The following is a 144,179-nucleotide window of genomic DNA, read 5'->3' on the forward strand; positions in this document are numbered from 1 at the left end:
TAAATATTAAGTTTCTGTAATACGGGCTTATTTCGGGCTCATCTCATTATCAGAAGAACTCGGGCCGGGCTCGGGCCCAAAGAATAAAGCATAGTTCGGACTCGGGTCGGGTCTCCCATTATAAATCCACAAGTCGGGCTGGGCCTTGGTTAAAAATACCGCCCCGTGCAGACCTCTACTACAGACACAACCGCAGTTAGAAACGGTACTATCGGATCCGCGGCTGTAGAGCAATTACTACTGCAACCGCGTGCATAAAAGACGCCTTAATTGAACTTTTTACTTCAATAAACTGAGTCTTTTAGTAAATTTAATTTGCCTTAGATTTCTCTCTTTTTGCAAGAGCAGATATACATGTAGACTTTCCTTACTCTGAATTTGTTAATTTATTAAAACACTTCATAAGTGCACACACCATATAACTAGTAAGACGTAAATGTTATATTCTGACTGTTGCAGTTAATAACATTCAACGTATTTTAAATACGAAATGGATACTTCTATAAAAGAATGGATTATGTTTGAACACATGACACTAGCTATTCCGTCAACTATTCTCGAATACATTGAAAACAGAACGTATCACCATTTCAACAACTTATACTTATGGATATGGTGTGTTTTGCTCTTTGCATTTGCTGTTATGATCTACCATTACGCATTTCGACCTCTAAATCGGTGTCGGGTAAGTAATTACATGTTTAAAAGTTTTTATTTCTAATGATTTTGTTGCTTTGATACCTTAAGTCTAGTAAAGTAATAAATGTTCTTGATAATTCCTTCTCAACTTTTGTTACATTTTTTGTTTATAGCAAGATTTTCATTACATCAGAAAGGAAAAGAAATGTTGATATATTCCATTTGTGTTAAAATATGACAGTCAGTCAACAGGTTAGTTGCACAGTTTAAGAAAATGAAACAGGATAGAAATTTTAGGATACTTTCTAACGTAATTACCTCCGTTATTTAAGCATTTGTCGAGGGGTGGTACATTTTTTTTCGTCTTCTGCAAAGAAATCCCGTCCAATGTCCGATAATGTTATGTTCACTACCATTAGAAATACCCAGTTCGTTTGCGATTTCGTCTGTTGTTATGCGTCTGTTTACAAGAATGCATTTATTCACGCGAGCAGCGATTTCCGGATTTGTCGCAGTTGATGGTCTTCCCTCGCGCTCAGCATCTTCAACAACTGAACGTCCGTTCTCATACCTATTGCCTCACTTCGCGATAGCTTGACGTGGCATTGCATTTTCACCATACACTTGATACAACTGCCGACAAATTTCAGTGCGGTTACACCTTTTCGCACTACAAAAAACGATTCACTTCATGCATTTCCAATTTGGACGCCACTTGCAGCTGTCGAGACTTTTTTACGACTGATTTATCAGAACACCTTTACTTGCCTCGTGAAAGCTGCTATGTCACGCAGTACCGCTACATGTCTGCAGTGTGGTCACACAGTTTCATCAAAACAGCCTTTGACGGAAAATATTTACGAAGGAGTGCAACTAACTTTCTGACTGACCCACGTAATTATAATCTAGAAATCTACGTTTGCTTTCAAATAATATAATAAATAGAAAGGTTGACTCCAGCGAGTAATCTAGAGTACTTAAATTCTCATAAATAAGTTCATTATGGGTTAATTTATCCAAGTAATTTTGTATCCGGTGAGTTATGTACTTATTTATCTGTCGAACAATACAATGTTGGAACTAGATTTATTTCAAAATAAGAATCATACTTCGGTAAATTTTCCTCAAATTTGCATATAGTGAAATATGCCTTAAAATACTGTCACTAAAATATTCATTGTTGTTACGTTATCTTCTTTATCTACAAGTATTTGGAGCGTTAATTGTATGACATATACATCAGTTTCGGTTGTACTGTTACATCTTCGTCGTTCATATTGACAAAAATAGCATTAACATGCTAGTTTGTACATCCCAAAGTTTTGGATTTTGTTTTGATCACCCTCTGCTACTACCCTGATAAATGATCGTGTTGTGAAATCTTAATATGCAGATAATTGTAAGATTAACTGAAAAACGTTTCCAAAATGCTCATTTTTTGATTAATATGTAATGGACCTTTTTTTTAGCCTGTAATAAATTTATATATGTCATGGGATTGAGGCATATAAATCGAAAATAATTTCGGAGGAATAGCACAACATTCCTCATGCAATGTAACACTCAATTGAGTCATCGATAACAGGAAAGGGAATCTGCAGTGGACTTTCTGATCTAAAAGTTACCGTAAGTGTTCAACAGTGTATAACGTGAGGAATCGAACGGTCAAAGAAGGTAATGATATTTGCTCTGATGTTCTCAAAGTTATGCCTGAACAGATATGGCTCTATGTATCATCATCCTCAAATATCTCTTGAACTTAGGAAATAACATTAGGCGCATTGCTATCTGAAATGACCTAATAATCACTGTCAACAACCTGCACTTTCAAAGCGATAACAGAGCCTACGGAACACTGTGAAACATGAGCAAAATCGCCGCCACGCTCAACGATAGGAAATAAGTAGTTTGGAGGAAATAATTCTTTGAGCGCTCTTCATTCAGACCGTATGTTTCATTTTGAACGGGACAGTCCCGGTTTGAAGGTTCTTGTCATCATGTTTATCTGATTAAAAATTTCCGTCATGACGATCTTTTTACCACTTTTGTGTGTGCCTTATCTTATTGTAATTTCAGTATTCAAAAAATACTATTATTGAATAATTACAGATTTTTACATTAACATATACCTATGTAATCTTAATTTTTAGTACCCTTGAGCGTTGGTAGAGCACGCCACTTCATGGCATACAGTTCATATGCAATCTTTGGATCTAAGATGTGTGTATTGTCCTCCTTACCATCATTACTGATACACTCAACAGAAATAAAATAAAAATGGATCTTGTGCTAGTCAGGTACGCTCTACCAATGGGAGAGTAAAAACAAAACTCCCACAAAAGCGTCCGAATTTGGAAAATTTACCTCCTGCCAAAGTCGGTTTGGAATAACAGAAGAATGGTAACTCTAATTGTATATAAACAATCCTGTTTTTAAGTATAAGGGACGATCAACTGAAACCCGTTCAGGGGCCATAATTCATGAAATAAATTTTATTTCGAGCGGAAACTTGTACACTATCTATAATAGAGGCGTCTATGGTTAGCGTGCAGTAAAAATATTATTCAGAAGAAGAAACCGTGAGCGTTGAGACACTTGTCTCACTGTGTCATTATCTTACTAATGCCGCCAATGTAAAATTTGGACGGATGACTATCAAACTAATCACGCACAGCGTCCTCAACCTCGGCGTCAGAATGAAATCTCTGACCTTTCAATGCCTTTTTTAGAGGCCCAAAGATGTGAAAGTCACAAGCTGACAGGTCAGGGCTGCAGGGCGGGTGTCGCAGAATTTCCCACTTGAATCGTTCAAACAAATCCTGCACACGATGGGGATAATCAGTGGTTTGTTCACGCCCCTTCGGAAACATTCTGGCCCAGTCCACCACTGTTGTTTTGAAGATGCATGCATCACCATATACGTCTTTCATACGCCGGAACACTTCAGCTGGTTGATAACCTTCGGCACTCAGAAACTGGATGACGGCACGCTGGTTCTGTTTGGACGGGAAGGAGATCTTAAACGCCAAGGGATTTCTCATAGGATATAATGAGTTCCCAGATATCTTCGGATTTAAAGGTGGGTCCAAGGTAGGCAAAATAGAAGGCTTTAGTAGCAGTGTATCGGCAAGAAGTCGAAAGTGTTATGGACTACTAGCTCCACGGTTCCTTGTTTTCATAATATCACATACTGTGATGTACTTCTTCACACTTTTGAGCAGCCCTAGCTCCGGAAGTATGCACCTTTTGCCCACATTCCCATATGAACTTTTGTTGTTTTGATGTAAGGAATCATCTATTTTAGTTTTTGATCTAGTTCATTAACATCATATATCATATAATATCACATAACTATCAGAAGGATGTACTAGAAATTTGGTAGACCTAGATCTGAATACATATTTCGCATTCTTTTAATTAACTTTAATTGTAGTTAACACAACATTGATATGAATGAAATCTTGCATAAGCAAATTAGATCTTGTCAAAACAAAGTTAAAATTTATTTTCGTAGGTAGATTTGTTGAATAAATGGTATGATTAGCACTTTGTTTGTATCTTATTGACTCTGTCTAATGTGTTTCGTTTTTATCTCAAGGATTTAAGTGATATCGGATACGACCAATTCTTGAAAAGTAGCTCCAAAAATAGGAAATGTAAGGGAGATGTTGTGAAAGATTTACGCAGAAGAAGGGAGGTAGGTTCATTACCTCCTGTCTATCCTAATGGATGGTTCTGTATTTTAGAGTCAAGTGACTTGCGAAAAGAGGAAGTGAAGTATGTATCTGCTCTCGGTAAGTGTTATGAACCAAACATATGGAAACAATGTTTTAAAGTTTTGTTTTAAAAAATGTTACTAACAAAAGTGCTTAAGATCAATAACTATTAATCATGCATTAAATCGGATATAGACAGTCCGCAAAATTATGACGATAGAAATAATAAATTGTGTGAGATTGAAGAATAAGGTGGCAAAGAAAAACGAGCTTGCGATATAATATACTGTCATTGTCATAATTTAAACGTGAAAGTAAATTGCTATGTATTGAATCTATAATTACTAAAGATTTTATATATTATATTTCGAATCTGTAATCTATCACTCCAGTTAAAGGAGGTGCCTATGCCTATGTTGGATAAGATATAAATGCTAATACTAAAACTTCCTACTGACTTCCAGTTTATGGTTTCTAGAGAGGAGTTGATACAATTAAATGTAAGATAGAAACTACACGTGAGATTATTTACATCTTTTTCTTTTATTTAGAACGATATAATGACTGATTTTACAATCGCAGTAACAGTAAACATAGATATGTTCCAGAGCTTAGAAATTTGTAATTGGCATATCCTAGTGAATAACGAATATCTGCGTCATAAACTTAACGCTATAGAAAAATATACTCCGTTTGTTAGCTAAAATGTATTCTTCCCCATGATAATTTGCTTTTCTAACTCTACGTTTTTACTTAACTATAAGTTGACAAACTACTGGGATATTCCTAGTGTGGCAAGGTTCGCAATTAGCTTGAGATTGAAGATCTTCTTCAAGCAGTAAAACCTCATTGAATGGAAGGGAATGGAGCTGACTGGACAGAACTGCATCTAACATGCATCAATCATTCTCTCCCCTGCGTGTTCATTATCTGTCTGCCTCTCATGTGTCTATACCGATATAAGACTCGCAGGTGGTTTGTGAAAATGTTGCAAGGGTGATCAGCGGTTTTCTTCCTCTGACTAAGGAAGACGTAAATAATAACTATCACTCGTGTCTGACTGCACTGTTCAGAAAATTTGTCGGGAAAGAAAAATGAAATGTTGAAATCAGTTAATAACCACAATTTATATTGAAAGTGTAAAACTTCTATGGGAACAACGCTGTTATGGACGCTTCATTGAAAAGAAGAACCGTTGAGAAGTATTTAAAAGTAGACATTCATTCATATAGACAGAAGTCAAAAAAATTACAAAGATATGTAATGGAATTTTTGAGAATGAGCGTCCGAGGCCAACATATTTTATTTTAAAAATAATGGATTTTGCAAGAAGGTATTTATTTGTTGGGTCCTGGAACGGTTAGTAGATAATCTAGAAAGAATAACATTTTTATTAATTGCATGTATTCCATTCATTTTATAAAGTATACATACGTTATTAATTATAAATAATAAACTGTCATCATCACTGGTATTCTGCCATTATTGACAGGTCCCATGAGGCAACTGAGAAACTTTCAAGTATATTCCTCGGTTAAGCTCTTTGTCTTCACGTACGATTTTTCTGTTTTAATACTGTCCATCAATTGTAGTCTCTCTCTTATCTCTCCCCATTTTCCTGCAACCATATCTTTTAATACGTCTTTCAAGATACAGTTCGGATATGGTAGAGTCGGATATAACAACCAGTTTCTTCCTATTTTCAGTTACAACTAAAATTATTCGTTCCTCTCTCACCATTTCTAACACTTTTTCCTTCATTTCCAGTTCGACGCAGCTAATTATCTCGTAGACTTCTAGTCTTTCTTCGTTGCTTTTGCGTAATGTTCATATTTTTATCTCATGCATTCCACACGAAGTATTTTAAAGCTCTTTATTCAAAGACTAACAAAACATACTTTTCCACATCTTAAATTATTTCCTCTATTCCTATCCTTACTTTTATTTGACGTTTACCCTTCATGTCAGTAGTAATGACCTGCTATTGTGACGAAAAGTAGTCCCCTTTATTATTTTCTCCATTCCTATTTCTCATTTGACATCGACCGCTTCGCTGCATCCACCGTTACTTTTGTCCTTTTACCGTTCAAATGTTCCAGCATCTGTTGTGTAATTTTATTTTTTATTGTAAAAATACGTGAAAAGTTTGATTTCTTTAAATTCAGAATATTGACATTCTGTATTGTACATTGATAAAGTACTTTTAACCAAATTGTAAAGAGAAATCTATTAAGTGTATGGAAATAATGTTTTCAAACGTATCTCCTACTTTAAGACGTTAGATATAGCCAGAATAATCATTAGCTATGTGCAGCAAGCACAGATATGCAATTACCGAAAGTGTATACATATACACTAAGAGATCAAACGGTACGAGGATTCGGAGCTCATTCTCATTCTTGGATTTTCATGGACAAGACTTTAGAAAGACAGCTGTGCAAGACTGCAACTCTGTTAGTTACAATAGAGTTAGTACTTCGACCTGAAGAATTTAAATAATAGGAATTAAGCTACCAAGGATGGAAAGGAGATCGTTTGAGCAAGTCATAATCTTTTGTTAGCCTAACAACTTCACTGGTCGTTGCTATAAAAATGCACTGCTTTATCATACTAATAGGAAAAAGTTTCCCTAAATCAGACAGGTAGTTTTAATATATTTCAGTAATGCAATTTACATTTCATCAATTCTTGACGTGTCAGAATATTAACAACTACTCATATAATGGTATAGGAAAGTTATTATACTTCATTTACTACTGTCTTATTAGTATTCATTTATTGACTACTAAATTATTTGTCTACTATCGCATGTCATTAAGTTTATTTGTTTTATTAATTTCTTCATTTTGTACTTAGCAATCTCTACAACATTTAACTATGATCATTATATTCCAACCACTATGTTGTTTGTAAGAATTAATTTCTCTTTTATTTGTAAATTCATCGCCCTTCAAAAAGTAAGTTCGACTTCATATTATAGATACAAGCGGATGACACATCTTACTAATTTCGTATTCGGATTCTACAATGGTGGACAAACACTATGTGCGTGGGTTTTCTCGGGGTTCTCCCGTCTCCTCCCACTTTCTTCATTCCACCATTTCATTCATTTTCATAATCACCGTCTCCTTTAGCCTAGCCGGCATAATCCTGGGACGTAAAACTCAAAGATTTCATTTCATTTTTCGGATTCCACAAGGAACACCATATCTATAAATCGTATACACCTAATCATTCTATCTTCTACTGAAATACGTACATTTTCCTTATGTAGACTCTTCTTTTCTATCCGTTCTAGATATACATCACATAACGTCAGTGAGAGTCAACATTCCTGTCGAACTTCGATTCTAATTGAATCGGTGAGTGGAAAAGGGAAAATATTTCATATATTACTTTGGAAAAACAAATCCAAAAGCACTTTCTTTAAACGTCGTTGCGTGTTCAAACATATTTGTACAAGACGTTTCTTTGTATGTTAAGACATTTTGTATAACAAAATACCAAAAACGTAATGAGATAGGATAGTTATATAGAAATTACTATTACCGAATATTCTCCTTTATTACTATTTCTCCTGTTTCCACTTACTGATTCAATTGCATTGTCCTCTGTCATTTCTTCCCTTATTCTAACACATACTTCTTGGTGCATATATATGATTCTTATGAGGTTTCGATATTTCCCTTCCAACCCAACCTTGTATAGAACTCTCACAAACAATTCCCAGTTCTCGCGGTCATAGCCAACGATTTAACGATAATCGTCTTCAAAAAATCTTTTGGACATTCTCCTGTGTGATACATTTCATTGCAGAGTCAGAATATTGTTTTCTTGCCATTGTCGCCCATATTCTTACTTATTTTGATTGGTATATTATTTATCCCAATTGCCTTTTCGTCCGTAATCTCGGATATGATTTTTCCAAACTCATCCCGAAGAATATTGAACTATTTATCATCTTTGCATACACTTTCTGCTTTAATATCTAGACCACGTGATCTATCTCTACTCTCATACAAGTCCTCAGAGTATTCCTTTACCTTTTTAAGATTTCCTCCTGTCGCCTACTATCTTCCTGTTCTTACTTTCAACTGCCATCGTAATATCCCCTTGTTTCCTGTGAAGTTCTATACATTCCGCCTCCACGTACATCTCCTTATACGCTTTAAGTCTTCTAATTCTTCTTTGTTCTTACATCATCTAAGAAATATCTTTCCTTCCTTCATCTGTTTGTCTTCATCGAACGTTCTTTAAATTTCTGCAGTCTTTCAACTCTCTTCTCTATTAATGTTTCCATGCCCTCCTTTCCCTTATTTTCTACAACATAGATTTCTTAATCCATGATTTCTTAGTCGTTTTATTTTTGTGATAACCTACTAGTTCTTCTGCTATCTTCTGTATACAAGTTTAGTATGCTATCACCGTCTGCTACTTGCATCTATCATTTCCTCGTTGCAGTATTTTTCTTGGAAGTCTCGTACAAAATATTTCTAATTTCCCCATTTTCCAGCTCATAAATTCAATTTCTTCATGTCTACTTTTCTTCTGTCTATATTTTTTAGTTGAATATCACTCCAGAAAGCATGGGGTTTTTATAAGGGAAAATGCCGGAGCCGGGAAGGGCCAACGCGTTCCTAAAGCTATTCAGATACTTGCCCTGAATCATAACATAGGATATTTGATATCTTCAGCCGTCTATTAAGGATTTCCATGAACTACATCTTCTCTCGTGAAGATTGAACCAAGTTTCTCCAATCAAGAGTGAATTTTGTCTACAGAAATTGATCAGTCCTTCTCCCCTTTCTCTTTTTACGCGTAAACCATATTTGCCTACAACAATACATTCCTGTCCTTGTCCCACAACTGAATGGAAGTCCCCCATTATATTTAACATAAAATTCTTCTTCTCGTTGTCTATAATTTCTTCTATTTTCACGATATTTTCCTGTACTTCTTAAGTTCTCTGCGAAGTGGTCGGTGCGTATGTTAGCATCTCTGCCAGGTTTTTCTTTTTCTACCTATAAGCCTTAAGATCATCTCTCTATCATTAATAATTTCTATTTTCACTACCTTCTTTTTTTAGTTGCTTACCCAGAATATTCTTACACCATTACAATCACCCTTTTCATTACGTGATTAAAACACTAAGATTTTCTAATTTCCCTGCATGTAACATAGTACGTACTTTCCATATCCGTATCCTAAATCTTTTTCTCTTGCGTGTCATTTTTTCTGCAGAGATTTTTCTTACCTTGCTAGTCACTCGTCCAAGACATCGCCTCCCAGATATTTGAATTTAGGGATATTTCACCTTCGAAACTATATTTTGACGTGCGAAAGCCTACGTTGTACGAGCACATAGCATGTTTCCTTTTTGCAGTCAGGAAACTAGGGAAATAGAGCGATGGTTTCCCGTTGCATTTTAACCCAGAAAATATCAGTGGTCATAGTCTTACTGACCACCAGTGATTATTTCAGGAGATGGCAAGGGAAGAATCCACAGGAGGCTCAAAACTTCCCCGGGACTTTATGGTGTAATACTATAATGCTCAATGTGGATTCCCAGCATTTTTGTAATTTTACTTTTCACTCCCAGCGTATTAAAATTTCTCCTGGAGAAAGATATTCTGAAATCATGACCGTTGGCTTCGCACGAGATTAATGTCAAAGTTGTCGTATCAATCACTGTGATTTTCGCCAACTTGACTACTAGAGGAACTGCTGCCTTTCCCCGGACACTCTTTATCTGGTTACTTCATTTAGATCAATTCGATAGGATTTACCCTTCTGTTAACGTTAATGAGCTACTGTCGACATACAGTAGCTCTAAATTTTACTGTAATACGCAATTCATCCTACATGATACGTAAATGTGTTCATAAAGATGGTGTTTATTCGAGAGGTAGGAAAAAAAACTATAGATAATACTTTCCTACTTAGTAGCAGAAAATATAGCATAAACACTTCTTAAACGTATGTAACAATTCGTTATCGGTTTCATACTGTTTTGACCGTCCACTCTATATTATGAGGTACACTTATTCTAGACCATGGACAATCTAACTGTGTACAAATAACACAAATGAACTTCCCCTAGTATAATTTAGATTGTTTTTAAAATTTATTTATTTTAACATACCCTTGTACCATAATCGGCGAATACAGCATGATCATCATTGTAGGTGGTATATGTAAATGATAGACAGTTAAAGCTCTCGTCTTATTGTAGTATTTTTTGTTGTTTATTTTAACAACAATAAATAATTATATATAGGGATGCACGCGAGACGAGACGAGACATTTCCATTTCCTCAAATATTGGTCTCGTCTCGTCTCGCGTCTCGCATAAAATTTTGAGTCTCATCTCGCGTCTCGCGCGAGACTTTCTCGCATGGTCTCGCAGTCTCGTATATATTCTGGGTCAATGTTTTGCAATGTGTTATTCTATGGCTGTTAATGAATGATGATGTGATATTCTGTTCGAAGGCAGGTATTTGACCTAAAAGTCCCTTGGCAAGGTGAATCTATGGTGGTTTGCTATTGCTTTGCATGGGATGAATGTTCATAACATCCGAAGGAGACGGAACCTAGAGTTCAACATGGTATCCGAACTTGTGTCCCCTCCGATCCAAATTAAAAGAAAAGTTGTGCTGGAATTTGATTGCTGGACCAGTATTTTCGTCGAATTAATAGCATAGTTTACAGCAAAACCAGCACAAATTGTTGCTGGATCCAGCATTGTTTTCCAGCTTAGAGGTCTCCAGCAATATTTTGCTCTTCTAAAATATCGTCGCCACTATCAACATTTACACGTTTGGTCGTTTCCTTGAAGAGTGATTTTCCATTATAACGATGTTTTTATATCACCAAAAGCGCTTGTAGACAACAAAAGAACTCCTCACAACATAATACGACCCAATTCTTTCGGTTCGTTCGCGCTTGTAGCAATGTTGCATTATTCGCATTTTATCAACTTTCACTTTCAACTAATATAGTGTTGCCAGATCTAAAAAAATAAAATTGCTGACAGATATAGGGCCATTCCTTCCATCTCGCACCAAACCTATAGGGCCATCCTACCAAACCAGTGATTGAATTAAACTTCCGAACTAGAGGAGGATGTTTTTGATAAATATATAGAAAGAAAATACTTATTCCATGTAAAAATATCATGTTATTTCTGCGAGCCGGGCCGGGCATAAACTTTGATGAGAGGGGATTTCCCCGCCATCCTCCAACATTAATCGCTAGTAGTAATGTGAAAAAGACTGAAACAACAGAAATATAACATTTCGCAGCAACACGGAGTCTTATTCGCTTTTCAGACCAAAAACAGAAGTTCATGTATTCGTGCGCGCCCGCGTGTATGTGTTTGTGACGCAAAATAAAGTCCTAAATCGATGCTGTAATAAATTTCCAATTTACAAAGCTTTTCTTTTTTAATGATGTTTAGAAACTAAAGAAGGATTTAATTCTGAAAATGAACCTTGAATAATAATAAATCCCATAAAATGTCTATTGCCCCAATCACTTTTTCGTTCCTGGAGTCTTTAACGCTCAACTTAGAAAACTCAATAAATGTAAAATCACTAAATATACAATTACATGTAACTCATAAATGTTGCTAGACTGCGAGACCTCTCGTGCGAGACTTAACCGAGTCTCGTCTAGCGTCTTGTCTCGCATAAAATTTTCACTCTCGTCTCTTGTCTCGTCTCGCAAATGCAAAAAGTGATTGGGGCAAATGCGAGACGAGACGCGAGATGAGACGAGACTTCTCGCGTCTCGCGTGCATCCCTAATTATATAGGTAGTCTAGTATAGTAATTTAAACAGACTTCGCTTTAAGTTTCTTATTATAAAGAAGCTGGAATTGGTTTGAGCTGGTGGGATTAAAGCATGACATTGCTTAATGGATTGGCCTCTTTATAGTAGTCTTTCCCAATTAGTGATCTGCGAAACCCTAGGGGCCCGCGGCATTATCCCTTTAATGGGCAAGCACTGATAGCTTTACCATTAAAATATTTAGTTTGCTTTTATGATTGAACCATGTCTTTTGATCATAATTTCGTAATTTTTAAAGTATTGTTATACTTTGATTACAAAATACAGGGTGCTTATTTCAAAGCAACATTGCCATAAAACATATCTAATGTGTAGCTACTGAGCAGCATTGCCCTATTATGGTAAAATATCATAAGAATACTCTCAGTAATTACCAACAGTTTTGTGAAATATTTTCCAAAAGAGTAAGAAACCACAAGTAAAACAAAAATTAAAAAAAAAAAAAACTTTTCGTGGAACGTAGGAGATAAAGCTTCTGTAATAATAAATGTGACTGTCCCCTGTTGACGAAGATTAGAAGTATCTAAAGAAGCGACCCACAAATAATGTATATAAATATTGTATGAAAGCAATAATGCCAATTAAATGGCCACTGAAGTTATAATTCGCGCGGATAACGCAATAGAATGCGATGTTGCTTGAGAGCAACATTGCCCACTAAAGGGTTATTTACATTTCATAATTTATGAAATACGGATTAAACGATGCTATGGACCACTTGTATGTATGTACTTAATGTGCACTGTATGCCTATAACAATAGAGTTACTAAACTAATCGCTAGAGGCACAATCGGCGCTGCAAACACATTACCCTTTCAACCGCACTGGTGTATGGAAAAGCGCTCTTTGAAGCATTGCGTAATATGAATGACACACATTTGAAGAAAGAAAATCTCAATTCTCTTGTGCAGCTTATCGTTGCAATACGGATTTAAAAGTTCATATGACACATCGTGCATGCGTAAGTTAAACATATCCTTCGGCCGTATCGGAAAATTATTTACCTGCAAAAGTGTTTTAATGTGTAAAATCAAGGCTATTTTCGTGGCCCACTTACTGGTTCCTCAAATGCAGCGACTCTGCTTAGACCTCGAAAGCTAAACCTTGTATTATTTTAATCACATATGAGGGAAGGTTCATAATTCTCTTGAAAACTTGAAAACAATTGCTAACTTACCTACAGGAAACTAGTAACAGTAGACAAATTAAGCTGATAGACTATATCAAGTGTAGGAAAGGCCATAAAATGGATGTGTGGCTGCAGAAAGAAATAAATAAATTTAATACAATGATCATTTTTTATTATAATTAGAGCATTTATTGTATTTTGTAATACTCACACGATACCACAAATTGATTGAAATCATAATATGACGCATCGATATGCTATAGTTTAACCTTTGCTGTCATTTTCTATTTAACTTCAGTTGATCTAGATAAAATCAAGAAATAGCACAAGATTTGATTAAAGTGTAATATATGTGTAAAGTATGTCTATGCATTAATCATGCTGCATAAAATAATACACACTAAGAAACATGCATCAAACAGCGTCTTTGATATATGTATTTTTACAAGTAATTGGTTGATTAATTTATTGAATTCAACTTTTCTTTTTCAGTTCCGAAGCTATATGAAAAGGGCCACTTGCTGTAATGTAATTCTATTCACATTCCTTTTGTTTGTATTGGAGGCTACTATGCATCAAAGTCGTAATCACACTCAAACTCACTTGTAGTTATATGATTGCTATATGCGTTTTTAGCGTAGGAGATCCGGGTTCGAATTCTAGTGGGAGTTCATGTGGTTGATAACTCATGTATAGCCTCAATACTGACAAGGAAGCTAAATTCAAAGTTAACCGTAACCTAACGTCTTAGCCACTTGATCCAAAGATGAATATATCCAAGTGGCATGAGTACTTAATAGGCCAGTCAAAGTAATGAAAATGGTACCTTACCCGGAACAAATTTTAACAGAAATTCTGTTTCGATATTATGGTAGAGAAAAGCAATCTAAACAACATACCAAAAGTGTAGCAAAATATGACTTGTGTATTTTCCCGCCACTTTGAGCCGCCATATTGGATGTTTTAACTGAACACCTTTCTTTGAAACAGAAGGTATATCTTCTCACAGAATTAAAATAGGATCTTGATTCTTATGTCAAATTGATGGTAATAGACCGTAGAAATGAGGATAGCTGGTGTTGTCGTACAATGATTCCGTCATATTGAAATATGGCGGCTGTTTTCCCCAAAATTACGTAACATGTGGTTTGTTACTTATAGTAATTGGCACATAACTATGAAACCGTAATAGATAAAAAAAATCATCCGTAATAATAGTTGTAGAGTAGAATCGGTTCTTTTCAATGATATCAAAAGGGTTTTGTTGTCTTAGAAACTAAGCGAGCTAGATTATTTTATATGGTGAGAGTGTTGTGTTTTATATAATTGAATCGTTGAGTTCGAAAACCAGTCATCTCCATCGAGCTAATTTGAGTGGCAAAACAAAAATGAATTAATCAATATGTATATGATATATAGGGTTATTTTCATTTTTGGAATGTAGAAGTATGTTAGTTCTACGGTCCGAACATCAAAACAGCCCTATATGTCAGATTCCTATTGACTAATTTAGTTTTGTTTGACACTCCCTTCAAAGTAGCTTCGTCGGTTTTCGAACTCAACGATTCAATTGAAGTACACAATCACAGGCTACATATTTTTTCTTTAAATAAATGATAGAAATTCTTCCTGAATTAATAAGGAGAATTACCTGTATTATTCTTATAAATGAAAAGTAATAATAATATTAGTATATTATTGGACCACATCCTACATGAGATTGTTGTTAGCTTTATTAGAAACCAAATCAAACATTCGCTTCAATGCAACACTAGTAACGAATAAGATTCAGTTGCATTTTACGGTAGATCAAACAGTCCTTATTCAAATTGCAGAAGTTTACCTAAATCTGTAACAGTCAATAATTTCGCATGAAACGTGCTCTTGTATTGGGAGGACTATTTGCGCACCCCCTGTGCTGATGCTTGCAACTATGGTTCGTGACGTCTCTTCCTCATATGGATCTTCTGGATGAAAATATCTAGAAGCGTTTGTCGGGCACTGAAATACAAAGGCGATTAAATGACTAAAAAAAAAAACTGCAATAGAATTGCCGATTAAGTAAGATATCTAGTTCATAGTGTTCAAGGTATGAGTAACATAAGAAATTACAATCTTAGAAAAAAATCATCATAAGTACTGCAATTTTATTTTTCATGTTCCTCTGTGATCAAGCAGAAAAATGCGGTGAGAGTCCTGTTGTTACAGTACGTTCGACGAACCGTTGTGGTGGAAGGCGAAAACAATTATAGCCAACGAACCGGAAAGTAGGAAGTTGAAAGACAATGTTTTGTTGGTAGGAGATCTGCAGACAGAGATGAGTTTTCTTGGCTGTATAGGCCACCTCATGGACTCTACAGGGTTGCAGGAAACATTGAATATGACATATACAAGTAATTCGATAATGCACATGCTCAGTAGTAAGGCATTTGGACGCGCTAGACGGGGTCATATTCTGGTAGATGCTCCATTTACAATACTACTAACACCCGAAGTTCTAAAACTACAATTACCGCATATATGGAAGGAAGTTGCAATTTCACAGACGAGCAATGCTACTTCGGTTTGTAGTATCATCAACGATGAAATCACAGTTGACATTGACTGCAATGAGATTCTCAAGAACCTGTAACTGTTATACAAGCAGCTGTCAAGCCCCAATTTTATGGAAACATGGAAATTTTAAAACTTTTCTCTCCCTTGGAAGAGCTGTTTTATACTTTGATAAGGTCTCTTCTTCATAACTGCATCTAGATATTCTATCCTTGGTCTTCCTCTTCCTGGTTTTCCTTCTGCCTTTCACTCTATGAACACGGTGATTTTATAACGACTCACCAAGGGTAGTCGTCAACCTGGTTCGATCGTTGATATATGAATCTCGAGTGGTAGCAATTGTTTGCATGTAAAAATATCTTTAATAATTATATATACTATTATTCTCACCTTTTCTCTAAGAATTATTAAGTCGATGAACGGTACTAAATGGTTTATTAGTTGATACACTTTATAATATATTTTCATTCAAACTGTCATGAACACAGACATGATGATTAGGTATCCATAAACAATTACATAGCAACTAATTACATAACACTATCAATATCTCTTACAGATATTAAAAACATTCTTCTTTTGTTAATATTAAATTAACATTCTATTAAGTATAGTGCACATGTATGAGCACTTTCTGCCCAAGGTACAGGTAATTAATAATCTATCCAAAGTATTTCGTTCTATAAAATGTCGCCCGGACTGAATATAAAAGTCATAAGCAAGCTTGGCTTTTATCTTCAAGAACCACTGGTCCGTTTACAATAATGGTCTTACATTACTTATGCCTTTCACATTTTGATCGCCCCTCGTATGTATCTTCATTTCTTATATATATATAAATACATTTATAATAAATCTTTCATTTCTTTATCATTTATCCTTTATTACATTAATATATATATTTTATTATTATTAAAACGTCGTCGCTTATTTATATAACTAACGAAGGGTACGAATTCAAAATCGGTAAAAGGCAAATTACTTTTTAAAACATAAATCTCAATGATTAACAGTTTCAATCATTATTACAAACGGTGATGTAAAGGAAAAAATGTTTGATCTTTCCAGGGCGCATTATATAATAACTACATTAGATGATGTTTTAAAATATACATTGTATCAATAAAGCGTCAGAATATAGAAGAATCTTATTCGAGTAATATGTAAGGTAGCGCATAAAGACAGTCGTCGGATAAATAGCTTAATAGAATGAACCTTATTCTTAACATAATCTTTGACAACAAATTCTCAACACAAATCCATATAACATAAATAAGCTTTGCCTTTAATCAATTACAAATCGAATTATAATTCTTCACATTAACAAGAGAGAATTAAAATCATTTGAAAATTATCATTGGTTAATGAGAATTAAAGAAAATTAAATTGAATAAAAATAAAATAAATGTTCATGAAAATCTATAGCTGATATGGGTTTAACCCTTACTTCATCAATTGTAGTCTGCTTAAATTCGTATTTGCATATGATTCTAATAAAGTACATTGTACAGCACAATCATGATTAGGTTCCGTACTATTTTGTACATGTATTGCGTCGTGATTCTGATTTTGATACGAAGTGCCATCTCTTGAACAACGATTATGTCTATACATAGGATTGATAGCATTCCTAGAATTTCGCCATGTATTTTGATTGTTTTTGTGTCTACTTCGGTTGAGTGATCTGACATAATTATTGTCACGATTGGTTAGATTAGGTTGATTACCAACATATCTTTGCCTATTTTGCTCGTTCTGATTGCTTAAATTCACTCGATTTAGGTTGTGTTCGGTATTGTTCACACTACGGATATTTAGATTCCGAACAGGTACAAAATGATCTGAATTATTTTTACTTTTACCTACTCCTGCTTGTTGACTCATAGCATGGTATTGAGTTTCATAGCATTGGACAAGCATTAATAAATGATTGAAACTCATACACTATGTAGAAAACAAGATCTGTTGTAACTTAAATGGGAGCAAATTTCGAATCGATGCTATTATTCTAGATTCCGATTGCAATGGATTAACGACTTTTAATTCGTTGTATGTATTTACAACAAACTCAACAACAGATTTGTGCAAACGAGGATTGAAATGTTGATTTCTAATGGTGGCATCTCTATTTGCAAGCAAAAAGTCATTTTCATAATTTGCGATCAGTGCCGCTTTGAATTCCTCATATGTATTGATGTGATCACGTACTGCTTTAAACCATAAAGAACATGGTGGGAGTAATACATGAGGGATTAATTTCATATATTGTGATCTATCTATACACATTATATTGCATTCGTCCTGAAATTTTTCCAGGAAAGATGTAGCGTTTTCATTACATTTACCACTGAATTTACTCATAGCCCGTATTTCACTCTTCTTAACACTTAACTTTACCTTCCTTTTATCATTCCGTGTACTTATTGGGTGACAATTCCTATCCATGACGTGATGTGTCGTTGCACTATCCCTTTTCCGCCCATCTGTCCTCTTCGGATGAATTTCTTCCAAAATAATATCCTCATCAGACACAGGTGAAGGCGAAGTCATCTCTGGTGAGTGGAGAAACTCCAAGCGATCACTACCCATATTATTGTGGTATGGATTGTCCTTAATCTGTAGTGTCTTAATTTCTTCCTGTAGAGTTGCTATCAATTGTGTATTAGCACGTATGTTGTTAGAATTATTGATGACCTGAATCTTTTGCTGTTGAACAGAAGATTCTATTACTTCTAAATCCTTTTTTACATCACTGATTTCTTGGATTTGGTGGTTGTGCTTATCCTGACAATCCTCAGATATTCCTTTTAACTTTTCCTCGAACTGAGAGGTGATGTGATTCATCGCCTGGACAATTGACTGTTTCGTTTCATCTGACTTCTGTTCCATTCGTCTACTTAATTCTTCCTATTGCTTGTTGAATTCTTCAGACTTCTGTTCTATCTTCTGTTCTATCGTCTGCTTCAATTCCTCGTATTGCTTATTGGATTCTTCAGACTTATGTTCTATCGTCTGCTTTAATTCGACCAAATTTTGTTTCATGGCTTCAAAATCGTTCTTTCGACATTGTTCTTGCCGCTGTAAGGCTAGCAAGATTCGTTCTTCGAATGTCATTCCTGGTGCTACACTATGTTCACCGTTATCACCATCATTGGATTCATTTTCTATTGCCTCACCGTTCATTTTTCTTATAATTATTCTACCACTTCTCAGTCTTGTGAAATTTGTATTCATTAACTTTATTACAAAAGTAAATTCACCCTTACTTTGCTTCGGGATATGAATTTACAGCAAATCCCGGGTGAGGTAAACCAAAATTTTTATAACGACTCATCAAGGGTAGTCGTCAACCTGGTTCGATCGTTGATATATGAATCTCGAGTGGTAGCAATTGTTTGCATGTAAAAATATCTTTAATAATTATATATACTATTATTCTCACCTTTTCTCTAAGAATTATTAAGTCGATGAACGGTACTAAATGGTTTATTAGTTGATACACTTTATAATATATTTTCATTCAAACTGTCATGAACACAGACATGATGATTAGGTATCCATAAACAATTACATAGCAACTAATTACATAACACTATCAATATCTCTTACAGATATTAAAAACATTCTTCTTTTGTTAATATTAAATTAACATTCTATTAAGTATAGTGCACATGTATGAGCACTTTCTGCCCAAGGTACAGGTAATTAATAATCTATCCAAAGTATTTCGTTCTAATCCAATCGGAGTAGCGAATAAGATGGCCAAGCATGCTGTTTCTTCTTTTTTCTATTATCTTCATGGTCCTTCATTAGCTTCCTTTTGTAAGGAAAAGGAGTGAAAAAGCTAATAAAGAAGTTGTGCAAATCGATCTCTATCGCTTATTTCAACGACTCGCCGTAGTTGAAACTAATAATAAAATACCAACGGGAGAGCTCTTAAAGCACGAACTGTGCAGCTACTCAACAGCACTGTTTGATTCGACCATCCTTCCACGACAGATGAATAAATCAGTTCTTGCGGGTGCCTTACGGACTGCTACTAAAGAAATACAGCAAGCCAAACGTGTCAGCAGTGTTTACATTCTGGATGAAGGTGCTCTATTACATTATGTATCATGGACTCCAGGCATTACGTTTTTGGACATCTGCAGGAATTACACAGTGCACCTCCAACATCATTATGACATGCAATAATTGTTTTCGATGGATATTCTGATGGTCCATCTGTAAAAGATGCAACCTACACCAGAAGATATGAAAAGTATGGCAGCCCTGATGTCCTAATATCCCTTAATAGCAATTTCATCACAAAAAAGAAAACTTCTTAGCGAACAAAGTGAACAAACAACGAAATTAGTTACCGATTCATCTGGACGTTGAACACGTTCCCTTAACTGGTCTTCTATATCTAAGTAAAGAATGGATTTTCCAAACTCCTTAGTGATACAAGCCCTTAGCTGATCATATGATAACAGAGAGATGTCTCTACGTTCAAAAAAATATCTTCAACCATTCCCGAAAGTCTCTCTTAAAAGCTAAAAGTAACATATCTTTCTTTTTCTTATCATCCTACGAATTGATATTGGAAATATCATACTCGTCAAAATAGTTTCTGATATCTTCACCTGTTCTTACATCATAGCGATGGAGTGGGCACGTGCTTCTGGATATTTGTACTTGAATGTTTCTTGCAATGTCAGAACTTCCTTGACCGTTATAGTGCGTCCAGTAAGAGAACGTCTCTGACAGCTCGCAGTGACATTGCCACTACTCGCGTGTCAAGGTTTTTTCGGTGCAACTGTAGTGGCAATTTAATTAATGGTATAAGACAGAGTGATCGTGATTGGTAACACTGGTATCAAAGTAGGGGCTGCAATGTCCCACCGCATGTGGTAAAAAACGTCAGAGACCATCTCTTGTTGGCCGTGCTATAGTTGTCTGACTTTGCGCTGACGTAGTATTTGAAGTCATCATTGTGTTCCAACGCTTTGCCGTACGAGTGTGGAATATGTATTTGTGTAACAGCATGTTTCTTCTTAGTTTTCTTTATCTTTAAAACTTCAAGTTCAATGTTGTCTAATAATTGACCTAATTCATCAACAGGCATGAAAATTGTCTAATAATTCCTAATACCAAACATATCAAAAATCATATACTTTTTATAGCCTAATGCAATAAAGCAATAAATGTGTGTCAACCATATCATGACCGAAAAAAAAGACGTAACAGAAAGAAAAACTATCGAAAAAATGTCCTAGGCAGAATCAAACCCAGAACACTACAGGTTCATGAAGACACTTCCACCATGTCACTCTGCGAAGAATACTTAATATTGGGGCGTAAATTGAGAATCGAACCCTTGACTATAGGTTCTCCATCTATCTAAATCTTAAGTTGATTTCTCACAGAATGTTGCGAGAGATAGAGACAAACATGGATTAAAGAGAATAGGAAACGATAATTGAGTGATAAAGAATTTTTAATTTCACTACTCGTTCTTATAATGAGACTAAAGGCTGTGCTTGAGGTACAAAGCAAGAAATCTGAAACTATCAGATAAGGTAACATGAAAAGACACTTACATTGTGATCCTTGTGGTAGCTGAAGTAAACCTCAAAGGCTCCGCCTCCTCTGTGGCTTATGTAACTTCCAGGCGAATGACAAGTCTAGAATTGAAGTATAGACTTGAAATGTGTCAAGTGAACGTTAGTGGTCGTTTTTTATATAAAACTGCGGAAGGCAATCCGCATGCCTTTCATATTTCCTTGTCTGGACGTTTCACGTGTATGTCTGATAGAATAAAATAAGTTTTGGGCTTATTTCAATAAAGAGGACTAGATCCTGGAAACAACTTTGACTTAATTCATTCAATTCAGATAGTTATATTTTGAACTCAAGCCAGCCTTGAATTATTTACATAGATTTTTACAAAAGTTTTACAAATATTTACAATAATTTCATGGTTTTTAAAATTTGGTGTACTACAATACATACAGTATATATATATATATATATATATATATATATATATATATATATATATATATATATATATATATATATATATTAGCGTTTTTACAAAACTCGATAGAGCACAAAACATCATATTTACAGGAAGTGCATTTTTGTTATTATTGTATGTAATTACAGAAACGTAATTGTATTAATAGGTAATACTAGTTATTATCCTGGGACAAATTCAGACACGTGAATCTCCTAGTGGATACAAATATTTGTTATAGAATTGTCCACTTAAAATATGAAGGTCTTTTTCAAAACTCGATAAACATCATGAATGGGAAACAAAAGAATGTGACTGAACCTGAATTTGCTGCTAGTATTATTGTTTTTATTACTGCTGTGATTTTATTTTTATTTCGTCATGAGTATTCTTTATTTAGTTTTTATTAGTATTTTATTTTATTGAATTGGTTTTGTGTGCAGTGTAATGGGTTACATCTACATTGTTACATGACTGAAAAAATAATAAACATTATGGAAAAATTTCAAAAAAGTAACACCAAAATGTAAGAATATAAAGTGATTAAAATAGTAAGTAATGAAGCATGGCTTTGCGTTGTAGTTAGCAGTCTCTGTGAACATTTTCATAAAATCCTTTTGCTTCCGGCATTTCAAAAAGGTGCATGAGTTTCTTTACGTCTTTTTTCTTTTCACTAAACACCATGCTCATCTTCTGTAGACATGAGGACCTAAGCATTTTTTTGTGGTATGTTGTAATTCCAGATTTGATTATAGAAACTTTGGAATTTGTTTTTATACAGTGGAGGCTAATGTTAGTGTTGCAGCGTTGCGCAACGACCAAAGTATTTCAAGAAAAAAATATTATTATCAATAGTAGTAAAGAGCAGAAAAAAATACGTTTTAATACTTGCATATATAAAGTTTAAATAATATATTTTTTACTTCTGTAACTGTCCGTTCAGTTAATCCGTTTTAAAAAGCGAAAAATAATCCGTCACAGAGTCTCTAGTTGTCAGCGAGCTTACAACGACCAGATTCCTTCAGCGGGGCAATTGGAGCAAATGTTAAGTCTCCTTTCCCCTATCTCAGAAGTTAAAGGAACTGGTCGTTGCAGTGCTTCTGCAACACAGCACGGTTTCCAGTGAGCGAGAAGGTTTTTCACGCTAAATAAGATTTCTGAATTTTCTTTCACTAGCAATTAAAAAATTGGAATTTGTTTTTATGCATCATATTTTTAAATTACGGGACCATACTGAAGCAAATCAATATAATGACAATTAAAAAAAAAAAAGTGATTGCAAAATTGCAAAATAAGAAAGAAAATATCTAGTAGAGGAGAAAACAAATGAAAGTAGACCCACATTTACAAGATAATGAAGGCTTCTTCTACAGTAATTTGTGAATCAAATATTAATAAGTCAGTATGTAGAATCGCTCCCCCCTCTCTGTGGATAGTATTTTAGTATAAACATATTTCTTTTATAAAATAAGTATATTTTATATTCTTGATAATTTCCACAAAACTGCACTGAGAAAAAAAATGTAGGTGGCATACTTAAAAACGTAGGTTACATTCGTAATTCCTGTAGTTTCTGGACTTAACGTACAACCGTATATAACATCCTGCAGCAAACGTATAGCTGAAAAAGTATGTATTATACGTACTGTCTGCACAAGTGCAATGACGTCATTCGTGTGACGTTATCTGCAGTAACAAGTATATACGGAGGTAATATCTAGCTTTGTGACGTCAGGGTCGTATGTAGCATGTGGGTTAATAATGACGACATACACTGACTATCAGGACGGAGCATGATTTCAAGAAGTATGCAATATACGTTCTGTACGTATGTTTCTTGCGTTCAACCCCGAGACAGCATCTATATTGTACTTGTGCCCCCTACGTACGACTAGATACAGTATACGTATTGTACGTATGTATTATACAGATTTTCCTTATGTCGCACACAGCTTGTCCAGATACAGCATACAGAATATCCGTATGCACCATACAGAGTGCATATATGTAGCTTACAGACTGTCTGCATGCAGCATATAGATTATACGTATGTCGCGTACAGGTTGGCCATATGTAATGTATAGATTGGATGTATATAGCTAATAGGTTGTCCATATGAAATATACAGATTTTACCTGTATCGAATACGTATTGCCTTCTTGTAATGTATGGATCGGACATATGCAGGATCTAGAGTGTACGTATAGTGCACCATTATTAAAGTGCTGCAACATACTGCAAAGTGCATGATACATTCTTACTGTAATGTTGTCAAATATTGTTTTACTCTGTATGAAAACAAAAATAGCTTAAAATATGGTTGATCTCCTTTGTGCCAATAATAATAAAATTAACAATACTACACTTTTCAAATCTTAGTTTGGAGCAGTGAAACTGTCCAAAGAAATGTATTTACCTGCAGGGTGTCCTATAAGTTTGGGCTTCCTGCTAATTCGTTGGAAAGCTACTGCAAAGTCAAGTGTTGAAAAGTAACACAAGCGTTAATTTTAAAATTATGGGCACAAAGCAGGGGCGGATCCAGGACGGACTTCTGGGGGGGGGGCGGTCGGCGGTAATACTGCTACTTTTAAGAGCTCCAAACTTGTTATGGATGGGTTTATTTATATATAAAATAAGAAAGTTTCCTCTTGTGGGGGGGGGGGCGATCGCCCCGATCGCCCCCCTCTGGATCCGCCCCTGGCACAAAGGAGGTTAACCATATATTAAACTATTTTCGTTTCCATACAGAGTAAATCAATATGTGATATATTACTGTAAGAATTTATCATATGGTTTGCAGTTAGTTAGTTGCAGCACCTCAATAATAATGCAAAATGCACAGCCTTATACAATCCTATATTCAAACTCAAACAAGATTTACGTACAATCATTTATTAAGCTGTTATCATCCATTGCTTGTACGATATAAAGATTATTTTACCTCATTCTTTTCCTTAATAGTATCTTCTACTAAAGTGCAGTTGTTACCACAAGAGGCCTGAATAGAATTTTCTAGAAATAACTTCTCTGTACATTTTAATTAACAGTTTTTTTTTTTTTAAATGTCGCAATAATTAAAAGTGTGGTGTCAGCCGGAAACGCATTCGCTTACAATATTATTCCTACTCAGTACTCGCCATTAAAAATGAAACACCAAGAAGGAGACTGGGTAGATGCGCCAAAGTTCCCAGGCCGATACCTAATAGTAAGTGCAGAATACTCTTAAACGTTCGCTGTATTCGCTGTGTGACAACGTGGTGACAGCGGAGGCGTTGTGCAGCCATCGACTAAACATATTTATTCTTCCCTGCTATAGACATTTTGCAAATTTGGACTTTCCTGGATGCATCCTTCTTAGTGCAACATTTTAAGGAAAGAGCAATTTAACAGTCTCATACATTGCTTAAAGAAAGAGCAATGATTCTCAGAATTACTCGGAAGATATATATATATATATACACAATAATTTAAAACGGTTATTTCAAACTTTGCAATTCAAAGCACGAAAAGAACTATAGATAAAGGAACACTGATTTTAGCCAAATAGTAATTAGTAAACTCAATCACACTCAGTACCATTAGTTGCTTGGTGTTATCCGTAAGTCAGAGATCACGGTATCTCATTTCGTGTAGATTTTTGCATTTGTTTAACGCTAAAAATGTATTTTATCGCTAATTGAACCCAGTACCATATATATACCGACAGGACGTACCTTAGTCACAAGGTGACATGAGTGAAAAACTAAACTATTCGATTGACACCTGCGGCTTTGTCAACACTAGAGAAAGTTACAAAGTGATTAAGTAAATACGGAACATAGTTCATACAAAGTATAGCGATGTATGGAGTCTCCGTTTCATACGACTTGGATAAAGGATACATCTGAAATAGCAACAAAGAAATATATAATGATTTCTCTGGATAATTTGGATTAGTCCAGAATTCGAACACACACACGCTGGTAAGTCCAACATTTTTTTTTTAACTTCTTTCTTTGGATTCCCAATAAAGTTGACTACTGAAAAGCTGAGTTATAGATTCTGTATTAAAACAACACCTTCGCTAGACATGTTCAGTATACACATTGTCTTACATACAGAACAATACATTAGTTATTAATGCATGTCTGAAATAATAGTGCTTCGTATAGAATTTTACTTCATCCAATCGCAATAGCACAAAGATAAAAAATATTGCTAGGGATAATGTTCTTATTACAGAGAAAAAGAATTAAAATGACTTAACATTAACAATCATTTTCTTTAAACAGAGATAATATTTTATTATAATTTATGGAAGAAAGAAATAATTTGTAGTACAGTATCTTTATTAGGGTTATATATTCGTACAAAATAATGTAAGTACAACTGAGTCTGTCTTCAGAAAGGGCATACTTTTAGCCACAACCTACACTGCTTCTTTTGACTGTCTTTCAAGCAGAATCCTGGTTTGATGCACGAAATACCTGCAACAAAAATCAGAAAATATTTAAAATGTTATATTCAGTGTGCTTAATTTGGTTGTACTTAACAATACAAAGTATCTTAACATTTTTGAGATTAAATGGACAAAATCTGTTCGGTCAGGTATGGACTTTTGGGTTGCACGTAGAAAAACTATGAAGTGTTTATTGATGCTGAACAACAACTCAAAATGTATTACCATTCAAAAGTAAGTGGGTACCTCAATGGTGTTCGGGCTACCATGGGGTACCTAATGTCTGTATTTTTTAGATATATGAAAATATATGTCTCTAAAATGTAAGGAACTGACATCTGTTTACCGAAAACCTCAACTCGGTAAGCCTTATGGATATCGAGATATGGGAAAATAAAGAGCGACACTACAGAACTGTGGAGTTTGCGTACTAGATGGTGCAGTTTCGGAAACGTAATTACGAGGGCTTACAACAACCTCAAAAGTAGTTTCAATTAAATACACTACACACACGCCCTGATGGGGGTTTTCGGGTACCATGATATTCCCAGAACTCTCATTTCTAAATATTCTAAAATATGTCTTAATAACGTTTTAAAGAACGTTAGAGGTGTGTGTTTACCGAAACCGCAAGTCGGTACGCCTAACAGTTACCGAAATATGGTGAAATAAAAAGCGACACCATAGGTACGTGGAGCTTGCATATTAGACAGTACAATTTAGAAAATTAATTAAAATATGACTATCAAGATATTGTCAAATAAAGGGAGGATCCATATAGTTATGGGGTTTTCGTGTTAGGTGGTAAAATTTCCGAAACCGGTCATGTAAAGTTAATAAGCATCAGTAGCAATTTCATCTTAAAATAATTAGGTATTTCCATGGAGTTTAAGAACATCATGGGGTCTACCAAGATTAAATTTTAAAAGTTTTGTAAAATATATTTTGACATTTGTAAAGAGTATTAGAAATATGTATTTACCTAAAAGTTCCAGCTAGTACATCTAGCAGCTAGAGAGACCATACAATAAAAGCGTATTAGATCTTGAAATTTCAGAAAACAATTATTGATCCTAACAAAAGTTAAATAAGATGGTACTTATATGGGTTAAGTGAGAACCTCAGACTCGTCAGTACAATTTCGATCGAAAGATTAATTCAGCTCTAAATTTTCTTTGGACAATTCCAAGCGTTCATCGGGCTCTGAAATAAAGTGAACATTTTTTGTCAATATCTAATATAGCAAGCGAGATATAAGGAATTATGTATTTTATGACGTCGTAAAAATAGAGACCCACATGGATTTGTACTTTTGAGTATTTGCTGTAAGAAGAAGAAATTTCAGAAAACAACCGTATATACCTTAATAGACAATTAAATGGGCGGGGGCACAGTGGCTTAGTGGTAGAGTGCTTACCTCTGGTGTATTGGGTTCTTGGTTCGATCCACGGCCAAGTCAGTTTGTAGTGGACATCGTATTCGTGGGTTTTCTCGGGGTACTCTCCTCCCACCTTTGCATTCCATCAATTCTGTCAACAACATTCACTTGCTTTAATCATAATCTCCCTGAGACTAAAATGCATAATCGTGGGTCGCTACACTGAAATATTTCCTTTTATTTAATTTTAAAATTAAATAGGGAGTTAAGTATGATCGTATTTCTATGGGTTAAGTGAATACTCCAATAGTTTCTGCAAAAAAAAAAAAAAGATTAGTTAAATACCCTACCACTAAGCTACTGTGTCCCCGCCCACTGAATTGTCTATTAAGGTATATACAGTAGTTTTCTGAATTTTTTTCTTTTAGGAAAGACCCAAAAGTACAAATCCATAAAGATCTCTATTTTCACGTCATAAAATATATAATTCCTTATATCTTATTTACTATCTTAGATATTGACAGCGAATTTTCATTCTTTTGCACAGCTCGATGAACCCTTGGAATTGCCTGAAGAAAACCTAGGACTGAACTAATCTTTCGATCGAAATTGTACTGAGGTACTGATTTAACCCATAGAAGTACCATCTTATTTAATTTTGTTGCGACCAATAATTGTTTCCGAAATTTCAAGCTTTTATTTCACAGTGTTTCTCCAGATGTTAGATGTACTAGCTGGAAGTTTTGGGTAAATACATATTTCAAATACTGTTTACAAATGTCAGATTATATTTTCAAAAGCTTTTAAAATTTAATTTTGGTAGACTCCATGATGTTCTAACACCCCATGAAGATATCTAATTACTTTAAGATGAAATTGCTACTGGTGTTTATTAACTTTCCATGACCGATTTCGGAAATTTTAGCATCTAACACGAAAACCCCTTAACTGTGTTGGTCCTCCCTTTATTTGACAACATCTTGATAGCCGTTAGTCATATTTTAATTCAATTTCCGAATTGTAGCGTCAAGTATGCAAGCCCCACATACCTATAGTTTATTCCCCCCCCCTAAAAAAATCAGTTCTTTACATTTTAGAGACATGTATTTCCATATATCTAAAATGCAGAAATTAGGTACCGCATTGGAACCCCATTGGAGTACTCACTTACTTTTGCATAGCAAGGTAAAAACGCCAGTGGTTCTCACTTTAAGTTTGAAAACATACTATTTTGTCTCTTCTCTGAGCATCGTGAATCTGTCGGAGCTGTACCATAGTTGGAAAGACTCACTGATCCTTCCTATAGTGACCATGTAGTCAGAATTCAAAAAGGAGTAGCCCTTGAAGGAAAAACAATATTTTAAAATCCTTGCACCAGTAGTCGTCACCTTAAAATCAAAATGTTCCAGTAGTAGTCAGGATTTTCTACCAGTGTTCATCACTCAAATAACTTGACAATTTATTCAAAAACGCACTGTGTATCAGTTTAGGGTTGAGAATACAATATAAAGTAGTAAGCTTAATAACTTTGCATCACTTTTAGCACTCAAGAAAGAAAATAAAAACGTTTTTACATACTTTTTAAAGCAATTTCAGAAAGAAAAATGTTAACTGAATACAAAAGTTAACTGTATATCACTTCCACGTTAAGAGTACAATATTAAATACTATGTTTAATAACTATACGCCACTTTAAACTCTCGAGAATGAACATAAACAATTGTACATACATTTTAAAAACAATCTGAGAAACAAAATAAGTTAACTGAATTCAAAATTTAATTATACATCACCTTAGCTTAAGAATACACTATAAAATGCTGAGATTAATAAAAAATGAAATCTTTAAGTTTAACGTCCCACGGTTATGCCGGTTAGGATAAGGAGACGGTGATAATGAGAAATGAGTGAAATGGTGGAATGAACAAAGTGGGGGGAGGAAACGGGAGAACCCCGAGAAAACCCACGAGCAAGGTGTTTGTCCACCACAAAGTCCACACGGCGCGAGTTGGGATCGAACCAGGGACCCCAAGCACCGGAGGTGAACGCTCTACCACTGAGCCACCGCCCCCCCCCCTGAGATTAATAACAATGCATTACTGAAGAATGAAAACAAAAATGTTTTAGCTACCTATATTGTATTTACATGTTATTTCTCATTAACATTTTTTTTTTTGATAACTCATGATCAAGTCTAGGGATGCGCAAGAGAAAAGATTTGAGGTTGTCTCCTCTCGAAAAGGTGCCGCGAAAGTTGTCTCGTCTCGAAAACTGGATCCGTTTCTATTGGAAAAGCTCTATCTTGTCTCGAATTTCGTAACAAAAATTGTCTCGTCTTGTCTCGTGCGCATCCCTAATCAGGTCCATAGCCAAAAACTTCATTTCGGAGGGTGCTCGATAGGGCTTTGGGATATCCGAATTTAGATATAGATAATCGATGTCGACAAACTATCGAAACTTGTTCGAAATATCGAAAAATACAGCAATATCAAAATATAAACAATATCAAAAATCGAAAATATAGAAATATGAAAGAGATCAAAAATATGGATATATCGAACAAAAATGGATATATGATCTTGGAATACGATTTGGTGGAATAATGAGGGAGAAAAATAATCATTGATTAAATATTAAATTGAAAAGAAATAAGAGCCTGACGCTCAAATACTTATCTATCCGGCACCCATCTTGATCCCCATAAAATATCATGAAGTGCTTCATTGATTCTAAACCCAATAATAGTAATTTAACAATAAACACAATATATAATTTACTACGCACCTTGAAATGTAGAAATTAATGATTGTAATCCCCAGCTTTCCAATAGACCTTTGATTTCTCCAAATGAAGATTCGGATATCTTGTTTCTTCTCAAGCAATAATGGGTTACAATAATCAGTTGCAGTCCAAAGCCAAGTCACTAAGTTAAGCATAAAAATAAAAGAATTCATTAGTTAGATGCATACAAAATCCTACGCATGTAAATCCGAATCTACTTGTATTAAATTGTAAATTTAAACAAACTAAATTATACTACAGTTATAGTGACATCAAACATACATTAAATAAGGTATACAGGGTGTCTCAAAAGTCCCCTGACATAGGGTAACTCTGTTATTATCAGAGTTACAACAGAATGTAGGAGGGAAAAGCATATCCAATTATGATGTTTTCAATCTAAAGTGAAGGAATTTTTAAAATCGGATGACCCGTTTGCGCTGTACACTCTCTATGCGCCCAATGTGAAATGAAAATGCAACGTTGCCATTTACCTGGACCCACAACAGAAGTGAGTGAAGTTACTGTCTTTTACGCTAACATGTCGATGGCCAGCCCCCGTTTCAAACAGTAACTTCATTCACTTATGTCGTGGGTCCAGGTAAATGACAACGTTGCATTTTCATTTAAAATTGGGTGCATAAAGAGTATACAGCACATTCATCTTGTCCGATTTTTTAAAAAAGTGTTCACTTTAGATTGAAAACGTCATATTTCGAGATGTTTTTCCTCTTACATTTTGTCGTAACTCTGATAATAACAGAGTTACCCTATGTCAGGGAACGTTTGAGACATCCTGTATACATCATAAGAGGTTCCTTTCTTAATTCTACACGGATGTGGTTTCATTGAATGTGAGGTGGGTGATACACATTAGGCCTTTTGGGAGTACGTCACACGGACGACCGTAATTTTGTGTTCAAAATTTTTATGAACTGGTGGGATATGTGATACATATGGCCACGGGCTAGAATTTTCTCAGTATGTCAAATATGCAATCAGATTTCATGCAGCTTAATTTGGTGAAAAGCTATTGCCAATTGAACGTTACATTTACCTCTTTCTTGCAGATGTTGAACCATGCCGTTAGCACGTGAGGAATGGATCGAAATAATCAAACTGTGGGGCGGGAGGAGTATATGTGCAGTGGTTGCCGATTGCAGAGTCATCCACAATGTGACTCTGTGTCACATGTTTCAGTGTCACAGTAATTAACTAAATTTGAGAAGACGGGCACATTCGTGAACATACATCGTAGCGGTTCAAACTCGCGGGACCTTGTTCCTTCCCCATTTTGAACCGGTACATGAAAATGCCATTTACTCCATGTTTGCCTGCGCCGATTTTGAAAATTCCTTCACTAATCGATTTCTCCCGTTGAGTACTACAAGAACCAGTTAAAATCTCACGGGCCCTTTATTCTTCCCCATTTCGAACCGGTACATGAAAGTGCGATTTTTTTTCATGCTTGCCTGCGCCGATTTTGAAAATTCCTTCACTAGTCGATTTCTCTCGACGAGTACTACAAGAATCAGTTAAAATCTCGCGGTCCTTTTTTCTTCCCATTTTGAACCGGTACCTGAAAATGCGATTTTCTTCATGTTTGCCTGTGCCGATTTTGAAAATTCTTTCAGTAATCTATTTCTGTCTTCGAGTACTACAAGAATCAGTTAAAATCTCGCGGGCCCTTTTTTCTTCCCATTTTGAACCGGTACCTGAAAATGCGATTTTCTTCATGTTTGCCTGTGCCGATTTTGAAAATTCTTTCAGTAATCTATTTCTGTCGTCGAGTACTACAAGAATCAGTTAAAATCTCGCGGGCCCTTTTTTCTTCCCCATTTTGAACCGGTATATGAAAGTGGGATTTTTTTTGCATGCTTGCCTGCGCCGATTTTGAACATTCCTTCACTAATCGATTTCTCTCGTCGAGTACTACAAGAATCAGTTAAAATCTCGCGGTCCTTTTTTCTTCTCATTTTGAACCGGTACCTGAAAATGCGATTTTCTTCATGTTTGCCTGTGCCGATTTTGAAAATTCTTTCAGTAATCTATTTCTGTCGTCGAGTACTACAAGAATCAGTTAAAATCTCGCGGGCCCTTTTTTCTTCCCCAAGCCAATATTTTTTTGTATATTTTGAATGTATTCAAGTATGGAACAAAAGTATTATATAATTCCCTTAGTAGGCTTCTCAACTTAATATTTTTCAACTTAAATTTTATTTATTTTAATTATTTATTTTCTTGTGACTCAATATTTAATTGCAATCGTTCATTGGGGAGAAGGGTGGCCATTCTCAAATATATAAATATAGTATTCTTAAAATTTATGTGTTCTCGTATTATTAGTTTCTTCCACTAGACCTGGAAATTGCAAAATTAATACCTGGAAAACCTGCAAAATTCAGGGAAATTGAGTTCCATATTTATGTATGAACACTGCTATTTACATTTTTTTTTTCGAATAGGGAGAACTGTACGAAAGGGTGGTTTGAGAATAGTATAACAGTAGGTTTCTGGGAGTGTTGTTCGAAATGAAATCTTTAAGTTTTACGTCCCACTATTATGCTGGCTAGGCTCAAGATGACGGGGTGTTGTTCGGTGGGGGTCAATGTTGCCAATTTTGGGTAAAGTCGCTAAATAAGGGGAATTCGACCTCAACGATAGCGCAGGGTGACCATAAAATTTTCAGTTAAAAACGGGACAGGTTCTTGCAACACTAGACTTTTAGATCTACCTTTGTTCTTATCAGTGCCTTGATATCAGAGTTCCCCCTCTCTCTCTTCGTTACAGAGCGGGTACTTATGAAAAAGGAAAGACACGTTGAAGTTTGTTTAACACACAACCAACTGCTAAAACCTCTGCTGCCTTTCGAGCAGTACTGCGAACTATAGAGTATGTTTAATATAGGGATTTTCAGTTCAATTTTTGCCGCTTTGTTATTATTAATACTTTTAAAAGGAGTAAAGGTACTGGGTTTGTTATTTACTTCTTTCATTTACATAAAACGGGACGAATACTACTTTTTTCCATCTACTGACGGGACGGCCGCGACACGCCCCTAAAACGGGACTGTCCCGGTCAAAACGGGACGTATGGTCGCCCTACGATAACGACAAAAAAAAATTCCGATTGGAGACTTTTTTGGGTGATTTTTAAATAACGATTTACCTACTTACACATTTAGCGACTTTTTGCTGCAAACAAAATGTTCATCTGTAGAGAAGCATTATTAGTTCAAAACAGTTTTTACGTTCTTTTTTTCTGTTTGTTTGTTTTAATCAGCGCAAGTGATGAAGAGTTTGGAAATACAGCGTACTCACTACTCCACAATCCTGCATTGTTATGTTACCCTTGCCCTCTAACGAAGAATAACTACAAACTTGATGTCCTTTAGTTCGCAGAGTTTCCGTTGAGAGACACACGTAATACATCATTACCGATAGCAACAAGATTAGCTATAGATGCGTGAAAAAAGGCGAAGAAGGTGTTTGTTATATTTGTCCTCTGGGGTCTTTTAATTATTCTGCACTTTTTCTTTTACAAAAAATTGCTTAACGTAAGTACTGTAGTGTTAATTATTTCGGAACTATTTTGACCACAACATGAACAAAAGTACCCGAAACAACCTGAAATGATCCCTGAATTAAAGGATTGGTTGCGCCCTGTTTACAAAGATGTGAATAGAACCAGCGGCGCAAATCTGTCTTCAACATTGGGGGGGAGGGGGGGGGGTAAGACCGTTACCATACTTTTTTTGGCGATGTCCAAAATACTTATGAAGTTGAAAAACAATGTTGTGGAGGATCAGAGTTGTCTTTAGCGTTAGGAGGCTGCAGATTTGAGGCTTATTCTGGGGGACATCTCACGTTCCTTTGTAGCAATCGGACAAAAATCATCAAATTTCTCCCAAAAAACACATTTCAAATCGGATTATTTGGGAGAAGTCCCCCTCAGTTCCAAGATTGGAGGGGACATGTATCCGTCATCCCCCCCCCCTGGATTTGCGCCAGTGAGTAGAACATATTGTTTAGTTTACATCTACAACTTTTACAATGCTTATAGACAATGAATTTCTCGATTATTTCTTATAGCGACTTTTCACCCAAAATTGGAGTCGTCACCTCTCGTTTCGCAAACTTATTGCCAACATTTTAGAAACTGGTTGCGGGGAGAGCTACAATGGATGATTCAAGTTATTTCGTCGCTTCCGCTGTGAACCTAAGTACAAGATTCCAAAAGTCACATTTTTTTGGTTCCAAACAATATGTCTGCTGGGTGAAAGCATAGACTGGAATGTGTTGCCTTTCCTACCTTATCTTTAATCCCATAGTAGCTCCTTTCCCAAAGTTAAAAAAATGCAATTCTTCCTTTCTTAATAGTACTTATGACCCAAAGTATTACGTAAGCATTGTATGTTACTTATGTAGCTCACAGAGCCGCAGCTATGGGCGAGCAAGCAAAGCACGTGTCCCGGGCGCGTGGTTGGAGGGGCGCCTAAAAGAGAGGTTATATATTAGTACTTTTCCTGGCGGTATTTAATACTTTTCATCAGAGTGCGAAATCATGAAATCAAAGTGAGAGGAAAAAATGAAATGAAATCTTTGAGTTTTACGTCCCACGGTTATGCCGGTTAGGCTAAAGGAGACGGTGATTATGAGAAATGAATGAAATGGTGGAATGAAGTAAGTGGGAGGAAATGGGAGAACCCCGAGAAAATCCACGCACACGGTGTTTGTCTACCACAAGGTTCACTTGGCGGGGCTAGGATCGAATCCGTGATCCCAAGCACCAGAGGTGAACGCTCTACCACTGAGCCACCGCGGCCCTAAAAGTGAGAGGAGACTGGAGGAGTGAAGAGAGAGAGAGAGAGAGAGAGAGAGAGAGAGAGAGAGAGAGAGAAGAAAACGCTCGCACTTTTACACTTCAAAGTAAATTAAGTCATTTATTTTTTCTGTCCCCCTCCTCCCCCTCCCCTAAGTTCTGTCAAAGTAAATAGCTAAAAACACTCCCAGGCCAGAACCGCATCTACGTTGGAAATTTGATCGAGATCGGTCGGTCGGTGCAAGAGATTAAGAAAAAATGAAATGAAACCTTTGAGTTTTACGTCCCACAGTTATGCCGGTTAGGCTAAGGGAGACGCTGATGATGAGCAATGAATTAAATGGTGGAATGAAGTAAGTGGGAGGAAATGGGAGAACCCCGAGAAAACCCACGCACACGGTGTTTGTCCACCACAAGGTTCACTTGGCGGGGCTAGGATCGAATCCGGGACCCCAAGCACCAGAGGTGAACGCTCTACCACTGAGCCACCGCGGCCCCCGGCCGGGAATCGAACCCGGGTGTCCCACGCCAAAGGCGTGTTCATTAACCACTTAGCCACGAGGGAGCTCATCTGTGAGGCAGTGTAAACCCCCCAAAAAAGAAAGAAAATAAACGCACACTGGATGTTTGCGCAATTGAGGATCAAAACATTCTCAATGGAGTATGAGAAATAGTAAACGTCAATCAATGTGTGCTTTTGCTTATTCATTACTTCGTTAATACTTAATTCCTTCTAGAAATAGTGAAACAATACTATGAAGAAACACTAATTAAACTAATAACAATTACGTTGTATTTCTTACCATACCGTTTTTACCACCCATAGAATTTCAATCTAGCACTATACTGCATTAGTCACGCCGTAACGAAAGCTGAAATTCAAAGACCTGGCACTCGTTAACTGTTGAAGCTGTGTTGTAGCTACCTGTATATCACGCGGCCTGCGTTGGTACTCCTCAACATAAATACGTCACAGCCCAAAGCCAGGAAACATCACAAACAGAAGACAGGGGCACAAGCAGTGCCTGACACTTCACGAACTCAAACCCACCAAGACTCAACTCAACATGACCTTCAATTACGTTCTAGAAACCAAACCAGTGCTAAGGCACAAACTCACCAACTTCCTATATGAAAACACAAGAAAAAAATCTAACGTTTTGGTTCCAAAGTGATGACATAACAATAATACTAAAAAGGTTTTAATTTTCAGTAACCCAAACATTAATTAACTAGGGAACATAACAAAGCAAAAATAAATAAATAAAAATAAATTAAATTAAAAAATAAAAACCTGAGAAGTAAGCTCTCCCTGACTACTTTTTTTTTTAAATTTCAGTGAGGCTGTAAAATATGTCAATATCTTCGTTATATATATATATATATTTCATTGTAAACAAGTTCTTTAAACAAAAGAAAGCTCTGAGAGCGCTTACCTCTGACGCGGTAGGTCCCTGGTTCGATTCCTGCTCCCGACAAATAGGCTTTTGGTGAACACTGTAGTTGTGGTTATTCTTAAGACTTTCCAGTTTCCTTACATTTTCTTGATTCCACCATTATCATGTATCTCATCGTCACCTTCTCTCTTACATTGATGTACAATCATGGGGCGTTAAACTAAAAGAAAAAAATATCTTGCAAATATCCTAGTAAAAATGAGTTTTCTAAACTACACTAGTGGCCCCGCGTAGCGTATTCGCTAACGCTCTCGCCTTCGGTGCGAACGGTCCCGGGTTCGATCCCGGTGGGGGAACTCGGTCGAAAAAGTATCAAAAGATTTTAAGTCCAGCCATCCTGAATGAGGTTTCCTTGGCTTTTCCTCATTCACAGCAGGCAAATGCCGGAGTGGTACCTAACATATAGGTCCCAGGCCGTTTTCTTCCTTTAGTTATGCAATTATGTTAAGCAGCCCTGTAGTAAAACTGCTCCAAGTAATAAATCGTCACATATAAAACGGAATGAATAAACACATAACATTCATTTTGCTACCTTGAAATGTAAAATGTTTCAAAACATTAATATTCAAAGATTTCTCAAAATTCAGATTCACCCATTCCATTGTCCTCAATCATTAACGAGTTTTACAATAGTAAGAATTGTATTCATAAACTACATTACTTACTTAGTACTATATTAAAGCAAGTTACACTAAAAGAATATATAATTAATGGAATATTTAGCTAAAGTAATAGTTAACTAGTGTACTTACCCAAGCACTTGTTTCCTTCCTCTCTTCTTTTCCGTTTGTAAACAACCTCGTTTCGCAAGCAAAAGACGGTAGTTCAATGACGTCAGCCATTTCGAAAGGAAGAGTGTCTATAGGCGGTCTGGATCTCACACACAGATGGACGTATATAACATATAGCTGAAGTATTTAACATACGTATTCGTATGTAAAATACGGAAGATTGTGAGATGTCAGACATCCTGCAGCGACATGATGTAATATCTAAGCGAGTAAAAGGCAGTACCTATGTAGTATATGGATAAAGTACGCTCCGTACAGATTTCCTTAGTAAACGTAACGAATCCTTGTATTTGTACAATATACCGCTGTCCGGATAATGGATTTTTCTCAGTGTGTACGATGGGGAACGCTACATTGAATTTGGGACTAGTTAGCAATGCTCAGGGGCGTAGCTACGAGGGTGGGGGTCCACCGGGTCCGGACCTCCCAAAAATTTCGAAACTTGACTAACATTTGTAGACTTTCTTAACGAACTATACTTGTTTAACAGAGAAACGATTGATGTAGGCTAAATATTTTATTTTACGCATCATGTACTCTTCTTTTCTTATAAAAATAATCATTCTATCATTTTTTCTAAAAAATATAGATGACAGTAAGTAAGAATTACTTATCGTTTTTTTCGGATGCAGTATAAGACAGGTTCCATATTATGTAGACGTATTAGACCTCCCTCAAATACTTTGGACCCCTCCCAGTTACATTTCTGGGTGTTGAACTAGCAGTGCTGTTTGTTTTGATGTTCTTTGATTTTTGGCTTCTGTTACATGCTGATCCTTCATCTGGCGGGTTTCGAGGTTTCCTTTCCAGAACATATCACATTGGTAAGCGTTGTTTCGCCTCATGTGGAAGTATATTGTGTTCATCGTGCATTGCGTAACAACCAAGACGGATGATTTGAATTAATTTGGATTTCTTTTACGCATATGTGTATGTGTTGATGTATGAATTTGTGACATTCGGAATTCATATACCAGTATTTGTATCAGCTGTTTTGATTTTTAATTATTAGGTTTAATTTTATTGTGTGTGCTTCAATTCTGTAAATAACCTACAAATTCTGAATAATTTGTATAACATGACTTCTGTAAATAACTTACAAAAAACATTGACCAGCTTTCAACTGAGAAAAAATTTGCAATTAAGGCTTAGACAAAACAAGCAAAGGGCAATTCAGGAGAGTGTTCGAAAAAAAAATCCAATTTAAATTTACAGGATATCTTATGGCAGTAGTGTTGTTTGCACCAAATACATTTCCTCAATTTATTTTAAATTTTCCTGGATAAACTGTGAATAAAGTGTGCTCAATGTACATTTTTCTATAACACTAATCTCTGCTACGAACTCTCTTCAGTCAACGCTGAAGAGGAATTCGGATCACTGTCAGGGGCTGAGTTTGCTAGAATGAATCGTTCGCAATAATCTAGAAAAATATTTAGTGAATCTACAAAGCTTCTGAAATTAATATTAACTGTACCTATGGCGTCAGCAAAAGACGAAAAGTTTGTTTTTTTCCACATGAGAAAGAATTGACACTTTCAAGGAATTGAATGTCCCGAGTAAGGTTATCACCATTGGCTATGCTTTCCATCGAAAAAGACCTGACAATAAGAATACCGGAGTTCAACCAGCATGTATTAGACAGATTTGCTCCAGTCAAAGAGAGGAGAATGAACTTACTAATTAATTAGGGTGATTAATCGGATAAAATGTTCTGCATTCTTTTATTTTTTTAAAAACAGAATTTTATTTAACATGTCACATAGCATTTGCATCTAAAGTTATGCTGATTAGTCAATGAGTCAAGTTTATATCTTATGTCTCTTATGGTTCGTACTGCAACACCCGAAACCACAATCCACCGGCCGCCACTGGATATATATATATATATATATATATATATATATATATATATATATATATATATAAATGGTCAAAAATGACCGATATTAGTGTTGACTCTATAGTTCTTGGGGTCGCCGAGATGAACAGCGACATTTCTGATGCTGTTTATATCCAAATTTAGCCCCGCATCTTGATGGGGGGGGGGAGTGAAATACATAAAACTGATCAAAAATAGCCCATATTACTGTCGAATCCATAGTTTCCGGGGTCGCTGAGATGACCGGTGATATTTTTGATCCCGTTTAAAATCAAATTCGGCCCTCAACTTGAGAGAGGGGTAGATAATGATCGAAAATGACCAATATTAGTGTCGAATCCATAGTTTTCGGGGTCGCCGAGATGATGAATGTTCTTTCCGATGCCGTTTAAATCGATGCCATTAAAAACGAAAACAACATATTTCACGGGTACTAAACACCTGAGATACTGAGTTGTGCATTTAAATTTTCATTTCAACCCAGCGAAGCGGGTAATATATACAAGTGACGTATAAACGTAAATTTTGTACTTCTTTCCAAAAAGGCAATGAGCATGGTCATTACTGCGCTGTTCTTATTTTGACCTGGACATGATGGACACATTTCCATTTTTCTTTCAAGGTCTAACAGAAAATGCAACAATGAAGATACAACTCTGTACGTTCATCCATGACTTTGGCTGTGCTTGCGAGAGACTAGTTTATTTTATGTAACATTAGTGACAGACGTAGACATGAAGCGAGACCTTGTAGTTGGGTCGGTGTTTCGTATCGAGTTTTGAGAAATCGCTGCACATGCGCTCCATCGAGTTCTGACAAAATGCTCATGGTTCAGTATGTTATACACACGGCACATATTGAGATTTGCCATTTCTCATTTTACAGGTCGATTGCGAGTATAAAAAGCATACCTATCCCATATATACCACCGTTTCTCAAAATTTGTGCTCTATCGAGTTTTGAAAAAACGCTCCTTATATATATATATATATGATGTTGATTTGGTTTTGAAACACTGTAAAGAATGCTGTGAACAATTAAATCACTATATTTTTACTATATTTATCGCTACCTTTCACTACAGTGATACTCTCGTCACATAACATAGTCTAGCTCGCTTAGTTTCTAAGACAACGGAACCATTTTTAATATCAATGGAAAGAACAGATTCTACTCTACAACTTTTATTACGGATGAATTTTTAGTATCTTTAACGGTTTCATAGATATGTGTCAATTACTACAAGTAAGAAACCGAATGTAACGTAATTTTGAGGACAACAGCTGTCATATTTCAATATGGCGGCATCATTATAAAACTTTGTCAGTTTTCCTCACTTCTACGATCTATTACCGTCAATTTAACACAAGAACGAAGATCCTATCTTAATTCTGTGAGAAGATATATCTTGAGTTATATATCTTGAGTTTCAAAGTAAGGTGTTCAGTTCCAATATCTAATATGGCGGCTCAAAATAGCGGGAAGATACACGTCAAATTTTGCTACACTTTTGATATGTTGTTTAGATTGCTTTTCTCTACCATAAAATGAAAACAGAGTTTCTTTAGCTATTTGTTCCGGGTCAAGCCATATTTTGACTGGACTATAAATGCATTATTATATCTTATTAAATGTTTCAGTGTATTAATTCTTATTTTTATTAACGTAACCTGCCATTGAACTCAAAATTGTATTTATAGATTGATTTGATATCTGTTAACAATAATGGTCTTGATATTAACTTCTTTCAAGTGAGGGGGGCGCGGTGGCTCAGTGGTAGAGCGTTCACCTCCGGTGCTTGGGGTCCCTGGTTCGATCCCAGCTCGCGCCTTATGGACTTTGTGGTGGACAAACGCCGTGCTCGTGGGTTTTCTCGGGGTTCTCCCGTTTCCTCCCACTTTCTTCATTCCACCATTTCACTCATTTCTCATTATCACCGTATCCTTTAGCCTAACCGGCATAACTGTGGGACGTTAAACTTAAAGATTTCATTTCATTTCATTTCTTTCAAGTGAAAACGTAACCGTCAAACAATATATAATGCAAAGGAATAATTTAAAACAGTGATTATTTCAGGAGGTGGCTCTGGGACGAAATTTTGTCCCCGGAGCAAAAAAATTCCCCAAATTTTTCTCAGTTCGGGCTCAGACAGGATCACCAGTGCCTTTTGCAGTATTAGTTTCATAATGTTAATTCGAGTTCCCTCCAGATAAACCTTGTGAAATCATCACTTCTTATACGTGCTAAACAAACAAACAAACCAAAAAGGAGCAAATAATTAAATAATCCTCATCTGATCAAGAATTTGAACTGCAACTTAATGTTTTGACAAACATCATAAGTTACATTTTTGTGCTGTAAGTAGTTAGGTGCTCGATAGTGACTTTCCTGGAAAAATTGTATTCATTAATCAAACTTATTATTCCCTCCAATCAACCAAATCTGAAAAGTCCTTCATAAACACCAATCCCAACTTCATTTTCTGACGGCAGCCAAGACGCTAAAATGCTGCTTTAGTTTGGTTTACATGCAGCAAGGTCCCTGGTTCGATCCCAGTTTGCGCCAAGTGAACTTTGTGGTGGAGAAATTCCGTGTGCTTGAGTTTCCTCGGGGTTCTCCCGTTTCCTCCTACTTTCTTCATTCCACCATTTTATTTATTTATCATCACCGTCTCTCTTAGGCTAGCAGGCATAGGCGTGGGACGTAAAATTCATAGATTTCATTTTTCATTTTCTTGTATTATAAAAATCATTGTCAATTATAAAGGTATATTATCTCCTATCTTCCAGACAATTCTCAAATTCGCTTTAAAATATTCGTGATATATGTTATATGATACTCTTTTAAATAAATATTTATTTTACTTAATGCAAGTAGATCTATCTATCATATTTATATATAGATTAAGATATTTCGCGTAGACAAAACATATTTGACGTATCTCGCTAAGGCATAATTCAATGTACTATTTCTTCGCTTTTTCAAGATGAACCACGCTACTAAAATTAAATCTGAATAGCTTAATTCAATATGCTGGTAGCTACGTATCGCATGTGTGTAAAGATGTATAAAATATTTATTACGTTTCATAGCATTTGCACTCTGTGTTTATGCATAGGCCTACAGTCTTTCTTTCTCCACTTTTAGATATCTGCTATAGTAAATTTATGGAAACAATATAAACACTACAGTATTTGACGCTCCGAAAATATGATGCTCTTTTAATCCGTTATTAATATTGTGCTTTCAAATATGATTTAAGTTTGTACTAGTCAGAAATTTTGTTTGGATCTTCACTTGATAACATGACTTATATATTGAAACAAACAGCTTGCCATACAACTGGAAAACAAATGAATATTCACTTCTCAAGCTGAAATCACATAGATAGTGGCGCCAATTGTATCACTAGTGGTTAGTTTATTAACTCTATGCCTAGCAAAAATAAAGGTTTGTAATTTAATTGTTGTTAATATTACTTCCTCAACAATTACCGCCCTTTCACATTATCCGGCGATTTGCCGGATCCGTTTCCGGCGATTTGCCGGATCCGTTTCCGGCGATTTGCCGGATCCGTTTCCGGCGAATTACCGGAAAAGGTAGAAAGACATTACAAGCAATGGAGCTTTTCACATATGTGCGGCAGTCACCGGATATTTATCCGGCGAGCAAAAACAGCCGGATCTCCCTGCTAGAATCCGGCGCGGCAGATTGCCGTGTATAGCCAAGCGGGACATTGCAGGGAATGAAGCTCTTCACATATACGCGGCAAAAACTGCCGGATGGGTGTCGGGGGAGGAAGCAAGTGCTGCCAGGAAAGAGTAGAGAGTGGCTGCGATAATATGTATGCGTATATATATATATATATATATATATATATGTATGTGTGTGTGTGTGTGTGTGTGTGGGTGGGTGGGTGGTTATGTTCTAGCTCAGTACACCTGGAGTAATTTTAACCAAACTTGTTACATAATATATATGGGAAAAGATCACATGTAAAAATAATCGAAAACGACCGATACTACCGAAGTGTCGAATCCATAGGTCGTTGACTAAAGAGTCCAAATCAATATAAATGATTTTCTTCTATGTAACAGAAGATTTGGAGAAATAAATGTCCGGGTAGCGCTGGGCAAATGAGCTTGTAATTCTGTAAATTTGTGGTGCCCCAAAATTGAAATATACACTATCAAATATTTCAGCAATATTACATATTTAGTAATAATACCTTTATGTACTTTCGCAAAGCAAGAGAGAATTCATGATGTGATATTTGATAAATATACCGTACTTTATATATTTTATAATTATCTTTAACACTTCTTTCTTGAATAGTCCTTTGAATACAGGGAGTAGAGCAGTGCTTTAGAATGACTTGAGTCAATGGTCGGAACGCTTAAACAAAAGAGTAAACCCAAAATACTATAATAATAATAATAATAATAATAATAATAATAATAATAATAATAATAATAATAATAATAATGCCTACTGATCAGCCTTGGGCTTAGTGGTTGTGTTGACTTGGTATTCTGAAAGTGGCGGATCTAGACCGGGGCCGGGAGGCCTATGCCCGCCAGTTTTCAGGGGGACGAAAATAATATAAGCTATTATTTATATATTTTTTAAACTTTATAGTAAACTCATGATATATTTCTCATAGTCTGGGGTCTGGCAGCGCCCCCTCCCCCAGTTCTTATCTTCAGATCCGCCACTGGATTCTGGGATAGATCTAAACCACTGACTATCCTGAAAGGACTTTATCCTGGTTTTCCCAGTCACAACAGGTGAATACCGGGATCGTATTTTAAATGTCCAGAACCTGGCCGCTATTTTGCTCAAGCCTATCAATTGTGGAAACAGTATAGAAAATTTTCCTTCAAGATACCACTTATATATATATATATATAAAGGTGAACCATATGTGTGTGTCTGACTTTTTTTCTGCCTGTCTTAACAAGGCGAGCAGAAGACACTTTTTACATCTGTCCATTCCAACTACCACAATACGGCAAGAGTCAGAAGGTTTTGTTTTTTCAGTTGCATAGCAACCCTGCTCGCATATTTTTCATCCACGGCAAAGCGCCGTATAATATGAAAGCATACACTTCTCATCCGGCAAACTGCCGGAAACGGATCCGGCAAATCGCTGGATAATGTGAAAGAAGCGTTACACAGCCACACACACAAAAATAAAAGTTCTGTGCACCGGACCTCAAAGTAAGCTCGTATCCAGGGGTCTAGGTGGCCGGCCCCCTAAATTTTTGCTGACCCCCTAAAATTTTCACGGTAGGCTTGCAAATGAACTATAATATGGTTTGATCGGACCCCTCTAATTTCAGCCGCCTTCTCTATATTTTTGGGCTGGCTACTGGCCTGCCCCAGGGTATGGATTGGATGTATTTTGTTACACAGAATTCAAATTTCGAATCCCCAGGAAGATCGATCAAGTCAGTTTTTTGTTATAGGCCAAAAACTTGAGCGATTTTGGATAGGGAGGATACATCTAATTAGGGATGCAAAAAAGCCGGCTTTTTTGAATCGATGGTTTTTTCACATAAAAAGCCGGCTTTTTTGGGAAAAAAACGAGAATTTTGGAAATTTTGGCTTTTTTCATTTCCATGATTTTTCTATCCAAATAGCTTTCTTATAGTATGTTCTATAGTTAGATAAGAATTCCATGACCTAAATGCCATATTTCGCTCTAAAATTCACCATCAAGATGGATGGAGCACATGTTTTACGAATTAAAGCTAACATGAAGAATGTAGTCTTTGAGGGCAATTTTAGAGGCTATTTAACTTTATTTTAACTTTTGAGTTATCAACATTTGTTTCTTCTTGGGATCATTTCAGTTTGTCATCTGTGTTTCATTTCTAAGAGCCTAGTACTCTAGCTTCTAGCGCAAAAGTTAAACTTACGTTTTTCTATATATCCCTCAAAGCGTACGTTTTTCAATATATCCGTCTAACCGTACTTCCACATTTCTGTTATACTGTAGTTGTGCAACGATTTAGCAATAATTTTCCGGACACAACCTTGAATACTAATTTATACAAAATAATCAGTAGCGGATTTAGAAAAGTACTTTGGGAGGGGTTTCTCTGATTGTTTCGTTTTCCTAATTTTGTCCTAATTTTATTTGGGAGGAGCTTGAAGTTTATGAGTACAGGTATAATTAATTTTTCGTTTCGTTTATATATTTAGCGATAATCTTCCGGATACAACCTTAAAAATCATTTTATACTGAGAATCAGTGGCGGATTTAGAAAAGTATTTTGGGAGGGGTTTTTCTTACTAATGCTTAGTTTTTCTAAACATGCGTAATTTTTATTTGACGGGGGCTTAAAGTTTATGAGTAAAGGCATAACTAATAGATATCGTTTGTTTTAGACATTTCGTAATTTTGGAGAACAGGCTTCAGTCCGAACGACCGCCCCATTAACCTTCGCAAAACCGTCACTGCTGGTAATTAGTAATAATAACGATTTAAAAGCAGTAAGAAAGGAAGTCGGCCAACTCACAGTACACGCACTATTTCTACTTCACAGATGGAATGAAGAAGAGCTTTGTCAGAATGGTCGAATGCAAGATTAAATCCCGGACTTCCCGATAGAAGCGCAAAAGCTCCACTCAGTCATGTTTGCTGTGCAGTTGTATTTATCTAAACTTAAATATAGTCTTTTTTATGGTAGTGGTGGAGGGAGGAGGAGAGTTCCGTAATGATATGAAGGGTGTGAGCCAAGAACATGCTAACCAACAAATTTTCAATGGTTGAGTTATGCAGCACCAGATAGACAGCAACGCATACCGCTTCGTTTAATCCATGTATAATCTTATGTGAAAAATCAGCTTGCGGACTCTCAAAATGGATTGTACAGCAGAAAATTTCTAATTTCTTAAAATAGTAAAATTGTGGGTTACCATGTTCTTACCTCACACCCTTCATATATTGAATCCCTCTTGTTAAAAATACAGAAAACTTGAGGACTGAGTAAACCGTGATGGTGCTTATATAAAACTAGAATTTCAAGAATATACAAAGCCAAAAGCTCTAGATGTGCAGCCTTTAAGTGTATCATATAAATCTAAGTATTTTTCTTATGTTTTATTTTAAATTTATTTTGTTCCAAAAAGAGGGTATATAATATTTTGAAGTAAAAATATTACATAGAATTTTGCTACTTATTTGAGTAATTTTTAAAAAGAAGTATTTACTTTTCGGGTTGTCTGGTTTACACCAGCTGTTTTTCTTCTTTTTTTTAAATAAACAACTGGTTTAAACAAAAAAAATAAATAAATAAAAAATAAAAATAACGAAAAGTGCGAATCGTGTGAACTTCATGGTGACGTTTCCACACATCAAACCATCTGCATTAGTTTTATTTCCTTTTGACCTTTTAATCAAAGTGTCCCATGTTCAATACTCGGTCGAACCATAACCCTTCTTTCATGCGTAAACAAAGTAGCGGAAATGAAAATGAAATGAAATGAAATCTTTAAGTTTTACGTCCCACGGTTATGCCGGTTAGGCTAAAGGAGACGGTGATTATGAGAGATGAGTGAAATGGTGGAATGAAGAAAGTGGGAGGAAACGGGTGAACCCCGAGAAAACCCACGAGCACGGTGTTTGTCCACCACAAAGACAAAGTAGCTTTAAGCGAAAGTCTTCTCCTTGATAACCTCGGTATTACGTAAGGATATTAAGCCAGAACATACAAAACGAAACTAAATTGTATATTTCTGCATGCCTGAACGCCTGTTGTTTTATAAAGAAGCCAAGGTTGCTTAAATATATTGATATAAATTGGCAAAATTTATCGATTGCCTACGTAGCTTCCAAGATTAGCTTGGATTGTACTTTCAATGATATGCACGTACTAAATTTGTAATTTAATACCTCAGTTTTAGCGTACTGATTATGATACGTTGACTTTTAAATTTTACATGCAAAGTAATAAAAGGATTTTTCCATTATTATTTTACATTTAGAGTAAAGACGGGATTTTCCCGATAGCTAGGGCGGGAGTTTCTCAACTTAAGAAATTTACTGACCGGACTTCTTTAAGCTTATGTGACCTCTTCCAGCATAACCCCGTTGTTGCATAATAACACCAAGGCGAAACAAACTTATTTCTGTCAATATGTAATATAAATACAAAAAGCAAAATATCTAAATCCAATAAACCTGGTTTAAACCAAAAAAAAAAAAAAAAAACTAGTTCAAACTCCCCCCAAATAACGGGTTTTTTGGTATTTTCAAAACAACCATGGTTCTTACCAATCCTGCTTAAGGTAAACCATACAGTAATTGGCCGGGTGACAGTTATTGGCCATTTCACGAACTAAATCCTGTATTAAGCACACCTGTTTTTTTTTCTGCATCACCATTATAGCAAAGGAGAGAACAATCCTTTAGTTGTGTGTTGGGTTTGTGTTAGTGAACTGAGTTGGTCACGTGAGGATATATGGCGGCTTGCATGTAGACGTCTTGTTTTCGACAGGTAACTCTTATAGATTTTTTAAGGAAATCTTTCTAGTTTCTTAAGATCCTAGCTTATGCATTGAGCCTAATAATGTTTTGGCATTTTTGAGATTGTAAACATATAACTTGACAAAATTATTTAAAAATAGCTGACATTTTGATTGCCATAACGTCAACAACGGGGTGGCTAATTACTTGACCATTAAATTGTCTTCTTTGACAGTAATTAGCCACTCTGGTCAATAACTACATTTTCTATGTATTGAATTCTAACTTGCTTTTTCTATCGAAAAATAGTCATTATATTTAAACTTTTCATCTGTAAAAATTTTACGTTCCTACGATGTTCGGTTACAGTTAATAGCCGGGGTTGCTAATAACTATCTTCTGCATGGCTAATAACTATCACCCTCCTTTTTTTGAATAACATATTGCATTTGAGCCAACTAACCGATAGTTTTATTTTATTTTGCAGATTACACAATGCCCAAACGACCATCATATTCACCACAAGCATTAAGTAATGCAATTAAAGATGTTATGGATGGAAACAGTTTGATCAGAATAGCAGCAAAGAAATTTATGACGTGCCACGTGCAACATTACAATTTAAATTGAAAAACCCTGGCAACAAAGAATCGTTTGGCCCATCGCCGGTGCTTACTTCTGAAGAAGAAGCTATATTAGTGAAGTAAGTAGGCCTATATTAACTGTTCTTGTTGATATGCAGCGTCTTTAGAATGTTTGTGTAACGATCGTGCAATATTTTACAAAAATTGCTGGGCGTATCTAATTATTTTAAAACGTTTGACTAATTAAATAATTGAAATTAAGTCATTTATTTTATGTCCGACCGTTAAATCTTTTCGGGTAAGAGAGATAAACAAGAAGATTATTGAAAGATAATAAAGATTTTGAAAACGCCCTAACATGCTGGTACTCGAATTTGGGACTGAAAAGATAGTTACTCCCATGACCAAATTTTAATATTTCATTCAAGTAGGACCTACAAGGGAAAATGTTAGTAGGATACTACATAACATTTTAGCACCAAAGATAACCAATTCGAAAACGCAAAAAGCCTAACCTAACTTCATATAACGTAAAACACAAGAACCTAAATTCATCTAACGTTATTTGTTCCACTTACAATAACGAATATAGACTGCCCTTACTAAATTCAAATATAGGCTTATATAATTTATCAGCCATGATGCTGAATTGAAATTTGCGAATAGTTCTGTAACGTCTATCTTTGCTATCTATCTTTCATAGGTGGATACAGGAGCTGGCTCGGAAAGGCTTTCCGAGGAAGAAAGAAGATATTCAAGACAGTGTCCAGCTTTATTTGGAAAAGAAGCCAAGACCTAATCCCTTCACAAACAATCATCCTGGCAGTGGATGGATCAAGGTAAGGACACTTGTATTGAGTTAAACAGTAACATTCATGGTTATTTATTCAGATGGGCTAAGTTACTTAAATCTAATGACTAAAAGAAATGAGCTAATGTGCAAATAAAATTGAAAATATTATATCAATCAGTTTTTATGAGCTCAGTATTTCTCTGTAATATATATATTTGCTACTGCAGCGAATATATGGCAGAAAGTGCAGAATCCATTTTCTTAGAACAGTCAGAAAAAAATGTGCCAGTGCTCATTCGTACTCGCTATATTTCATTCAACCAGATGACTCACTTGCATAATGGTTAAGGTGTCTTATTTATCAGTGTGGGTTCACGTGTTGAAACTCCGTCTTATCTTCTTCCTGAAATAGCGCTTTAATATATTAAAACTTTAATTCCATTATTTTTCTCATAGCATGTGAGAACCCTTTACAATAAGCAGAAGACTAACACAGCAAGTGACTTCCTGTTAGGTCAATTTAGCGTAGATCACTCTGCTGTACTATTGTTACAATCAGTGGCGTATTTAGGGGGAGGGCTTTCGGGCTTAAGCCCCCCCCCGAAATCTTACTTACTATAGTAAAGTATATGAAATATCTTGCAGAATTTTCACATTTTCAGGCAAAGTCCCCCCCGAAAGTTAGCAAAGCCCTCCCCGAAACAAAATCGTAAATACGCCACTGGTTACAATGAACCTATTTATGATGAGAAAAAATACATTAGTAACATATTGACAACTGTACTTGACAACATACTGAAAGTATATTAATGTTACACATATTGTGCTGCTTACAGAAAAGTTTTGAAGGAATAATACACTTTCGGGAGGCTTGCTTTCGGGACTAGGTCATCTTAAAATATGCCACACGATCACTGTAATCGTAGAAAATGTATAAATGTTTAGTAGTGAGAGTATTAAGAGTTTTATTATTAAGAATACTTTTCTCATGATCTGTAAATTTCGTTGCAGAGTTTCCTAAAACGCCACACAGAAATAACAGAACGAACGAGCGAGGGAGTCACACTAGCAAGTTCATGTGTAAGTGAAGAGAATATAAAAAAATGATTCAAAGACATTTCCGAATATATCCATGAGAAAAATTTAGAAGATGTTCTGAAAGATCCCTCAAGAGTTTTAAATGGCGATGAAACAGGTTTCCAAATATGTCCAAAAACAGGTAAAGTCGTTGCTGAGAAAGGTGCTAAAAATGTATACAATGTACAACAAGGCTCGCCAAAAGAACAAATCACTGTTCTTCACACGTTTGCTGCTGATGGATCTTCCTGTCCTCCTCTAGTTGTTTATCCTTACAAAAGAATTCCTGAAAAGATTACTACATCAGTTCCATCTACTTGGGGTGTAGCACGAAGTGACAACGGGTGGATGACAGCACAAGTGTTCTATGAATATGTAGGCAATGTTCTTCATCCATTTCTCGTTCAACAAAAAGTAACATTTCCAGTAATTCTTTTCCTGGATGGGCACAAGGCTCACCTAACTTATCAACTGAGCGTATTATGCAACCAACTACATATAGAGGTCATAGCACTGTATCCGAACGCCACCCGGCCCATCAAGGTAGCGTGGCGTAAGTCACTACGGAAGTGGAAACTAATCATCCCCATGAAGCACTCACCAAAGTGTCATTTGCATCTGTCTTACAAGATGTTATCGATTTTTCGCTAAAACCAGAGAACTTAAAGAATGGCTTTAGAGCGTGTGGCCTTTACCCCTTCGATCCAGACGCTATAGACTACTCCAAATGTCTTGGTAAATCGACCGAAAAAAATGCCCCCGCAACCACAAAGCTGGAAAGATGAAGATAAGCCCACGTTATCTTATTCATCGTTCTCAAATATCGTTGGAGGAGACAGAATGAATGAATTTGAAAGAATGGACAAAGATGGTTACCAAGGTGATTATGGATCCGACTTGTTTGCCTTGTTTCGTTTGTGGCTTTATTTCAACAAAACAGATCAAAACATGGAAGCACATCATCCTTCCACATGGGTACAGAAAGAATCATAAAGTGATTCGAATGAAACAAGCCCAAGGCAGGATGAAACTTGCAATCGTAATAGTCCACACGACTTGGATGAAGATATTATGATAACAGTAAGTGGTGAACAAAGGCAGTCTCCTGCCCCATCGGGTTCTGTTAATAGGCCTACATCAACTTCTGGTTTAGGTAGTTTCCTTCCATGGACAGAAACTCCCAAAAGAAAAGGCAAAAGAAACACTGAACGGTTTCCTTACGCTATAACATCAAAACAATATCAGGAAATACTTAAAAATAAGCGGTTGTCTAAAAAGAATAAACAAGAAGATAATGATGAGAAGAAAAGAAAACGCAACGAAGCGAAGGAAAGTAAAACTGATGAATTACCACAGAAAAAGGTTAAGAAAGGTTTGTTTCAAAGTAGTGGCAAGAGTAAAGTTGAAGAAAATTGCTTTACATGCAAACGTAGTGTACACGATAAAGAAGTGATTAAGTGTGATCAGTGTTGAAATTTGTACCACGTAACATGCATTCCGAAAGCTCACACAATTCACATTCCGGATCCAAGTGATGGCGACGGGTTTCTTTGTCAAAATTGTTTCCATCCAGACGACACAAGTAGTTCCTATGAATTGACTGATGAAGATTCTACCGATGTGGAAGATCTTGTAAATATTGTTTCAAATTCAAACAAGAATAATTGGATGTAGGATAGGCCAACAAGGCGGCTGTCGTTTCTAAATATCAGTGAACTATATGATTTTATTATATTTCTACACATTCTAGTTACACATAAAGGCAAATAAAAAAGTTCTAGTTACGAATATTATTTTTACTTCAGAACATCGTACTAACAATTGTATTTATAGTTATACTTCATAGTAGTCTTATAGTAAACGTTGTATTTTATGAATATAAAAGTAGTAATTAATTTTAGGTCGCAATTAGCACGTGGCCAATAACTATCTTGATAGTGGCCAATTACTTTAAAGAGTGGCCAATAACTGTAACTTTTCGTAAATGTTCATTTAATTTTAGTTTTTGTACACCATTTATGCAGCTTCCTAGTGCATTTATAGCCTATTGCATTTAGAATTAAACACAGTTTCCAGAAAGGTATATTATTTTCTTTTATGCCAAATAGTCAAATTTTGACATACTTTCAAAATAAAAAAATGCTTAAGTGGCCAATAACTATATGGTTTACCCTACTTTTGTATATAGGAGGTTAAAACAATCTTATTATATACATTGGTTAATCCTTTCGAATTCATAATGTAAATATGTTGAGAAGTAAAATTGTTTGAAATATCTTTACGAAATTCATGGTTTATTTTCGAGATTTTATATTATTATCGGTATCAACCACTAATTAAATGACTTTTTGTGTTATGGAGAAGCGAAACAATATCTGGTTTATCAATTTAAAGCAGAATTTTCAAAAAAGCCCAAAATTTCCCAAGCAAAAAAGCGAAGCAGAAAAAACCGAGTTTTTTTCAAAAAAGCCGTTTTTTTTTCAAGCCCTTGCATCTCTACATCTAATACAGCAATGAAAAAAAGAAGTTCTGTGCAGCGAACCCCAGGGCATGGATTCGATGTATTTTGTTACACAGAATTCAAATTTCGAATCCCCAGGAAGATCGATCATGTCAGTTTTTTGTTATAGGCGAAAAACTTGAGCGATTTTAAATAGGGAGAATATATCTAATACAGCAATGAAAAAAAGAAGTTCTGTGTAGCGAACCCCAGGGTATGGATTCGATGTATTTTGTTACACAGAATTCAAATTTCGAATCCCCAGGAAGATCGATCATGTCAGTTTTTTGCTATGGGCCAAAAGCTTGAGCGATTTTGGATAGGGAGGATACATCTAATACAGCAATGAAAAAATAAGTTCTGTGCAACGGACCCCAGGGTATGGATTCGATGTATTTTGTTACACAGAATTCAAATTTCGAATCCCCAGGAAGATCGATCATGTCAGTTTTTTGTTATAGGCGAAAAACTTGAGCGATTTTGGATAAGGAAGATATACGTAATACAGTAATGAAAAAAAAGAAAAAGAAAAAAGAAAAAAAAGAAAGAAAAAAGGAAGTTCGGTTCAACGGTCCCCAGGGTACCTAGTTTCGATATATTTTAGTTCAAAAATCCAAATTTCGAAACTCTAGGACGATTGACAGTGTAAATTTTGTTTTATGGGCGAAACACGCATGTCGCCAACTAACTGAACATATTGGCTTCATCCAGTAGCGTACGCAGGAATTTATTTTTTGGGGGGGGTCCAAATTCAATATAACGATATTTTATATTAAAATTCCTAAAATTGCCCCCAAAATTAGGCTAAATTTACACAAAAGTCGAAATTTCGGGGGGGGGGGGGTCAGGACCCACCTCCTGTGTACGTCCCTGGCTTCATCAGACACTGATCAATTGACTTTATTCAGTGATTTGTTTTTCTAGTTGAAGTTATTTAGATAGCAAAGCTAATATGAACCAGTTATATATTTTCAGGATACTTAATTGATTAAACAAACAGTGTTTCGTTAATTATTACGGCTTCTGTTTTATGGCGATCAACATTAAAAGCGGAATTGCTTGATTTCTGGAACTTTTTGAATAAGAGTTTAAGAAAGAAAATGCTGTTATTCTTATGATGTTAATTCGATTCCAAGGAATATGCTCTCTTCCTTGTTCTATGTAGATCATTATTCAAATCAGAAATTGCTGTCTTGGGGTCGTGGTGCTCAATGGTAGAGCGTTCACCTCTTTTACATGGGGTCTTTCGTTCGATCCCAGCTCGCACCAAGTGAGCTTTGTGGTGTACAAACATCATGTATGTAAGTGTCTTCTCGGGGTTCCCCGTTTCCTCCCACTTTCTTCACTCCACTATTACATTCATTTCCCATCATCGCTGTCTCCTTTAGCCTAGCCGACATAACCGTAGGACGTAAAACTGAACGATTTTATTTCATTTTCACTTCAGAAGTTTCTGTGGAAATGTGCCACTTTCGGTTCTAGTCGAGTTAAGAACGGAAGTGAAATGTATTCTTGGGACGCTTAATCGATTGCAGGAAACCAATTCTATACGCTGTACTGATCAATGTGAAAACGGAAATGGTTGAACTTCTGATTTATGTATCGACACAATCAACGAACTCGAATTCTAAGTTTTGCCCTCTAAATACGGACCAAATTTCGTGGTGCTCCTGAGAAAATAGCTCTTGAGAATTTTTTTTTTGTTGTTCCTATGATGGACGGACGGAAGCATGGCTGTTGAAAAGAATTTTATAGGAATTTTAATAAACCAATAAAAATTAAACGCTGTTAATATATATATATATATATATATATATATATATATATATATATATATATATATATATATATATATATATATATATATATATATATATGTGTGTGTGTGTGTGTGTGTGTGTATATATATATATATATATATATACAGGGTGAGTCAAAAGTCCTTGGACACCTGCATAAGTTTGAAAATCAACGGGAAAAGAAAAAGGTGATGATGGGAACAGAGGTTTGATGAGGAGCCGCAACTTTTCGAGTGTATGTCATTCATGGACGCTATCTTGAAATCCGCCATTTTGGATTCAAGTCATTTTTTTAAAAATGGGAATGGGGATGTATGACACATGAAAAAACACTAGCTTCAGCTCTGGAATTTAGTGATGTAATTTGTTTTTTTTTTTTTTATCTTGTACAGTTTAGAAGTTATTAATGTTGAAAGGTGGGAAATTACCTTGATACTGAATGCTACAACACATATTCTACGTGTTGTCCATCCCGTGCAACGCACAACTGTAGTCGCCGCAACCACTCTGACTTCACACGGTGGAGAATGTCTCCTGAAATTTGGTCACAGGCTTGTTGGATGCGTTCCTCCAGGTGTCTCAAATCACGAATTGTCTCAGCATATACTATCTGCTTAAGATAAAAATCAAAATCAAAATCAAGATAAAAATCAAGGGACGTTAAGTCAGGGGATCTGGGCGGCCACTCCATGGGACACTTCCCTGGCAGTTGTCCATCCAACCATTCACGGACACCAAGTCCATAGTGTGGAGGGGCTCCACCGTGCTGAAAATAAGATGGGGAAAATGCCGTCAGCGTTGAATGTGGCAGGGAACACAAGGTCCTGCAGCAGCATCAGATACTGTGGTGCAGTTAAGGTGTTTTAAATGAAAAATGGCCCAATGATGCGGGTGTCCCATATGCCACACCACACCATCACCTTCGCTGGACTATGTTCTCGACTCGGGTCAACCTAGTTCGGATTTGCGTCACACCAGTTACAACGGTACGTTGTATATTTTTATATTTTTGGGCAATATGATTTTCTAAATATGTACTAGGCGGGCTGATTTTTACTATCTGAAGAAGAGAAAGAAATGTTTAAATAATAGGATTGTCAATGTATAAAGATTTTCAAATGTTTAAATAATGCGATTTTGGATAGCAGTTGTCAATAGCAACCAGATATACAGATATAAATAAAATGGAATCAAAAACGACGGAATGAAGTGTGTGTTATTTTGATGGCTCGAATTAATTTATAAAAGAACCAGTGTTTATCGTCTTATAAATGGTGCCGGAACCCGGGACTGAAAAACATCGTTTTTGAAGCATAGCAAAAAACGATCAAGATTGAGCCAGACATTAATTATATTTGTCTAAGAAGTGGCCGAATTATATAGCGGAACAAAATGAATAACACAGATAGTAAAACAATAGACAACCAAACAGTAAATTTATCCAACAATATGTTGGAAATTTTAAAGGAAATGTCCCGACACCAAGCTGAACAGTTCGCTAAAGTGAATCAGCAATTAGAAAAGTTAGGTCAAAAGGCGAATCAGGAAGTCCAACATGTTGATGAGCACCTAGAGCAATTGCAACAGCGTAATGATGGGTTACAATAGCAGCTACAACAGATGGATCAGGTGATAGGCAAGATAGTGCAGAGACTCCCTGAATCTTTAGGCATTATAGAAACCACGGAAAAAGTAAACTGTGAATCTACATTAGTAGAATTTGCAGTCTTCACGGAAGCACACTGCTGTATTGATTGGAACAAATTATCGTGACTTTTCCTTTCAGCCGAATACTTTTGACTGCTCTACTGATACTGTGTATAATGAAGATTCGGGTATGTATCAGGGTGTGGAAAGTTATGATCATCCTCATCTTGAGAACGCTATTATCTGTGTGCGTTACCCATAGTTCAACATGATATTAATCCTATGGTTCATGTAGCAGGAGATAAGTTGATTCCAGTATTTGTGAAATTCAGGAAGAAAGCGCGCGTTCCTACCAATGTTTGTAGTGATTGTTCAACCGAATTGGAGATGTTGAATTGTGTATTCAACGAAAGGACTAGAAAGATGTTGGTGAACGGTCTGATGGTGTATTCGCAGAACGTAATGTAGTGCGTGGGTTTCCATCATCCAAATGTGATATTGCAAAGTTTTGAAGATCTAGTATTGGAGCGATACAGTGCTAACTCGAATCAAACTAACTTTAAGAAACAAATTCGAAGTATTTATGTGCAATAGAAGTGTGATCCCAATGTGCAGGAAGATGTTAAATTCATGTGTACCGATGATGCAACCGAACCTAACCACAGAAGAAACAGACCCTGTGGTAGAACAAAGTTCCGTGCGTATTGTGGAAAGAAGAGGTACAGATATGTTAAAAGACACAACACTTTGACGCCAGTAAAACGAAGAAGAACTAAACCTAATTTTACCGGTAACCAAACCTAATCCTAGTGGTAATGATTGTGTATCTGAACCTAATTTTATTGGTTACTGGACGCAACCTAATTGCAGCAGAAATAATATGATTTATCAGAAACGCTGGGCAGATGGCAGGAACTATGGTAAGAACAATAAGAAACGTAGAACTATGGATGTAAATAACACGCAAGGCTGTATTTCGGTTTGCGACTTTCGATGCAACCCAAACGAATGCATTGGTCATGTAACTTAACCTAATATAGGGACGTCTATAAGGACATATCAAATTGATTCTTAATTTGACCAAATGCCTTAATGTTATGTGTTTTCCTTGATATTTGTATTATCAATCTCATTATTCGTGTTCCATGTTATTGAAGTATATTTAAAAGCATCTTCGTAATGCGAGGATATGTATTGAAGTTAATAAGTTTTGTTTTCTATAAGGAATTTGTTGGTCATGTAACTTAGACTGGGATTCCGATATTTGTGTTCCATACTATTTATGTGTTTTTCTTATGATTGCCAACATATAATATTAATCTCATTATTCATGTTATGATGTTAATAAGAAGACGTTAATTATTATGTTATATTCGATCATTCTTTGCTAGATGAACAACTATATGAATATCACATACATCTTTCTCAAAACCTTCTTCATGATGCCTAAGTAGATAATTATAGAATTGTAACCAGCATTTAATGGACCCGAAAAAGGACTTAAAATCAAATAACTTGCAAATTAAATTTCGAATGTGCCTTATCGTCGTTGAAATTTATAGATAAATAAATATGATGATAAATGTGATAATAATATTGTGATAAAATTAAATATGATATGTATGTATAATTGTATGAATTGTAGTTTTCAAATATATGAGGTGCATTCGAAAACTCGAATGATAAACAGGTATATGTAAACGGTCCAGAATTCTTTTTCTTTTTATGAAGTTAATGAATAAAAAGAAAAGTCCGTCGGGCGCCATTATATACAACGGTACGTTGTATATTTTTATATTTTTGGGCAATAAGATTTTCTAAATATGTACTAGGTGGGCTGATTTTTACTATCTGAAGAAGAGAAAGAAATGTTTAAATAATAGGATTTTCAATGTATAAAGATTTTCAAATGCTTAAATAATGCGATTTTGGATAGCAATTGTCAATAGCAACCAGATATACAGATATAAATAAAATGAAATCAAAAACGACGGAATGAAGTGTGTGTTATTTTGATGGCTCGAATTAATTTATAAAAGAACCAGTGTTTATCGTCTTACAGTATCCACAATTATGTCGATTAACCTCCACGTTGAAAATGAAATACGCCTCGTCGCTGAACAGTATGCCCTTGGCAAACGCAGGATCCAGTTCGTGTTGTTCAGTAGCCCACATGCAGAACTCCAACCGGCGATCAGGGTCATCCTCGTTCAGTTTATGTTGCATGTGCAGCTTGTAAGGATGCCACTGATTGGCATGCAATATCCGGACAACGGAGGATTGGCTTATTGCACATGCTAGGGACATACAACAGGTACTTCGTTTAGGACTTTTCACAAACGACGCAACAACCGCCGTTGCAGTTTCTTCATTGGTGGCAGTCTTCGGTCGCCCACTACGTGCCCTATCTTGAACAGAGCCCGTCTCCCGGAATTTGGTGATGACGTGAGCCACCGTGCTGTGCGATACCGGTACTCTGTCTGGGTGCCGTCTGTTGTAGTCAGCTGCTATAGTTCGGTAGCTGCGTTCCTCTGATATAAAAATGATTTCGATCTTCTGTTCACGAGTCAGACCCATTTTAGATCACCTGGAACAAAGAGAGAACTGGGTCAGTATCAAGATAATTTCCCACCTTTGAACATTAACTTCTAAACTGTACAAGATAGAAAAAAACAACAAATTACATCACTAAATTCCTGAGCTGAAGCTAGTGTTATTTGATGTGTCATACACCCCCTTCCCATTTAAAAATATTGACTTGAATCCAAAATGACGGATTTCAAGATGGCAGCCATGAATGACATACACTTCAAAAGTTGCGGCCCCTCATCAAACCTCTGTTTCCATCATCAGTTTTTACTTTTCGCGTCGATTTTCAAACTTATGCAATTGTTCAAGGACTCCCTGTATATAACATTTTTGATTCACCCTGTATGTAACATTTTGCATGTGTGTGGACAACAAAGATCTAACAAATTGTTCACTAATTTCTACTGCTACTACTATTACTACAAATAATAATAATAATAATAATAATAATAATAATAATAATAATAATAATAATAATAATAATAATAATAATAATAATAAACTTTTTCTAAATAGGTGTTCAACATGTGCTATTTTATCTTGCAGGCAACAACTTTGCAGTTTTTCGAACGAAGGAAGGGAAAGTGTATGTGTTAGATGCTTATTGTCCGCATTTAGGTGCTAACTTGGCTGTTGGTGGATCAGTGCAGGGAAGTTGCCTTGAGTGTCCATTTCATGGATGGAGATTTTCAGGAGTTAATGGAGAATGTGTATCAATTCCTCACACAGCAAAAGGTAAGAATCAGCGACGCAATATTGTCCTCTATTTTGTTGGTGCAATTGAAATGTCTAATTTTAAACCTTGGTATGAAACCACCTTTCGTAACGCAAGCAATGGATGGACCGAAGGTATGCGTACGATGTCATAAACCCCGTACTTGCTCAGAAAACAAGCTGGGGCAGTGTGCTGTTCAACAGAATCGTCTGAAAGTATTACATGGAGAACACACAATTGCGAGTAACGTTTCTTTACTAGTTCAAACTGGAAAATTCTACATGTATAACGTAAGAAAAATTAACAGTATATCTGGATTAGGGGTGGTGAATAAACGTACCATAGGCTGTAAATTTCTGAATTTATGTCCTGGTTGTACAATATTAAAAAATGAGCTTTGAGCCAACCGAATAACAGGATTTTCTGATGAACTTAGAAACAGTGGTCGAAGTGAGACGGTATGCGGTGGTATGACATACCGCCCCTGGTTTTTCAGTAATGAGGACACCGTCTCTGGTTTTTCAGTGATCAAGACAATATTTAAATAGCCGGTATGTTGAGTCAAAATCATAGTAAAACATACTGACTCTGCTTTTTTCCAACTTCGAACATTGCTTAGAAACGCTGTTTAAGCAGACCATCCGGAAAGTGTTCAGGTAATTGCGAACAAGACAGATACATAATATCACTCTCATTTGGTGATTTTGAGCATTCACTAAGGTAAGGATGTGCGACTCGTGGGTCCAAGATGAATAGACATCGACCAAGAAGGATCGCTATCTGGAAGTGTGCTTTCGTGAGTGTACAGAATAACGAGAACATTCCTTGTATTAGATTTTCAGTTCTGATGATCAATGGCTCTTACTACAAGAATCGTAGACGACCAGAACAGTGATTGAATCGTGATGAACGTTCAGGATTATCTCCAACACCAACTGCGATTGAGTTACGCAAATCGATATCTGATGGGGCCGAATATCATTTTCATTGATATTTTGTCACAACTTGAAGAAGTTCTCGAATATTTCTTAAGCTTGAATGTACTAACCATTTATCATTCAGTATGGATGAACGTAATGTTTCTCCTGTATTATGTCCTGGGAATGGATATCTCCAAGTATGTGTACCGGTATCTGTGAACGTAACTCAACATTTACGATTCATTTTGCGATAAATCGATATAATTAAAGTAATTTCTTGTCGTACATTTAGCATTGGTTTCCATTCACAGATATGCGTACACCTACTATTTAAAGAAATCTCCAAATGAAGATTTTCTGTTTATAAGTGAGATAGTGAAACAACAAGGAATAATACTTAAAAAAAATAATATACGAACTTATCTCTGAGATATCCACTATATTGCAGTCATTACTTTAGTTTTATTCTAAAATAATATTATACCTTCAGATATTGCACTTACAAATACCTTGAATCGTAGAAACGTTCTTTTGGTTGTCATATTTTTAAAGGAACTTATATTTTGACACTGTATCACAGAGTTTCAAAGACACACTTGAATTGTACAAAAGAAATGCACATCTATAAGAGTTGCATGTATTAAGACTGGGATGAACGCATTGGTAGTGAGCAGTTAGAAAATTCAGACTGCTATCCTCTTAAAGTCGCTGCACAAACACTTCTGAAACAGTGAAACGCTTAGCTTTTGCATTAAAATTCGTCTATACATAAGAATTTATTTGCGATAAATGATTCTGTAATGACCGTGAATTGATCGAAAAATTTCGGTATCTACTTCTCTTTGAACAGTTTGTAAATAAATGAAACCAATGCCAAAGAGTGCGACCAAGTTTAACCTCAATTTCATCTCCCCATCAATTTGCCCGAATGTGAACGCAATCGATATCTTCCGGTGGCTGTGAAGGAAGCAGAGTGGTCGATACACCGTTCCTAAGATATCGCGTTCTAAAAGTGTGGGATTCCATGAGATGGTGCCAGCATCGAGATTAAGATCAACGTGGCACTTTAGTTTATGAAACTCAATCACAAACATCCTCATCGTCGGAAGCATTTTTAGTGCGAAGAGAAATGTTGGACAATCGATGGCCTTACACAATAAACTTATGGCTGTGACCGTAAGAGAAGTACCAAATAATAGTGGTCACGTGTGAACAATATCCTACTGTATGTGATCCAGACTCTGTAACGCCCCTTCCAGGTTGCATACACAGAAAGCTTCCAGTCCGACAACTATTATCATTTAAACTAATAATAATAATAATAATAATAATAATAATAATAATAATACCAATAATCATCAGACCGAATGCAATCCGATTAACGCCTAGTCGATGGGACTTTGAACCGGAAGATTTAGTTCTCCATCGTACATCCAGTCAGTGTGAAAGTGAATTATCATTCCAATATTTCCAAACAACAGTAAATCCAAAATAAATAGGAAAACAAATTATTATATACTAAATAAATGACGACAACAAAAATTCAATTTTCAATAACAATTTTATTAACAATATTGGGTTGTATATTTGCACTATTGCGTTAGAATAGTGTAAATATACTATTGAAAAAAATACAACCAAAAAATTTATATTAAAAAAATATACTATCAAAATCCCTGAGTGAATCTATAATCAAAAGTTTCTTTAATAAACTTGAATTCTAAATAGTAATAATATCAAAAAAATAATTCTTAAATGAATCTTCTATTATGCAAGAAAATACAAATGCAATACGTTAAGTTCCTCTAAATATCAATGATTCTCAATGATTCTCAATGATTCTATAAACTGTTACTTATTACCTGAATTCATAAAGATAATCAAAATTAACAATTTACAAGCGCGCATCTAAATTTCTCTCTCTTTACGAATTCTAATAAGGATTTTAATTACTGAAATATTCACTTTCAAGAAAAAAAGTTTTTATAATGTCACTTTATGTTGTAAGAAACAATGCATTTATTATATGCACTCTCAGTCTCGATTTTTAGAAAAAAGTGGAATAAAAATTTTGAATCTCAAATCTTAACTTAAACATATATTATTCAACATTTCACACAATTCATAATCAATACCCTTTTAATATCTTTCATTACTCTTTTCAATAAAGTGGAATGAGAATGTTAGAGGAAAAATTATTCGCATTCAGTTTTCTAACGGCACAATACTCTGAACTCTTCATATAAAATGAAGATTAACCATATACTGTAAAAGAATCCAAATTAAACTGGAAATATTGGAATTCTTAAGGTTTTTCAATAATTGGTCACTTTTGTCGCCCGTACTACTTAACTCCGAAAAGATGTAAAAATCTAGAAATGTTCGTAAGGGTGAAAAAATGATGGAATTGCCTTAGCAATACAACCTGAAGTGGATTTCAAATCGTACAACCTCACAAAACACAGAATAAGACAAGTCACAGTCACTACTTGTAATAAGTCAAAAATTACACTCACCTTGACTTGTTTATAGTATGGATTACCTTCTATGTGTAACGCTCACTCTCTTTTGGTAGTTAGGCTTCCGTCTGAGCTTTCTAATATTCGATTGAAATCAGATTGGTGGAAAAAACTTCAGTTTCCGAATGTTAAGTAATTCCTTACAATAATCCTTCTATGCCTTAGTTTCCGAACGAAAAAGTAAAGCAAGAAAGAATAATTTCAGGTGTTTAAGCTAACTACACCAGCTAATGCCCAATAGGGATTACTGATAATGTGATCTAAGCGGGCTTTCACTCGGCACAATAGGCCCCACAAGCACTGCCCTTTAAAACTCACTATTTCTCTGCACAGAAGTAACAAAAAAAGCAAGAATAATCTTACAAAGCAAAGAACTCACTATGCTACTATTTCACAAGGAAATAAATCACTATGAAAGAAAACTTTCACTCTACTATTCACTTTCATTACTTAGCGGCCACAAAACGAGGAAACAAAAAGAGCCCGTTTGACTTGCCACTAAGTTTGCTTGCGAGAATTGAATAGACGAGGAATAAAACATTCCTTTTTCCACTGATCAGTTCGTTATTTAACTGACATAACACCAATGTGATTTCATCGACAGTCGACGATAATACACTCTCATCACACAAACATGAATAACAACGGTGAAACAATTCTCAAAAGAGAAACCCTGCCGAAACGAAACAAAACTCCATTGACTGCACAAATCCTCTCGTTAAACCAGTACTCCGCTTTGACACTATTCCGGCTATACAATACGAACAGAGTAATCATCCGGCAATACCACTACGAAACAGAAGGGCAACCTTCCGGTTAAATAATACGAACACAAGTAAAGTAGGCACGGGACCCACTTTAGCTTGTAGATTCGGTTTTTAAAGACCACGCCCACAATTCGCGACTGCAATCTTTCCTCTAACAGTCTTACCAACTCTCTTAAACTTAAAACAGTTTCAATATTTTTTCTTCCTTCCTTCCAGCATTTTTTTACTTTTTCTTTTTTATAAAAAAGAAAACATAATATAACAATACCAATGAATCTAACACAACCCATAGTAACTCTTACAATGAAATTTGATCAACTCAATCTAATTTACATTGTTTTTCCCTTCTTTGGATTAAATTCTTCTTGTGTCGTGTCCATACTCTTCGGCCTCATTCCGCAGTCGGCCTCATTCCGAAGGCGACACGGCACATTCACCAGGCCTTTACAAAAAAAATTCTGCTCCAGAATTTTTGATAATAATGGTATCTATAAATATAGAAAATTATCATTAATATACAAAATATAAACCCATTAATGTTTCATAAATCCACACAAATAACTACTACATTATATACTATACACAGGATAAAAATTTAAATTATATACAAAACTATATACAAAAATTTCGATAATCACGGCCGTGATTAAAATATTTAAATAATTATTTACAATATTTGTAGTAGTTTTATTTTGACATTTTATTTTATACACATGCTATTTTCTATAACATTCTCCAATTTTTCGTTTCCATTTTTCGCTTCCAGCTTTTCATTTTACATTTCAATTCCTCTGGACCCGATAAATCTTTATCTTGGAGACGTGACTCCGCTTATACGAATCAGGATTATCTTTCTCGTCCGAAATTAGAACAGTATTTGGTGTCAAGAACCTCCTGACTATAAATGGTCCATTCCATTTATCACTGAGTGATTTAGCAACTTTATCTTTTAAGGAAGATTGAACATGCGCTCTAATTAGTACTTTGTCCCTACCTGGAACGCTACTGCTCTTCTTCTTTGCAGCATAAGTCTTTTCCTTCTAATCCAGTTTTTTTCCATATTGTTTATGGCATCCATCCATAAAGCTTTTGCTGACTTTCCGGCTATATCTGCTTCTGAGATGTCCCATCGATTTTCTAGTGGGGTGTAAGTAGGACGTCCTAAAAATATTTCGATAGGGCACATCTTAAGACCGGAATGCTCGCTAATATTTAGCGTATACTGTAAATCTGGTATTAGAGTCGACCATAGATGTTGCTTATCTGCAAAATAAGCACGAATAGATGACTTAAGCGTTTTTATAAAACTTTCCGCTGAGTTCGCTTCAGGGTGGTATGGACTTAATGTAATATGTTTTATCCCCAGTTCGAATAAGAATTTCTTAAAGAACTCAGAAATAAACACAGAAGCGTTATCGGTGGAAATAGCTTCTGGATAACCTAAACGACTGAAGATATTAGACATTTTGTCCATTATTAAGGCTGATGATAACGATCTCAATTTCTCTAGCACTACAAATCGGCTAGCGTTATCAACCCCAATTAATATATACCTATACCCCTTAGAGTTAGGCAATACACCAATAATGTCAAAATACCAATGCGATCCAATCCTCTTACTATATTCTTATATCAGTAACCCCATCTTTCTGTTATTCTCTTCCTTTGAAAGCTGACACCTATGACAACATCTAACATATTCAGCCACTTCCTCTTTCATATTTCCCCACGTAAATCTTTTCATTAGCTTTTTCAGAGTCCGATAGGTACCAGAATGTCCTACAAGCTTATCATCATGATAGTACTCTATCAGAACTCTACAAAGAGCCTTACGGATAAAAATCTTAAAAGGGTTGTGAACTGAATTAGTTTTCTTCATAAGTATCTTTTTGTTTAAAACAAAACCCGGAATGATGTCGCCATCTTAGAGATTTTCTAATCTCTAAATTATCGCTTTCAATTCTGGGTCTTCTCTTTGAAGAACTTCTATTGGTTCCTGAATCAGAGGCAACTTCCATCTGTGTGCTAACCTCAAGTTGCTATCAAAGGCCGCTAACCCCAAAGGTCCGTCTACTAAACTAAACTCAAATGGATCATAAACTCTTGTGAGAGTGTCAGCTATCACGTTATCTGCAGATCTAACGTGTTTGATCTTAAATGAAAACTGACATAATGTCTCAACAAGAGGGCCATACTTTAATATACGCTTTGAGTTGCTTAAAATCCAAGTCAAGGCCTTGTTATCTGTCAGAACGTCAAATTCTTTAACCAAATAGTGTTTAAATCGGGACATAGCTTTTACTAGGCTTATAAACTCTATCTCGTATATGCTTCTATGTTTGTCTGCTTCTGATAATTTTTTGCTGAAGAAACAAACAGGTTGAAGTTCCCCGTTACTGTTCTCCTGAGACAAACAAGCAGTTATGCTCTTTCCTGATCCGTCTACATTTAATACAATTCTTTTATTTAGATCTGGGGTCTTTAACACAATATTATCCACCATTATATCTTTTAATTTGTCTAGAATCCTTTGGTGTTCAGGACTCCAGACAAATTTATTCTTAGGAGATTTAAGTTCACTGAGAGGTTCCATCAGTTCCAGGAACTCAGGAGCGAATTTCGCGTAATAACTGAAAAGCCCCAAGATCTTCATAAGACCTCTCCTATTCCGTGGAGGTGGTATATTTCTAATTGCTGAAACCCTAGCCGGGTCGATTTCCATCTGATCTCCGGTAATAATGTAACCTAGATAATTTATCGTAGTCTGAAAAAACAAACATTTATCCGGAGATATAGTAACGTTATATTCTCGAAATCTTTCTAATACCTTAATTATAGTATTCTTATGTTGTTCAATCGTATCTGAAAATATTAGAACATCATCAAAAATAAGATCGTACTTCTTCCCCTTCCAAATCTCCAAGTATTTTATGCATCACTCTATTAAGAATGTTACTACCAGTTTTAATACCTACTGGGACTCTCGTAAATTGATAAAGACCCTTTGGCGTAACAATTGTAGTGATGTCACGTGAGATAGGATCAAGTACAACTTGAAAATATGCTTTCTTAAGATCAATCTTTGAATAGAATTGCTTGCCTGGTAGGCCAGCTAAACATTCTTCTATGTTCGGAGACGGGAAAGCATCATTTACTATAAGCTCATTTGCTTTAACAAAGTTCCCTACAATACGATAACTGTTGTCCTTGTTCTTCACCAAGAAACAACTACTGGCGTAGTTCGAATGGTCTACTTCAATTAATATACCCTGCCTAACTAATTCTGAAATTTGAGCATCAAATTCATTTTCTTTATTCTTAGGCACAGGGAATGGATTTTGCTTAAAAGGTTTGTTTTCGGACAGATATAATTTGCCTATACAACCCTTAATACATCCGATTCTATTCGTAATAACATCAGAGTACTCAACTCTTATCGAACCCATGAAAGAATCTATATCAGGATTCCGAAAACTCCACGATTCTCGATTAGAGTTTTTCACCTGTATGTTTTCTGGGTTTTTCACCTGCGGGAATCGATCAGAACTATTAACTGAATCACGATTAATGTCCTCCCCAATACATTTCATATTCTTCTTTAACAAGTCGTGGAATTTCTCTGATTGCTCGACGTCCACGTCAGAAGATTCCGAAGAACTAGATGGTTTATTGATCTTAACTTTCGAAGTCGCTGTAGGAACTATAACAACGTTCTTCCTTTCCTTTTCACACACAACACTACGATCGTGCTTAATCTGTTGATCATTTGCACAATCAATAATGTTTGTCGTCTTCTTTTTCATTGGCTTCTTCTTCTTCTTCTTCGATGGTTTCTGTTTCTTAATCTTGGGATCCCTCTCTGAATGGATTAAATCCTGAACAGTCTGATAACCGGTGTCACAATTCATATCTTCTTTCGAATTGTTCTTATCTTCAATGTCACCAACATTCGTCGAAATCATCGCTAAATCCACTGATGATCTACGATGTAAACCATCTTGATCACTATCCAATGACTTATGCGTGATGGAAGATGTTTCTGGACATCCCTGATCAGTATCCAACCTCCGAATCTGCTGGTCCACACTAATACTGTCTCTCGATAACTCTCCTTCAATTAAATTTCGTAGCCCAAGAAGCTGCGAAGCATCAGGAGCATTTATAGTTAATAAATGTTTTTCCAGATGTTGAAGATCGAGGTCGCACTGTACTCCCTTTTCATTTGGACGGATTGAATACGAATCTGCCCTAATAAACATTGAAGATATTCCAGAAGATTTGTTAGATAAGTTCTTCTTTAGAAACTTTACACCAGTCCCTTCTCGTTGACTAAGCTGTTCTCCAGATCTAACTCCCTTTCGGAATGATTCCACAAAATCCCTGCGATAATTAAGTCGCACACTTTTCTTTCCATTACACAGAACCAACAAATTTTTCTCGTAATCCACTAACGCTGACGTTGAACGCAGATATGGAATTCCCAACAAACAGTCGCAAGGAAGATTATCAGTTATTCTGAATACCACAGATTGAAAAAATCCGGATAAGTTAATCACCAAAGTCACCTCTTCGTCCGTAACAAAGTTAAGACCAGAAGGCGCATTGATGGTTCGTTCTTCCACCTTACGAACATGTTCTTCCACATTGCATCTTTTCACTAGATCTCGATTCACTAAGTTAAAAGTAGAGCCCCCATCAACACAAATATTTGTTAAAATATTATTAATCTTTCTAATGACGATCGTTGCCACTAATCCGTTCATCTCTGATGGGACACTATTCTTCTTATTATCTGGAGGAACAAATCGATTCCTATTAAGGTTCCCAGAAAATCTTGAAGAATCCGAACCCCTAAAACTATTCTTCATGAGGTTCGATTTTACATTAGGTAAAGTAGAATTCGGATTATTATTACCATATTCTTTCTTAATTACTGAAGAACCTAAATTCGAACAAGACATTTTCTCTTTGCCTTTGTTACTCCTCAATAATTTAACATACTCCATTTGTTCCCTATTTCGCGAAACATATTGTTCGGATATTTCTAACAATTCTTGTCTATTCGCTGGACAGTAATAATTTAGCATTCGAAATCTTTGATTTGGATTCATACCATTTAAGATTATCCCAACTAGTTGACCTTCATTCAAACCGAGTTGTAAAATATCCATAGATATCATTATTGATTTGACATAATCGTTAATTAATTCGGTCAACCCCTGTTTTCTATAAACCTTTTCACCTACTAGTGAATGCACAACTGTGTGTGTAATATATCTATGCATAATATTATCCCTAAAATAAACCCAATCAATGTTATTATTCAAAGCTGAAGTAACTTCCTTCAATATATTACCGTCACATCTAGAGAGAAGTACTGAAAGAATCATATTAAATGAATAACTAGTATCCTTAATATTTCTTGGACTTTAAATAACATCTCAAAAGTCTGAATGCTATTATTTCCAGTAATGTTCTTTATTTCTGACAGTTTATTCTCTAAATATGTTAAAGATTTATGAAAAGTAAATTTAGTCATCAGCTTATGTTCTAGATTCTGGTCTGAATATACATGATCTTGTCTATTCGTAGGAACGTTAATATCTCTATTATCTTCAGAACTATTCTGAATTCTATAATTCGAGTTATGACCATGCATTCTGCGATTAGGATTATTTAAACCCACCTTAGGAGTCGAACTCAAAACATTAGAAACTTTCTTATAATAGTTTCCAAGATTTAGATATCTATTCTGCATTCCCACTCGTTCTCCTGAGTTACTACTATCAGTATTATTTGGAATATTTCTACATAAAGGTGGTTCCAAAAAAGTTACTCTAGGATCATTTCTAATAATTTGACTATTAGATGGATTAGCCACACAACTAGCTCTATCTATTTGGTCTAGGAATTAATTCGTGCGGTTGGTACGCACACATTGAAGCTGTAGTACAAACACAAAATACATAAATGCCTTAAGAAAAATATTGTCCATCGCTAGCCACCACTTTCGCCCATCTGTCAGGCAATGTACGGATTCCGTGGCGAAAGAAGTCCTCATCCTTGGAAGCGATCCAGTCAGAGACCCATGTTTCGATATCTTCTGAAGAAGTAAACCGCTGTCCAATCAAATCGTTGTTCATGCAATCGAACAAGTAGTAGTCCGAAGGAGCAACATCTGGTGAATACGGCGGGTGGGGTAAAACTTCCCATCCGACATTTTCTAAATAGGTTTTGACCGGTTTTGAGGCATGTGGGCGAGCGTTATCATGTTGAACAATAAGTTTATCATGTCTGTTCTCCCATTCTGGTCGTGTTCTGGCCAGAGCTTGCTTCAAACGCATTAATTGTCGTCGATAACGTTCTCCATTCATAGTTTCACCCGGTTGCAGCAGCTCATAGTACACCACACCTTTCATATCCCACCATATGCACAGCATAACCTTTGCACAGTGAATATCTCGTTTTGGTTGTGATGGACCTGGTTCACCTGGTTTCACCCAGGCCTTTTTTCGTTTAGGGTTCTCGTAATGGATCCACTTCTCATCACCCGTAATAATTCGATGCAGAAACCCCTTTCTGCTCTGTCGTTGAAGCAGCAATTCGCAAATGGTTTTTCGTCTTTCAACGTCACTGTCTTTCAATTCATGTGGAACCCAATGTGACATCTTTTGAATCATTCCCATGGCTTTCAAGCGTTTGGAGACTGTAGTTTGATCAACGCCTAATGCTGCTGCAAGTTGTTCCTGCGTTTGACACGAATCCTGCTCGAGCAATGCTGTCAATTCTTCGTCTTGAAATTTTTTTGGCTGTCCAGCTCGCTCTTGGTCTGCCAAGTCGAAATCACCACTTCTAAACCGTGCAAACCACTTCTGACACGTTCGCTCAGCTAGAGCATGGTCACCATACACTTCCACCAAAATACGATGACTTTCAGTCGCACTTTTCTGCATGTTAAAGTAATGCAACAGGACACCCCGCAAAAACACTTTATCAGGCACAAATTGCGCCATGTTCACTTAACTACAAACTGGTGTTGTTGACGCTTTAATCCACTGCCCTATACTACGAACGATACGCGATGACAGGGGTTTGCAACACATGTGTGGATACACGGAACTGGGGGACGCTCCGTTCGTTGCGCCATCTCTTGTCCACCCGCACGAATTAATTCCTAGACCAAATAGATCAACTAAATTCATAATCGATTGATTATTATCAATAGGAACACTAAATGATCTGACATTAAAGCTATTAGCTAATGGAGGAGTAAGTTCCATAGTCAAATGACCAAAAGTTGAGTTTTGATCTAAACTAGGATAACCAGTAGCGTCTACTGTTAAGAAATCTGCATTCGACATATCAATACTAACGTATTCTTGTCGAGACTCCATTATATGATCAGAATTTAAATGAACAATGTTATTAAGAACAACAATACAATATAAGAATAATATACTATAACTAAACATATACTACAATTTTCTACTCTACAATAATACTAAGATGGAAATCTACACGACCAAAGCAACAACGCTGCAAGGAAAATCGAAAATGTTCAAATATTCCAATAACATTAATATATACAAAAATTTTGTAAAGGCTGGCTGAAATATTTCTATCAAAATTCACAAATTCAATAAAAATATTATTCATTCAATTCAATTAAATTAATTGAGTCACTATTATTTCCAAAAATTAATTCTATTATTAATTCTGTATTCAAAATTCCAAAAAATTTTGGTAGAATTATAATGTTGGAGGAGAAAATTTTTTCAACTTCAAAATAATTGAATTACTACAAAATTTATTCCAAAATATAATTCAATAATCAAAGAACTTATTAGAGACTGAGAATCTATTTTTAATATTAACAATAACAATAATATTCTAAACTAAATATAACAAAAAGAAAAAAATACTTCGACTTGTGTTCGTATCTTGTAACGCCCCTTCCACCTTGCATACACAAAAAGCTTCCAGTCCGACAACTATTATCATTTAAACTAATAATAATAATAATAATAATAATAATAATAACAATAATCGTCAGACCGAATGCAATCCGATTAACGCCTAGGCGATGGGACTTTGAACCGGAAGATTTAGTTCTCCATCGTACATCCAGTCAGTGTGAAAGTGAATTATCATTCCAATATTTCCAAACAACAGTAAATCCAAAATAAATAGGAAAACAAATTATTATATACTAAATAAATGACGACAACAAAAATTCAATTTTCAATAACAATTTTATTAACAATATTGGGTTGTATATTTGCACTATTGCGTTAGAATAGTGGTAATATACTATTGAAAAAAAATACAACCAAAAAAAATTATATTAAAAGAATATACTATCAAAATCCCTGAGTGAATCTGTAATCAAAAGTTTCTTTAATAAACTTGAATTCTAAATAGTAATAATATCAAAAAAATAATTCTTAAATGAATCTTCTATTATGCAAGAAAATACAAATGCAATACGTTAAGTTCCTCTAAATATCAATGATTCTCAATGATTCGCAATGATTCTATAAACTGTTACTTATTACCTGAATTCATAAAGATAATCAAAATTAACAATTTACAAGCGCGCATCTAAATTTCTCTCTCTTTACGAATTCTAATAAGGATTTTAATTACTGAAATATTCACTTTCAAGAAAAAAAGTCTTTATAATGTCACTTTATGTTGTAAGAAACAATGCATTTATTATATGCACTCTCAGTCTCGATTTTTAGAAAAAAGTGGAATAAAAATTTTGAATCTCAAATCTTAACTTAAACATATATTATTCAACATTTCATACAATTCATAATCAATACCCTTTTAATATCTTTCATTACTCTTTTCAATAAAGTGGAATGAGAATGTTAGAGGAAAAATTATTCGCATTCAGTTTTCTAACGGCACAATACTCTGAACTCTTCATATAAAATGAAGATTAACCATATACTGTAAAAGAATCCAAATTAAACTGGAAATATTGGAATTCTTAAGGTTTTTCAATAATTGGTCACTTTTGTCGCCCGTACTACTTAACTCCGAAAAGATGTAAAAATCTAGAAATGTTCGTAAGGGTGAAAAAATGATGGAATTGCCTTAGCAATACAACCTGAAGTGGATTTCAAATCGTACAACCTCACAAAACACAGAATAAGACAAGTCACAGTCACTACTTGTAATAAGTCAAAAATTACACTCACCTTGACTTGTTTATAGTATGGATTACCTTCTATGTGTAACGCTCGCTCTCTTTCGGTAGTCAGGCTTCCGTCTGAGCTTTCTGATGTTCGATTGAAATCAGATTGGTGGTAAAGAAGTCTTTTTTCGAAAGTAAAGTAATTCCTTGCAATAAACTTTGTATGCCTTAGTTTCCGAACGAAAAAGAAAAGCAAGAAAGAAATATTTCTGGTGTTTAAGCTACCCACACCAGCTAGTGCCCGATAGGAATTACTCATAAGGTGATCTAAGCGGGCTTTCACTCGGCACAGTAGGCCCCACAAGCACTGTCCTTTAAAACTCACTATTTCTCTGCACAGAAGTAACAAAAAAAGCAAGAATAAGCTTATAAAGCAAATAACACTCTGTGCTACTATTTCACAAGCATATAATTCACTATGAAAGAAAACTTTTACTCTACTATTCACTTTCATTACCTAGCGACCACAAAACGAGGAAACAAAAAGAGCCCGTTTGACTTGCCACTAAGTTTGCTTGCGAGAATTGAATAGACGAGGAATAAAACATTCCTTTTTCCACTGATCACTTCGTTATTTAACTGACATAACACCAATGTGATTTCATCGACAGTCGACGATAATACACTCTCATCACACAAACATGAATAACAACGGTGAAACAATTCTCAAAAGAGAAACCCTGCCGAAACGAAACAAAACTCCATTGACTGCACAAATCCTCTCGTTAAACCAGTACTCCGCTTTGACACTATTCCAGCTATACAATACGAACAGAGTAATCATCCGGCAATACCACTACGAAACAGAAGGGCAACCTTCCGGTTAAATAATACGAACACAAGTAAAGTAGGCACGGGACCCACTTTAGCTTGTAGATTCGGTTTTTAAAGACCACGCCCACAATTCGCGACTGCAATCTTTCCTCTAACAGTCTTACCAACTCTCTTAAACTTAAAACAGTTTCAATATTTTTTCTTCCTTCCTTCCAGCATTTTTTTATCTTTTCTTTTTTATAAAAAAGAAAACATAATATAACAATACCAATGAATCTAACACAACCCATAGTAACTCTTACAATGAAATTTGATCAACTCAATCTAATTTACATTGTTTTTCCCTTCTTTGGATTAAATTCTTCTTGTGTCGTGTCCATACTCTTCGGCCTCATTCCGCAGTCGGCCTCATTCCGAAGACGACACGGCACAACTCGCACGTATAGTATTAGGTAATGATTGCCGTTCTACTTGCCTTCGCCTTATCCGTCAGCATAAATATGTACTGTTTGATTGCGATATCTCGACTTCATTTTTGCCCTAACCTGAATATGCTCCGCAACGTCGAAGTCGCTGAACTGAATGCCAAGCCCGTCGCGCGCTGGGCTTTTATATTGCCCGATAAAGAAAACATCTTCATGGGATAGTGTGTGCTGGGCATAGTAACCCAAAGTATTGCGAAATTAGATGGGCTCAAAGTTATTTTATACAGCTCCTCTAATGACGTTTGCGGGAATCGAGTTTCGAATAGCTTACTATTGTCCTCGATGGATTAACGAGTTTAATCCGATACGGAGTTACATCTGTGACCACGTAACGTGTTAGCTTCACATTTTACATAAATACCTTCGGGCCGTGAAGAGGCGATCTACTGACATCATCTTGTGGCATTCCGCACCTTCGGAACGCGATACGGCAGGAACGGTGCATCTGACTACTCTGGTTCATTGACAGGCGTGTTCTACGCATCAGAAGCTATCGCTTGCAATCAAGTACGGGCAAATTTATGGGAATATAAAATTGGGTCTCCAGGGTAATGCTTTGTTGGTCTCACTCTTTATTTAGATATGTGGTGTTTTTACTTCAACCTAAACTATTAATATGTCCTATTTAGAATTAGGAAAATACAGATTTAAGGTTAGGGTGGGTGCCAAGATAGTTCTCACAATAGAAAATTACTATAAAAAATTAGTACATAACGGGATTTGTCCCAAAATTGAAGATGTACCCTTTCTACAACTATTTATACACATTTTCAACTAGTGAATGAAACATTTCAAATTTACAATAATCACACTTCTGCAGTTCCAGAGTTCGCAAAAGTGAAATGTTGGCCTTGTTTGGAAAGGAACAGCTTAATATTTATTTGGTATCATGCTGAGGGAAAGGAACCCTATTGGTGGCTTGAAGCAATAGATGAAGTTGAAAATGGAAATTGGAAATACAGAGGAAGAGCTGAGTTTATTGTGAACGCTCATATCCAAGTAAGTCTTCAAATTGCGAAGAAAAGTTCTTATCTAACATGATCACATAAATTAAAAAGAATATGAAGGTATTGTATAATTTCTTTTGTGGTTAGGGTCAATAGAGTCAATGTGAGTCCTTCACCTTTTTATTATGAAAACACTAGGTACAATAATGTTAACAAAAACAGCGTCTGGAGACGCAGTAGTGTCCCTTATTCCTGTGTTTTACCTTTTAAGGCGTGAGATTTTTGTGGAGAGGCCAGCAGCTCAGCCCAGCTTATCTAGGTAGGAAAGTAGGAATACTCCAGGGTCCATTGCAACCGATGAGAGTAGGTTAATTAGATGGGAATACTTCATGGCCCGAAGCAGCCGACCAAACTAGGTTAATTAGCGCCAGGGCTTTCGAAAGGAAAGGACTAAAGAAGTCATGTGCCTTTCTACAAATTAATTCCTTTATGTAATTAAGGATTTTTTTGAGAGCAGAGAATTCCGAGAGAATGGTATGTATACAAGAAATATCAAAAACTGAGTAATGAGAAGCTGAGTACTGTTTCGAAACGCACCAAATACGCTCGAGCTGACGTTTTCTCCGCGTTTTTATTACTTTCGCGTTTGTGATTAGCCATCTACATTTAAATACATGGTCAGCGTATTCCAAACGTACGCATGAGCAATAAAAACGCTTTGAAAACGCTACCAAATAGCCGGGTACTAAAGGTATACTGCTCAGAGATAGACTAACTCTGTTTGTCGAACTACCGACCGACGCTTCTTCTCACACTGTCACAACAGAGGATTCCGACCCCTATAAACCAATTATGTCTTTAGTATTTATACCAGTGCTTGGCATACTTTCTCTATTTACAATTCGGTTTGTGGGTCATCTATCTTTTCTTGGACAGATATGGAATAGATTATGAGGAAAGGAGTACGTGCACAAAATATATATTTGAAATAGAGACGAATTTTTAAAACTGTTCCACAGGGAACATATAAAATATTAAAATATATTATATTCCCTTCTGTTAGTTTCAAATTTTCCTGTAATTCCTTTTTAACGGATTACTTTAGATTTTAAAAAAATCACAAACGTCCTAATTGTTAAAGAATGGGATAAGGATGCCATGAGTGGGTCATTACAAAACTTTATTAGATACATTAGATAAGTTTCTTACCTTAAATTATATAAGAGTAAGTTGTACGAAAGATAATATAACAGTAAATAGTTACAAAATAATAGACAAAGAAAATATTAAAAAATGAAAAGCGAAATTGGTAGAAGATTCATTGTTCATTATGTTCAGACACGGATAGGGAAGCTATCTTTTCCCCAATAAAACATTAATGTTTTAGTATATGAAATCGTAGAGAATGTGTAGCACTTTGTACCTGGGTAAATTTTCAATATAACATCACTTATCCAGAATAGAGTGGACACAGATTCTATATCTGAAACACAGTTTCTTCAGCTTTCTGACGAACATATAGTTGTATCAAGTTACAATTTTAATTTAGTTTAGTGAAACAAACGCACTCAAATATTTGTTTTCTACTATTTGGATACTTTTCGCAAAGTGTCAAAGGGGTGTCGCTACACTGGTGTTATCCACTCTATGATGCAGTTCGAAATGAAATTCAATTTAGGTTTACATAGCACTGCATTCGATGCTGCACTCTGAATTTCCTTCACAGGATTTTGCAGTTCGCAGTGGGTTGCACTATACTTAATAAAGTCCTAAATAAATGACAAGGGAAATCCATGAAGGAGAGGGACATATTGACAATTCATAAGATGTGCTTCTATGTAAAGATGTGCTTATAGTTCACTTTACTAGGAGTGATGTTAGTAAACCAGAAGCACTGATACTGTGATAAAGGATTATTTGCTATGTTCACAAATGTATACTGAAAAGTTTTCGGTTGAAGTTACATACTTAAAGGTGGTAATATACTGTAGTGCGGAATCATCCAGTGGAATGAAGTACACAGTATGTACAAGGAATGTAATGCCGTATCACTGAGAAGTTTGTCTACAAGAAGATCACTGGATGCTGGAAGGCAATGATGGATCAGCTGTTTTCCCAGCTGGAAACGTAGCGTTGGTTCTAGTGAATGCTTGGCTAGTGAGTAATTCAGGAGGTCATTTTCTTTAGTCAGGAATGGGTAGACCAGCAATTGGATGTTGCTAATTATCTGCATCGGTCGGTTTCATGGCTTGGTGTAACTTACATTCAAGATTATTATCGTAGAATGTAGATTGATCGAAAAAAAAATGAAATACACATGGAGATGGGGTAAAAAGAATAAGGGTTTGTGGGGAAAATAAAAATATTTTTCGAGACATTTTGAGAATTGGAGTGGGGGAAGAAATTTTTCTCGTCTCAAGCTCATGCATTTTAGTATTTTATAAAGAGATAATATACGCTTTTACCTAATACCTTACATTCCTCTATGTGAATATGGAGTTCTTTATTGTTAATAATAAAAAGAAATTACTAGATTTACAGAAATATCTATTGATGGATTACCTAATGCGCTTATTCTTTCTTTCTTTCTTTTTCTTTTCTTTTCTTTTCTTTCTTTCTTTTTTTTTTTTTTTTGAATGAACTTGAGTGAAATGGAACGATGTTGTATTTGGGTAAAAATGCAAAGGATTTGTACTACAAAAATGTTTGGTCTAAATTATTTACACGTTTTTAAGCGCGACAATTCCGTGGTATGGAAGTGCATAAGGAGTGCACTTTTTGATACCAACACTCGTAGGAACTTTTGAACTTAATAACAACTAAACTAATTTTTGAGGAACAAGTCATGTGAAACTAGGGGTGAGGGCGGATTATTTCAAGTGGAGGTTTTCTGGTTTGTTCTGATAGGGACGGTTCGAGTAGTTATGAGAGGTGGGGAAGTTGTAGGTTGTATGGTCGAAGGGCTAAACTCCTGTGCGTGGAGTACGGGAACACGAGCATCGTACCTTGCTGTAAACTGTTTACGATCTCTTCTTAAACATTTATATAAGCTACGTAACGTATACGTCCGCAAAATACTAATACAATCATTAATAGCAATGTAATAGGAGTAACCGTGAAATGAATATACGATAGAACGTATGCATGAGAAGAGAGAAAAACAAAAGCAATTCACAAGAATATTAGGAATGATTCCAAAAATGGATCAAAAGATTGGAATCTTGGCCAATAATTAGATTTTGAGTCACAAAATTTTTGAACGGTCCTAAAATCGAGTTTCTCTATCTTTTACGAAATAAGCACATCATCCTGAGTTAAGTGATAGTTTAGGTTTGGCTACACTATATGTTGTTCTCGAGATATAAAACGTAAAAAAATTGTGATTGAATGAAATATATTGGATTTTTTAGATCAGCGGCCACAAAATTTTTGAACGGTCCTAAAATCGAGTTTCTCTATCTTTCACGGAATAACCACATCATATTGAGTTAAGTGATAGTTTGGGTTTGGCTACTCTATATGTAGTTCTCGAGATATGAGGCACACAAGAAAATTTTTGATTGATTGAAATATATTGGACTTTTTTGATCAAGGGGCAAATATTTTTTGAATGGCCCCTAAATTGAGTTTTTTTTTTTTTTTTTTGTGGAATAAACATATCATACTGAGTTAACTAGCAGCTTTGCTTTGGCTACACTATATGTAGTTCTCCAGATATAAGGCCTACAATAAAATTTTTGCCTGAAATATATTGGATCTTTTGATCAAAAAACTGAAAAGAGAAGAGAGGGAAGATTTACAATTATTATTCCGTTAATGGGATATTCTCACTATTAACTGCATTCATTCTTGGCCGCAAACGTTTTTGTCTGCGATATAACATAACAATTGCAAATGAGTTTGCTATATGTAATGAAACCTGTGGAGAGGTTGTATAATATGCAAAGGGAATTGCAAGGTTCTGATCAAACCAGCATGACCAAGTCAAGGGTCAATACGTATAATTTATAGCAGTGCTATTAACCTTTTTTGTCGCGTACTCCTGGACACCACTCGCCATCCCATTGTGTACCCCTGAAACTGTTTAAAAGGAATTACATCGAAATTAACTGATTAAACTTAATATACATGTTTTGTTGATTAAAAAGGGGGACCCATAGAGACACAACAAAGGGAGCATCAATTTACCAAGCAAAAGACTATTTACATTGGGAGAAAGTGCACCCCCCTAGAAAAAAACATGGGAAATTTCAAAACATATGGGACACATCCAGTTATACTGAGAGGTATTTTCCCCTAAACCTCCCTGACAATTCGTACACTGATTACAATGTTAAAAATTCAAAAACTTAAAGCAAGTTTAGAACTAATCTGTTAATGAGATTATCGAGCTTGTTTGCGGGACGCCAACTCCTCGATTCTTTGTCGAATCTTCGAGAGTGCTAAAATCAGAGCTGATTCTGGATTCAAGCAATTTCTGTGCTTCGTTTTTGTTGATATCGATACAGAGAAATCTTGCTTATATAAATATGTTGATGGAAATGGAAGAAGTTGTGAAATATCACTGTCACTAACTGCATTATATTCTTTTCGAGGATAAGTACAAAAGTCACAAATTGACAAGTTACCGAATTTCATTTGCAGTGAACTGTCAATAGACATTTCCAGAAGACCCCCAGAAGCAGCATCCCCAGGGGTACGCGTACCTCTGTTTTGAATAGCACTGAATTATAGCTTTGACTTGAGAAATAAGAGTAATTACTAGATATTGTTTACTGGGATATTTGACACATTTTAAGAAGTGAAATAACCTTTGTGGGAGGAGTTGGAACAACGAAACATTGATAGCTCTTTGGGGATCTTATCGTACATTTTGTACGATACGCATTTTTCATGGTACATTGCGTTATTTCTCTTCTATTTGAGCTTTTTCGTCCGGATTTTTTGTTTTTCAAGTCCAGATACATTGTAGAAGACATTACGTATGGTTTCAGACCGTCCTGCGTCCAGACATAGGAGGTGATGACGTCATAATTTTGAAATAGAAATTTTCCCTTATGAAGCCTATGTTCATTATTTTTTGGCGGGCTTATTTTTCCACGTAGAAGATTGAAATTTTGCACAAACATTCAGTCCACCGAGTAGTATTTACCAGATGTTTTGTTCCGATGTCAGTGCTAAAACAGGGGGGAACCAGAGGGGCAAAGGGGTGAAAAAAGGAATATTTTTACCCCCAAAATCCGGTTTCTCGTCATTTTCCCGCCTCACATACATGATGGGGACACGTGAGTCATACCGTCTGAAAGGCAGTTCCATTCTGAAGAGAATGACGGTCGAATCATTATCCTAGGGTAATTAGGGACGTCTCAGGGATTTTTTGAAAAATATACTTCTATATAGGGAAAAATGGGACATGGTGGGTATATTTTTTTGGCGGGCTTACTTTTGCACCTAGAAGATTGAAATTGTGCACAAACATTCAGCCCACCTAGTAGTATTTCTCAGATTTTTTTCAGATGTCTGCATTAAAACAGGGGGGGTCCAGAAGGGGAAAAAATTGAAAAAAGTGATTTTTAGACAAAAAATTCCATTTTTCATGATTTTCCCGCCTCACATACATGATGGAGACACGTGAGTCATACCGTCTGAAAGGCAGTTCCATTATGAAGTGAATGACGGTCGAATTATTATTCTAGGGTAATTAGGGACGTCTCAGTGAATTTTTTTCAAAATATACTTCTGTATAGGGTAACATGGGAAATTTTCTGAATTTTTTTTGGCGGGCCTATTTTTGCACCTAGAAGATTGAAATTGTGCACAAACATTCAGTCCACCGAGTAGCACTTAACAATTTTTTTTCAGATTTCTTCGTTAAAACAGGGGGGTCCAGAGGGGCTAAAAGTTGAAAAAAGGGAAATTTAGACCAAAAAATTATTTTTTCTGGAATTTCCCGCCTTAGATACATGATGGAGACCTGTGAATGGTACCGCCTGAAAGGCAGTTCTATTCAGAAGATAATATGTGCGACACATATCCCTAGGGTAATTAGGGATGTCTCAGGAATTTTTTTCCCTGAGATCATAGTGTTTTGTGGTAATTTGGGGCATTGTGGAAATTTTTGATAAAATTTCTCCCGCCCTTACTATTCAAGATAGAAACTTGAAATTTGGCGCACACATTCAGTATACCAAGTACTATTTATCAGATTTTTTTTAGATGGCTACGTTCACACAGAAGGGGGTCCAGGGGGGCCAAAGTTCGAGGAAAAAATTTTTCCCTCCGAAATTTTCACTTTGATATTTTTTCCCGCTTATGGTATATGGTATGAGCATGCAAGTGGTACCATTTGAAAGCCAGCTCTATTCTGAAGAGAATGAGGTATGAACCATGATCTTAGGATAAATAGTGACGATGCAGTAGCTGCTTGACTGAAAGTCAATAGCCCAAAAAGCCAACATCCCGAAAGAGATAGTAAGGATATGATATAAGATCAAACGACTGAGTGATATGTTATAACGAAGACAGCTTATTTTTGATAAATGAATAACTTTTCGTAAAGAAAAAGAGACTATTCACAGGGGAGAATTATTTTAAGAGTGTTTGCGTTGAAAATGCTAAGTGCAAAATGAATATCATTTGAAGATTGGAATGAGAGATGTGACATCAGATTTGTTAAAAGATGAAAATCTGGGTGTTTGCACTGTACTAAAAGTTCGAGATTGAGAACATTCGAAGTTCCAATATTGCTTGTACAAACCTGACACTTTTGAAAAATTTTGAATGATGTAGGCAGGTGGGTATTAAATCTGAATATGTAGGTATTGTAGGAAGCTTACAAAAAGTTTCTTTTTCTACATGCTAAGAGATCATTGTAATAAAGAGGGATTATAGGAAATTTGTTTGCCGGTGTAAATTTAACAGGCATTCGTGGCATACAAGTTTCACTTCGAGGTTGCTACGGGGTAAGCTATAATCTTATTTCTTATATAATGTGTAATGGGAATCTATGTCTATAAGAGGGATTTGTATTGATAAATACACTTTCTAGGAGTAATTCTACTAGTATCCCCCCAAAAAATAAAGCCAAATTCGGGGAGAAAGAAGGACAATATTAACATTGCTTTTCCTTAATTGCAATTTTAATACTAAAAGATCACAGTTTAATGTGATAATCGGAACTAAAGTGTGGGAAACCTTTCCACTACTACATACAGTGTAAAATCAGAAAATATGTTCAATTTAAAAAAAAAATGATTAACTTTGTTTATGTTTAGGTTCTCTAAATTTAAAAACAATATTGAATTTCATTTATTAGCATTTTGTGATCCGAAGGAGTAGAAGTTTGGATTCACTCTAACATGCTTTTAAGGGCAGTTTGGACCTTTAAAACTCTTTTTGGTTTCATGGTCAGTAATGCTCTTTCATTTTAGACAAAATGTAATATTTAATCTTCTGTGGCAGTTCGTGGAAGCCAATTATTTAGAAAATATCCTAGGGCTGGAATGATCTAGGCGTTTGAGGTCTAGATTCTTCTGGAAGATATCCAAATTTTGGTGTATACGTGACACGAAACAAAATTATTCAATGCTTGTAAAATGAATAAAAGAGAGATACAAAATCTCATATTATTTACTGGGAACACTCAATTTTGAATGCATTAAAATGAATGACGAACAAATCATATAAATATATGAGAAGAAGAAATGCAGAATAAGCATAGTAAGTGAAATTTGTGAAAATTCTGCACCAATTAATATTTTCACGGGACGAGGTTCTAGGATAAGACAAACGAGGTAGGGGAAAAAGGGTCTGAATGCATAGAATTAAACTGCTGAAAACAATAAAAATCTAGTGAATTTTACAATACAAGAGGGCTAATAGGTATAATAATGGAATTTATAGACTGAGATAGAGATAGAGAGAGACAGGGAAAATATGAATGAATTTTTAAATTTTAGCTAGAATACAGACACAACTTCTGATAAAGAAGTAAACATGCAAAATGTTTAAATGTAACTGCAGAAGTACAGACTACAACAAAAAGCTACAGAGAAATGAAAATCAAATTAATACAAATAAATAACTTTGAAAGTTATTTGAATATTTCTAATTATTGGTTTCATGTGAATTAAACTTTAATACTACGTCCGGTGGGAAACAACTCTCTGTAATGCAACTAATTAGATGGACTGAGGTCCCCCGCACTATATAACAAACTCCTTGAGAAAACATGCTATCACACGGAAGGCATTGTTGATTAGAGTCATGTAAAAATGTACCATAGAAAATGGGCAAAATCGAGAGTGATTTTCTTTTAGAAGTTCAAACTGGGAAATTCTGCACGTCTAGCCACGGAAAACCAAGATTCGATTTGTGGTAAACCAACGCATCATACGCAGTTAGTTTGTAAAATGTCATGCCATGACAACAAAGGGTTTATTCACAGTTTCATTGCCAAGGACCCCAGAAGGTAGACGTTGAGCAATAGGTGAATAGGAAGTACTCGTCAAGCCCTATCTAGAGGTACTGTTATTTTGGCCCTAAAGCCTCAGAAAGTTGGTCAGCAAAGATGAAACCTGTTTTACAACGGTATGGTTTTGGTTCATAGGTATGCTATTCTTTCGAAGTACTCGTATTTCACGCACTAAACTTAAATTATTTATTTATTTATTTTTTAAAGTATTTTTCACTCTGTAGACTAATTTATGAGTATCCTTTACTATTTCATTTATGGTTGTAAGACTGCAAACGATCCTGTATGATGTGTCTTGTCTATGCCTCACGTTCGCTCTTCCTCTGTTTATCGGAGCTCGAAGTGGATGAGTCTACTGTGCAACGAAGGAGTTTGAGGAGCAAGTATGCAAGAGATATTACCGATAGTACTATGCATTTAAGTAGATACGCAGGTTAAAGAAAAAACTTAAGAACATTTTTTTCATTATGTGTTCAGTTACTATGAATAAGAAACTTCTACACGTATGCTACTATCTTAAAAGAATTGCCGAAAAGAAAGTAAAAATAAGGGAAATAGAATACGATCCGGTCTTAAAATATTTTGCGATTTTGTTATCTTTGACTATACTCACTGAACTACGGGCACGTCTTTCAAGGAGCTTCGTATCTTTTACCATACATTGAGCTTTTCTAGTAGTTGAGCATTGCTTTGAGCTTCAAGAGAAGGTTTTTCTCTGTTTATTTCTTTATTTGCGTAAGAAATTTTCATTACAGAAGCTATTATACAGTGATGTGCATAAGTTAACATACAGTTACAAGAATTCTTGCTTTCTTTATTAGTAGTTATGTGTTATATAAAAAGTTTTTAATTAGAACTACGAAAAACATTAACTTTATGAAGTCGCGATTAATATGAAATTGGAATTACGATTAACTACCAGATATGAGTTTTCAAAGTGCCGGTCTTCAGCACTTACACATCCCTGGAGTCTACTTTCTACACTCAATCACAATTTGGCACATATGCTTTTATTGCTGTCAATTTCTAGGTACGCTTCTCTTAAGAAATTAGTCATGTCCTCAATAGTGCTTAGTTTCCTTGACAATACTTTATCTTTGACAACACCCTAAAAGGAAAAGTGCATTGGGGTAAAATCTGGTTGTCGTGGTGTCCGTTCAAGTGTTCTTCGTCGACCTTTCTTCTAATAATCCATGAGGTAATCTTGGTCGATACATTTTCAAACCTAAACATTGCATCAGATGTCTTGAAGATCTATGGGAAATACCTAACTAAGGAGAAGCACTCCGCTTTGAATTTTTTGGGCTTTGGGTAACTGCCTGAGCAAACGATATTTCGTTGTCCTGGTTAGTAACACTGAACTATCGACCAATCTTTGGCACATTACAAATGAGGCCGGTTTCATCAAATTTATAGCACAATCTTTAAATTGTTAGTCTATTTGGTACAGGTGTATCAAATGCAGTAACCTATTTTCGTCGAACCTGTTCAGCATTTACTGTCTTCCAGTATTGGTTGATTTTCTATCCACTTCTCTTAGGTTGTAATGCGCCGCTATTTTTGATCTGCACCATACCGCATTACATGATATTTAAATTGATGATAAGCTTACTGGTCTGCATTACATGATATAAATTTAGAATAGTATAAATTTTTCGAATCGTTAAAACAAACAAGTCTTGGAAGTTATAAGTTCGAGACAACATGGCGTCGTGATAAACAGCCCTGTCTTGAACTCCAGTTTGATACAATATTATATATATTTTTACAAGTGTTCTTTTTAGTTCAATTTATGTTTGTTTCCAATTTTAATGAGTGTGGACATTTCTAGTGTTAATAATTTTCAATATCATGAAAAGTTAGCTATGAAACAAACAGTTTAACACGGGCGACTTCGGGCTCTATACCTGCGCCATTTTATTGCAACTCCGGTTGTGATCCTGACAAAGTGTGTAACAATTTTAATTTACACCATTTTTTACCATATAACAATCATATACTAATAGTTGACATTGCTTATGGCTGCGTCATTAATATTATAAAACCACCAATGTGGTTATAGATCAAGAAGTTATAAGTTAAAAAGATTGATTTGAGATAATGAAATATCTTCAAAGTAAAGTTAACTAACCGTCTGTGCATGTGATTTGAGAGTTAGTAATAATATGAAACGTAAAATATAAAATTAAGTAATTATTTTATTTGTTGGAAACGTAAGATACAAATAATCATGCATTGCTAATTCAAAAACTACTCGGGGGAGATTTCTCTCTCTCTCTCTTCCTATCTCATGTACCACATTTTAACCCCAGAACGGACGGGTGAAAAAAGTTACATGAACGGACGGGTTGGGTTTACAGAACCGAGAAAAAAAATCTTATTTAAACATACATCTACCGTTAAATTTATTTATTTATTTAACCAAATTGTACGTTGTACTTTTCTTTTCCCCAAAATGGTATATAAAGTAATTTTAAGCCGAGATTTATTGTTTATATAGTAAATTTACAAAAAAATAGGTGTGTGACGTAATGTTTCCCATTATTACAAATGTATAGAAAATTCTGAAAAGTATGCAGGAATTTTTAACCTATTGAATTTCAGAATGTTCTAACTTAAATTTATACTGTACTCTAAGTTTTAGTTTTTTTAAAATTGAACACATATTCCACATACCATTTGCTGTGTGTTTCAGACATACCCATAATTTGCAATATTTGAAAAAAATATTTGGTTTTGCTGTCTTGACACTTGGAACATCTACTTTTTTGGGATCATAAGTTTTACTTGCGTGTCTGATGTTGATACATGCACCACTAATCCTTCCGGCCAATTCCCTAATATGTATTTGCAGTCTTTCGCGTTGAGCTCTTGTCACCATTTGACGTCTACGTAAAAGCAATGCAATTGTTTGGTGAATTTACGACATATGAGTTACTCAGGATCCAATGCTTTGTTTGCTTTCAAAATGACGTATACATGCAAATGAGTGACAATATTGTGACTTCTGGTTCGCCAATTCATAGGTAAAACGATTTTGTTCCATTTCGTTCGTTTATCTCGACCAACATATTTTGATGTTAAATCACAGCTCTCAAAATCAACTTCATTTTCACCATCACTAACATGCAACATTTGTTCAGACGAAGAAAAATTATTACAACTATCAGGTAACACTTCAACAGAATCATCTTCTAAATCACCGTCCGTGTTATGTTCACTCTCTAACTGAAAATCTGGATCTGCATCACTCATCGAATTCACTATATTCTCTTTCCAATTCATGTCGTATTTCATCATCATTTACAAGAATTTCAGCCATTTTCAAACACTCAAATACGTTGCAAACTATATCCACATACAGATATACGACATATGTAAATTATTCGGTAAATTAGGTGAAGCTTTTACGGAAACGTTGCTCAATATCCCATTAATAAAATTTCGTCCTGGTAACTAACATTGACTCCAAACGACTGACGTAAACGGACGGGTTGGGTTTCAGGGAACCAGAGCAACTTTAATCCTTTGCTGTACACAGCCTAATGACAACTGAAATGGCATGTGCATACCCCTGATATCTAGTGACATTACTTGAAAGGTATAGAGAAGGACTTGATTGTAGCTGAAAAAGAAATCTTTAGAAATCAGCACGTTTACGTATGTACGGGTCTGAGAGACTCAACCAGTCCGTTGTAGGGTTTTAAGATGAATTGACAATAAAAATCGGAATTAAATTATTCAAAATTCTATGTTTACAGAGAAACCTGTTCAACACTTCAACTCAACACTCAATAAAACCTGTTCAACCTTAAATAGCCATTTACAAATTAAGTTTAGGATTATTATTACAACTAATCTAATGTTGAAAGCTGAGATTATGATTTTTACTGTACAAAATGCCATACAATGATCTTTCTTGTATGCGAGCTATTTTAATGTTTCTTAATGATTTTCTGAAAATATGATCCAAAAAGGAGAGAGAAAATGTTACTTAAATCATAAGATATACAGAAACTATATTCTACTTACGTACGCGGTCCTTAACAGAAATGTTAAACAATTAATGTAGTGAGTGAGAGTCAACTTAACCTGCAGATAAACAAAGATGATTCTATTAATGTACAAAGAAAATGAGAATATTAGTAGTTATATCTATCTATCTATCTATCTATCTATCTATCTATCTATCTATCTATATATATATATATATATATATATATATATATATATATATATATATGTGTGTGTGTGTGTGTGTGTGTGTGTTTGTGTGTGTGTGTGTGAAAACGAAGAGAATGAAGATAAATAAAAATAAAATAATGGAAAAAAGAATGAATATGTTAATTAATAAGTAGGAAGAGGATGTACTTACCACACATTTAGGCACTTTTGAAGGACACGATGTACGAGGATCTCTGATAAATCTGGAAAGAAAAGAAACATTAAAAAGGAATAAATTATATATATATATATATATATGGATCATTGAAACGAAACGTCTCAGATAATGTACAATACAGAGAGAGAGAGAGAGAAACAGGTAGTTGCAGAAAATATAACCAGCTGCATTCACATAAGCTATAATAAATAAGATTTTATATGGTTTAATAATGCATGTGATTTTGTATAACATGTTTTGAAATTAAGGTGAAGTTTAGATTTCAGTATAATTGAAATTAATGAGATCTTAGTGCTACTTTATGTAATGAATTGATATTAAGGTTGGTTAGGATGACCAGATTTTTTTTAAAACCAAAAGAGTATATCCAAAACAAAAAAAAATGACAGTAAGTATGAAGACAAGATGAATTACAGTATTTTATCTAATGCGCATGCAAATGAGTTAAATACTTAAAACAGTTTTACTCATCATCATTCATATATTTTCGACGATCTTGCTTTCTTGAGTAAGTTAATGTCATCCTTTATCGCCAGTCTGAACTCTTCACAGGTCATGCTTACATTGAACTTCACTTTCACCACTTGTTCCAGTGTCAACACTGTGATTTGACTTTTTTCCTCGCTCCAGTAAGTGTTAATAGCAGTGAAAAGCCTCTCACAATCAACATTAGTGCCCGGTAAAGTAAACAAGAATCGCTTTTAAATTTGACCCAGCCTGCACTAAATCTTTGTACACTATTTTCCATTTGCCCATCATTGTCTCTCTTTTCTCTCCACATTGTCCAAGGTGTTCTTTAACACCTCTGGATATTGCACAGTAAGTGTCAAAAATATCATTATCACTGAAGTCCAACGAACTGTCTACATGTTTTACCTGCTCATAGAAATATGCAAACGACTCCTGAAATTATTCATAGGTAACTCATGTGTCAAGTAGTAAATGTTTCTTGATTACTTCTCCGAAAAAACGTTGTGACCACATCTCTAAGTATGTTATCACTTCAAAGTAAAACTTTCTTGACACTGAGTAGGCATATTCGTTTTTTATATTTCCTTCTTTTACAAGTTTCGTAAGTAAATTTCTAGCAGAAATCGGAAAAAAGTTTTGTTCAATTCTATCTTTGTATTTCCTCAGAAGTTCAAAATATTCAACAGAAACTTCAGTCGCTGTTATATCCTCCCTCTCAATGTTTGTAATTGTTTCAGTGAGCAAGATTAGCTGAGCATGCAGGAAATACAGCCACAACTCACTTGTTTCGTCTCGAAAGAAATTAACTATAGCTATTGGAGCATTTTCATCACTCAAAAAGTACCCCTTAAGTGGTTCATACTGACGTATAATTTTTTCTACACACTGAAGCAGAGACAAGAATCTCGTCTTTGAGTGAGACAAAAGACCATCATAATGACAGCCAATGAACTCACAAAAGTTGTTCAAATTTTCCGTCCTTACAGTAAAATTACTGAAATGGTTGTATATTTTAGAAACTAAATTCTCAACATCGATCGGTATTACTCTCGAACACGTCACAGAAATTCCATTGTGAAGGATATGAGCCCCACACCCGATAGGCAAAACATTTTTCTTCAACCTGCACTCAAGTTCGCTATGCACGTTTCCTGTTGTTTTAATTTTTATGCTTCCAAAATTTACTGGTGCATTATCGGCTACCGAACCGATGACCTTATTTTCCAAACAAAACTGAATAATGTACCCATTAATACGTTCGACACAGTTTCCGAGGTTTCATTTGATATGCTATAAATTTTTAGAAGACATGTTTTTACATTAATACCAGTATCTACTTCACAGTACCGCACTAAAACAGGCATGAGTTTGGTTGCTTTACGATTGGAAGCATCACAAGCAGCAACAACGGAAGAAGCCTTTTTAACACTATTACTTAAAATATTTTCTGACCAACTCCCGCCATATTTTTCTGCCTCCGTTTTCGTTCTCGCATATGCAATTTTTTTACTCACTGTTGATTTCAAAAGTTCACTAGTGCAGTCCATGCTACTAAAAGAGTGGTTATGTTTAACATTATGGTATGACCACAGAAGTTCTAGTCGAATTAAATCTAGCTCTTCTGAAGATTCTGTGGTCAAAAAACTATCCAACTTACCTGCTTCGGAAGTTGATGAGCATTCAGTGTGCGACTTAGATTTTATATGTTGTTCTATATCATATTTCCCTTTACTTTTTATTTTTTTTTAATAGAGAACTCATTCTTACATACCGTGCACCATGCTTTGTAAACATCGTTACTGTGGGCCCTTTTAATGCAAGGATAACTTATTTCAAACGCTTGATTATACTGACATTATCCTCGCGACATTGTTAATAAAATAAATTCTTCCAATCCTCGAATAATATAATTGATTGAGTGTAAGTACGCAAGTTAATTAGAATAATAATCACTGCGCGATTCCCACTACCAAGAACTGACTCACTTTGAAGGGAAAACAAAACCCCGTGCCATGAACTGTAGGAATACCAGATATAACTAACTAACTAACTCTATGGCCTATGGAACCAGGAGGTTCAATGCCGCGTTCACAAAAGCTCTTCACTGACTTCTATCCTTAGCTAACTGCATCCTGTTTCTACTTTGTATTCCAATCTCTGCAAGATCCATCTTAATATTGTCCTCCCATCTGCGCCTAGGTCTTCTAATGGTCGTTTTCCGATTGGTCTTCCAGCTAAGACTTTGAAAGCGTTTCTACCTTCTTCCATTCTAGCTACATGACCCGCCCACCTAAGCCTCCTAGACTTGATGACCCTAACAATGATGGGTAAACCATATAAAGTATTTAGTTCCTCGTTATGAAGTTTCCGCCATTCCCCATTTCCGTTCCCCTTGGGTCCGAATATTCGTCTCGGAATCTTGTTCTCAAATACTTTCAGTCTATGTTCTTCTCTCAGAGTAGGTGACCATGTTTCGCAAGCATACAGAACAACAGGCATGATTATCGTTTTGTATATTTTAAGCTTCAAATTCCTCGACAGAATTCACGACGACAAGAAATACCAGATAGGTATAAATTCCGAAAATATAAATCATTCCAGGTACTCAATCAATTTAATTAACAGTTTAATAATTAAAACGTTGAAAGTATGGATAAATCTATCACTTTTATTGTGCCGTCTTTACTATAGTTTTAGTACTAACTAATAAAAACAGTTTAATTATATTATTATTTTTTCCTTTTGCAAAAAGAAAATCTGGCAACCCTACAACCAACGAGGACGAGAAACAAAGCACAGCGCAGCGGGTCTGCTACTACGAAGTACTAAACAGTGTTGTCAACGTCCAAGTTTTTACAGGGAAAATATGCGATTGTCAATGGGAAAATGCATTAAACGTTAAATGAAATTGAAAATACCACAAAAGAGTATAATTCGATATTTTTGGGAAGAAAAAAGAGTATAGAGTATATGAACCTGGAAAAGAGTATAATACTCTTAAAAAGAGTATGTCTGGTCACCCTAAGGCAGGTTGCTTTTCTTACCTTGCATTGTGATTAGGCACAAACTCCCCAGGATGTTGCTTCTCATGTCACCTTGAACCTTAGACCTTCAGGAATTTTCCCGCAAGCGGGATGGCGACTGCGCAATGTAACAATACTTCAATCGTCTTCAACGTTTGTGTAACAATTTAAATATTATTGTTGTGATATTATAATAGGAGAAATTCCCAAATAACTACAAGACGCGTCGAAGTGAAAAGAATATATCCCAACAATAATGACTAAATAAAATATTCAGAATATATACACAAATTACACGTAGTATATACAAGTTATTGCACTACAGTAAAATGGCGACTACAGCCAAAGTCGTCAGAGTAACTGTACAAGGTTACCTGCCATAATTACTTGAAAAATAATGAATTATAAAAAATGATATACCACTAAATAATAAAAATAATGATTATAATACACAAAATAAATTTAATTTAATTACTATCCATAATTATCTAAAATTGATAAATAATAGAAAGATATAAACTGTATACCTCCTTTTGCCCTCTCCGTATGTTTAACAGATAATGTAGATACTTGGTTTAAACCAATAAATTCAATATCTTACTCCTTTCCTTCTTTTCTTCCGTCCCTTATCCAGATCCTTTACTGGAAATGTGTAAATTACCCTTTGATACTAGAAAAATCTCTCGATATCACAATCGTCATGGTAAACTGAATGGAGTTTATTTTATTTTATTTTTTGCTTATATTTTTATTACGTTTTAATATTTTTTGGAGTATTTTCATCCAAACAATGCTTTTTATCATCTCGACTTACTAATCTTTAAACTTTAACCAAAGAATGATGTAAAAAGGTAACAAATCGGAGAAATTGTGAATTACAGTATACGTGGAAAATTTAAAGCTCATAAGTGTACGTGCTCAATTAAAAAGTTGTTGCTAATTTAGTATCAAGTGGTCAAAAAATATTGAACCTTTCGGGCTCGAGATGTTGTTAGTTTCCCAAATCTCAGGGTATATAAGTCGCAGCGCGTCAACCATAACGTCATTTAACATTTGGCAGTTGTGCAAAATGTAATGACATTATTACAATCAGACCTAAGGTATTGGCGCAACACTGCACTACATTTTACAAAGACGTAGAGACGATAAAGACGTAAATGCTGCTAAGGTCCCTGATGGGGAAAGATATATATCAAAAGCAACAATCAAAAGATAGCTCAGTCGCTTTAATTCTAAAACTATACTCTTCGCAGTGCGTGACAAATCACAGAAAAAGTGGATGCTAGAGCACATGTTAGCAGTAATGGTATTTGTCAATGACCTGAACCTCCATCGGCGAAGAAAGCTGGCTACAAAAAGAAGTTCGATATATGAGCATCACATGACCAGTCTCAAATAACATTTACTCAATCAAATTTCTATCTAGGAATCTACTGAAGCGAACGAACTCGAGCTTTTTCTGAAGCTCTTGATCACGAGAAACGACAAGAATTTAGTAGTGATAAAAGAATGGATGAAAAGATTGCGATCTTGGCAAAGAATTTTAGGAATGATAAAAAAAATACATCAAATGTTTACGATATTGGCCAACAATAAGTTTTTGGATCATGGCCACAAAATTTTTGAACGCCCCTTAAATTGAGTTTTTTTTTTTTTTTTTTTTTTTTTTTTTACGAAATAAGCACACCATACTGAGTTAAGTTATAGTTTGGGTTTGGCTACACTATATGTAGTTCTCCAGACATAAGGCCTAGAAGAAAATTTTTGATTGAAATATATCGGACCTTTCAAACAAACAAACAAACAAACAAACAAAAATGGATAACCTGCGACAATAATGTGCTTAAATGATCGTAATCGACGCGACAGGAAGCTCCAAAATCTATGAAAAAGCTTAGATGAACATCCAGGAAGGTTAAGCACGATAGTTTGGTAGGATTGGAAGACCTTCTGCTGAAGACGGCCAAAGCAATAGACTCGTATCTGTAGTGTCTACAATTACCTCGAGTGCTCCTAGCATTACAAACGAAACGGCCAAAACTGGCCAACAGAAAGCTTATCGTACACCACAGTTACAATACGAGACTGTATACGTCTTTAACAACCGGTCAGAAATTTAGAGAACTTTTTTTGATTTTTTTTAAATTAACAAAAAACTTTTCTACTTATAAGTACTATTACCTCTCTAAAGGAAATCGGACTTCCTAGATTCCCTTTATTAGTAGAGTTTAACGTACCCGGTATTCAGAGATGACAGGACTTCTGAAGAACTCATTGAATTGTGTTAAGTTAGTCTCAAAGAGTTCTATGAAAACCACGTATCACAATTTTTTGAGTAGAAAATACAGCTACGGAAATATGGTGTTGCCGGGAAAATGGCACGTCATACATCAAAATCGTGCACATCTGGTTTTCGAATGTTATTTCAAAATCATAAAAAGTGTATTCTCAACTTTGACTTCCAAAGGATCAATACGTTTTAGGCAACCTGATATACACAAGGTCACAAGTGAGTTACTTTCCAGTTTATTTCCAGTTATCATCGCATGTTGGTTTCCTAACAAGGAATATATGTAAATCCTTTCCTACTTTACTTTATAGGACATACAAGAAAACAGCAGTGACTTGGGTCATCTAAAAACTCTCCATCTTCCTTTCTTCCTAAGTGGTAGTGATATTCGATTCTCCAATTGGTGGTTATGGCGATTTGTTCGACACATTTTCAAAATTGTTTGGAGTCCAGACCCTGCACCTAATCAACACTGTTCAAGTGCTTTTTTGCACCACCACTTACAGTTATTCAACAAACTCACAGTATGGGAAGAAAATCTAGATATAAAATTGGTAAGAATATTTTCTTTCTCCTTTGTAACTTAAGTTAAAAAGATAAATTTGGATATTATACTTTTAAAGGTTTAGTGAGAATGAGCTTTCTTCTAAACATATTAACACAGTGGTTTCAAATTGGTGCGTTGCATTTAATAATAAGAAGCATCATAAAGCATTTAATAATGAATTAAAAAGCAGCATTTAATAATAAGTAGTATCATGAAACATTTAAAAATAATTTAAAATCGAACATTTAATAATAAGTAGCATCACGAATCGAGGATTTAATAATAATTAGCATCACGAAGCATTTAATAAGAAGTTAAAATAGATCTTGAGATACACTGTTCCATTGAACTCCAGCAGCAACAACAAGATTCAGTATAACATAATCAGAATTTTTTGCAACCTTATTTTCTTACACTATTAAAAAATAGCTCCTAGCGACAAATCTGATGACTCACTAAAAATAAAAAAATGTAATATTGACGAAAAAATACAATTTTGTCATTTTCAAAAATTTCCTTAAACAAATTGACAAGATTGCTCAAGAATGGCAAACAAACCAGTTGAGTTTAAAATTGAATTTTTTATATTATACTAGCTGAACCTGCGCTCTCTACACAGCGCATCATTTACATGCATGAATCTCCTCGTCATTCCTCACAACATCTGAACATGTCCCTTTACAGACACAAGTGAAAGACGTCTTGATAATAATCGGTAACGGATACCATAAAGGGGAGATTTTTTTTCGATTATTTTCTCAATATTTCGCATCATTTGCAAGATTTGAGCCCACTTCCAGTTGGAGTTTCTAATTCATGTATGTAATATGTTTCTTTCTTCTTGCATGTAATATGTACTAAGCAAATACATTACATACACAATTAATTATAATGTTAGTGATATATGGTGTTCATTGGGAAAATACTACAAACAATAAAGATTCATCTTACAAGAAACCCTAGGTAGGCCTATCGATCAGAGCCCGATGCTCATGGAGCTCCTCCGTGGCTAAGCGGTTAGCGTACGCGCTTTTGGCGTGGGAGGCCCGGGTTCAATTCCCGGCGGGAACTCATGTGGTTCGGATTCCACGTTAATCAGTAGGTCCACGTCTCATTATAGCCTCGCTGCTGAACGGGACGTTAAACTCAAAATCAAATCAACCCGATGCTCATGAAACTTTGTATATAGAGGGAGTGCCTCGGGAAACTTGCACAGCAAAAATTGTAGATTCAGTGTCCAAGACGTTGGGACACTAGTGCTGGAGAAAGATCAAAAGTTAAATGTCAATACATTAAGTACTTGGTGAGAAAATGCATGTTTTCTTTAAAATTAGTTATTGTAACTACATGAAATGAGCACACATGGATACGATATGTATACATTTGTAGTATAATTTGTCGTCAGCAAACATCTTTTGTAAAGAACATTCTCTTGTCATTGTCTTTTCCTGTGGAACAATTCTGTTTCTGATTTATGTTCGAATTAATGGAAATATAAATAATTATAAGTGTATGCCAACTATGGTATTATTATGAAGATTGAACACGCCCTATCAGCCCATCCACGCCAATTGCATGTTGTCTCTGACATAAATCAAGTAGTGGTACAATCATATTTCGCTCTCTTTTTCTAGTTACACTGATCCCACCCATAATGCTCCATACCCTTCATCTGCATGAGTGTCATGAGATACACTTTGCTCATCTTGTACCTAAATCACTCTACCAGAGCATAGGAATAATGTAATCCCACAACAGACTTCACCAACGGGTTTTGCGTCTATTTGCGTTCAAGTTGATGTATCGCGTTACCCTTTTCTCATTTACTCTAATCGCACCAGCTTGAACATGGCTTCTTTCAAGATGACGGATATTCTTTTTATCATTTTTAACAGATCATATCTAACATCTCGTATCCATGTATGCTCTATTTCGTGTCGTCACAATGACCAGGTTTAAAGAAAAAGTGCCTTTTCTTTCGTTTTCTCACCATGTCCTTAATGTACTAACGTTCCATTTTTGATCTTTCTCGAGCGCTAGTGTTCCAACGTCTTGGACCTGCAGCTACAATTTTGGATATGGAGTTTCCCGAGGCACTCTTCCTGTATACAAAGTTTCATGAAGATCGGGCTCCGATCGATACCTAGGGTTCCTTATTACACTGGAGAAATCTTTATACTTCGTTTTTCATTATCATTCGGCCATGAAACAAACGCCTGAGTGATGTACAACCCATGTATACAACTGTGGTGTTGGAATGTATAACTCGTAGGATACGTTACTTTTTTAAATTTTCGACATTTCCAGTGTACCCCTAAAATATAATAAAGAAATAACGGGCACGCTTTTTAAAAATATTCAATCAGAACTGGACAATCTACACAAAATTTGGAATCGACCAGCGAAAACGGCACGTTTCTAGCACTTGGGTTTTCGAGATTTCATTGTCAAATGGATTGGAGGCAAACATATAAACCTAGCATTCTAATATATAGACTAGCTGAACCTGCGCTGTCTACTCAGCGCATCGTTCTGTTATGACTATGAATCTCCTTCCCACTGTGCATGTCTCCTTATTCACACAAGTAAAGGATAGGAGACTTCCAAACGAAGTGAATTGCTATGTATAGGTGTTGGAGTGAGTTTGTCGCAAATTTGTAGAAGTAACACGATATCAAGTGAATTTTTTCCCTAATAAATCCATATCCGTCCGAGTACGCCTCATCGTGCCTCTTGAAGGCTTTAAAGTTGCCACAAGCAATGGGTTTTGCCATTCAGATTTAAGCAAAGCGCCTGCAAAGTCCATCAACCCGCCATACGTTACTTCTCTATTCGTTGCCTAACACCGTAGTTTCGGCCTGCAACATGTTAATCTGAAAACGGCTCCTAAAATGTAGAATAGAGCAATAACGACACGGCTATTGAAAATTTGAACGAGAACTGGACAATCTACACAAAATTTGGAATCGCCCAGTGAAAACGGCACGTTTCTAGCACTCGTGGTTTTCGAGATCTGATTGTCGAAAGAATAGGCGACAAACATATAAGCCTAGGATTTTAATACATAGACTAGCTGAACTTGAGCTCTCTAAACAGCGCATCATTCCCATATGAGCATAAAACTCCTTCTCATTCCTCACAACATCTGTAAATGTTGTGAGACACAAGTGAAAGACATCTTGATAAAAATCGGCATGGGGTACCATAAAGAGGGGATTTTTCCAATATCTCGCATCATTTGCAAGATTGAGTCTACTTCCGGTTGGAGTTTCTAATTCATGTGTGATCAATGTTTTGTTTCTTCTTGCATAGAATATGTACTAAGCAAATACATTACATACACAATTAATTATGCCAGTGATATATAGTGTTCATTGGGCAAAACACTGCAAACAAGAAAGAATCATGTTAGCCTTGAGAAATGGTTTTCCTTCGTTTTTCATTATCATTTGACCATGAAGCAAACGCCTGAGATATATACAACCCTTGTATATAACTATGTTGTGTTGAAATGTATAATTCATAGAATATGATGTTGTATTGTTTTAAAATTTCAACACTTTCAGTAATACCCTTATAATGTAATAAAGAAATAGCGGTCACGTTTTTTTTTTAATATTCAATTAGAACTGGACAATCTACACAAAATTTGGAATCACCCAGTGAAAACGGCACGTTTCTAGCACTCGTGGTTTTCGAGATCTCATTTTCGAAAGGATAGGCGACAAACATATAAACCTAGGATTTTAATGTATAGACTATCTGAACTTGTGCTCTCTAAATAGCGCATCATTCGCATATGAACATAAATCTCCTTCTCATTCCTCAAAACATCTATACGTGTCCCTTTACAGACACAAGGGAAAGACGTCTTGAAAAAAAAATCGGCAAGGGGCATCATAAAGGGGAGATTTTTTGATTATTTTTTCTCAATATCTCGCACCGTTTGCAAGATTTGAGCCTACTTCTGGTTGGAGTTTCTAATTCATGTATGATCAGTGTTTTCTTTCATCTTGCATGTAGTATGTAATGAGCAAATACAGTACATTACATACACAATTAATTATAATGTCAGTGATATATGGTGTTCATTGGGCTCCAAACAATAAAGATTCAACTTACTGTTAGAGTGGAGAAATGGTTATCCTTCATTTTTCATTATCATTTGGCCATGAAACAAATGCCTGAGACGTATGCAACTCCTGTATACAATTATGTGGTGTTGGAATGTATAATGTGTAGGATATGATGCTTTAGTTTTATTCTTTTTTTAATTTCATCACTTCCAGTTTACCCGTAAAAATGTAATAAAGAAATAATGGCCATGTTTTTTTTTAATATTCAATTAGAACTGGACAATCTACACAAAATTTGCAATCAATAAGTGAAAACGTCATCTTTCTAGAGCCTGTAGTTTCCGAGATATCATTGGCGAAAGGATTGGCTACAAACTTATAAACGTATACTTTAAAAGAAGTTCAACTATGGCAGCACAATTAATTTGCATTGGTTTTGGAAAAGGCTTATTAAAATACAAAGGCTTTGAACGATAATTAAAAAAACATGAAATTTATATGAAAAAGGTCTACACAAATAAGTTATTTAAAGTACACATAGTTCAAAATATTTGTATCTGTTAAATGTGAAATCAAAATAACCGTAAATCATAGGTTTTAGGTTGGAGCTCAGGCGCTTTTGTTTTATGAACTTTATAGATTGAATAGATTGTACAGTGTGCTAGGAGTGATTTCTTAATGTATTTTAATATTAAAGAGTTGCTTATATTCAGAGTTTCCTTTCTTACACATGTTACAGTAGTAATTCAACTTCAAACCATAACTCTGAGTCGCTATGAACAGTGTAAGATTTAAATGCAGTATAAGAAAATATTGCATATTAGAAAATACAACTATCTCATTCTCCTGTGATTCATTTTGTAAGGTGATGCCCTGTGATTCAACTTGGCTAAGACCAACTCTTTTCAGTACAAAGGAACAAAATTCACGAACGAAGAATCAACACATCAGGCAAAAACAACTAAGCCGCAAAGACCGGAGTCGAAGGTCTCGCAACAATGTAAACGCACGTTGAATTACAGGTTGGGTGCTAAAAGATGACCACTGAAGATATTTAAATAGGTTTTCTTTAATATCTTAGATATACACAAAATGGACTGAGACCCCTTCTGGAATCATCAATTCATATGGCTGGGTGAAATAAAATGATGTTCTTTGATTCAAATGAAAGTCAGGTACAGGAAAAAGCTTGATGGATTTTCTTATTTATAACTTTCGTTAGTTGTCATTGAACATGACTAACCATGTTACGAAAAAAGAGAGTCCTAGTAACCACACTCATTCTCTTAACACAAAAGTCCCTGATCGTTTCCTGAATAATTTATGCGCTTTTGTTATACTTCTCGTCCCTGTTAGGGTATTAGGCTTTATACACTCGTGGTAAGTTCTAGAGAGAAAACCACATATATAATTTGTTTAATTGAATAAGCATACCGTACTAAAAGCTAAGTAACCCCATAGAACTTCCGTAGTATCATGAATACAGCTTCGGGTTTGTACTGTATAACCGACTGGATTCTGTTTGCAAGTGACTGCAAGAGATGTTGCGGATATGTCACGCATCCGTATGAAACATTCGTCGCTGGTCAGTATGTCTACTGGTACCAGGAAAATGCACGAATGTCTATTACCGGTACTGAGTGTCAGCCACAGCTTCAAATAGCTCCACAGATTTTCAATTTAATTTAAATCTTGGGATTTTGTTGCCGAATCAGATGCAACAGGTTACTTGAATTTTCCTTAAACCATGAACCAATGATTTGATCTCTGTGAGTTCAGCACTAGTCACATCGGATGATCGGAGTTTCACCTGCATATTTATCATGAAGGTTTAGAAGAAGTGGCTACGCTTGGAATGTCTAAATAATCATAGTGCTTTATGTTTATATTTCTATGTGTGAATTAGACAAATTTGTGTCGAATCATCCCAATACCATAACTGAATCTGCTCCGGCTTGACCCTTACGCTGTGGATAAAATGCCACGTTTACAGTTTGATACAATTGACTTACCGAATCATTGGGCTACAAACTGAAACACGACTCGTTACATCACAGTACAATTTGCTAGTTTTCTATAAGAAGGTGCAACTTTATGCTTGTAGTAAGAAGTTGCCTCTCCCATGCCACTCGAATCAACACTCATTGCATGAAGTTCCTTCTACAATGCCCTTTAGGAAGTTCATTGGAAGAATCTTCATTTATAACTGCAATAACTCGAGTGAGGTTTGAAAATGATTTTGTTTGATCATGCTTGAAAATCGTCAGGCGTTTCTGTGTGTTAGGACATTTTTACAGCCACATCTTTGGTTTAATTTTGCGTTCTTACGAGCATTGACCACCTTGTAGATACTAGAGGTCTGCACGGCCTGGAATTTTTTAGCTGGATCTCGGCCCGACCCGTGAATTTATAATATGAAGCCCGTCCCTAGTCCGAAATGTGTTTTAAGCTTTGGGCCCGAGCTTGGCTCGAACCCGTGTGATAATCAAATGAGCCCGAAATAAGGCCGAATTACAAAAACTTAATAGTTAACGCAAAAGTGTAATTTTTTATTTACAGCAAGTAGAGGTTTAGTATTGCAGTTGTGCTTTAAAAGTTCTTCAGAAAGAACAGTTCGATAAATATCATTTACAGTTTATTTACAAAGTGAGTCCCGAAAAGGTCCGAGAAGTATAGTTGTATATTTAAAAATTTACGGCCCGAGTCCGATCCGATCCCGAAGTTATCTATGCTTTGTAGGCCTGAGTCCGGCCCGCAGGCTCGGCCCGAGCCTGTGCAGACCTCTAGTAGATACGTTGGACAGTCCTCTTTGATACACCAGCAAATTGCAGAATTTCATTGACTGTATGTCTGACCCATTTTTTGCCATTCTGTTAGAAGTTTCTACTCATATTGATGAGCTCCTTACATACGACTGATTGGTACAGCCATTCCAGTTTCCTAAATGCTAATGCATGGTTCATTTATTCACACGCTACCACTCTAATACCAGTTATAATAATAGAAACAGATAAATGTCAGTTTTTGATGGAGTGACTAACCATTTATGTGGTGTGTATGTAATATAAATACATTATTTTAAGTATTCTTTGTTCTTTAGATTGGACCTGCCTACGTGGAAATGAGATTTCGAACTTTTATAGGTCCGGTTTTAATATTCATGACTGTCACACCGGTGGAACCATTGATGCAAAAGATAGTGCAGAGAATGTATGCTTCACCAACTGTACCAACACCATATTGCAAACTAATTTTGTTCTCAGAAACTGTTATGGTAAGTTGATCTTGAATGAACTTATTCTAAAGTAAATACAATTAAGAATTGCAAATATTTATGTTAAGTGCGCATGTATGGGAAAATAAAAATGTAAATGATGTTTTATGGAAAACGCCTACTATTCCTTTGTATATTGAAAACTTTTGTAGGTTTCAACAGAAGAAAAGCATATTGGAAGGGTACACGGAAAGAAGGGGCTAATCAATATTTACATTTTTTTTCGGAGAAGCAATTTAAAATATTAATGGGCACCTTCTTTCCTTGTGTGGCTGTTTTTTCTTGTGTAAGTTTCTCTGCAACGAGTCACTTTTTGCACAATATTCGTAGTACATTTAGAAGTACAAACTAGCACCAACATGTGGTGTCCATATCGGCTTTTTTTTTTTTTCAAAAATTGAATAGAGCCCCTTTTTTCCGTGTACCCTTCATTCACAAACATAATTTTAATATTTTGGTTCAATATTAGTGTAAAATAATTACATTAGAACTAAAATAACTTCAATATGTGTAAACTTTATTCCACTGGTCACATTGTGATAGGGGGATAAACTACAGAGAAACTACAGGATGTTTCAAAACAAAACCGACGACGTTTGGGAGCTGATTCCTGACACCAAGCTAAAACAAAAAGTATAGACCACCTGGGTGCACAAATGCTTCCTTTCAGAGTTATAGGCTGCCGAAAACGTTAAAAAAATGAACTTTAAAAGCCCATAGCTCCAAAACTATGGGACTTACCATAGTTGGGTCAAGACTTCACTTGAGAACTAGTTTGTGCCCTATCAAAATATCCAAGTTTCAGAATCCTCCGGTGCTTCCGCGACAATTTTTATAGAGAGAGTTTGTGAGTACTTCAAATTACATGCCCGTAGCAAACCACCCTCTATAAAAATTGTTTCGTGAGTACTTTAGGATTCTGAAATATGGATTTTTGGATAGGGTACATATTATTTTCTAAGTGAAATCTTGAACCGACTACGGTAGGTCCCATAGTTTTGGAACTATGGACCATTAAAGATCATTTTTTCGTTTTTGGCAGCCTATAACTCCGAAAGGAAACATTTGTGCACCCAGGTTGGTCCATACTCTTTGCCTTATCTTGGTGTCAGGAATCAGCTCCCAAACTTTGTCGGCGTTGTTTTGAAACAGTCTGTATAGTATTTTTTAAATTGGCACTTGAAGAACATTAGAAGCTGCTTTTTACATTTTAGTTCATGTATTCAGCACACAATATTCGTAAGGTAATGAGTAAAGTATTTCTTTTTGATTTCTAAACCAACAAAGTGTTTTCAGGTTCATTTTAAAAGAAACTGATATAAACATTTTTGTTACCATGGAAATACGATACACTCAATGTTGAACACTGAAACTTAACTATGACGTATGGCAAGATAGCCTCCCCACTTCAGAAAATTGAAACAATGACTAGGTCATTCGTCTGTACTACGTTTGTACCGTTTGTAACGAACATATTTTCGTTTGTACCACATTTTCCTTATAGGGTTATTTGAGAGGTCAACTGGGGGGGGCTATCTTGGCGCCAAGATAGCCTCCCCGTATCACAGCACAAAAAATTGAAATACACCATTCGAAAGCAAATCGCTTGTACCGTTTGTACTGAAAAAAGTTTTCTTTGTACCCTGATAGTTTTCGAGAAACAGGGGATGACATTTGGGGGGGGGCTATCTTGGCGCCAAGATAGCCCCTTCCCGTATCAGAGCACAAAAAATTGAAATACACCATTCGAAAGCAAATCGTTTGTACCGTTTGTACCGAAAAAAGTTTTGTTTGTACCCTGATAGTTTTCGAGAAACAGGGGATGACATTTGGGAGGGGCTTTCTTGGCGCCAAGATAGCCCCCCCTCCGTATCACAGCACTAAAAATTGAAATACACCATTCGAAAGCAAATCGTTTGTACCGCTTGTACCGAAAAAAGTTTGGTTTGTACCTTGATAGTTTTTGAGAAACAGGGGATGACATTTGGGGGGGAGCTATCTTCGCGCCAAGATAGCCCCCCGTATCACAGCACAAAAAATTGAAATGCACCATTCGAAAGCAAATCGTTTGTACCGTTTGTACCGAAAAAATGTTTTGCTTGTACCCTGATAGTTTTCGAGAAACAGGGTATGACATTTGGGGGGGCTATCTTGGCGCCAAGATAGCCCCCCCCCGTATCACAGCACAAAAAATTGAAATGCACCATTCGAAAGCAAATCATTTGTACCGTTTTTACCAAAGAAAGTTTTGTTTGTACCCTGATAGTTTTCGAGAAGGAGTGGATGACATTTAAGGGGCTATCTTGTACGCAAGATGGGCCCCCGTAATGTGTACTTTTTCCATGCCCATTAATAAGTATTATGTGTTTATTCATGTGAATTTGTGTATTTAGAACTCTGGTTGTACATATCCAAATTAAAAAAGAACTTGTTGGGAATAACTCAACGTTAAAATTGATTCGACGAGTGGGAAAACATTGTGAGTCTAAAACAAGCCATTTTGAGTTAAAGGTAAAAGCCATTTTGAGGCAAATAACACTAAAGATGTAGAACTACAAGCTGTAATGAAGAGCAGTACAATTTTCAAGACCTCGCACGTTATAGCAGAATGCTGTAAGGTCGACTGTACATTTGTGGCATTAGCAAATGAAAGTTCTTTCTTCAAATATCTCAAAATGCGTTTTTTGGACTAGTAGTGTTTTTCCACTCATCGATTCAATTAAATATTATATATTTGTGCCCTTTTCCGTAAATAAATACCGTAAAAAGAATAACAAAGTGTGTACAACTGGAAAAGAAACTGGATTCACATAAATAATCTTAAACAAAGAAAAATAAAAAAAATGAAATGTTTGCTCACCTAAACTGTGTCCTTCCACGTTTCAGCTTTACACCAACTGAAGAAATTAACTGTTTATATCTGTCACATTAACGTCTCGAGAAGCTTGCCGCTTTCATAGACAATAGACGAAAGGAAGTAGGTCATTGCTTAATAATACGTATTTACTTACAGGAAAGGGCAGAAATATTGAAAATTTAATTGAATCGGTGAGTGGAAAAAACTACTAGTCCACAAAACGCATTTTGAGATATTTGAAAAAAGAACTTTCGTTTGTTAATGCCACAAATGTACAGTCGCCATTATAGTATTCTGTTATAACGTGCGAGGTCTTGCAAATTGCACTGCTCTTCATTACAACTTGTAGTTCTACATCTTTAGTGTTATTTTTGCATTTACTTCAAAATAGCTTATTTTGGACTCACACAGTTTTCCCACTCACCGATTCAATTCTAACGTCGAGTTATTTCCGAATTTTTTTTCTATTTGGATATGCACAACCAGAATTCTAAATACACATCAATTCACATGAATGAACACATAATACTTATTAATGGGCATGGAAAAAGTACACATTAGGGGGCCTATCTTGCGTACAAGATAGCCCTAAATGTCGTCCCCTGTATTTCAAAAACTATCAGGGTACAAAAAAACTTTTTTCGGTACAAACGGTACAAACGATTTGCTTTCGAATGGTGTATTTCAATTTTTTGTGCTGTGATACGGGGGGGGCTATCTTGGCGCCAAGATAACCCCCCCAAATGTCATCCCCTGTTTCTCGAAAACTATCAGGGTACAAACAAAACTTTTTTCGGTACAAACGGTACAAAAGATTTGCTTTCGAATGGTGTATCTCAATTTTTTGTGCTGTGATACGGGGGGCCATAATGGCGCCAAGATAGCCCCCCCAGTTGACCTCTCAAGTAACCCTATGAGGAAAATGGTACAAACGTTACAAACGTAGTACAAACGAATGACCTAATCATTGTTTCAATTTTGTAAAGCGGGGGGGGGGGGCTATCTTGCCATACGTTAACTATGAAGAACAAGGTTATCGTGGATTCAGATAAAGAGAGAAATATTTTTACCGTATTTTCATGTCATGAAATTATTATATAGATATTAGCTTCACTATCCTAACATTTGATATTTAACGTTTATTAACATAGTTATCAAGTAAATAATTGACATTTGGCTTGTAAATAGTGAATAGTAAACCTGTCCATCTCTCTTCCTTCATAAACATGTAAGTAAATTCTGCCTGTTACAGCGTAAAAAGTCGAGGGAATAAAAGCAGCTCATTAACAAAGTTGTCGAAACCAGATATCGGCAGTTATGATAAACTAATATATTTTAGAAGATATTATCCTACGTAAACCTATTAATTACGTCTCGGGACGATCATAGTATATTCCATCTGTCTATTGATTATTCTGCTAATTTCTTGGAAAGCTAAATTTCTTTTTCTCTAACATACGTAAAACATTTCTTCTAAAACCCGAAATGTTCCGACCCAACTCATATAGCATTCGTCGTGAAAAAGATATTAAAAAATACACAAAATTGATATATATATATATATATATATATATATATATATATATATATATATATATATATATATATATATATATATATATATATATATATATATATATATATATATAGTGTCGGTTTTCATGCGAATAACCCAACAATATTGGACATTTCTGGTCGAAAATTGTCTTATATTTGTACTTAATATCACTTGAAATAATTTACAATTACCCTATTGCAATTAATTATGCAAAAAGGATATTTAGTGAATGCAAATTATCAAATAGGATTATACGACACATTATTGGATATATGATAAGGTCATTCGATTATACGATGAATATGACAGGATAATACCTAGATGTTTCTACTCCAACATTCATTTTTGTAATGATTTCAGATAACTTTACTAGTCATGAGTTTAAATTACAGTACTTTCAATATGAATTTAACTTTAGACCACTACTAATAACAGCAATAACTGTATTATTTTTCGTACTAGTATTAGGATTTAGGATTTAGATTTCTGGGCTTTCGGCATCTATGGCCATTTAGCCCGTCATATTTGAGGGATAACGTCCCTCGGCGAGCACACTATCCGGGGACAGCGAAGGAAGAATGGATTGGGGAAGGAAGGGACCTGGAACCTAGAAGTTAGGTACCACTCTGGCATTTGCCTGGTGTGAATGAAGAAAACTCCGTTCAGAGTGGCTGGCCTGAGAAGCCTTTTACACTTTTTCGATGGAGCGCTCCCACCGGGAATATGAACCTGGGACCGCTCACACCGAAGGCGAGAACGTAAGCGACTATGTTACGCGTGGCCACTTTGTACTAGTATTAGCAGCATAAGAACAATGCTGAACCATACAGAGCCAAACGAAAGTTTTGCTTTTAAATTTGGTATTTACATAGCGCTTGTCTTAAGGAATATGCAAGCCTTATTCCGAAATAACGTGTACCGCTACTTTCATTACCAGCACGGTCGACTGACATGTAGCCAATTTAACATGTGTGGGATGTAGTTCGTTGGCAATGCTTCTTAAAGGTCGATATCTAGCAGACTGGTAGACCATTCCCCATGAATAAGTTCGTCATCTATTTGATTCGATGCTACGACGTACTGATTCGATGCCTCTATTGCATAGAATAACGTGGATCCTTCATGTTATTCGAATTTGCCAAGAGGTGTTGTACAGTTCTGAAATTATAACATTTATGTGTTGTTAAGTGATGGAACTGGGACAAATATTGTTTCACTTACGCGTTGCTTTCTTGGTGTTACAATTTTCACAAACAACAGTGTAAGTGAAGCGTATTGTACTAGGCATCAATCTTACAAGGGACATCACCCAATTGACCGGCTCGGATTTCAATGAAATTTTTTTGCTGATAGAGGACATGTATGTATTATCTGTTATGACAGAAATTTTTGCCATGATGCATGTTTTCTATTTTTCTATAATTTTTAAGAGTTGTGATGTTGTTATTAGAGATTACTGCAGAAGTCCCTTACTACCCTTTGTAAACGGAGTGTTAATGAAAAAACAACCATGTAGATGCATATAACGTCTAGGGGAAGTCGTATGGTAGGTGGGGGCGCGGTGGCTCAGTGGTAGAGCGTTCACGTCTGGTGCTTGGGGTCTCCGCCAAGTGAACTTTGTGGTGGACAAACACCGTGCTCGTGGGTTTTCTCGGGGTTCTCCCGTTTCCTCCCACTTTATTCATTCCACCATTTCACTCATCTCTCATCATTACTGTCTCCTTTAGCCTAACCGGCATAATCGTGGGACGTAAAACTCAAAGATTTCATTTCATTTTTTTTCGTATGGTAGGTATGACCTTGACAGCAGCCATCTTGAAATTCGCCATTTTGAATTAAGGTCAAGTTTTTGAAATAGGAATAGGGTAATATGATACATAATTTCGGGCTAGAATTTAATCAGGAAGACAATGGTTAAGTTAGTTTTAAGATACGCCTATTTGAGGAAAAGTTACAGGCATATTAATTGTTTATACTTACTATGTATGTAAGTCCCTTATCTCCGCTTCTAACCCGCGTATTAATGATAATAAGTGGATAAAAGCTTCGGTAATACATATTATATCTGGATGGAAGTGATACGGTAATGGTATCCTTGACTGTAGCCATCTTGAAATTCGCCATTTTGAATTAAAGTAAAGTTTTAAAAAATGAAAACCATTGCATGTGAGACTTCATTTTAATAGTACATTTTCCCAAAAAGCCAATAGTATGCTTATTTTTGTTTTATAGTTAACAAGTATGAATTTAGGACTGCTTCTAATGTGCACCAAACGTCCATTATTCGGTCTTTCAAATTGGCAACACTCTTATTTTCACCGCATGTTTTAAGATTCCAACTGGCACTTGCAATTGTTGCCAAAGCTCATGTTTTCTAAATTTATTACATCTTTTTAGGGGTGCGATTTGTCAGTTCCTGAATAGTGTTGGGATAAGCATCCAGCAATCTTTCTGAATTTTGAAGACTTGTAATGTAATTATTTATTTTAAACCAGAATACATGAGGAACCTATGGACCTATGTGACGTAAAGAAATACAAATGAAATTAAAAGAAAGTTGTGTTATACTAACACAAAATTATCAAGAAATGTAGCCTACAGGTTGCGCAAACGACAAACAATAAAATATTTTTAATAGATGCAACTTTAAAGTAACAGCAGCAATGATAGCAAATATCAAAGAGGCATAATGTTAATGTTCCCAACACACTGTACCATGAACATAGTATGAAAATAGGTAACTTGTTTAAAAAGGGGTGTAACTTAATCGAGTCTCCGATCAATACTGATTATAAATCTTACAAACATGAACTATCGACAACAATCACTAGAAAACGAATGACTTTTTTGTCTGACTAGCTAACAATTGACATAGAAATTAAACAAATATACAATAAAGAAATAAATATAAAACAAAACAAAAGACCTTTGATTTACACAACAATCATATTTCGTTTTCCTTTTTGAAGTGAATTTTATTTTTGATTTCTCGTCTCATCAACTATCAATTACAAGCTACATCTTCGACATTACCTGAATGCAAAGTTGGAGTTCTTTCGTTGTGCGATGATTCATGTCAGTAAACGAATTTTTGAAGGGCAGGTATAGGAAATAAATAATTACATAGCATAGGAAATGAAAAAATTACATGACAAGTCTTCAAAATTCAGAAAGATTGCTGGATGCTTATCCCAACACTATTCATGAACGGACAAATCGTAACTCTTAAAAAAATTTAATACATTTAGAAAACATGAGCCATGGCAACAATTGCAAAGTGCCAGTTAAAATCTTTAAACATGTGATGAAAGTTAGGAGTGTTGCCAATTTGAAAGATCGAATAATGGACGTTTGGCGCATATTAGAAGGAGTCCTAAATTCATATTAGTTAACTATAGAACAAAAATAAGCATACTATTGGCTTTTTGGGAAAATGTACTATTAAAATGAGGTCTCACATGCTATGGTTTTCATTTTTCAAAACCACTTTAATTCAAAATGGCGGATTTCAAGATGGCTACAGTCAAGGATACCCTTACCGTATAACTTCCTTCTAGGTGTAATATGTATTATCGAAGCTTTTATCCACTTATTATCATTAATACGCGGGTTAGAAGCGGAGGTAAGGGACTTACGCACATAGTAAGTACAAACAATTAATATGCCTGTAACTTTTTCTCAAATAGGTGCATCTTAAAACTAACTTGACCATTGTCTTCCTGATTAAATTCTAGCCAGAAATTATGTATCATATTACCCTATTCCCGTTTCAAAAACTTGACTTTAATTCAAAATGGCGGATTTGAAGATGGCTGCCGTCAAGATCATACCTACCATACGACTTCTCCCTAGATGTTATATGCATCTACATGGTTGTTTTTTCATTAACACTCCGTTTACAAAGGGTAGTAAGGGACTTCTGCAGTAATCTCTAATAACAACATCACAACTCTTAAAAATTATAGAAAAATAGAAAACATGCATCATGGCAAAAATTTCTTTCATAACAAATAATACACACATGTCCTCTATCAGCAAGAAAAAATTCATTGAAATCGGAGCTGGACAATGCGGTAATGTTCCTTTGTTAGCATAAGTGATTACACAACATAGTTCGCAATTCAGTCAAAATTCTAAATAGCATTAACTGTGAGTATAAAAACGAAAGAATTTTCGAACTGTCCTGAAATTACAAATCAATTCAAAATTCTTACCCTGTGTAAGTAGGAGGTGTGATAACAAAAATACGGTGAATAATTTTATTAGGAACAATGTAATGAGATTACATGGAATTTGGTTTAATCTCCTTCAAAGTAGTGTCCTTGGCTAGCAATGCCCTTATCCAAACGTTGAATCCATGACTGGAAGCATTTCTGGAAGGTTCTTTTTAGAAGGGAGTTCAGCTGCTCTGTCGTTGCTTTCTGAATGTCAGGAATAGGGTTAAAACGTGTTCATTTAAGCATGGTTTTAATTTTAGGAAATAGCCTGAAATAATTCCTTCAAAAACTCACGAATCAAAAGAGATGTCTCTGCGTGTTTTCGTCGGAAAGAAGTAAGCCATTTGTCCATTTAATCGGCGGTTAAAGCTTTTAATTGACCCTTACGAGGTGTTTAGTTCTTCGGAAAGCTCTCGAATAGTCATTTGTCTTTTTCAACAAATCATTGGTGCCACTGTTTGCACGTTTTCGTATGTTTTTGACGTCGAAGGATATCTCAATCGTTGCTCGTATTCAACCGACTCCTTGCTGTTTTTGAATCTCTGGTACCACTTGTAAACAGTCTTTAATGCCACCACTTTATCGCTATACGTGTTATGAGCTTCTTTGGCACTTTTTTGCAGCTTAAAACAAAACTTTATGTTGGCGCGCGACAAATCCTCTTAACACGTCCTCATTCTTCCGCCTCTGGAAGCCAACTAACATGTCATAACTCGTTGGAACTCGACACTGACTGTACTAAAGATTTAGGCTACCGGGCTTTCTAGTTGAAATAACATCTATAGGTGGCTCTGTGCAACTACATTCACCGTACGTTTTGATCACACCTTGTATTAGTCGTGATTTTATTCTATAAGCATATCAAATATTGAATAATTTTCATTAGCAATATATTTGCTTAAAATATTATTCTAATTCAGTACCAGCAGTGAACTTCCTCCAGTAGCTATATAAAAAATTGTTTTAAAATTCAGGAAAGAATGACGAAGTAGTAAAGAATGAAAACAAGGGAGGTACAGAATCTTGTTACTTGAAAATATGTTCCTCTGTTATTGACTGGTGCTGCTAAATGTTAAATTACATGTGATATGAACGTACACTATAAGAAATATAAGCATCAATATTAACAGAATAAACTTTAATCTTCAATTTCTCTCTTAATACATGCTTACTTACATCCTGACTACTACTAATGTTTTACTGGATGAACATTTGTATCCGTAGGTGTTCATTGGTACAAGAGAGGAAGAGTGTGATCTTGCATGCAATCCAAAATAAACTGTTTCAACGGCTAAGTAATAAACTAGACAAGTGCTAGAGAATACTTATAGGATTCGAAAGAGTTAGTTGAACCATAAACACACGCCGATACAAACTGCTTTACTGAAACACATTCGCTTTTTCATTCCGCACGTATAAATTTGGAGGATGACTTTTTATACCAATAGCATGCAAAATCATCGTGAGTTAATATTACAAAGTGATGGGTCTTGGGGTTCGGAACCTCCCGAGATTCTGAGTTGCCTGTAAATTTATTCTAATTTGAAGGATAATTTTACAAATTTCAATATATATCCCTTTATATTGAATTTGCCCCTCCTCCGCAAACAAGCTCGGGACACATTACGAAATAAATTCTTGTGTACGTGAATATTACATACCATTGTTAACTTCAATGGAAGACAAATGATGAGGAAATTACTTACTAACTATGAGTGTCTTATGAGCTTATATAGGTCATTAAGTCTGGACATTTATAAATGTTATGCTTTCTTGGTCACAACGAAAATAGAGAGAAAGAATTACTACGAAGAATTGCTACATTAATATCTGATGACAAAATGACATATTGTGAAAACGGGTAAGGTCCAGTCAAAAGAGTAGACAAAGAACTAAGGTCTAGAAAATTATCAAAAGCAAATCTTTCATCCATATATTTTGTTGCTTGTGTAGTTAGTGATCTGTTGATGGATTGCTTTATCATGACTTCATTGGTTGAGACTGAAACTGACACTCTGAAACGTCAATGTACTAAATAATGTGAAATACACAATCGTCCGAAATACTTGTCCGCATATATGCAGCATCACTGAACAGGCATAGTATTCTTGTCTAGCAACACAATGCCTGGAAATGCGTCGTACAAGAAACAATAAAGATTCTTACAAGGGAAGTTTGGAAGAAAGCACTTGCCTCCAGGGAAACTAAGCATGCCATTTGAAGGACCAATTCGTGCTAATTTCAACAAGCTAATAAAATTCCGGTACGATTGAAAACTGTTAGAGAGGTTCAACTTGGAAGTTTATATAAAGAAACTGAGTATATGTGCATTTAAACGCGTTAAGTACAACATTATTAGCAACGAATATTGACATACGAATTGAAATCTATCGGACGTAACAGAAACAAAAATGTTTTTCAACAACTAACGAGTTTATTAGTTAAAATTAGTCATACTGTTCACGATAATGATAGGTTAGAGATGGAAATCAAACACTGTTTTTCTTCTGTTCTGTGTAGAAATGACGCTGGCAGAAGACTTCCTTGCACCATGAACATTGTATATGTGCAATTGCGTTGCATCCGTTAAGTAAACAGTTCGCATAACCAAAGCGAAAAGTAAATTTGACAGGTGATTCAACAGCTATATAATTTACCTGCCTTGTAGAACGCAAACTGAAACAACCCAATGTATAACCGTGATCGGAACTGATTCATTAGCATGGACACGAACTTCATTTGATTGTTTCGTTGGTACATCATAACGTTCGGATGAGGACGTTTCGTACTATGCACAAACCCTGCCATAATTTTGATTGGTCAGAATCCAAATACATCAAATGGTTGTACAAATCGTGTGCAGTTCTTTGATATATTCTCAACCATTACATCTTTGCCATCCGTCATCCAACTTGCAATGGACAATTTGTCTGTGAATGGACTCCTGTGATCAAGCAACAGCAAGTTCAAATCATCAAAACTGCATAACAACGGCAGGTCGCTAGGAGGCGCAATCGTGCACTTAATGTTGAATCTCTTGAAAAGTTCTCAACAATATAGGAATTTTATTAGCTTGTTGTAATCAGCATGAATTGGTCTTTCAAATGGCATGCTTAATTTCTCTGCAGGCGAGTGCTTTATCCTGAACTTCCCTTGTTAGTAAGTTGCTCTATAAACTCATTCTCACATATCATGTCCTTCTTCAACTACCTACATGATAAAAAATTCGATGATAGCAGGCATTAAGATAATAGAACCATTACGTGTTTCCATCTTATCTGCATCATGACTTCTTTCGTTGGTCAATTGCGAGATTGTGTATTTTGTATTTATTAGTTGGAGTTTATCTTCCGCCCATGTTTTTAGCATTGAGGCTATATGAGACGTGAATCTACAATTTATGGTGGAGTCCGAACCACATAATGTGTTCAAATTTCTAGGCTCTCGCACCGGTAATCGAACCCGCGAGTCCGTGCACCATAGGAGCACTCGCTGGCCATTAGAACAACGGGAAGTGATGAAAGGTCGTGTAGATGATGAATAATAATTTTGCATGTTGACCATTTGAATTGCATCAACCAAACAGACCAATTTATTAGTGTTATAATGCAAAAATACAAGGGTCATACTGAAAGTCGTGAGCAATGTTTTTTCACAACCGTAATCTTTGTTTGTAAGTGAAACCAAATATATCATCTCAATCTACGGACCTTTCTTTCACTTTTCCCCCATAGTCTCCGCTTTTTGCACACATTTTTCCCATCGTCCTGCAAGTTTGAATTCCGTTCCAGCTGCCCGTAGACACTGACACACTGCTTGCCGAATATGCTCCAGTGTCTCTTAGCGATGGTCTCGCATCTGTTCCTTCACAAAACCGAAAAGTAGTAGTCATAGGGTGCCATGTCGGGACTGTAGAGAGGATGTGGAAGTGTTTCCCACCCAAATCTCCTGATCTGCTCCATAGTGGCCCGTGCAGTATGCGAACGCGCAGTATCCTGTTGAAGGATGATCTTTCAAGGACGTTTATCACGCAAGGTACGACGGAGCCTCAAAAGTGTCTGGATGTAGCGGCAGAATTTATGGTTTATCCAGGGTCAAGAAAGTCAACTAGGATGAAATCCTGTGCCTCCCAGAAGACGCTCCCCATAAATTTCTCTCTGATTGCACTCTTTTCGCTTTCTTCTTCGATGGCGAATTCAAGTGGTGCCATGCCTTACTCTGTCGCTTTATTTCAGGTTTATAATGATGGAACCAACTTTCATCTCCAGTCACAATACTCGTCAAAAAGTCATCACCTTCATGTCGAAATCTCTGAAAGGGATTTTGGTAATGGTTAGTCTCTGACGTTTCTGGTTCTCGGTTAATAAACGTGGCACCTAACGGGCACAAACCTTCCGAAAACCTAAGCTGTGAATCATTTCTTGCACCGCACTATGTCCAACGCCAAGTTTTGCAGCGATTTCATTCACAGTGATAGCCTATCTCCCCTAATCAGCTCATTAACCCTTACTTTGTTGCATTCCGTGGAGGCAGTTCGAGGGTGCCCGCTGCACGGCTCATCTTCGATACTCGTGTTTCCATCCTTAAAATGTTTCACCCACCTCCTAACAATGCTAGCACCCATGCACACATCTCCATAATTACGTTGCTATCTGCGGTGAAGTTTCAGAAGCAGATTAATCGTATTTACCAAGGAATTCAATCACAGCATGCTGTCGAAACGAAACATCGCTTCCCGCCATTTTAGAAATCCTGCCTGTGGTCACGTGATAGCAACGAATAGCGCCAAAGTCTGGAAAGAAAGAAAGTCTGTGGATTGAGATGATATACTTGGTTTCACTTACAACTAAAGATTACGGTTGTAAAAACACGTGGCTCACGACTTTCAGTATGGCCCTCGTAGTTTGTCTTTGTTGTAACAAAATACTAGGTCATTAACTCAAACTAAACTCATTGATGGTGAACAAATTCTCATGAATTATCTAAATACACTTCAATAATGACTGTTTTAACAATATTTTGTCTTTTTTAGATTGAACGGGATATAATGGTTTGGAATCATAAGAAACATGTGGATAAACCACTACTAGTACAAGAAGAGAAAACATTATCTCAATATCGAAGATGGTATAAACAGTTCTATTCGGAAAATAGTCCCCGATTTACACATAAAAGGGAATCAACTTTTGAATGGTGAAATTCAAATTCTCGCAAAACGTTTATTGGAACAAGTTTTAACAATCTACATTACTACTTTCCGAAAACTGTTTATAATGTATAGTTCGCAAAATTTATGGATTAGATGTGGATTAGAATACGTATCCACCATCTATTGTAGTTCCAGCTTTATACATGTTAGACTACTTTACTTTTTTAAACACTGATTATTATTATTTATCTGTTAGTTTCGTATAATACATTTTGACTCTCTTTATTGAAGTATTCTGAAATTTAATTTCCATTTTTTAATAATAAACTTTGTTAATGAAAATAGAGAGATGAACTGTGCCATGTCATTCCGCCATCGACACAGAAGTAGTGTCATCTTACAACTGTACTTCTATATGATTATTATCTTCAGTGGTCTAGCCAGAAACTTTTTCTAGGGGGAAGGCCATGACATTTAAGGAAGAACGTGGCCTTTATAATAATAAAAACAAAGAAGTCTTCTTCATCATTGTGTATTATACGCATACACACATACATACTGTTAAATCACTATTATATTATCAGTATGCTACCTTATTGAAATATTAGTCTTGACAGTATGTAGTTAGGAGCGCAGGTTGCAGGAGTTGCACCAAAATTCTTACAGTGTTACTTATTACACTTTCTCCAAAATAACTTGTCAGTTACTTCTTGTTCCTCTCTCGTATCTGTTTACTTCGAACTAATTTTTATTGTTTTGTACACCAAACAATGGCGTATTTTTGCAACATATTCTGCTATAGTCGTCATGTTAGGAAGAAATATTGAAAATAAACCAAATTAGAAAATTCGAATGGAGTCAAATAACATGGAAAAGGAATCGAACCTGCTGAAATTGAATGTACTTCTGTACAGGAAAAATTATAAAATGTTCTTTCGACTAACACCTATAATCATGAGCATCGTTAGCGGGTGGAGGGTCGGGGGACGGGTCCCCCCGGATTTTAGTCAAGTGTATTTAAAGAAACTATTTTACTTTGTAAATGTACCTTCTGACGGAAAGAGGATTTTGATTTTGATTCATCCGACCTCTCAGATTTAAAAAGCTAACGACGCCCGAGAAACCAAAACGAATACTCGGCGTTTTTCCTGCTTATTACTTGTGTTCTAGATTCCAAACTCATTCCATTAATAACTGTTGTATAATTCGTGTGTAAACTTTAGTTTCATAGTACTCACCACTCGTAAAAGGTAGAATTGTGCAATTCGCATTCGTTTTAGCGGAAGGATCCAGGATCCAGGATATGATCAAGGGAGGGGCTAAATCATATTTTGCCTTTTTATCCAGTGTAAAGCAGGATTCAAACTCATTGTATTGAGTGTATATGTGAGCTTCAAGGGGGGGCTATAGCCCCTATAGCCCCCCTTGGATCAGCCCTTGTGTATAATAGTAGATAATGTGGTGGAAATGACAAAAACTGTTCTAAAATTTAAGTCAACAGATTATATTTAATGAATGGCAATTAACTAATCAAAAGATTGCTTAAAAAATGGACTTTTGAAGTTATGTTGATAGAAATAAATTACAGTTCATGCGCGGTTCACTTTATTGTAAGTTTCTAAATACTTCTATTCGTATATGATTTTGCAATAATTATTGTCTGCTAATTAGATGCATAGTATTATCATAAATTTCACAAATGTGAATCTTTTTTGAGTTTTTGATCTCAATAATCCACAATTACGCTCCGAGGCTAAGGAACACGATGATGATGATGATTGTGAAAGAAATGGTGCAATGAAAATAGTGGGAGAAAACGGAAGAACCATGAGAAAAGCACACGCACACAGTGTTTGTCCACTAGGAAGCTCACGCTGGTTGGAAGGTGCGATCTAAGCAGAGTTCCCACGCAAAATAAATCAGCGCTCTGCTAAGCGACCGCGCCTCCAAATGTGGATCTTCTGTTGAAGCTGAAACACTGAACAGAGATTGCACTTGATCAGAGACCCGGTGTTCACGAGACGAGACGAGACGAGACGAGAAAGAAAACCTTCTCGAAAAGTACTTCTTCGTCTCATCTCGATTATTGAAAATCTCTTCCTATCTCGTTTTGTAAGTTTATACACAAATTGTATGCTTTGATTTTTCTTAATTTTATCCAGAAGTTATCAGAGTACTTTCACATCACGAGGAGTCCACAAAGAGTATGGTAGAACAACATTTAAACAATATGTATTATTGGAGTATAAAATGTATTGATTTGTGTACCTATTAATTTCAATAAATGTTCTTTAGTGTGCTCCTACAATGACTTTATCAATTTATAGTTTTAAACTGTGCCTTTTGTAACATTAAAACCAGTGGCAGCTAATGTTAGTGTTGCAGCGTTGCGCAACGACCAAAGTATTTCAAGAAAAAAATATTATTATCAATAGTAGTAAAGAAGAGAAAAAAATACTTTTAATACTCGCATATATATACACTTTAAATAACATATATTTTTTTTTTTACTTCTGTTACTGTCCTTTTCGTTAATCCGTTTTATAAAAAAAGCGAAGAATAATCCGTCAGAGATTCTCTAATTTATATTCTGTTGCGGGGAGCATACAACGACCAGATTTCTTCAGCGCGGCAATTGGAGCAAATGTTAAGTCTCCTTTCCCCTATACTGAAGCAAATCAATATAATGACAATTAAAAAAGTGGATGCAGAATTACAAAATAAGAAAGAAAATATCTAGTAGAGGAGAAAACAAATGAAAGTAGACCAGCATTTACAAGTTAATTCTTAGCTTATATTGATAATTAAAGCTTCTTCTATAGTAATTTGTAAATCAAATATTAATAAATCAGTATGTAGAATCGTTCCCTCCCTCCTCTGTGGATAGTATTTTAGTAAACATATTTCTTTTATAAAATAACTATATATATTTTATACTCTTGCTAATTTCCACATAAAACTGTATGATTATTAACGCCACAATGAATTTGGGACTAGTTAGCAATGCTCAGGGGCGTAGCCACGAGGGGGGTTCACCGGTGCGGACCTCCCAAAAATTTCGAAACTTGACTAACAGTTGTAGACTTTCTTAACGAACTATATTTGTTTAACAGAGAAGTGATTTATATAGACTAAATATTTTATTTTACGCCTCATTATGTACTTTTCTTTTCTTATAAAAATAATCGTTCTATCATTTTTTCTAAAAATATAGGTGACAGTAAGTAAGAATTACTTATCATCTTTTCTGGTGCAGTATAAGACAGGTTCCATATTATGTAGACGTATTGGACCTCCCTCAAATACTTTAAACCCTCACAGTTAATATTTTTGGATGGAAAACTGGCAGTGCTGTTTGTTTTAATATTCTTTGATTTTTGGCTTCTGTTACATGCTGATCCTTCATTTGGCGGGTTTCGAGGTTTCCTTTCCAGAACATATCACATTGGTAAGCGTTGTTTCGTCTCATGTGGAAGTATATTGTGTTCATCGTGCATTGCGTAACAACCAAGACGGATGATTTGGAATGTAGTTTTTTCTTTTACGCACATGTGTGTGTGTGTGTTGATGTATGAATATGTGACATTCGCAATTCATATACCAGTACCTCTTTTGTATCAGTTGTTTTGGTTTTTAATTATTAGGTTTAATTTTATTGTGTGTGTTTTAGTTCTGTAAATAACCTACAAATTCTGAATGAATTGTATACCATGACTTCTAATAATTAACTTACAAAAAACATTGACCAGCTTTCAACTGAGGAAAACTTTGCAATTAAGGCTTAGACAAAACAAGCAAAGGGCAATTTAGGAGAGTGTTCGAAAAAAAATCCAGTTTAAATTTACAGGATATCTTATGGCAGTAGTGTTGTTTGCACCAAATACATTTTCTCAATTTATTTTAAATTTTCCTGGATAAACTGTAAATAAAATGTGTTCAATGTATATTTTTTAAATCAAACTAATCTCTGTTACGAACTCGCTTCAGTCAACGCTGAAGAGGAATTAGAATCACTGTCAGGGACTGAGTTTGCTAGAATGAATCGTTCGCAATAATCTAAAGAAAACTATTTAGTGAGTCTACAAAGCTTCTGAAATTAATATTAACTGTAGCGTCAGCAAAAGACGAAAAGTTTTTTTCCACATGAGAAAGAATTGACACTTTCAAGGAATTGAATGTCTCAAGAAAGGTTATCAACTTTGGTTATGCTTTCCATCGAAAAAGATCTGACAACAAGAATACCAGAGTTCAACCAGCATGTATTAGACAGATTTGCTCCAATCAAAGAGAGGATAATGAACTTACTAATTATTTAAGGTGATTAATTGGATAAAATGTTCTGCATTTTTTATTTTTTTAAACAGAATTTCATTTAATTTAACATGTCACATAGCATTTGCATCTAAAGTTATGTTAATTAGTCAATGAGTCAACTTTATATCTTCTGTCTCTTATCATTCGTACTGCAACACCCGAAACCACAATCCACAGGCCGCCACTGATTAAAACAGTGTTTAAGAAAGACTTGGATCAACGAGTGTTGCCTACGGAATTAGAGAAATGTTTCGTTTCATCTTGAATATAAAAAGGCACTTCTCTTTTCATGGGAACAATACCGTGCCGTGGGAGGGGGCGAGCGGGGCAACGGCTCCGGGCGCCGAAGTAAAGGGCAAAAAATTTGGAGAGAAAAAGGAAAAAGGAAAAAAATACTTGGAATAGAGTATATGTATGGGGGCGCCGTCGTATACTCTCGTCCCGGGCACTGATTTTCCACAGCAAGGCACTGCGTGGGCAACATTATTTAAATGTAGCTCAAGGAATATTAGGATGAAGTGTAACACCTTCGTGGCTTGCACGATTCCCCGACTTGAACGTTACTCAACATCTATTGACACTTTCAAAGGAACCAGTCCTGGAAGTTCCTTCCCTATCATCATTGAAGGAAATGAGTGCAGGACTAAATCAACAATAGTCCATTACTCTTCTGAAACGATTCACGAGCTGTAATACTGCGTCAATTACGCAATAGAATACAAGCGTATCACATGCACAAATGTTGTCCAACACAGAGTAACAATAGGTAAGTTGGATTTTGTTAAAGTTTTTCCACTATTTTGATCTGTATGTCATGTCTATCGAACCGAAAATGTCTTCGAAGCAGCTATCCAGGCATTTTGGAGTCAATGCAGCCAAGTATTGTAAGAGTAAAATATGTTATATATTGGTTAATAAATAATTACTATATCTTTTACAAATATCGTACCAGACAATATTTTAAAATATACTCTATAATATATTTCCTCAGAACATCTATTTGTGGAATTATTACAGATATATCTCTTACTCTTGTTTTCTCATGTTTCTGCTATTAATTGTATTTTCATTTTTTAACTAACTCTATTTTGTTTCGTGTGTCTTACTATTTATAAAGCTTGTAATTATGTAAGCCTATTGCATTGACGTCAGCAGCACGTAAACTTTGGGGAGGACAGAATACCTGGGGGACTGGAGTGTATGGAATACCGCATGAAAGTGGGGATCTGGGATCCTCTCCCGGAAAATAATAAAAAAAATAGTCATCGTACATTGTATTTTAAAGCAATTTTTACTTAAAAAGCTAACAAAAACTTTAAAAAAATTGTTTGAATTTTACCTTTGATAGTCTAGTACTTATTGAAAGTGTGGTACTGAAAAAACACACTTTACAATTTGTTTGTTTATTTAAACAGTAAAATTCAACTTCGTTTTACAATTTAGTTAAACTTAAAAGATACTAAGCGTATGTCGAAAACAAAATAATGATTATAAACAGTGTGAAGTGAGTATTTTCAAAAATAATAAAGTTTTGAAAACAGACTTTAGGCCTACAAGCCTAAAACTAATGTCAATGAGGCTCAGCAATGTATAGTTAAACATTAGTTGATTTTCTCTTAGTTAAAGTAAAATCGCTTCTCAACTAGCAATGTGAACAAAAACAGTTTGTTACTTTACAGTTTACTCCACCTTTACCTTCATTGGGGTGAAAAACTGACTATCTTCTTTCACAGTTCGAAACAAACTTTTGTGCAACTTTTTTCATATCCACTTCGTCTAACATTGTTTTGTGAACGTAGCAAACTGCTACACGGTTGAGCCTATTTTTGGTCGTAGTTGGCCTAAGATACTTGAAATATTGGGACGGGGTGGGGGGGACGAAAACCGGTTTACAAAATATTGGGGGGTACGTCCGCGGTGGGATTGACGCCCGTAGCCTATTTGTAAATGTGAATGTTCTTTTCCTGTAATAGGTGACCAATAAAGAAATTTTTAAAAATGTGTGAGGGAGATTCAGATATGTATGGTTAATTAAGGAATATAGAAAAAAAACAAAATACTTCATTTCTCGAAGTAGACCCTATGACATGCAGCATACGTACTCCATAGTTTTAAAAGTTCGTGGGTACATTTTGAGAAAAATGTGTTGATTCTCACTGCAGCCACTCGCCTCTTCGAGTGGTCTAAAAACATTAATGTCACTGAGAGCGAGATCTGAAGAATAGCACGGGTATGTGAAATACTCAAATTTTATATCCTGAGTTGTGGACACGGTTAAATGTGCAGCATAGCATCATGGAACAACAAAACTTCTGATCCAGAAGTAGTCGTCACTTACTTCTTACAGCACTTGTTTTGCAGTTGATCTGCCTCTGAAGCGCAGGTTGGTTACCTTTTCATGTAGTGCTCAAAGTTACCCCATTTTTATCTTAGAACAGAGTGATTATCATTGATGGTTAGGAGCGAAATTTTTCTTGTTTTCGTCACGAGCTATGGATATTTCTTGCTCATTCTCTTTCCTTCAGGTGTTTGATGGTGGATTCCATTTTTCATGTGCTTTAACAATTCTGTTCAGAAGTCTATCAACTTTGGCCTGGAAATGATGCAAAATTTCCTCACAGGAATCAACATCATGGTCTTTTAATTTAGCATCCGATTGACATGGCATCCATGCAGACATCTTATAAAAATGCACTACATCTTGATTAAAAAATGTGTGCTGAAACAACAATAATATCCAGATTGGTGGTTATTTTCTTCAAAATAATACATCTATTTTTCTTCACAAGCTTTTCGACTGCGGCAATGGTTTCCTTCATAACTACTAACTGTAAGTGTGCCTTATGTAATGGTGAGCTTCTGTGGGTCCTAGTCCGAATTTTAATATTGACATTGTGTACCTAACATTAGGGTACACATATTAAGCATACCCTGTAAAATACAATTTCCTTATTTTAATATATGTTTAATAACGCTTCCATAAATAGATTGATCGGGATAATGTAGATGTTTGCTTAAATACTTTAAAATGATATACTCTTTGAACATTCTCAGTTCTAATTTTGAAACTTAATCTTAGTTCACGAACTTCAAGATAACTGTCTAAACATACCACTTTATGGGTAAATATACGACGTCTTTTTTTAATTTGAAAGTTGAATATATGTACCAGAGATAAAATTATTGATTGGAATTGGATACATCACGTTCTCATTTGAAAACAGTATAGTATATACTTACTTGTTGGAGTCTGATACGAAGTAAAGCCTTAAGATCAGTGAAATGTTATTTATTCTCTTTCACATTCATGGTTCGTATCCGTAGTATTGTTCAATAGTTGAATTTAATTTGTTTATGCATATTCTTGGAAGGACCATTCTTCTCGTGTTGATTAGTAGCTGGGCTTCCTAAGTACGAATACAGAAAATGTTTGCTATATAGTACACTATGCAGGGTCGTAACTTGTGGGGGCAGGGGCAACTGCGTGCCCCCCTGCACCATGGAAGCTCCCTGCCGTTCGAGAGGGACCACTTTAAGACAAAATTTTCTCGCTACATATTCGATACGAATATAAAATTTAAATGAAGCATCAAACAAGTTCACTACATTACATAAACAAAACAGCACACAAAAGGTAAATAAAACAAAAATGAGTTGTGGGCCCATTTCAGTAAAAAATGTATACTATTGGGGGCCTAAGAAATAATATTTATTCGTATGGCTTTGAAATTTGCCACTATTGTGCCCTTAATTAATTTGTCATGTATGGAAAGGGCCTAGGGCGTGCGGGAGGGACCACAGAAAGTAAGGGAAAGATGAAAAGAGGGGGCTCAAGAACTAGAAAAACAACTTATCTAGGGGGCCCAAATACGCATATTAGTGCTTGCCCCCCAGAAAAAAATCTAAGTTACGGCGCTGACACTGTGATGCGATTTCCTTATTCGAGTTGGCCTTCCTATCATCCTAATTCTAGTTATTGGAGATCTGATTAAATCCCATGCTAAGTGAATGAACGTATGTACGCTAGCAACTCCCACTGTTGAATGCAGGGTGGAGGGGCATTCATCTTGATAACTCTTGTAACTTCTATACTAATAGATAAAATGTTCTGAAATTTTGTACGAAGCAAATATCGACAGAAGACAGTGGCCTGACTTACCCTGCAATGCCACAATACTAACAGTGTTGCCAGCCTAACACTTTTCAAATCTACGTATTAAATAACATTCAAAATGCAACTACTATTATCCGGCATTAAAAAGAAAGAACCTAAGGTGACACAATAGGGTGGTCCTTATTTCTCAAGTTGTGTATATCTGAGACCGCACCCCTTAATCTTTTTCCTTTTAATGAGAAAAGTGTTATCTGTAAATTTCAGTTCATTATGACAACGATAAATGGTGCCGCAAAGAGATTTTAATCTTTATGGGAATAAGATTTAGAAAACAGTAGTTTCCTATGTTGCTCAATAGATGGCAATACATTCACAGACTTAGATTATTCTATTTAATCCCATTTCTTAAGTAATTTGGAGCAGATTTATGAACAAAATTAAATTGGAAATAATAAATAAATTTTAAACAATTACTTTTTATGACCGTTTACAACTAAATCGTTCTCCCCTTTGTTCTTAATTACAACTGTTATTGCAAATAAAATAATTTTAGACTACTTGTAACATGTATTTGAATTTTTTGTTCACACCATACCTTACCAAGAAACCTAACCTCTCTTGTGTCAGTTACTGTGCCAGCGAGGACCAAGTATAGCATACGTACTTGCGAGCATAGCACAAATACAGCACTTAGGGGTCTGACGAAAGTTTTCGCTTTCGGAGGGTGTCTTGTTTTTTGAACTTCATCTTACATCTTTCATCTTATTCATTGTCATTTGGGCTTCGGCCCTCGGCTCTTCCATCACGATGACAGACTTTGGCGAAGATAACGGAATTTCGAATCTCGGTCATGATTTAGGATCACTACCTCTTAACATCGGGCCTAACGGTCGCCAGAAAACGCAGCCACGTATTGTTACGGGAACATCTCGTTCAGACCGTAACACTATTTCTCCATCTACCTACGCTGACTGCGTAACTAAAGGACATCGGATACGTTCTCGATCTCTCTCTGATGGCGAACAAACCCTCGATCCCAAGAAGCAACGAATTACTCCCAACGTTAGCCAGACTCCACCTCCAACTGCTAGCCATACTATGGATTGGACATCCACTTCAGCCGATAATCAACAGCAACCACGTCAATCAGAACCTGTATACAACTTCTTACTAACAGACTATGATCCGAAGTATGACACTGTTCGTGCTGTTTTCCAGCAATTAACAAAGTATGTCCCTCGTCCTGAGATTCGTGAAATTGTTAAAACACGCCGTGGCATCATTTTGAAATCTAGTAACCCGAATTTCGCCACGCATGTCCGTAACAAGGCAACGTATGAAATTTTTGGGACGAAAGCAAAGATTTCCACTTTGCAACCGAGTACCCATAAAACTCCTCCTCCACCACGGCGACCTCCTATGTTGTCTGTAGTGATTCGCGGTGTAGAACCCGATCTTACTGATGACGAAATTCTTGCTGAACTTCATCAGGAAGGGCTACCTATAAAACGCTGTATTAGGATCAAGAACAACCAGGGGCCAACCTATCTCGTTCGAGTGCTAACAGATCAACAACAGTTGATTGATCCACTTCTCTCCAAGGGCGCCTATATATATCGACGCCGATATAAGGTCGAGCCATCTCGCACGCCAGCACCTATGCCTGTTCGATGCGAGAAGTGTCAACAGTATAACTCACACCCAACAGCAGAGTGCACAAACACCATCAAATGTGGTTATTGTTCCCGCGAACATCCTACTAAAAGCTGCCCAAACCTTCAAGAACCACCACGTTGTGATCGCTGTTCTGAGCGTCACCCAACATACAGCTATAAATGTAAAGCTAAGCCTCAGCCTGATCCAGCTAAGCCTGAACTTGTTGTTCCTATACGTTCGGTCGATACACCAACTCCACCAGCAAATTCATTACGTCATCCAGTTACTGTAGAAGATCTACTCCGTTTTCTCACTATTTCATTACAGAACATTCATCCATTTCTTCGCAACCATATTCTAACTCAAATAATGCACGCAGCCAAACTATTGTTTAATTTACAACTACATGCAACTTATTCGGGACCAACAGTGCACTTTCAAATCCAACCACTTGAGGTTTATGTTTAATATGGATAATTCAACCTATTCACTTATATTCTTTCTCATTATGAGTTACAACTTACTTTTTCTCAATATACGATCTCTGTTGACACATCAAGTACTCTTCACCCAGCTCCTTCAGGAAGAACAAATTGCCGCATTTGCACTAAATGAGACTTACCTTGCACCATATCTAACGTGTTATATACCAAAGTACCATCTACTTCGCCACGACGCTCCAACAGGCCCACGTCTCTACGGAGGCACAGCTATTGGTATTCGGCACAATCTTCCTTTTCGTGCAGTTACGGTTCCACCTGCACTTCACCTTCCCGAACACAACATCACGACGGTCTATTTTCGAGGCCGCACAGTTACCCTTGTCACCATTTACTATCGTCCAGGACGAGCTATTAATTATGATTTCTTCCGCCACATTGATTCCAATTTCCGGCATTACATTATCATGGCCGATCTAAATTTTCATAGTCGCTCACAACGTGACAAGGACAACTTTTTAGATTTTGTTCGGAATGAAACAGGAGCTGAATTCCATAATTTACGGAAACCTACGCGTCCTATCAGTAACACTACTCCTGATGTAATCATAACCTCATCTTCCCTCTCTCAGTCCATCCATATAACTGTGCTTGACTCCATAGGTAGCGACCATGTTCCCATCAAAGTCGAACTTCACTGTTCTCCTAGCACTCAGCCTAAGCCCTCTCCTCAGAAGGTCTACTGCTACCGTAGGGCAAATTGGGAGCAATATCGTTCCGACTTAGACGCTGCAGTAACTTCATTCACTATGCCTAGCACACAACACGAACTCGATAGGACAATAACTGATCTAACTACAGCCCTTCAGGACGCAGCACAACGTTCAATTCCAACAATTGAAGTTCAGTTACATAAACCTAAGCTACCTCCGCAATACTTACCATTTATTACAGCCTCACGCAGAGCTTTCCGTGAATATCTAACTACGGGCAACCTAGAAGCACTTCGTCTGCATCGCCAATACTTAAGGATAACTCATAACTATATCGTTGCGTTTAAGAAACGTCACTGGATCGAAACTTGCAACACACTTGCTAATGAAGCACATCCTACAAAATATTGGCGCAAATTTCATCAACTAACTGGTAGAGTTTCTCGTACGCCATACTCCATTGTTCATAACCACCAAGCAGTTCTTACGGATACGGACAAGGCCAACATTTTTGCTTCCTATTTTCAAGGCATTTTTACACCACTACCTGGTTGGTATACACCCGACCGCCTACAGTCAGCTATCAACCGACGTACTGATGCAACATCTGCTTCCTTTCGCCCATCTGCTGATCATACTTTAGACCCAAATAATCCTCTAACCATGGAAATTCACCCCGAAACTATTAGTAATGCACTTAGAGGCAAACGGAATACTGCACCAGGCTTTGACTCTGTTACATATGTTCTCGTCAGACAGGCGTCTCCTTCTTTCCTCCTCTTTCTTAGCAGCATTTATAACTTTATTCTACGAACAGGATTTTTTCCGCTCGACTGGAAGTACTCCAAAGTTCTTCTTTTCCCTAAACCAAAGAAACCTCCATCAGAAGTCACATCGTACCGTCCTATTCACCTCACAAGTTGTCTCTGCAAAATCTTGGAACGAATCCTTGTACGTCGCATGCACGACCATCTCAATTCACATAACCTTATTCCAATTCATCAAGCTGGATTTAGGCCACATTTTAGCACTCTCGATCAATTATTCCGTCTCACCACAGCAATTTATAATCAGTTTAATACAGGATATCCTTCTTGCCTTGTAACCTTTGATTTAGAAAAAGCTTTCGACAAGGTTTGGCACCCTGGTTTACTATACAAACTTCGTAACTACCTCCTACCAACCTCTTACATCAGATTCGTACATTCCTTCTTAATAGGGCGAATAGCTTATATCTCGATCAATGGAACGTTATCTCATCCCATCTTCTTACAATCTGGGGTACCGCAAGGCTCATCTTTGTCTCCTTTATTATACTTATTGTACGTCGCGGACCTAGTCGTTCCTAATACTACCACAATATTTCAGTTTGCGGACGACACTGCATTTTTCACAACTGCCCGTACTGTACGATCTCTTAATAAAACCATGCAAGTAGCTATTGACGCATTCGTGCGTTGGTGTCATATATGGAGGTTGAACATTAACTCTTCAAAAACACAAGCCATAGTTTTCTTGCCACGTAGACGCCGTTCTCGAATACATCGAAATCCGAATCTACTTCGTCTTCAGGTTGATCTTACGCCTGTACCCGTGTCAACCACTATTACGTATCTCGGTGTCATTTTTGACACTCATCTTACATGGATTCCACATCTTACCAAACTCGTAGGCCAAGCACAAAACCGACTTAATCTCCTGAAACGACTAGTTGGCACAACCTGGGGGCTTCGAGCACGTACCGTAATCAATACATATAAAACATTCATGCGGAGTACGTTAACATATGGACATACAGCTTGGATATCTGCACCGTTAAAATTCTACCAAAAACTTGCTATCCTCGAGCGTCATGCTATACGCCTAGCATATCGTATAAGACTGCCGCATCCAACGAGATTACTTTATGAGATGATAGACTTTCCGCCATTACTAAATCATCTTGAACAACTTCGTATACGTTATATCTGCAAACGATTTGCTCAGCACCATCCCCTGACGCTTGAAATCCTCCGTTACGACCGTGATAACGATGCACCGCCCAATTTCGTTGATACTCCTCTTCAGCACTTCATGACACTATATCATTTACAGTTAGATAACGATATGCTGGACCCCGAAATCTTTGCAATTTATCGCCCGCATGAATTTTCATCTCATATCTATCCATCATACGCACCGTAAGAACCTACTAACAAGGGCCTCCTCTGTCAATCATCAGTTCCTGAATCGCCCCAGGAACAGAAGATAACTTCATTCGTCTAAACTAACATAACCTAGTGTTGTGACGTCTAGAGCACTTCATTTCATCTATTTCATCAACTCCATTTGCACCTTTATTATTATTTTTTTTGAGTCCAATTTACCTTTTATTTCATGCTTTGTGTTAATGTAATACCTCACAATGCTAACATGTACATTTGTAGCACTTAAAATATTCCTGTTCATGCACGTGTTTTTCAATTTCTGAATAACTTCACTTAATCCATGTTAATATAATGAATGAATGAATGAATAAAGAAATAATAAATATGAAACCTCTTAGACCACCTATATTTCCTTCAAATCAATAAATCAAATTGAAGCACTTACCCGAAGAAAGGGCACAACCCTTTAACCGGGATGACGGACAAAAAAAAAAAAATTTTTGTTCACATACTTTCCAGAGCTTTGTCTCGACGAGGCTCTGAAGCGTTACCTGATAAGAGGTGACGATTTTTGGCTTTCCTTCCTTTTCCATATCCTCGGCTTTTTGCTTTGTCATCCCGTGGCGTACCGTTTCGTCAGACTTATCTAGTCAAGGGCGGCCGGTACAACAGGTTTGGCAAGTGAACTGCTGTACCTTGACTACTATCCGAACGGGTAGTCAAACCTTCTAACATATCATATCGTCTCATCACATTCACATACACTGCCGTATAAATACCATTGGGCAGCCGCCCACGGACGGATTTTCTTATGGCAGACACAGGCTCAGTCGGAGGTCGTAAGATCAAGGGTAAACACCAAGGCCTTCCACAAGTCGTTCATGGACACTCCGAGAGCTCTACCAAGGCGAGGCCACGCAAGGATCAATCTTCGGCTCGTCCTCAGAAGCCTACTAAGAATCACCATCAAAGGACAGATTCCATAGGATCCATCGAATCTACAACATCTGTAATATCTCATGCCTCCATCCGGTCCAGATCACCGCCATCAGACAAGAGTATCAGCTACGCCGACCGTCTGCAACAATCTCCTCCTGCAAAGAAGCACCACCTAGATTCATCTAGAGAATCAGATTCTGGAAGAATGGACATCGGAGACTCAGCATCCCGCACCGACAACCAACAATCAGCTGCTACTCATTCCATGTTTCTTACAAACTTCGACTCGAAATTCAGCACTCCAAAGATGGTCGCAGTTCAACTTCGGAAGTACCTACCACGGGCATCCATTGCTCACATCATTCACACCAGGAATGGCATTATTCTGAAGACAACGGACCCCGCACTGTACAGCACGATCAAGAACAAGGTGCCGATAGACATTTTTGGCAAGCATGCAAAATTGGAAATCCTAAACACGCCTCGACAGAAACAACCTCCACCTCCGAGAAGACCAGTACTATTTTCAGTGGTCATACGTGGAGTTGATCCATCTTACACTGACGAAGAGATACAAGAAGAACTGACTCTCGAAGGGCACACGATTACCAAAGTAATTAGAATTCGAAATGACCGGGGACCTACTTATATGGTCCGTGTGCTCACTTCCCATCAGGACACGATTGATACGCTGTTAAAATCCGGAGCCTCCATTTATAACCACACGCACCGTGTCGAACCTTCACGATCTACTGCTCCTATGCCAGTACGATGTGAACGTTGCCAGATATATAACTCACACCACACGACAGATTGCAAGAATACCAGTAAATGTGGTTACTGTGCCGGACCTCACAATACGCGCGCCTGTAATAATCTTGCACAACCTCCAAAATGTGCTACGTGTAATGAGCAACACCCAACGTACAGCTACAGGTGTAAAGCGAAACCCGAACCTGCTCCCGAACGTCCTGAGTTGATCGTTCCATTAAGGCCTCCGGCCCAACCAGATAACACACCGCATCCGCTCGATTCTCCTATTAATCTAGATCAGCTCCTTACTTTCTTAACACTGGCACTACAAAACATCCACCCATTTATCAGACCTCATATCCTTCAGCAAATTATATTAGCGGCAAAAACTACCTTTCACGTTACTTTCACTGCCACCTATTCTGGCAATACCGTCCATTTTCATAAATCTCAATCTTCATCAATAGATTAAATTCTTCCTTATTATGGCTCTAGTCTTTATTTTTCTTAACATCCGATCCCTGCCAAAAAACAAACTATTATTTGAGCATCTCCTCCTTGAACACCACGTCACCGCATTTTTACTTAACGAAACTTTTCTTACTTCATCTCGCTCCTGCCGTTTACCACACTATACAATGCTTCATGCTGAAAACCCCGTTCCGGCACTCAGAGCCAATGGGGGAGTCGCAATTGGCTTCTCTCCTTCCTTACCATATCGACAGCACCACTATACTACGACGCCTCTGCCAGAATACCTCCTTACCACAGTCTACTTTAAAACTATAGTTCTTACCCTGGTTACTATATATATTAGACCCGGCCATCCACTACCATATCAGTTTGTGCAACATATTTCGAATACATACCGTTCGTATCTTATCATGGCGGACTTTAATATGCACAGCCGCACAAATCACGAGAAAACATCTCTTCAGAACTTCATCACAACTAACACTACGGGCATTATTGTCCATCTTCCGAAAGCTACTCGCCCAATTTCAGACACTACCCCTGACATTGTTATAGCTTCTGGTAATCTCATACCTCACTGCACCGTCGAAGTTCTCGATCTCCTCGGTAGTGACCACGCACCTATTAAATTGACATACCAATCACGTGCAATACCTTCTGTTCGTTCAGCACTACCCATACGCACTAGTTTACGATTTGATAAGGCTAATTGGGAACGATACCGCACTCACATTTCCAGTCGCACCATAAATCTCACGGAGCCCAGCACCGAGGAAGAGTTACATACTACAGTCGACAAAATCACAATTGCCATTCAAGAAGCAGGTAACTTATACATTCCAACCTCTAAATCTACTTCATACACACCTCACCTTCCTCCACAATACCTCACACTGATCAAACGCTCACGTCAGTCATACAGAGAATTTGTACATACTCGCAATCCAGAGGCATTACCCCATCACCGACAACTACAGCGTATGGTCCATAACTATATTAAGGCCTATAAACTTCGTTGCTGGATTAAAGCTTGTAATAATCTCTCAGACACTACTCATCCCAGCAAATATTGGAAACGTTTCAATGCACTTTGTGGCAAGTTCTCCAAACCAAAATACCCTCTCTTACTCGGCGACATACCAGCAGATACGGACACGGACAAAGCAAACGCCTTTGCTGATCATTTACAGACGATATTCACACCTCCCATGATGGGCAACACCCCACACGTGGTCGATAGGCTTAACACTTCATCAGTACAACTCCAGCCCAGCAATAACCATATGCTCCACGCCACTACACCTTTAACGACACCAATTACACTCCAGGATATTACTGCAGTTGTTCACAACAAACGTAATACAGCACCTGGCTTAGACAATATTACCTATCGTCATATTAAGGAATGTCCTGGCACTCTGTTAATCTTACTTGCTCATATCTACACGTTCATCTTCCGTACTGGATTCTTTCCATCCTCTTGGAAAACTTCAAAGACGCTCATGTTCCTTAAACCTCATAAACCACCACAGGATGTTGCTTCATATCGACCCATACAACTCACTTCTACATTTAGCAAAATCCTGGAACGTATATTGGTTAAACGACTGCACGTTTATTTGGCCGATCGTCATCTTCTTCCTATCACACAAGCCGGTTTTCGACCTTCATTCTCTATAAATGATCAGCTTCTTCGACTTACCTCACTTATCACTCAGCACTTTAATTCCGCACAACCATCCTGTCTGGTACTATTCGATCTTGAGAAAGCCTTCGACAAAGTATGGCACAATGGTCTCATCTACAAACTTCTTACCCTCCAGCTTCCGATAGTATACATCCGTTTCATTTACAGCTTCATTTCCAACCGCCTCGCATACATCTCTGTTAACTCCAGTCTGTCACATCCTATTTTCCTACTATCAGGCGTACCACAAGGTTCGGCCTTGTCTCCGTTACTTTATTTGCTCTATGTTGCTGACATGCCTCGGCTTCCAGAGGGAATCCATTTATTTCAATATGCCGACGATACAGCGTTCCTTGCCTTGTGTAACACCATACAACAAATAAACTCAATTCTACAGATTGCAATCAATCGCTTCACCTCATGGTGTACTCGTTGGAAACTCACCATAAATGCGGCTAAAACTCAAGCTATTGTCTTCCTACCACCCCGCCGAAGATCAAGAGTCCGTCGAAATCCTCGCAATATCGCACTCCATGTAGATGACGAACCTATCCGACTCAGTAACACAGTCACCTACCTTGGGATTACTTACGACCGTCACCTAACATGGAACAAACATTTAGCAACTATCACTGCAAAAGCCTACAATAGACTCAATTTGTTGAAACGCTTAACTGGTACGACATGGGGACTTAAGGCACAAGTAATTCTAAATACATACAAAGTTTTCTTACGGCCAATCTTAACATACGGATTCACGGCGTGGATAGCCGCTTCACCAAAATTCTATCAAAAGCTTCTGATCCTAGAACGACATGCTTTCCGCATAGCCTTCCGTGTCCGATTACCTAGCCCCACCCAGGAACTATACCAACGCATCACTTTCCCTACGTTACAGTATTACATGGAAAAACTACGTCTCACCTATATCAACAAACGTTTCCAAAACCAACACCCTTTACTTTATGACACTATGCGCTACCTGGAGTTGCATCCCACACCACATCGTTATTATCATCCACCTTTATCTCTCCTGTTTACGCTGTATCAATACATTTTACCCCCGAGAGATCCTTCGTTATTTATCATCTCTGACTACATTATTCACGACCATCTTCCACTCATTCATCCATCATATCCTGCACAGTAATTACCTTTGTCTACTCACTTGGGCTTCCCCTGTTCTTCATCATCGCCTAGAGCTGCCCCTAGGCAGAAGATAATTTCATTTGTCTGATTAACAAAACCCACGTGTTGTCCTGTCCTTCGCACCTCGCCTCATTCTTCATCCTCATAAGCTTATCAAATTTCCATTACTTTTCATTTTGTTTTCTTGTATATTGTTATTCAATCTCACCATTTACATTTATCATTTGTTATAGTTAACACTTACTATGTATGAATATATGTTTCATTCCTTTCATAATGGTAAGGATCAAAGTTCCTTACATCCCATTTAGTTATTTTCATTTTGTTGTTTTGTTATTTATGGTAACATTTGATATTAATAAGTTCAATAAAGCACATAGACCACCCATTGTCCTCTGCACCTAAAGTCCTTTCTCTCACTCACCTCACAGAGGGCGTAACCCTCTTAAAGGTTTGCTAGCCACTTTGGCTAGCCGGTAAAAAAAAAAAAAAATTTTGTTCACATACTCAATTATCAGCTTGACGTACCATACGTCAATAGCTGCCTTTTGTAATAGCCTAGCCTAGCTGGGAAGTGTTAACGTGCCTTCGAGGACACTGTGTTGCATACGCACAGTCGAGACCAGCACGCATACGCTCTCTCTAGGATTGACAGCGCTTTTCAGTGCTGGAGGGTGACACACATCATCACCATTACACTCTCTTTGCTCAAATCATTCATCACACATCTATAGGCGTAGTTCACCTTTTGATTTGGGCAACCGCCCACGGACGGATTTCCTCATGGCAGACCCAGGCTCAGTCGGTGGTCGTAAGATTAAGGGAAAACATCAAGGCCTTCCGCAAGTCGTTAACGGACCATCCGAGAGCTCTACCAAGACGAGACCACGTAAGGACCAATCTTCAGCTCGTCCTCAGAAGCCAACTAGGAACCAACATCAACGGACAGATTCCATAGGATCCATCGAGTCGACAGCATCTGTAGCATCTCATGCCTCCATTCGATCACGGTCACCGCAATCAGACAAGAGTGTCAGCTACGCCGACCGTCTGCAACGATCTCCTCCTGCAAAGAAGCACCACCTAGATTCATCAAGAGAATCAGATTCTGGCCAAATGGACATCGGAGACCCAGCATCCAGCGCCGACAACCGTCAACCAATTGCTAATCATTCCATGCTACTCACCAACTTCGATTCGAAATTCAGCACCCCAAAGATGGTCGCAGTTCAACTCCGGAAGTACCTACCACGGGCATCCATTGCTCACATTATCCACACCAGAAATGGCATTATTCTGAAGACAACGGATCCAACACTATACAGCACAATTAAGAACAAGGTGCCGATCGAAATATTTGGCAAACATGCGAAGTTGGAAGCACTCAACGCACCTCGCCAAAAACAACCTCCGCCTCCAAGAAGACCAATACTACTTTCAGTGGTCATACGTGGAGTTGACCCATCATATACAGATGAAGAGATACAAGAAGAACTGACACTCGAAGGACACACGATCACCAAAATAATTAGGATTCGAAATGACCGCGGCCCTACCTATATGGTCCGTGTGCTCACTTCACATCAAGACACGATTGATGAACTATTAGAATCCGGAGCCTCCATCTATAATCACAAGCATCGTGTAGAGCCTTCGCGGTCTACCGCTCCCATGCCAGTGCGCTGCGAACGTTGTCAGCTTTATAATTCACATCATACGCAAGACTGCAAGAATACCAGTAAATGTGGTTACTGTGCCGGACCTCACAATACACGCGCCTGTAATAATCTTACACAACCTCCAAAGTGTGCTACGTGTAATGAACAACACCCAACATACAGCTACAGGTGTAAAGCGAAACCAGAACCTGCTCAGGAACGTCCTGAGTTGATCGTTCCATTGAGGCCTCCGGCCCAACCGGATAATACACCACATCCGCTCGATTCTCCTGTCAATCTGGATCAGCTTCTTACATTCTTAACCTTGGCATTACAAAACATCCATCCATTTATCAGACCTCACATCCTTCAGCAAATTATACTAGCGGCAAAAACTACCTTTCACGTTAATTTTACTGCCACCTATTCTGGTAATACTGTCCACTTTTATAAGTCCCATGGCTCATCCGTCGATTAAGTTCTTTCCTACAATGGCTCTGGTATTTGTGTTTCTCAATATACGCTCTCTGCCAAAAAACAAACTTTTATTTGAGCAACTTCTTCTTGAACAGCACGTCACGGCATTCTTACTCAACGAAACCTTTCTTTCTTCCTCTCACTCCTGCCGAATACCACATTATACAATGATCCATGCAGAAAACACTGTTCCGGCACTCCGAGTCAATGGAGGAGTAGCCATTGGTTTATCACCTTCTTTACCTTTTCGGCAGCATCATTACAATATAACACCTTTGCCAGAATACCTCCTGGCCACAGTTTACTTCAAAAATATCGTCCTGACACTGGCTACTATCTAGATTCGACCCGGCCACCCCCTTCCATATCAATTTGTGCAATATATCTCTAACACCTACCGTTCATATCTCATCATGGCCGATTTCAATATGCACAGCCGCACCAATCAGGAAAGAACAACTCTTCAGAACTTCATCACGGCTAATACCACTGGCATTATTGTTCATCTCCCTCAAGCTACTCGCCCAATTTCAGATACCACACCTGACATTGTTATCGTTTCAAGTAATATCATATCTCACTGCACCGTTGAAGTTCTTGATCTCCTTGGAAGTGACCACGCACCTATTAAATTAACCTATCAATCACGTGCACAAAACGACACTCGTTCACCACTACCGCCACGGACTAGCTTACGTTTTGACAAAGCAAAGTGGGACCAATATCGCTCTCACATCTCTCGCCGCACCATAAATCTCCCGGAACCTACCACCGAAGATGAGTTACATACTACAGTCGAGAAAATCACCAATGCCATTCAAGAAGCAAGTAACTTATACATCCCGACCTCTACATCTACTTCGAACACACCTCACCTTCCTCCACAATACCTCACAATGATCAAGCGATCACGTCAGTCATACAGGGAATTTCTCCATACCCGCAATCCAGAGGCATTACGCCACCACCGACAACTACAGCGTATGGTCCATAACTATATTAAGGCCTATAAATTACGTTGCTGGATTAAGGCTTGCAATAATCTCTCAGACACTACCCATCCGAGCAAGTATTGGAAACGTTTCGATGCACTTTGTGGCAAGTTCTCCAAACCAAAATACCCACTCTTAGTAGGTGACATACCAGCAAATACTGATACTGACAAAACAAACGCCTTTGCTGATCACCTACAGACCATATTCACACCTACCATCATGGACAACACCCCTCATGTGGCTGACCGACTTAACACTTCATCACCACAATTCCAGCCCAGGAATAATCATGAACTTCACGCCAATATACCTATAACGGCACCGATTACAGTACAGGATATTACTACAGTCGTTCACAACAAACGTAATACAGCGCCTGGATTAGACAATATCACATACCGCCATATTAAGGAATGTCCTTTCACGCTGCTAATCTTTCTTGCTCATATCTATACGTTTATCTTCCGTACTGGACATTTTCCGACCTCTTGGAAGACTTCTAAGACACTCATGTTCCTCAAGCCCCATAAACCACCACAGGATGTTGCTTCATACCGGCCCATACAACTCACTTCCACATTTAGCAAAATCCTGGAACGTATTTTAGTTAAACGACTGCATACTTATTTGGCCGATCGCAATATTCTCCCTTTCACACAAGCCGGTTTCCGGCCATCATTCTCTATAAATGATCAGCTTCTTCGACTGACTTCACTCATCACTCAGCACTTTAATTCCGTACAACCATCCTGTCTGGTACTCTTCGATCTAGAGAAAGCTTTCGATAAAGTCTGGCATAATGGTCTCCTATACAAACTCCTTACTCTACAGCTTCCCATAGTATACATTCGTTTCATTTACAGCTTCATTTCAAACCGCCTCACATACATCTCTGTCAACTCCAGTCTGTCACATCCTATATTTCTCCTCTCAGGCGTACCACAAGGATCGGCCTTGTCCCCATTACTTTACCTGCTCTATGTTGCGGACATGCCTCGGCTTCCAGAGGGAATCCATTTATTTCAATATGCCGACGATACGGCGTTCCTTGCTCTGTGTAACACCATCCAACAAATAAATTCAGTTCTACAGACTGCAATAAATCGCTTCACCTCATGGTGTACTCGTTGGAAACTAACCATAAACGCGGCTAAAACTCAAGCTATAGTCTTTCTACCACCACGCCGAAGATCAAAAGTCCGTCGAAATCCTCGCAATATCGTACTCCATGTAGATGGCGAACCTATACGCCTTAGTAACACCGTCACCTATCTTGGGATTACTTTCGACCATCACTTAACATGGAACAAACACTTAGCAACTATCACAGCAAAAGCCTACAATAGACTGAATTTGTTGAAACGCTTAACTGGTACGACATGGGGACTTAAGGCACAGACAATCCTAAATACATACAAAGTTTTCTTACGGCCAGTCTTAACGTACGGATTCACAGCGTGGATAGCCGCATCATCTAAATTCTATCAAAAGCTTCTGATCCTAGAACGACATGCTTTCCGCATAGCCTTCCGTATCCGCTTACCTAGCTCCACCCAGGAGCTATACCAACGCATCACTTTCCCTACATTACAATATTACATCGAAAAACTACGTCTCATCTATATCCACAAACGTTTCCAAAACCAACACCCTTTAGTTTATGACACTATGCGATACTTGGATTTGCATCCCACGCCACATCGTTATTATCATCCACCATTATCTCTCCTGTTTACGCTGTATCACTACACTTTACCCCCGAGAGATCCTTCGTTTTTCATCATCTCTGACTACATTATTCATGAACATCTTCCACTTATTCATCCATCATATCCTGCACAGTAATTACCTTTGTCTACTCACTTGGGCTTCCCCTGTTTTTCATCATTGCCTAGAGTTGCCCCTAGGCGGAAGATAATTTCATTTGTCTGACTAACAAAACCCACGTGTTGTCCTGTGCTTCGCACCTCGCCTCATTCTTCATCCTCATTATAAGCTTATCAAAATTCCATAACTTTCTTTTCCCTTTTTGTATATCGTTATTACTTTTTTTCTATTTATATTAATCTTTTCCTATAGTTAACACTTGCTATATATGTATGTATGTTTCATGCCTTTCATAATGGTAAGGATCAAAGTTCCTTACATCCAGTTTTGTTATTTCCATTTTATTGTTTTGCTATTTCATTTTGTTGTTTTGTTCTTTTTTGTTATTTATTGTGACATTTGATATTAATAATTTGAATAAAGCACATAGACCACCCATTGTCCTTTGCACCTGCTTTCCTTTTCTTCACTCACCTCACAGAGGGCGTAACCCTCTTAAAGGTTGCTAGCCACTTTGGCTAGCGGGTAAAAAAAATAAAAAAAAATAAAAAATAAAAAAAAATTTGTTCATACTTAACCAAGAAGCCTAGCCTCTCTTGTGTTTCTTACTGTGTCAGCGAGGACCAAGTATTGCAACACGTACTTGTGAGCATAACACAATTAGGACACTTAGGGGATTGACTAAAGTTTTCACTTTAGGAGGGCAAGCTTGCTTTTCGCTTCCATCTTCATTTGGGCTTCGGCCCTAGGCTCGTTAATCATCATGACTGACCTTGGCAACGCTTCCGGACCACTTCCTGTTAATATCGGACCAAATGGACGCCAGAAAACTCAACCCCGGATTGTTACCGGCACTTCACGATCAGGACTCAACACCTCTGGTTCGCTTAGTTACGCTGATTGCATTAGTAAAGGCCATCGCATTCGATCTTGGTCTCTCTCGGATGGAGAACAATCTCTGGATCCCAAGAAACAACGCATTAATCCTATAATCGATCAGGGTAGTAGCAGCTCCAACATGGATTGGGCATCAACTTCAGTCGATACTTCTAACACACGCAACCAACCAGAACCCGTATACAATTTTCTGTTAACAGATTATGACCAGAAGTATGATACAGTTCGCGCAGTTTTTCAGCAGCTTGCTAAATATGTACCTCGTCCTGAGATACGTGAAATAGTCAAAACTCGCAGAGGCATAATCATAAAGTCTAGCAATTCAAACTTTGTATCGCATGTGCGTAACAAGGCCACTTTTGAAATATTTGGGCCAAAGGCTAAACTAACAGCACTCACTCCTACCACACGCAAAACTCCTCCTCCTCCTCCTAGACGATCGCCAATGCTCTCAGTAGTTATACGCGGAGTAGAATCGGACCTCACCGATGAGGAAATTTGTGAGGAATTACATCAGGAAGGATTCCCTGTAAAACGATGTATCAGGATAAGGAACAACAATGGTGCAACTTATCTTGTGAGGGTACTCACAGATCAGCCACAATTAATAGACCAATTGCTATCCACGGGAGCTTACATTTATCGACGACGTTATAAGGTCGAACCCTCTCGCACACCTCCTCCTCTCCCGTTACGATGCGAGAGATGCCAACTCTATAATGCACATCCCACATCCGAATGTACAAATGATATTAAATGTGGATATTGTTCCTTACAACATTCTACCAAGGATTGTCCCAATCAAAAGGCACCGCCTCAATGCAGTACATGTCCTGAGAAGCATCCAACTTATAGCTACAGATGTAAGGCTAAGCCACAACCTGAGCCATCCAAACCAGAACTTGTAGCACCCATAAGATCTGCTGACCGTCCAACTCCACCTGCTAATTCTTTACTTCATCCGGTCACTGTCGAAGATCTGCTCCGCTTTCTCACAATTAGTTTACAGAATATCCATCCGTTTCTTCGCACTCACATTCTCAACCAAATCATTCACGCAGCTAAAATCTTGTTTAATCTCCAGCTACATGCCACCTATTCTGGACCGACAGTCAATTTTCAAATTCAACCTCTTGAAGTCTACTTATAATATGGCAGCCCCTATTTGCTACTATTTCTGTATTTTCGTGATGACTTACAACTTATTATTTATGAACATTCGTTCTCTGTTGACACATCAAGTGCTGTTTACGCAGTTATTACAGGAAGAACATATATCAGTTTTTGCGCTCAATGAAACTTACCTGGCTCCTTACCTACGGTGTTACATACCAAAATTCAATATACTACGCCATGATGCTCCGTCCGGACCACGACTGTATGGGGGTACAGCTCTCGGCATTAGTAGTCGTATACCATACCGCACTGTTACAATACCCCAGGATTTCAATCTGCCTGAATACAATATAGCAACTATCTACTTTCGCGGTCGCACAATCACATTTGCTACAATCTATGTTCGCCCCGGAAAGATTATCAATTACGATTTCTTTCGTTTCATTGATACACAATCTAGGCATTATATTATCATGGCTGACTTAAATTTCCATAGTCGAACACAACGCGACAAGCAGCTCTTCCTTGATTTTATACATACATCCACTACTGGGGAATTTCACAATTTGCCACAGCCTACGAGACCAGCTAGTAACACGACTCCTGACGTAGTAATAACTTCGTCTTCTTTATCTCCTCTTATCAACATTACTGTACTGGACTCAATTGGTAGTGATCATGTTCCTATTAAGCTGGAAATACAATGTACAGCAAAGCCAACAAATCCCTTACCAGCTAGGAAGATTTATCTCTATCATAAGGCTAATTGGGATCAATATCGATCTACCATCGATGATGCCATTACCGCACTCACTGTACCTACCTCGCAACATAGTCTTGATCACGTCATCACGGAACTTACTGACGCAGTTAAAGGTGCAGCAGATCATTCCATTCCATCTACTCATGTCCATCCGAATAAACCTACCTTGCCGCCAAGGTATCTTACATTAATTTCTGCTTCACGTCGAGCTTATCGAGAATATCGAACAAGCGGCAACTTGGAGGCATTTCGTTTACACCGTCAATATATCCGAATAACACACAACTATATTATAGCCTACAAGAAACGACAGTGGATTCACACGTGTAACACCCTTAGCACGGAAACTCATCCCAGCAAATATTGGCGTAAATTCCATCAACTCACTGGCAAAACGTCTCGCACGCCCTATCCTCTTATTCACAACAATCAAGCTCCTAATACTGACATCGACAAGGCGAATCTTTTTGCTGAATTTTTTCAAGATATCTTCACTCCGCTTCCTGGATGGCACACACCGCAACGCCTTCAATCTTCGATCAACCGTCACGCTGATCCTTCATCTGCTCATTTACAACCATCTGACCAGCATGTTCTGGAACCTAATAATCCACTAACTCAGGCTATAGACTCAGATGACATCAGAACTATTTTAGCAACTAAACGCAATACGGCGCCTGGATTCGACTCTATTACATATACTCTCATCAAACATGCACCTCCTTCTTTCATTCTGATTCTCAGTCATATTTACACGTTCATCCTTCGAACTGGCTTCTTTCCGCTCGATTGGAAATACTCCAAAGTTCTTTTATTTCCTAAGCCAAAGAAACCACCATCTGATGTCCAGTCGTATCGTCCAATCCATTTAACAAGCTGTCTTTGCAAAGTATTCGAACGTATACTCGTTCGACGGCTTCACGAACACCTCCTTACATACAATCTTCTGCCAATCCATCAAGCTGGTTTCCGACCGCGTTTCAACACACTAGATCAATTATTGCGACTTACCACTGCCATTTATAACCAATACAATACGGGATTTCCTTCTTGTTTAGTTACATTTGATTTGGAAAAGGCATTTGATAAAGTCTGGCATCCTGGCTTGATATACAAATTGCATAATTATCTGCTACCCATATCTTATATACGCTTAATCAATGCCTTCTTAACCGGACGTATTGCATACATCTCTATCAACAACGCTCTATCACACCCAATTTTCTTACACTCTGGCGTACCTCAAGGTTCTTCTTTGTCTCCATTGCTGTACTTACTTTACGTTGCTGACCTCAGAGTCACTCCTCACGTCCAAGTCTATCAATTCGCTGACGACACAGCATTTCTAACAACGGCTCGTACTATCCAAAGTATCAACAGACTAATGCAGCCAGCCATCGACACATTTGTCCACTGGTGTGACGTATGGAGACTCAGTATTAACTCTGCGAAAACACAATCTATTGTATTTCTACCACCTGGTAGACGATCCAGAGTGCTTCGCAATCCAAATCTATTACACATTCATGTGGACAACACGCCAGTTCCTCTTTCATCTTCTCTTACCTACCTTGGGGTGATATTTGACACAAAGCTCACTTGGACACCTCATCTTAAGAAAATTATTACTCAAGCCAAGAACAGACTAAATCTCCTTAAACGCTTAGTTGGAACCAGCTGGGGTTTACGACCACCTACTGTCCTCCATACTTACAAAGCTTTTATGAGGAGTACTTTAACTTACGGCCATACAGCTTGGGCCGCTGCCCCCGACAAATTTTATAAACAATTATCAATAATGGAACGACATGCTTTCAGATTGGCCTATCGAATTAAATTACCAAGTCCAACTAGGCTCCTCTATGACCTCATAGATTTTCCACCATTGCTTATCCATCTAGAACAGCTTCGCATCCGTTATATTACGCAACGTTTTGATTTACAACACCCCATGCTTCAGGACGTAATACGCTATGACCGAGACAATGATGCACCACCACGATACGTTGATTCTCCGCTACAGCACTATCTTACATTGTACCACTTGCAAATAGATCCTGCCGACCGCGACCCAGAAGTATTTGTTATATATCATCCACGTCATCTGTCATCTTCCATATATCCATCATATGCACAGTAAATACCTACTAACATGGGCCTCTCCTGTCTACATCAGTTCCTGAATAGCCCCAGGAACAGAAGATAACCTCATCTGTTCACTAACAGAACCTCGTGTTGTGGCGTCCAGAACAATTCATCCTCATTTCATCATCATTTCAAACAATTATTCCTATGAGTTCTATTATTCCTGCTATGTTTTGCTATTGACTTGATATTCCTTTTAATGTTTTTCATATTTGTTGTTATATTCACGCACTGAACGTAATACACTGCACTAATTTTGTTATTTTCTTATTTCTTGTTTCATATTACTCATTGCCTCCCTGCACATTTTCTGTTATTATTATTTTATTTATGTATATAACCAGTTCAAG

The 144,179-nt window shown here is 36.5% G+C and overlaps 1 protein-coding gene across 1 annotated transcript; it reads left to right on the forward strand.

The window, feature by feature from the left end:
* Positions 1 to 560: 560 nt before the first annotated feature.
* Positions 561 to 116,339, forward strand: LOC145691947 (cholesterol 7-desaturase nvd-like). Its single transcript, XM_081767249.1, has 7 exons — positions 561 to 685; positions 4,238 to 4,433; positions 59,443 to 59,631; positions 75,102 to 75,280; positions 94,199 to 94,441; positions 101,611 to 101,784; positions 115,449 to 116,339. The coding sequence occupies exons 1-7, from the start codon at positions 644 to 646 to the stop codon at positions 115,611 to 115,613; spliced, it is 1,188 nt and encodes a 395-aa protein (XP_081623375.1). The 5' UTR covers positions 561 to 643; the 3' UTR covers positions 115,614 to 116,339.
* Positions 116,340 to 144,179: the final 27,840 nt, after the last annotated feature.

This window comes from Thermobia domestica, chromosome 8, assembly GCF_964235325.1.
Source record: "Thermobia domestica chromosome 8, izTheDome1.hap1.1, whole genome shotgun sequence".
Classification (NCBI taxonomy): Eukaryota; Metazoa; Arthropoda; class Insecta; order Zygentoma; family Lepismatidae; genus Thermobia; species Thermobia domestica.

What these genes read in the sequence shown, in the direction of transcription:
- LOC145691947 (XM_081767249.1), top strand. Translation starts at nt 644, where the DNA reads ATGATCTACCATTACGCATTTCGACCTCTAAATCGGTGTCGG. An exon ending in GAAGTATGTATCTGCTCTCG is followed by an intron (nt 4,434 to 59,442) that starts GTAAGTGTTATG and finishes TTTATCTTGCAG; the next exon opens with GCAACAACTTTGCAGTTTTT. An exon ending in AATTCCTCACACAGCAAAAG is followed by an intron (nt 59,632 to 75,101) that starts GTAAGAATCAGC and finishes ACACTTCTGCAG; the next exon opens with TTCCAGAGTTCGCAAAAGTG.